Source organism: Chiloscyllium punctatum, chromosome 3 (genome assembly GCF_047496795.1).
Source record: "Chiloscyllium punctatum isolate Juve2018m chromosome 3, sChiPun1.3, whole genome shotgun sequence".
Taxonomy (NCBI): domain Eukaryota; kingdom Metazoa; phylum Chordata; class Chondrichthyes; order Orectolobiformes; family Hemiscylliidae; genus Chiloscyllium; species Chiloscyllium punctatum.
Window position 1 is genome coordinate 123,284,922 of NC_092741.1, and position 144,179 is coordinate 123,429,100.

Sequence of the window (144,179 nt, forward strand, 5' to 3'; positions counted from 1 at the left end):
TGCCAAAGTAAGGTCTAACCAGTACTGCAGTAACATATTGAACTCTGGTGCAAATATATGATCCCATTAATCCTGGTAAAGTATGCTAATTTTTGGTAGTGGAGGAAAGGGACATTCCAGATGAATCAAGAGCAGAGTCAGGATAACAGGTATTGAGAACCTAGCTCCAGCAACCCTGTATGAATAGAGAAGCACCATCACAATAGTGACAGATTCCAATCTATATTGTGAAAAGCTGCTTCATTGCATGCATTCTGTCAAATTGGTCAATAACATTTCCAAACTTTTTTTTTGCTGAAATGTTAGACAAACAGAAACAGGGTTAGGGTTTATTTGTTAAACTGGGCAGCTAATGTCACTAATGATGTAACCTGTCTGATTCACTGGGGGGGATTGATGTGTGAATGAGTAGAGAATTCCCTGCCCATGTATCAGCCATGCACCAGTCACACACTTTCAGCTTGGACACAATTCAGAATGGTACAACTTCAAATTATTCTGTTTGTAAATGAGAGTTACTGCACAATTCTCTCAGTTGTTGGTGTCCCTGGTGAGTTATTGTAATCTGCTTGTTGTGAATCAGTGTAGATATTCTCCCTGTTCTCGGGTACAATAATGAGATATGTTTGTTGTGTGACTGTGTCATAACTTTGGTCGTCGTTGGGACCAACTCATGAATCTCTTGCTCTTGATTTCCACATTTCTTGAATCTTTTAAGCTTCTAGATATTATAATGCGCAAGTTTATGAGCAAGGATTTTAGTTTAGTTTAGCAAATGACAGTATTTTTGGACTAAACTGCTATTTGTTGCCAACATAGGGATGTAACATGAATGTGTAGATAGATGTTCCACATGAGGCTTCAATTATAACTTTGTTCATATTGTGACATTGATATTTACATGTAATTGGGCAAAATGCTCTCAAACTTTATCTCCATAAATATGTATATTAGATTCATAAGGTTATAAGAGATAGCAGCAGGAAGACTGCACTTTGAGCCTATTCAGCCACTCAAAGCAATCAAGAGTGATTAGATCACTTAGAGTGTGGAAACAGGCCCTTCGGCCCAACAAGTCCACACTGATCCGCCACCTACCCATATATTTACCCCTTCACCAAACACTATGGGCAATTTAACCTGGCCAATTCACCTAACCTGCACATCTTTGGACTGTGGGAGGAAACCAGAGCACCCGGAGGAAACCCACGCAGACACGGGGAGAATGTGCAAACTCCACACAGACAGTCGCCTGAGGCAGGAATTGAATCCAGGCCTCTGGCGCTGTGAGGCAGCACTGCTAACCACTGTGCCACCATGCCACCCATAGTTTTGGCTTCAGCTTCACTTTCCCACCCATTCCTGGATTGCCTGAGAAGCCAGCCAGTGATATCTACTTTAAAGACAAATGCAAAATATTTGTTCAACATCTCTGCTGTATCCATAATAATTTGTGATATGATTTGTACTGAGTGGTTAACATATAGTTTAGCTACTCTCTTTCTTTGATATCCCTTGGAAGTCGATGACCATCTGTTATTATAATCATGGCCAGTTAATTTAGTGTTCTCATTTTGTTTTCATTTCTATCAACATTTGGAGGTCTCTGTTGGATTCTGAAAGATTCCCAACCCTCCATTGTGCTTTAATTCATTGCAACATGAACATTACCTCATGCTATGGTGACTAGAGGTGATGGTATACTGACAATCTCATTGGATTTGAAGACTAAAACCTTAGGCTATTGGTCTGGGAACATGGGTCTCAGTCCCTCTATTGCAGCTGGGGAAATTTGAATTCAATAAATATATGGAATAAAGAAATCTAACCTGACACTGATGATGTAACCAATGTAATTTTTCTATTCAGAAAAATCCCAACTATTTCACTAATCTTCCTGACAAAAGGAAATCTTTTATCATTATCAGGTCTGGCTGACAGTTAACACCACACCTTCAGAAAAGCATTGAACTCTGAAATATTCGCTGTTCAATTTGAAATGGGGAAGACTTGCTAGCCTAGTTATAAATACTCATACCTAATGAATTATTCCAATTATTGTCCATAACCTCCTGGTAAGTCATGAATGGAGTGAACTCACTGAGTTTTTGATTTTCAATTAAATGCATTCTTGCTGAATATTATAAATTGATTCTTTGAATGTTTATTGGTGTCTACTTGCAACAAAATATTTTAGATTGTTGCACTTATAATCTCTCCATTCTTTTTCTTACAGCAAACGTAATGACAATAGTAATTTTGTGCCAAGGAAAGTGTGGTCTTTCAAAATGTATCTCTCTCAACAAGATGGCCATGGCAACAGCAAATCTACTGGTTTTGATCATCAATATAATGGTGTATTATATTTTGAGTTATCATTTTCCATATTTGTTCCTGTCTCACACTTCTGTGTGCACTTTAATTTTTACATGACTGCTGTCAGCCCTGTTTTGTCTGTTTGGCTCACTGTCTCTTTCACATTTGACCACTTTATAATTATCTGCCACCAAGGTTGAAAGCAAAATACTGCACCAAAAAACAGCATCTATGGTGATAACAATATTCTCTATCTTGATCTTTATAAAGGATATTCCTGTTTGGTATGGGTGTAAACATGGATGTGTGATTAACAAAATGTGGTGGTGCTGTGAGGGGAGTTTTGCCTTTCTTTCCTCAACATTTGGTGTCGTGTTCACCTGGTTTCACAGTATTTGGCATGTTTGGCTCCCATTCACCTTAATCATTTTGGTAAATTCTTTGACAGTGCAATGTATTGTCATGGCCACTAGAGCCCGTAGAGCTCTCTGGGGTCACACACCTGAGAATGAGAGAGATTCAGAGATGGAGAAAAGAAGGAAATCCATCATTTTACTCTTCACTATCGCATGCAGTTTTATATTGTTATGGCTGCCAGCAATTGTGACCTTTGTAACGACAAAACTAATAAACACAACTTACAATCGAGGAGACCGTACATTCCCTGCATTTATTGCCGCTGAATGTGGAGCGATGATAAAATATTTGAATTCCTGCACAAACACATGTATTTATGCAACTACTCAGAAGAATTTCAGGGAAGAGTTTAAGAAGGTTCTGAAATTTCCCTGGGCATGGATCGAAAGATTGTCGAAAAAAGATCAAAATCAATCACGGTGTGTTTGAGAGACTGAAATTCAGTTCAGGGCTCCAACTTTGCTGATACAGATCTTTCCTCCTTGGACCATTTTGAATTGGCTTCTTATACAATCCAGAAGTGTGTGATTACATTTGGTCTTTATTTGTGCATTCATAAATGATAACCTTCTTCGCAATGTCAACAACTCTGCTTGTGATTCAAGAAGATTTCTCAATATGGTTTATATTTCTTTCAAACATTGTGTTTTCCAAGCTCCATGTTTCTTCCAACAATGCCATCTGGTGTCACAAAACATCTCAAGTCCTCAAGTGATCTGCTTCCCAGCAGGAATCATGTTGGTAAAAAGAAATGAGAGACAGTTGGGAGTGAATGTGTTGTCTGTAAGTGATAACCATTTTGAAATGTACATGAAGAGTTGGAATAGTAAGCATTATTCATAAGCCTTAATCATTCCCGCACGCTGATAGCTACATACTTTCACTTCCCCATTCCCATTCCCAGACAAGATTGAATGATTTGATTCGATTCCCTACAATGTGGAAACAGGCCATTTGGCCTAACTAGTCCACACTGAACCTCTGAAGAATAACCCACCTGGACCCATTTCCCTCTGACTGATGCACCTAACACTATGGGCAATTTAGGATGGCCACTTCACCTGACCTGCACGTCTTTGGATTGTGGGAGGAAACCGGAACACCCGAAGGAAACCCCTGCAGACAATGAGAGAATGTGCAAACTCCACACAAACAGTCACCAGAGGCCAGAATCAAATCTGGATCCCTGGTGCTGTGAGGCAGCAGTGCTAACCAATGAGCCACCATGCCACCCCCATGCCACAACATTTGAGAGGAACAGAAACCATATTGAGAAATCTTTTTGGATCATAAGGAGAGTTATTGTCATTGCAAAGAAGTCTGTCATTTCTGAATGATCTGAAGTTAAAACAAAACTGATCCTATTTTTGCACAACCATGCAAGCTTGTCATCTCCATCATGATTATGAGTTTACACACTCAGCTAATGTCACTCTTATGTCTTTCAGCATTTGCCTCTATACAAAAACACTCTGGTTATGATGCCGTTATTGCTGAGGCAAACCCTTACCCCATTCCCGAGAGCTGATATTGATATTTCTCTTTGACTTTTGCAATGACTGAAACTATTAAACTGACTGTCAGAAGATTGACTTTCTGTATTGTCTACAAATGTTCGAGCCGTCTAACATAGACCAATCAGATGTCTTTTTAATTTAAATTTTGTCTGTTAACTTTACAATATAGTCAATACATTGTTTAGACCTTTGTTAAGACTGGAGACCAAGGGTCAAGAATTGATTACTTACAGAGTCTGTGATTGGTTATTCAAAAGGTTTGATTCGGAACCATAGCAGTTAACTTCGAGGGTCTTTAAAAATTTTAATTTTACTGTGTCATGAATGCAGAGCTATAAAGGCTGATTTGATTAGAATGAGCCTAATTACATTAACACTTAAGCACACTGAGAGAGAGGACATTGAAAAATCCCATAAACAGTAAATCTTTATACATCTGAGAAGGTTAGAACTGAGCGAGAAACCAGGTATTTGCTACAATGAGCTGCTGGGGAAAAGCTGGAGCTGTCCCTGTGAGTAAGGACTGGAATGTAGATTCAGAGACAAGGGGAACGTGAACCCAACACAGGAAGATGATTGGTCAATGACAGGAGCAGTCGCTGTGACAGTCCATGACAGAAAGGCTCTTGAGAGCAAGTTTCAAGGTTTGATCAGAAAAAGTAACAATAAACTGTGACTCCTTGTGAAGCGTTATGATATGTAATAACCCACTGTCTTATTTACATCTGAGTGGAGTTGCTGAGATGTGCGTTGTGGTCTGTTCAAACACAGGATATTACCCATGTGTCCCATGTTTCAATTCTGAATGTTCAAAATGAGTTGTATATGGACTGTAGATTGTAATCATGTTCACCTTCAATAGTAAAGAGTTATGTTTATTCAAAACCATCAAATCTTGTGGCTTTATTCTCTCAGCATGTCCACTGTTTACTTTCCAAATAAAGGTTATTGGTCCCTAAACTATAATAAAGAGCTGAGGGTGCTGTATATTCACCCTGAGCTCCCAGCTGCCTGCCCCTGAATTCAACATTTCTAACTTGGGCTTGCTGTAATATTTCAGTGAAGCTCAGCACAAAATCAAAGAACATCTTTCATTTTGAGATTCTGCAGCCTCGATGATTTAATGTCAAGTTCAATATCTTTTGTGTTTGATTCCACCTTCCCTGGATTTTGTTCCCATGCTACATTCAGTCTTGTGGTGACTTGCCCTTCTTTGAGCACAGTGGTCTCTCCCCATGTACCCTAGGCCCATTATCAGATTGCATATATTCAGCACAGCTCACCCATTATGTTCACTCTTTGCCTTATGATCACTTCTTCAGCTTTTCTTCTGAGCTGGCTTGCGATCCATTATTGCTGTGTTTACCTCCTATGTTTGTATTTCTCTATCTCTGAGCTCTGTCTCCATGTATCTGTTCACATCTCCCTGTCACCTCCTCACGTACTTCAGCTTCACAATATACACCACTTTCTCAGAACTATGTTCAAGTTTTTTATAAAAACTGGTATAATCAAGGGGGCATGGCCAGCTCCCAAGTTGCACAGCTAAGTTCAGTTAGAGGGTTAGGATCACAGTTGAAACTGACACTCTCACCTTCCTCCTGCCTTTTTGACTTCATAACCTGTGATCTTTTTGTGTCATTTTCACTCTTTGTGCCAAGGTTTTTTTTTATTGGGACTGTTAGAAGTATTTTAGAAAAGTATCATTAAGTCGGGATAGCCTGTCGGGTTCAAATAGGATACATTCGTGGGTTTTGAGATTTGTGTAACTCTGGTTGAAGTTCTGGATGAGCTGGAAGGCTCATTTCCAGAAGTTTCGTCACCCCACTAGGTAACACCTTCAGTGGGCCTCTGGGCAAAGCACTGCTGATGATTCCTGCCTTGTCTTTATATGTTTGGGTTTGTTTGAGTTGGTGATGTCATTTCCAGTTCTTTTTCTCAGGGGGTGGTAGATGGGGTCTAACTCAATATGCTTGTTGATAGAGTTCTAGTTGGAATGCCATTCTTCTGGGAATTCTCGTGCGTGTCTCTGTTTGGCTTGTCCTAGGATGGATGTGTTGTCCCAGTCCAAGTGGTGTCCTTCCTTATCTGTATGTAAGGGTGCTAGTGAGAGAGGGTCATATCGTTTTGTGGCTAGTTGATGTTCATGTATCCTGGTGGCTAGTTTTCTGCCTGTTTGTCCAATGTAGTGTTTGTTTCAGTTCTTGCACAGTATTTTGAAAATGACATTAGTTTTGCTTGTTGTCTGTATAGGGTCTTTCAAGTTCATTAGCTGCTGTTTTAGTGTGTTGGTGGGTTTGTGAGCTACCATGATGCCAAGGAGTCTGAGTAGTCTGGCAGTCATTTCCGAGCTGTCTTTGATGGAGTGGAGAACGGCTAAGGTTTCTGGACATGTTTTGTCTGCTTGTTTGGGTTTGTTGCTGGGAAATCGGTGGACTGTGTTCATTGGGTATCCATTCTTTTTGAATACACGGTATAGGTGATTTTGCTTTGCTCTGCGTAGTTCCTCTGTGCTGTAGTGTGTGTCGGCTCATTGAAATAATGTTCTGATGCATACTAAAACAGCAGCTAATTAACTTGAAAGACCCTATACAAACAACAAGCAAAAGGATCAAACAAAGTAAGTTTGATAGGTAGATAAGGGCCTTAAAAATAGAACAAACCTATGATGCTCTTAGAGAGACAATTATTTTGGAGAAATTCAAAACTTCACTGCATGAAGTAGTGCAAACTCATGTGGAAGAGCAGAGAGTTAAAACAGCAAGGTTAGCAGCTGAAGAGGCTAATGGTTATGAGCTGGTCCATAAAACATGGTTTGGCTTCCAGAACCAATTTCAGTCCATGAGGATAGAAATATGCGGAAAGGGAAATCCTCACCGGAAATGAAAGGGTAGATCGCAGTCAGGATCATAAGGATAACACCACAGAGTATAAAGGAAACTTTCGAAGGGGAAAACTCCGGTGTTTTCATTGCAATAAAGTAGACCACATGAAATCACAGTGTTGGTGGGCTAGGTAAAGCACTGGAAAGCCATATGTAGGAAAACAGGATAAGCCTTGGAGTTTTATTGGAATCGTAACAGAAAGCGCAGTGGAAGCCCGAAAGCTGCATCAGAATATACAAGCAGATTGGAGGTTGGTTAGGGAGGAAGTGCCAGATCTGCTTAGAAAATATGCCTGCAAAGGTAAAGTTTATTCACATTGGCCAGGAGTAGCAGGTAAAGAGGTTATAATATTAAGGGACACATGATCCTCTCAGTCCGTGATGCTGACGGTTATGTGTGGACTATTGCAAAGTCATTGCAGTTTCAAAGACTGATGCATGCCCAATTCTGTGGTTGGAAGACTGTGTCAAAATGTTACGGTAAGCAACTGACATTTCTAAGTTGGACTTGCTCAGACGCTACTGGCAGGTACCTTTGTCGAAAGAGCAAAGGCAATTTTGCCTTTTGTAATGCCAGATGGACTGTATGAGTTTAAAGTCATGCCGTTTGGTATGAAAAACATGTCAGCCACATTTCAAAGACTAACCAGTAAGGTCATTGCCGGATTACCCAGTTGTGTGGGGTACTTTGATGACCTGGTGAGTTTTAGTCACTCGTGAAAGGAACATTTGCAACATTTATTGGACTTGTTCCATCGAGTTTGAAAGGCAGATCCTTTGGAGAACCATGCCAATCAAGTTTCCCAAACTAAAATAATCCCACCTGTTTACACTTGGCCTGTGTCCCTCCAAATATTTATTTTTCTTCTCAGCATCTTTTAAATGCTCTAACTGTACCCACAACCATCACTATTTTCCTTGGAGTATTGGAGGCTGATGGCTGACCTTATAGAGGTTTATAAAATCATGGTAAGACTTGGTGATAAACTTTGCTAAAACCTTGCCAAAGCCCAAGTCACCTTTCTGGGCCATGATTTGGAGATGCCGGTGTTGGACTGGGGTGCACAAAGTTAAAAATCACACAACACCAGGTTATAGTCCAACAGGTTTATTTGGAAGCACACTAGCTTTCGGAGCAACGCTCCTTCATCAGGTTATATCACCTGATGAAGGAGCGTCGCTCCGAAAGCTAGTGTTTCCAATTAAACCTGTTGGACTATAACCTGGTGTTGTGTGATTTTTAACTTTCTGGGCCATGTTATTGGACATGGACAAATGGCCCCACTGGATGCAAAAATGAAGGCCACTGGGGAATTTCCCATACTATCGACAAAAAGAGCAGCACCACACTTCCTGGGATTGATTAGATTTTACGGAACGTTTGTGTTGAATTTTCAAAGTGCAGATGTTCCATTCACTGAATTGCTGAAGGGAGGTAAGAAGTTTCAGTGGACAGCAGATTGTCAGAAGGCATTTGATAGGCTGAAAGCTGTGTTAAACATTGCCCCTTGTATTAGCCACACTGGATTACTCAAAGCCTTTCAAGGTGGCTATCGATGTGAATGATGTGGGTGTCGTTGCTGAGCTCCTGCAGGAAGTTGATGAGAAGTTAGAAAGAACTGTCAGGTATTTCTCCAGGAAGTTGAGCATTCATCAGCAGAAAATTTGACAGTGAGAAGGAGACTTTGAGCTTGGTGTTGGTGTGCAACATTTCCGTGTTTATGTTACTAATAACACAACTGAGACAACTGTGTTCACTGATCATAACCCATTGAGGTTTGTGGAGAAATTTAAGGACAACAATTGCAGACTGTTTATATGGAGCTTGTTGTTACAGCCAATCAATTTGAAAATTGTGCCTGTGGCAGGATGAGAAAGTGTGATTGCAAATGCGTTGTTGACACTAGAATGAGAAACAGAGGCATTTGGTGGTGGAGAAACCACAGACTGAATCCGAATGTAGTTTGCATGTTTATAGTCAGTGAATTTGTATGTTTTAGAGTACTAACCAATGCTTTTCTTGGGGTCTTGAAAAATAAAGCTATTTTTGGATATTGATAGCTCTTTTTTTAAAGGGGAAGCAGTCATAAAGCTGGTCCTTTCTCAAAGTTACTATGTCTATGAGTTTTTTTCAATGAGGGGCTAATTGGCCAGGCTCCTACTAGACTGGGTTTTGTAGATTATTGGGGCCCTTTTTGTTTATGCCTAAGAGATAATGCATGAGGCAGAAAGCTTTCAAGTCTTTTTACGAAAATGGTGTAATCAAGTGTGTGTGGACACCTCTTTTGCTGTGCAGGTCAGTTCAGTTCGGGGGTTAGTTGAGTCAGGGTGACAATTGAAACTGGATGCTCTCATCCTCCTTCTGCCTTTCTGACTTTGTAATCTGTAAGCTTTTTGTGTCATTTTTACTCATTGTGCTGAGGGGTTTGTTTATTGGGACTGTTGGAAGTATTTTGGAACAACATCATTAAGTCGAGTTAACCTGGTGGATGTGGATAGGAGAAGTTATTTGAAAGTTAGGAGAGAGCCAACTGTCATGTGAACAGACAGTCTTCTGAAGACTAAATATCAGCCTCTCACAGAAATCTTTAAGCTCTCTAAAAAGACCCCAAGTTACCACAGTATTTCCAGATCAAAATCCTCACAGAACAATCGGAAGAAAGATGTTTGTGATGTGACATCAGCAAAAGGAAGATTGGAGATAAAGTGGAGAAGCTATAGACTGTGTGCACTTGGGGAGATTAAATTTTAATTTATTATTCTCATTAGTTGGATTTGTATAAGTGGGACCTGTATTATTGAAACAACATACCTATTAATCCACAAGGAAATACATAGAAATTAGAAGAGATTTATTCTGTTTGTTAGTAATTCTATTAATTTGTTCACTGTTGGAGTTAGATACATAAACTGTTACTTTTTAATTTAAAAGTGAGTGAAAGGATTTCATTTCATTTAACAACTCCTTTATAATAGATGGGGGTTGAGAGGCAGGTTATACCCCTTGTCACACTTCCTTTCAGATTATGAGGCAAAGCGATCTTCTCTTGGTGTTTTGGTCTGAATTATCAGAGGAATGTCCACCTCTGCGTTGTAACAGATTGTGTGTTCAGGATCGGGATCTGGATAGATTTGGGAGGATTTAGGTGGAACTGGACAAAAGTTTACTTGTTATTGCCCCTCAGAGTGAGGAATCAAATCCAGATGATTCAAATTTTGATGTGCCTCAGAGTCGCTTGTCTAATGAGGATGTCGTGAAAGAATGGGATTGGATAGTAAACTATCTGTCTCTGGAACAGAAAACTAAGTTGAAAGGTTTGTTGCAGCAGTATGAAGACATATGTAGGGATAGAGTGGGGAGGACTAATACTATGAGATTGATGCAGGGAATGCTGTTCTGATTAAACAATACCCCTACAGTTAATCCTCTCAAAGCAGCACAGATGGAGAAGGAATTGGAAATGCTGTTCCAAGAAGACATCATCAAGTTGAGTAAGAGCAGGTGGAGTTCACCAATCGTGTTGGTTCTGGAGCCTGATGGTTCTCAATGGTTCTGCATGAATTATCGGAAAGTCAACACTATAACTAAATCAGACTCATGCCCGATTCCATGGTTGGAGGACTGTGTCGAAAATGTTGGACAAGCCAGTTACATCTGAAGGTTGGATTTATTCTGTGCTTACTTGCAACTACCTTTGCTGGAGGGAGCGAAAGGAATTTTTGCATTTGGAACCCTAAATGGGATGTATCAATTCAAAGTAATGCGCATTGGAATGAAGAACACACCCACTATGTTTCAAAAACTCACGAGCAGAATTGTGGCAGGATTAACTAATTGTGTTGTTTATCTCAATGATTTGGTAATCTTTAACCATTCGTGGAAAGACCACATGGTGCATTTGGCAGAGATCTTTGAAAGACTACAGAAAGAAAAACTGGCCTGAAATATAGGAATATCTGAATATTCAAAGGCAGACGTGGTGTCCTTGGGTTATAACATCGGACATGGAAAGATGACCCTGAAGAATGTGAAGATGAAGGCCGTCGAGGAATTTCCAAGACCATCCTCGAAGAAAGCGGTGCTTCAATTCTTGTGACTGAGCGCATTCTACTGGATATTTCTCCCAAACTTCACCAGTATGGTGGCATCGCTGATGGATTTGCTAAAGAAGAACATGAAATTTCAATGGTTAGAACACCACAAGGAGGCATTTGAGAACTTCAAAGCTGTGTTAACCACTGCACCAGTTTTAGCTCCATCAAATTTCTTTTAAACCTTTAAAGTCATGACCGATGCCGGCCATAAAGGGGCTGGAGCTGTGCTGATGCAGGAAGATCGTGGCAGAATTGAAAGGGCAATTGATTATTTTTCAAAGAAAGTCATTGTCCACCTGAGAAAATTCTCCACTGTCGAGAAAGAGGTATTGTGTTTGATACTGATCTTACAACATTTTAATGTTTATGCTAATGTTTCAGAGATAGTTTTGTGTACACAGACCACAACTCTGTCACATTGTTTGCAAAGATTGAAAGGCAAAAATATGAGACTATTTCATTGGGGTCTTCTGTTACAGACTTTTAATTTACAAATTGTGCATGTTGCGAGTTATAAAAATATTATGGCAAATGTATTATCGCCAGCTTAAAAGAAAATGTATAGATAAGATAAAACCGGTATTGTCCAATGTTAGATATGTATGCAGAATCAGTATGAAAAGTATAACTTTAGACTAATGACTTAGAAAAGCAAAGACTGTTTGGGAATAGTCAACTTGGCTTTGTGTGAGGGAAATCATGTCTCAAATTTGATTGAGTTATTTGAAGAAGTAACAAAGAGGATTGATGAGGACAGAGCGGTAGACGTGATCTATACTAACTTCAGTAAGGCATCCGACAAGGTTCCCCATGGGAGACTGGTTAGTTACGTTAGATCTCATTGAATATAGTGAGAACTCGCCATTTGGATACAGAACTGGTTCAAAGGTAGAAGACAGGGGGTGGTGGTGGAGAGTTGTTTTTCAGATTAGAGGCCTGTGACCAGTGGAATGCCATGAGGATCAGGGCTGGGTCCACTATTTTTCATCATTTATATAAATGATTTGGATGTGAGCTTAAGAGGTATAGTTAGTAAGTTTGCAGATGACACCAAGATTGGTGGTGTAGTTCACAGTGAAGAAGTTTACCTCGGATTACAATGGGACCTTGATCAGATGAGCCAATGGGATGAGAAGTAGCAGATGGAGCTTAATTTAGATAAATGCGAGGTGGTGCATTTTGGGAAAGCAAATCTTAGCAGGAATTGTATACTTATTGGTAAGGTCCTAGGGGGTGTTGCTGAACAAGGAGACCTTGTAGTAAAGGTTCATAGGTCCTTTAAAGGAGAGTCGCAGGTAGGTAGGATAGTGAAGAAGGCATTTGATGTGCTTTCCTTTTTTGGTCAGAATATTGAGTACAGGAGTTGGGAGGTCATGTTATAGCTGTGCAGGACATTGATAAGGCCACTGTTGGAATATTGCGTGCAATTCTGGTCTCCTACCTATTGGAAGGGTGTTGTGAAACTTTAAAGGGTTCAGAAACGATTTATAAAGACGTTGCCAGAGTTGGAGGATTTGAGCTATAAGGAGAGGTTGAATAGACTAGGGTTGTTTTCCCTGGAGCATCAGAGACTAAAGGGTGACCTTATAGCATTGTATAAAATCATGAGGGGCATGGATAGGGTAAATAGACAAAGTATTTTCTGTGGGGTGAGGAAGTCCAGAACTAGAGGGCATAGGTTTAGGGTGAGAGAGGAAAGATATAAAAGATACCTAAGGGGCAACGTTTTCACACAGAGGGTGGTGCATTTGTGGAAAGGGCTGTCAGAGGAAGTGGTGGAGATAAGGACAATGGCAACATTTAAAAGGCATCTGGAGGGATATATGAATAGGAGGGGTTTGGAGTGATGTGGGCTGCGTGCTGGCAGGTAGGACTACATTGGATTGGGATATCTGGTTGGCATGGATGACGTGGACCGAAGGATCCATTTCTGTGTTGTACATCTCTATGACTCTATGACTTATGTATCTCGCAATAATGGCAGGATTTCCAGCTCAAAATCCTCTCAGAAGAATCATCGGAAGAACAGCATTTCTGACGTGAGATCAGCAGATTGAAGATTGGAGTTAAAGCAGAGAAGACATAGACTGTGTGAACGTAGAGATATTACATTTTAATTTTTTGTTCTTATTATTTGGATTTATGTATTATTGAAACAGCATACCTACACGAATTTAGTTAGAAAGGGAATAGGTAGTAGTTAAAAGAAATTTATTCTGTTTGTTAGTAATTCTGTTAATTTGTTCACTGTTGGAATTGGACAAATAAATTGTCACTTGTTCGAGTGAGTGAAAGGATTTAATTTCATTTAACCACTCCTTTATAATAAATTGGGAGGTTGAGCGGCAAGTCTTACCCCTTGTCATACTTCTTTATCAGATTACGAAGCGAGGCAATCTTTGCTGGTTGTTTCAGTTTTAATTATCAGAGGAGTGTTTAACTCCATTTCTTAACATGGCAATTTCATAGATTAGAAATTCAAACTCTCATGGTACTGTTCTGGGGTTATGGGTCTCGATCACACCATGGCAAGGGGGAGAATTCAATTCAATAGTTACCTGGCATTTAAAAAAAGCTCACCTAATCGTGACCATGTAATCAATGTTGTTCTTTATAAAACCCCATCTACTTCTCGTTTTAAGGGAAATCATTCTCGGATCTGGCCTCCATTGTCCCACACCCTCAGCAAAATAGTGAACTCTGAAATGTTCTCTGGTCAACTTGAAATGGGTCAACTTGAAGTACTTGCTGGCTGAGCTAGAAATACCCACATCTGATAAATGACTACCATCACTGTCCTGAACTTCATGTGTAAGCTGTGGATCTTCATTACTGAGTTTTTGATTTTCAATGGAACATATTCTTGTTGAACACGTTCAACTGATTCTTTAAATGTTATTTGAAGAGTAAATATTATTTATTTACAACAATATGTTTTAGGGAGTGGTAATTATAAGTTCTCCTTTCTTTTTCTTACAGCAAATCTAATAACAATTGTAATTCTCTCCCAAGTAACATATGATCTTTCCAATGTATCTCTCTCTCTACGTGGTGACCATGGCAGCAACAAACGTCTAGGTTTTATTTATCCTCATTATAATTGTGTATTATATTTTGAGTTATTATTTTCCACATTCATTCCTGTCTCACATTCCTGTGTGTCCTTTTATTCTGTACATGGATGTTGTCAACCTTGATGTGACTGTTTGGTTCACTGTCTCTTTTACTTTTGGTTATTTTATAACGATCTGCCACCTGAGGTTGGAAACAAAATAATGCACCAAGCAAACAGCACCCATGGTTATAACAATGTTCTCTGCCCTGATCTTTATCAAGGATATTCCTATTTGGTTTGCATATGAACATGAACATGGAATTAACAAAATGAGTTGGGGCTGCCAGGGAAACTTGGTATTTTTCTCCTCAAGTGTCGCCATAGTGTCCACTTGGTTTCACGACATCTGGAGTGTTTGGCTCCCATTCATCTTAATCATTTTGTTAAAATCTTTGACATTGAGGTGTGTTAGAGAGGCCACAAGAGCCCGTAGAGCTCTCCGGGGTCAGACATGTGAGAATGAGAGAGATTCAGAGATGGAGAACTGAAGGAAATCCATCATTTCACTTTTGACGATATCGGGCAGTTTTATATTGTTGTGGCTGACAGGAAATGTGAGCTTTGTAATGGCAAAACTAACCAACACAACTTACTATCAAGGGGATCGTTCATCCCCTGCACACATACCACTGAGTCTGGAGCAATGATAAAACACTTGACTTCATGCTCAAAGACATGTATTTATGCAGCTAATGAAAGGAAATACAAGCAAGAGTTTAAGAAGCTTCTGAAACTTCCTTGGGCACTGACGGAAAGATAGAAAAATAAACAAAATTAATCTTGACCTTGTTAAAGAGATGAAATTTCCACTTCAATGCCTACTTTGCTGAGGCTAAACATCCCTCGTTTGGCCATTTTAAGTTGGCTTCTGAAACAATCCAGAGGTGTGTGGTTATATCTAATCTTTATTTGGAGAATTCTACAGTGATAACCTTCTTAATACCAATCATAACTCTGGTTTTGATTAATGGAATTTTATTGAGATACCTCAATATGTCATTTGCATTTATGTTAAACGTTGTGTTTTCAATGTTTCACGTTTCTTCCTCGAATACTCTCTGGTGTCACAAACATCCTTGAGAGACCTGCTTCTCAGAGGAAAAAAAACAGTAAAAGCAATACTGCAGATAATTGGGAATGAATGCACAGGGTGTACTGGTGCACATTTTGACATATGCCAGATGAATTGGAGCACTATGCATTATTCATAAACCTGACTATCTCCTGCCCTCTGAGACCTCCATATTTTCACTCACAGTCCTCCACACCAGAGAGAATGTTCTGAATATAAATGTCAACTGATTCCATTTTACAAAACCATGCAAGCGTGGCCTCTTCTTCATGACTATGTAATTTGTTCATACAGATGAGGTCACAATTATACATTTTAGCATTTGCCTCTAATGCAGCGATTGCTTTGGCAAATATTTGTCACATTCCATGGAACTGTTCCTGATATTTCCCAAACATGCCTATGTTACCACTCTCTTTGACTTTTTCAGCACTTCAATCTGCAAAAGAAGCGGAATACAGGAAGATTGTTTTTCTGTATCATTTTAAACACATTAGAGTCCTTGCTGATTTTTCATTAATTTAGTTTTTATTGAAGCATCAATTTTGTTTTGCAGGAGTGACCTGGAAACCATGAACTCAAGTTGACTTTTGGACTGTGAACAACAGTCTATGTTACAAAGAAAACTGGCCAATCAATTTTCATCCATTTGTGAGGCCATGTCTGGAAGTTAATTGCATGTTGGTTCCCGATAAAAATGTTCTGCAGATGCTTCATCACTGGGGAAGAGCATTATGATTAAACAGATAGCAGACATTGGTTATTAGTGAGATCAGTAGCTGGGAATTGGTTCCAGCAAGTCTGGAATAAGACCTTCTGCTCAAGAAGATGGCAGAATTTGAATGATAACTGGGACCTTGTGAAGGAGACAGTCTGCCAGGGAGTGGTCAGAAATGTAAACAGAAATATCTGGTGAATTCAGCAGGTCTGGCAGCCTCTGTGGGAAGAAAGCAAAGTTAACATTTTGAGTCTGGTGACTGTTTATTCGGACATCACGTTTGTTTTGTTTTATGGAGTGTAGATTATGTTCTGGACTGTGTTTTCTGCAAAAGAAGGAATCTGGCTGTTGATGCTACAGCATGAAAATTTGAAATCTCTCTGTCTCAACCCCCAGGAGCATTTCTTGGAAGTTCAGAGAAAGAAAACTAACTTATAAGTAATACTGCCTCTAACTGAGTAAACTGTAAATGTGACCCTGATCAACAATGCATCGTGAAAAGCACTTCAGTAATCAGGCCAGGATTATTCTTTTATTTGTCCCTTAACTGTGTATATTTGTGTGTCTGCCTTCTGTGTGACTGGGGCTGAAAAAAAGGTTATATTATTTAAATGTTTATCCTATTCCCTAGACATGTTGTTGATAAATCAAAAACTAATTTGCTATTCTCTTTTACTTTCTTAATTATTGAAACTGCTAAGGACCTGAATGCCTGAAGGTTGATCTTTTGTATCATCCTAAAAATATTAGAGCCCTCTAATATGGACCAATCAAATGATTTTTCAATTTAACTTTGCATTACTATTGTTAGGGTATTGGAAATAAATTGTTAAGACATTGTTTAAAGTACCAGAGCAGGTGTCAAGAATTAATTATTGACAGAGACTAGGATTTGTTATTCAAAGGTCTGGCTATGTACCATTGCAGTCAATTTTGAGGGAATAAAGAAGTAGAAAGTCTGGTCTAGTTGGGTTGTGTGTCCCATATTATGCAATAATGGAGGGACTTATTTCAAGGTTTTCAAAGGGTCACAAAGGATAGTCCAGGGGTCACAGTTTAGTTGTACAGAAAGAGGGGCAGAATCCATCTTTGGAGCATGGAATTTTAGCTGTCCTGCAGGGAATTGTCAAGAACCTCAGGCCTCAGGAGGAATTGAGAGGAGCTGACAAAGTGGGAGGGGATTCCTGGATTGTGTTGATGGGAAGCTGTGTGGGGGAGGTGGCATTGCTCAGAAGAAACCTGAGACCAGAAGCGGCATGGTGGCTCAGTGGTTAACACTGCTGCCTCACAGCGGCAGGGACCCAGATTTGATTCCAGCCTCAGGCAACTGTCCATGTGGAGTTTTTACATTTTCTCCGTGTCTGCGTGGATTTCCTCTGGGTGCCCCATTTCCTCCCATAGTCCAGAGATGTGCAGGTCAGTTGAATTGGCCATGTTAAGTTGCCCATAGTGTTAGGTGTATTAGTCAGAGGGAAATATGTCTTGGTGGGTTACTCTTCGGAGGGGTGGTATGGACTTGTTGGGCCAAACGGCCTGTTTCCACACTGTAGGGAATATAATCTCATCTAAACATGAACATTTCAACACACTGAGAGAAGGAGCATTGAAAAATCCCGTCAGCAGTAATTGCTTCATACAATGGAGAAAGTTGGAACTCCACGAGAAACCAAGTATTTAATACAGCGAGCTGCAGATGAATAACTGGAGTTATCCCTGTAAGGACTGGAGTGTAGATTCAGAGACAAGGGGAACGTGAACCCAGGACAGAAGATCAGTCCATTAATATGAGGAGCAATCTTTGTGACAATCAATGAGAGAGCAGCTCTTGAGAGCATGTTTCAAGGCTGGATTGGCAAAAGATTAAAAGAAAACACTGTGATTCTTTGTGAAGTTTAATGAGATTCGATGACCCACCATGTCATTCACATCTGAGTGGAGATGCTGAGATATCTGTAGGAGTTACCCCGTTACAGTTTCTGTGTGATGTGCAGAGTGGTGTGTTCAATTACAATACATTACCCATGTGTACCACATGCTCAGTCTAGATGTTGGAAATGAGTTGTGCATGAAGTCTGGATTGCATTAGTGTTCACTTTATAAACTTACATGTTATATTTGTTCAAAACCATATTATCTTATAGCTATATTCTCTAATCAAGTCTACTGTTTACTTTTGAAATAAAGATGACTGGTCTATAACATGCAACAAGGATTGGAGGATGCTGGATATTGACACTGAGCCTCTATTTGCCTGCCAATTCAACATAACCTCCTGGTGTTCCCTGGCCAGTAGCTCTGTCTCAGGCTTGCTGGAGTATTCCAGTGAAGCTCAGCACTGTCATCCATGTTTCTGTTCCCACTCCACATCCACTCCCGTTATGACATGGGCCTGCTTTCAACACTGTCACCCATTCTCAGATACTACATTGTATGTATTTCACAAAGCTCGCCCATTTTCTTGCTCTTATAATCAATTATTTTGCTTTTCTTCTGCTCCGCTCTGCTATCCATTATCTCTTTGATAACCTGCCCTGTTCATATTTCTTTCTCTCTGAGCTCTGTCTCCACATATCCGCTCACCTCTCCCCTTCAGCTCATCCTCCACTTCAGCTTCAGCACAAATGCCACTTTTTCCTTGTTACTAAACAGTGATTCTGATGAAGTGTCACTGGACTCAAAACACTAGCTCAGCTTTCATCCGACACATGCTGCGAGATCTGCTGAGTCTCTCCAGCAATTTCTGCTTTTGTTACTGGTCCCTAAACAGATTGTGATATAACTTGGTGATCTCTTCCTGGTACCATCATGTTGGTGGGCAGCTCAGGCATAACATGCCAATTGCTTCTCATGTAACACATTACATTTACATTTCGCGGGAATATTGATTATAGACAAACCTTACTTTCTAAAATGAAAGAATCCTTCTCCTTCACAGAACAACATTGTGGCCACCAATGACATTCCAGTTCTCATGATTTAACATGTTGTTGAACTGAAATGTTCATCTTAATTCAGTGACAGACCAATTAACTCGAGATATTCGATCAGTTTAAAATTTATAATATTATAATGAAAGAATAGATGAATTATGTCACTTATTGTGTTTGCTTTCACAGTTCATACACCTATAAATTCCATTGTATCCACAGCCAGGACGACAGGAGTCGGGACTTGTGGGGCATGGATTGAAATGGAAGCTTAGACACCAGCCGCGATTGAATCCCCAACTGTACTGAGCTGGCCGTATCTTCCAATCTAACAAGAATCATCGAGTGAGAGAAACATAGAGGCATCCAGCAGGGAAACACTCTGTTTAGTCCAACTAATCCATGCTGACCAAGTTTCTCAAATTAAACTACTCCCAGATGCCTGCATTTGGCCCATATCCCTTCAAACATTTCTTATTCATGTGCTTATTTAAATGTCTTTGAACTTTTTAACTGGACCACATCCACCACTTACTCTGGAGGTTCACTCCAAATTCGAATCACGCTCTGTGTAAAAGAAATTGCCCCTCATGTCTTATTAAGTCTTTCTCCTCTCACCTAAAATCTATGCCCCCTTGTCGTGAAATCATCCACCCAAGTGAAAAGATATCTGCCTTCACATTATCTATACCCCTCATGATATTCTTAACCTCTATAAAGATAACTCACAAAATACTACACTGCATCATGAAACAATCCCAACCAATTCAGTCTCCCCAGCTCTCCTTATGACTCAAACCTTCCATTCTGGGTAACATCCTGATCATCTCTTCTGAACCCCCTCAGTAATATTTCTGACAGTTTGACCAGAACTGTACACAAACCTCCAAAAGTACCCTCACCAATGTCCTTTACAACCTCAACTAAGTGTCTCAACTCTGATACTCAAAGGTCTCAGTCAGATCTCTAGTTATCCTTATTTAAATTTTTCATGCAAGTCTTGGACCAAACATTCTCTCCCTCAAACTAATGTAAAATTCAAAAATATATGGTCTCTGCTGCTTCATGTTATCCCTCCTATGAAGTCATTACTTAATGCTAATTTGTAATACAGTACCATGTTTGGTTTCACCTGTTCTTTGGTTGAGTCCAGAATGTGTAAGTAAAATTAGTCCCATAATGACACAAGTAATTCTAGTGTAAACACAAGCTTCCTTTAGTACTGGAGGAACATAGAAACATGATGAACTCTCAATTTACTGTAAGGTATCATTAGTACTTGAAGTAACATGTTCAGCACCAGCATCAATGTCAGATGTCATGAGAGTAACACAGTTAGCACATGTATCAAGGGAGGTTGCCACAAGACCCAGAATAGTTCAGTCTTGCCAAAGTGGATACAACTTACATTGAACTAACACAATTAAATTTACTGTGAAAATAGGTTAGAACGAGTATTATCGCAACATATTGAACTCTAGTGTAAATATGTGATACCACTAATCCTGGTAGAATATGCTAACTTTGGTAGTGGAGGAATGGGACATTACAGATGAATCAAGAGCAGAGTCAGGGTGAAAGCTGTTGGGAATCAGTCTCCAGCAATCCTGTATGAACAGAGACAGTACCACCACAGTACTGACAGATTCCAATCTGTACTTGTGAAAAGTTGTTTCATTGTAGGAGTTTGGAAGAATTACTAAATATCATTTTCAAACATTTTTTTCTTTTAAAATGTTAGACCAAGAAAGAAAAGATTTGAGTTTATTTGTTAAATGGCTGTAGCTAATGTCACTAATGATGTAATCTGTCTGACTCACTGGAGGATTGATGTGTTAATAAATAGAGAATTCCCTGCCCATGTATCAGCCATGCATTTATCGCACACTTGCAGCTTGGACACAATTCAGAATGAAACAAATTATTCTACTTGTAAAAGAGAGTTTTTACCCAATTCTCTCAGCTCTTGGTATTCCTGGTGAGTTATTGTAATCGGCTGGTTATGAATCAGTATAAATATAGTCCCTGTTGTACTGGCTTGTTCAATAATGTGGTACATTTTCTGTGGGACTGTGTCACAAAATTGGAACCAACTCATGAACTGGTTGCTCTTGTTTTTAACATTTCTTTAATTTGATAATATTATGGATGTTGCAATTTGCATGTTTGCGTTAAAGGATTTTAGTGTAGTTCAGTTCATGCAAGGATTTTTGGACCATTTGGTCATTTGGTCCGAACACAGCATGATAATATAAATGTATAAGTCGATTGTCCATCTGATGCATTCAAGAGTAAATTTGTCTCAGATCACAATGTTGATATTTGTTTGGAATTGAGTAAAAGAAGCTCTCAGCCTGTATCGCTGTTTATGTTTAAATTAGTATTTTTCAGTTAAGCCTGTGGGTGACACAGTGACTCAGTGGTTAGCACTGCTACCGCACAGCACCAAGGACCCTGTTTCACCTCCTGCCTCAGGTCACTTTCTGTGTGGAGTTTGCACATGTTCCCTGTGTTTGCGTCAGCCCCCTCCGGGTACTCTGGTTTCCTCGCACAATCCAAAGACGTGCAGATCTGGTGAATTGGCCTTGCTACATTGCCTGTAGTGTTAGGTGCATTAGTCAGGGCTAAATATGGGTTGGGGGGATGGGTCTGGCTGGGTTACTCTTTGGAGGGTTGGTTTGGCCAAATGGCCTGTTTCCATACTGTAGGGAATCAAATCTAACTTCAAATTTTTTGAGAGATAGCCTTTTATTCTTCTAACCTTGTGGGGATGAAGACCAAATTTAGTTCGTCTTTCCATTATCCACAGTACTTCACTTTTCCAACTCTCTGTGTTCTTCTATAAGTGCATACAGGTCTCTGTAAACATTACAGGTTTCATGCCTTTTAAACAAATACTCAGAATTTCCATTGTTATGACTCAGGTCAATAACCTCAAACTTTCATGCTTAATACTCCACCTGCCATATCGTTATCTCCTCAATTAATTTGTCTTGGTCTCTATGCAGCTTTTCTGACTTCTCCTTGGAACTTACATTCTCACACAGGCTTGTACTGTCAACAGATGTAGACACATTATTCTCTGACTCTTTTTACTGCAGTCTGTAAATCACTGAGGATAAGGCACTGATTCTTGTACAGCTCAACTTGTTATGATCTGTCCACATAAAAATGCTCTTCTGGGGCCTTGTATTCCATCTTGGTCATACCCATTCATCTATTCATGTTAAAGTGTTACCCTTGACTGAATGAGCTGAATTTTACTTCCTCTCAGTTTTCCACCTGGTATTATTTTGTGCAATTGCCTTACTGTTAAAAAGCCTGAGGTGACTCATTATTTTGGGTAGAAAAGATTTTCTGTATAAACTGACAAAACATATTTGTTCAATATCTCTGCCATTTGCCCGTGTCCATAATAGCTTTCCCTGTGACTTTCACTAAGTGACTGGCATATAGTTTAGCTACTGTCTTTTTTTATATCCATTTGAAAGTTATGACCATTTGTTATTCCTTCATGGCCAGTTTACTCTAGTATTTAGTTTTTTTTTCCCCATTTTTATCAACTTGGGTGGCTTCTGTCACCTAATCTAAAAGATTTCCAATCCTTCATTGTGCTTTAAATCATTGTAATATTAGCATTACCTCAGGCTATGCTTCATGGAGGTGATGGGATAATGGTAATATTATTAGACTATATATCCAAAACCTCAGGCTTCTTTAAGTGGAAATTGTAATGCAATATATATATATCTAAATTTTTTTTAAAAAACTAACCTAATATTAACCATACAAGCAATGTTGTTTTTTTTTTGAAATAAGAACTCAAGGTATTTCACTCACCTGCCTGAGAAAAGGAATGCTTCAGCATTTTTGCATCTGGCTGACATTACTCCACACCCACAGCAAGATAGTCGATTTTGAAATGTTCTCTGGCTAATTTGAAATGGGGAATACTTGCTGGCTTCATTAGGAATCACTGGACCAAATGAATGATTAAAATGACTGCCCTTAATGTCCTCGGTAATTCATGAATGAAGCTTACTTGTTGAGCTTTGCTTTTCAGTGGAATATATTCTTGTTGAACATTGTTAATCGATTCTTCAAGTATTTCTTATTGTCTATTTCCAACAATATCTTGGAGCAAGTGATACTTATAATATCTCATTTCTCTTTCTTACAGTGAACCTAATAACAATTGTTATTCTATACCAAGGAAAGTGTGGTCTTTCCCCATGTATCTCTCTCTACATGGTGGCCATGGCAACAGCAAATCTACTGGTCTTGACCATCAACACAATGGTATATTATACTTTGAGTTATCATTTTCCACATTCATTCCTGTCTCACACTCCTGTGTGCACATTCATTTTGTATATGGCCATTGTCAGCCTTGATTTGACCGTTTGGTTCACCGTCTCTTTCACATTTGACCGTTTTATAATTATCTGCCACCAGCGGTTGAAAGCAAAATACTGCACCAAAAGATCAGCATCTATGGTATTAACAACATTCTCTATCCTGATCTTTATAAAGAACATCACTGTTTGGTATGCATATGAACATGAACACATAATTAACCAAAGGCGTTGGGGCTGTCGGGGAAGATTGATGTTTTTCTCCTCAACCTTTGGTGTCGTGTTCATCTGGTTTCACAGCATTTGGCGTGTTTGGCTCCCATTCACCTTAATCATTTTGTTAAATTCTTTGACAGTGAGATGTGTTCTGGTGGCCACAAGAGCCCGTAGAGCTCTCCGGGGTCACACACATGAGAATGAGAGAGATTCAGAGATGGAGAGCCGAAGGAAATCCATCATTTTACTTTTCACGATATCGGGCAGTTTTATATTATTGTGGCTGACAGGAAATGTGACCTTTATAACCACAAAACTAACAAACACAACTTACTATCGAGGAGACCGTACATCCCCTGCGTACATCACCACTGAGTCCGGAGCAATGCTGAGACATTTGAATTCCTGCACAAATGCATGTATTTATGCAGCTACCCAGAGGAATTTTAGGGAAGCATTTAAGAAAGTGGTGAAATTTCCCTGGGCATTGTTTGAAAGAGTGTTGAAAAATGAGCAAATTAGATCTAAACCTTGTTTGAGATTCTAGAATTCTGATTCTGGTCCTACCTTGCTCTGGATGAAATTTCTACCTTTGGCCATTTTAAATTGGCTTCTGAAACAGTCCAGAGGTGTGTGATTATATTTGGTCTATGTTTGTAGATTTCTAATGATAACCTTCTTTGCAGTGACAATAACCCAGCTTATAATTCATGGAATTTTAATGAAACCCCTCAATGTGTTTCTTTCATTTCACTTCAACTTTGTGGCTCCAAGTTCTACATTTCTTTGTGAATGTTCTCTTGCATCATAAAACATCCAAGTCTTTGAGTGACCTATTTCCCAGATGGAAAAAGCAGTTAAAAAATGCACTGGACATAGTTGGGAATAAATGTACTGGATTTACTTGAGCACCATTTTGAGTTATACCAGATGAATGGGAATGGTTTGTATTATTCATAAGACTTACAGCTCCCACCCTCCGAGACCTCTATATTTTCACTTGCAATTCTCCAGACCAGAGAGAATGATCTGACGTTAAAGGAAAATTGATCCTATTTGGACACAACCAAAAAACATTGGACCCTTCTTCATAAAAATATAGTTTGCATGTCTCACTGCTGTCACATTTATACTTTTTGGTATTTGCCTCTGATGAAGAAACTCTGCTTAGGATGCAGTTATTGTTTATGCAAATACTACGGCATTCCCGAGAATATTTATGTCTATTTCCCAAAGAAGACTATGTTGTCATTCTCTTTGACTTTCCCAAGTAACAAAATGCCATAAGAATGACATTCTCTATCATCTTGATAATACTAAAGCTCTTCAGCTTTGTCATTATTTTTGTTCCTTCATCAATTTTGGTTTGGAGCAGTGAACTGGAAACTGTGAGCTAAAGTTGACTTTTGGACTTTGAGCTACAGTTTGTATTAAAAGGAAAACTGATCAAACAACTTTAGTTTATTTGTGAGGCTAGGCCTGGAAGTTAATTGCATGTTATTTTGCTCCTGATCAAAAGTTTCTGCAGATGCTTCCTTACTGGGGAAGAGTGTTACACTTAAACAGATAGCAGGCATTGGTTATTCATGAGGTCAGTTCCTGGACATCGACTGGGATTACATGGGAATGTAATCATTGGTTTCAGCAAGTCTGGTAAATATGTTATCCTCAGCAGATGGCAGATTTTGATTGGCAACTGGGGCCTGGTGAAGGAGACAGTCAGTCTCAGGGAATGTTAGAAACAAATCAGAAATTGCTGGTGAATCTCTCCAGACCTGGCAGCCTTTGTGGGAAGAAAGCAACATTAACTTTTCAAGTCTGGTGACTCTGTACCAGAACAACATCTTTGTTTCATTTTAGGGAGTCTGCAGAGTGTAAATTGGGTTTGGACTGTGTTTTCTTTAATAGAATGAATCTGGCTATTGATGTTACAGCATGAAGATTTGAAAGCTCCCTGACAAAACCCTCAGGAGCATCTCTTGAAAGTTCAGAGAAAGAAAACTAACTCATAACTAATACTGCCTCGAACTGAGTGAACTGTAAATGTGACTCTGAACGATATCTTCAGAAAATCAATCAAGAAAGTATTGTTTATGCCTGTAGAACAATGCATCGTAAAAACCACTTAAGTAATCATGCCAGTTTTATAACGTAAATATTTTGTTTTATTTATCCTATAACTATGTTTATTTGTCCGTCTGCCTTTTGCATGAATGGGGATGACAACAAAGGCTGTGAGCTATTGTTGATATTTCCCAAACAAGACTAAGTAGACATTCTGTTTGACTTTCTCAATAAGGGAAACTGTGGAAGGAACTGAACGCCACAAGATTGAATCTTTGTATCTTCTTAAAAATGTCAGAGCTCTCTCACATCAACCAATTAGATGACTTTGTTATTTAATTTTATTCTGTTAACACTATGGCATTGTGAATGAATTGCTCAGAGTTGTTTAAGCTAGAAACTCAGTGTCAAGAATTGATTACTTGCAGAGTCTGGGATTGGTTATTTTAAAAGTCTGGTTAGGAACCATTGCACTTAACTGTAAGGATCTTTGAAGATTTTGATGTCACTGTGTTGTGAATGCGGAGGTGGAGAGGTTGGTTTGGTTTGGATCTCTATCTCCATGTCATGCAATTGTGGAGGGGCACATTGCAAGGTTTTCAATGGGTCACTAAGGACACTCCAGGGGTCACTGAGGAGCAGTTCCAGGGTCACACTTTAGCTGGACAGAAAGAGGGGCAGACTCTGTCTTTGGAACGTGGAATTTTAGCTGACCTACAGGGAAGAAGTCAAGAGCACTTGGCTATCCCTGTGAGGTCAGGCCTCAGGAGGAATCTAAAGGAGCTGATAAAGTGGGAGGGGGAGTTTCTGGATTGTGTTGGTGGGAAGCTGTTTGGGGAAGGAGTTATTGCTCAGAAGAAGCCTGAGAACATTAACATTTCAGCACAGTGAGAGTGGGGTGTGGAAAAATCCACTAAGCTGTAATTGCTTCATAAATGGAGAAGGTTAGAACTGAGGGAGAAACCAGGCATTTGATGCAGCGAGCTGCAGGTGAAAAGCTGGAGCTGTCCCTGTGAGTAAGGACTGGAGTATAGATTCAGAGAGAAGGGGAACGTGAACCCCAGGACAGAAGGGTGATTGGTCAATGACAGGAGCAGTCGTTGTTCCCATCGACGACAGAAAGGCCCGAGAGAGGAAGATTCAAAGGTGGATCGCCAGAAGTAAAGAAAACTGTTGTGAATCATTGTGAAGTTTTTTAATGATATTTTATGACCCACCATACCATTCATATCTAAGTGGAAATGCTGTGATATCCATGGGATTGGTGCTCGAAGCATTTTCTACGTGATGTGTGCTATGCTGTGATCAATCACAGTAAATTATCCATGTGCACCAGATTTCAGTTCAGGATGTCAGAAATAAGTTGTCCATTGACTGTAGATTGCATTCGTGTTCCCCTTGTATAGTACACTGCTACATTTGTTCAAAACCACAGAATCTTGTGACTTTATTCTGTCAGCAGGTCCACTGCTTAATTTACAAATAAAAGTTACTTGTCGCTAAAATGAAATAAAGAACTGGGGATGCTGGATAGTGACCCTGAGCTTCCAGTTGCCTGCTCCTTCAGCACACCACCGTGTTCCCTGGCCAACATTCTGATCACAGGCTTGCTGTCATATTCCAGTGAGGTCCGGCATAAGTTTGAAGGACAATCTGTCATTTTTAGCTTTGACACCCGGCAGCCTCTAAAGACTTAATATCGAGTTCTTCAAATTTAGTGTCTGATTCCATCCGTCCATGATTTATTTTCCCAACCCATGGCTTGCCCTATTATGACATGGGCTGCTGTTAGCACAGTCCCCCATTCCCACACACTCCGAGGCCCATTATTACATCGAATACATTCAGCACTGCAAACCCATTTTCTCACTCTTCGGTTTAGTTATTACTTCTTCCAGTTGTCTTCTGCCCTGGCCTGCTATCCATTACCTCCTTGCTTACTTACCCCATTCATATTTCTCTCTCTGTCTGAGCTCTGTCTCCACATATCCGCTCCCCTCTCCCCTCCACCTCCTCCCCCACTTCAGCTTCAGCACAAATGCCACTGTTCCTGAGTTACTAACAGTTTTGATGAAGTGTCACTGGTCTCCTACCTCCACATGCTGCCAGACCTGCAGTGCCTCTCCAGCAATTTCTTAAGGTTGTTACTGGTCCCTAATCAGATTGCAATATAACTTGGTGATCTCTTCCTGGGTAGCATAATGTTGGTGGTCAGCTCTGCCACAACCTATGAATTACTTCAAATGTAACGAAGTACGTCAACATTCATTTATAAATATTTATTTTAGACAAACCTCAATTTCTAAAATTAAAGGATCCTTTCATTTTAACAGAACAACATGCAATTTACTGGAGAGTGTAGAACAGCTTGTGTCGCTAAAGAGGGGAAAAGAAAGAAGAGATGAATGACACCACTCGTTATGTTTGCTTTCACGGTTCATGCACCTACAAACACCTTTGCATTCTGGTATCCAGAAGCAGAATGAGAGGAGTCAGAACTTGTGTGGTTTGTATTGCAAAGGGAGCTTAGACACCAGCCAGTCTTCAAACACCAAATGTACTGAGCTGGCCATAACTTCCAATCTGTCAAGAATTATAGTCATAGAATCATTGAGTCACACAACACAGAAAGAGTCTCTTTGTTTAAACCAGTCTATGCTGGTCAAGTTTCCCAAACTAAACCATTCCCATCTGCCAGCACTTCGAGCATCAGATGAGAAGACATAGAAGAAGAAATTAGGGCATTCAACCTATTGAGTTTGCTCTGCCATTCATCATTGCTGATAACCTTCTCACCCCATTGACCCCACTTTGCCCCAAAATCTTGGATCTCCTTGACAATCAAGAACCTATATATCTCTGTCTTAAATATACTGAATGAACTGGCCTCCACAGCCATCTGCAGCAATGAATTCTATCGACTCATAACTCTCTGGCTAAAGACGTTTCTCCTCATCTCGGTTCGGAAGGGTATTCCCATTATTCTGAGGCTGTGTCCTCATGTTCTAGTTTCTCCTGCTAACGGAAACATCTTCCCAACACCCAAAGTGGACACACTGTTCAGCATTCTGTAAGTTTTAATGAGATTCCCCCTCATCCTTCTAAACTCTATTGAGGATCAATCCAGATTCCTGAAACATGAGTGATATCTTCAGCCTTTCTTTCCTGGGATCATTCTCGTGAACATTGTCTGGATCCGCTCCATGGCCAGTATATCTTCCTTAGATATGGTGCCTAAAATTGTTCACAGTAATTTAAAAATGGTCTGAGCAGAGCCTTATAAAAACTCAGAAGTACATCCCCGCGTTTAACTTCTTTTCCTTTCGAAACATTGTATTTGCCTTCCTAACGACCGACTCAACCTGCAAGTTAACATTAAGAGAACCTTGGACTAAGACTCCCAAGTCCCTTTGCACTCCAGATTTCTGAACTTTCTCCCCATTTAGAAAATAGCACGGTGATTCATTCCCATGTAATCCCAGTCGATTATCAGACAATATGCATTCAGCACAGCTCACCCATTTTCTTACTCTTAGCTCTTATTATCACTTATTCTGTTTGTCTTCTGCCGTGGCCTGCGATCCATTATCTTTTTGTTTGCTGATCCAATTTGTGTTTTTCTCTCTCTGAACTCTGTCTTCACATATCTGCTCACCTCTCCCCCGCACCTCTTCCCCCAGTTCAGCTTCAGCATAAATGATACTTTCTCCCTGTTAGTAACAGTTCTGATGAAGTGTCACTGGATTTGAGATGTTATGTCGGCTTTCTTCCTCCACAGGCTGCCAGACATGCTGAGTCTGTCCAGCACTTCCTGCTTTTATGATTGATCCCTCATCATGTTGTAATACAAAATGGTGGCCTCTTGCTGGGTTAATTATGTTGGTGGTGAGCTCTGGCATAACATGTTAATTGCTTCACTGGTAACAAAGTGCGTCTCTTTCCAAGTGTATCTCTCTCTATATGGTAGCCATGGCAACAGCAAATCTATTGGTGTGGACCATCAATCTATTATATTCTGAGTTATCATTTTCCACATTCATTCCTGTCTCACACTCCTGTGTGCACTTTCATTTTGTACATGACCGTTGTCAGCCTTGATTTGACCGTTTGGTTCACTGTCGCTTTCACATTTGACCGTTTTATAATTATCTGCCACCAGGGGTTGAAAGCAAAATACTGCACTGAGAGAACAGCATCTATCATTATAAAAACATTCTCTATCCTGATCTTTATAAAGAATATTACTATTTGGTTTGCATATGATCATGGGCATGTATTTAACAAAATGCGATGGAGCTGTCCGGGAAATTTTGCATTTCCTTCCTCAATTATTGGTGTAGCTTTCATCAGGTTTCACAGCATATGATGTGTTTGGCTCCCATTTACCTTCATTATTTTGTTAAATTCTTTGACAGTGAGATGCGTTTTCATGGTCAAGATCCCGTAGAGCTCTCCGGAGTCAGACACGTGAGAATGAGAGAGATTCAGAGAGGGAGAACTGAAGGAAATCCATCATTTTACTCTTCACGATATCGGGCAGTTTTATATTGTTGTGGCTGACAGCAAATGTGAGCTTTGTAACCACAAAACTAACAAACACAACTTACTATCGAGGAGATCGTACATCCCCTGCATATATCACCACTGAGTCTGGAGCGATGATAAAACATTTGAATTCCTGCACAAACACGTATATTTATGCAGCTACCCAGAGGAATTTCAGGCAAGAGTTTAAGAAGGTTCTGAAATTTCCCTGGGCACTTATTGAAAGATCATTGAAAAACGAATAACATTAACCTGGACCTTGTTTGAGAGACTAGAATTCCATTTCACCTATTTTGCTGAGGCTGAACTTTCCTCTTTGGGCTATTTTAATTTGGCAACTCTCAGGCTTGTGATTAACTGATTATTTATTGATTTCTAAGTGATCATCGACTTAGTAGTAACAATAACTGAGCGTTTGATCCATGGAATTCTAATGAGATATCTCAAAGTGTGGTTTTCATTTGTCTTCAGCTTTGTCTTTTCCAACCTCCACGTTTCTTCTTGAATGCTCTCTGAGTCACAGGACATCCCAAGTCCTTGAGGAACCTGCTTTCCAGAGGGAACAAGCAGCAAAAGGAATACTGGAGATAGTTGGGAATAAATGTGCAGTGTATACTAGAACACCATTTTAAAATATACCAGACGAATTGGAGCTTATTTATAAGCCTTCTTGATTCTTGCCCACTGAGCCCGACACCTTTTCATTAACAATCCTCCAGACCAGAGAGAATGATCTGATATGAAAAGGAAACTCATCCAGTTGTGACACAGCTACGCATGAAGATGTAATTTGCACATCTGATTGAGGTCACACTTATAACGTTTGGCATTTGCCTCAGGAGAAGAAACTGTAGTTATTGCTGAGGCAAATACTTAGCCCTTTCCTAGGCATTTTGTTGTTGGTAATTTCCAAACAAGACTAAGCTGACATTCTCAAAGACTGAAACTGTTAAAGGAACTGAATTCCAGAAGTTTGACTTTTTGTATTATCTTGAAAATGCTAGCGCCCTCTAACAGAGATGAGCTCGATGACTTTGTTATTTACAGTTGCTTTCCTGACATCACAGTATAGTGAATGATTAGGTCAGACTTTAGTTTAAGCTGGAGCCCCAGTGTCGAGAATTGATTACTTGCAGAGTCTGGGATTCGTTATTGAAAAAATCTGGTCAGAAGCTTTGCAGGCAATTTGAAGGCTATTTCAACATTTTAAGTTGACAGTTCCTGAATGTGGTGGGAAAAGTCTACTTTAGTTCTGCTCTCTGTCTCCATGTAATGCAGCTATGAAGATGTTCATTGCAAGCTTATCAATGAGTCACGAAGGGCAAAACAGGAGTCAATGAGAAGCAGTTCCGGGTCACAGTTCCATTGGACAAAAAGAGGGGCAGACTCCATCTTTGGAGCAAAGAATCTTAACTGTCCTGCAGGGAAGAAGTCAAGAGAACTTGGCTAACTCTGTGAAGACAGGGCACAGGAGGAGTCTCAGGTAGCTGATACAGTAAATCATAGAATCCCTACAGTGTAGACACAGGCCAGTCTGCCCAACAAGTCCACAGCAACCCTCTGAGGAGTAACCCACCCATACTTCTACCCTAGTACACTACATTTACCCTTAACTAAAGCACTTCACCTACAGACCCTTGAACACTATGAGCAATGTAGCATGGTCAATTCACCAAACATGCACATCTTTGGACTGTGGGAGGAAACCGGTGCACCTGCAGGAAACCTATGCAGACACGGGGAGAACGTTGAAACTCCACACAGACAGTCCCCTGAGGCTAGAATCGATCCCAAGTCCCTGGTGCTGTGAGGCAGCAGTGCTGACCACTGAACCACCATGCCGCCCAAAAGTGGGAAGGGAAGTTTCTGGATTGTGTTGGTGGGAAATTGTGTGAAGAAGGTGGTATTGTTCAGATTGAGCCTAAGAACATTTCAGCCCCCTGAGAGATGGGGCATTGAAAAATCCCATAATTATTGTGGTTCTGTTCGCCGAGCTAGGAATTTTTTCTTGCAAACGTTTCGTCTCCTGTCTAGGTGACATCCTCAGTGCTTGGGAGCCCCCTGTGAAGCGCTTCTGTGCTGTTTCCTCCGGCATTTATAGTGGTTTGTCTCTGCCGCTTCCGGTTGTCAGTTCGAGCTGTCCGCTGTAGTGGCCGGTATATTGGGTCCAGGTCGATGTGTTTGTTGATAGAGTCTGTGGATGAGTGCCATGCTTCTAGGAATTCCCTGGCTGTTCTCTGTTTGGCTTGCCCTATAATGGTAGTATTGTCCCAGTCGAATTCATGTTGCTTGTCATCTGTGTGTGTGGTTACTAAGGATACACACTACTAAACCACACAGGACAACACTACCATTATAGGGCAAGCCAAACAGAGAACAGCCAGGGAATTCCTAGAAGCATGGCACTCATCCACAGACTCTATCAACAAACACATTGACCTGGACCCAATATACCGGCCACTACAGCGGACAGTTCGAACTGACAACCGGAAGCGACAGAGACAGGCCACTATAAATGCCGGAGGAAACAGCACAGAAGCGCTTCACAGGAGGCTCCCAAGCACTGAGGATGTCACCTAGACAGCGGACGAAACGTTTGCAAGACAAATTACCAGCTCGGCGAACAGAACCATAACAACGAGCACCCGAGCGACAAATCTTCTCCCAAACTTTAAATCCCACAATTAGTAATTGTTTCATACAACTGAGAAGGTCAGGAACCAGGTATTTGATGCAGCGAGCTGCAGGTGAAAAGCTGGAGCTGTCCCTGTGAGTAAGGACTGGAGTGTAGATTCAGAGAGAAGGGGAACGTGAACCCAGGACAGAAAGATGATTGGTCAATGAAAGGGGCGGTCGGTTGTGACCATCGATGACAGAAAGGCTCTTAAAAAACAGTGCGAATCATTGTGAAGCTAAATGTTATTTGATGACCCACCTTGTTGTCCCAAGCTGAGTGGATTGTTGTGATATCCATGGATTTGTTCTGGAAGCAGTTTCTGTGTGATGTGCATTGTGGTGTGTTCAATTATAGGATATTATCCAGGTGTACCACATTTCAATTCAGAATGTTAGAAATAAGTTGTACATGGACTGTAGACTTCATTCATGTTCACTTTGTAAGTAAACTGTTAAATTTGTTCAAGACCATAGAATCTTGTGACTTTATTCTCTCTGTAAATGCAGTGTTCACTTTACAAGTTTACGATTCCATAAAATGAAACACAGAACTGAAGATGCTGGATACAGATCCTGTGCTTCCAGTTTCTTGTCATTTGAACAACCACCATGTTCCCTGGCCAGCATTTCTATCTCAGGCTGAGTTTAGAATTCCATTGAAGCTCAGCACATGCTTGGAGATCAATCTCTTATTATTCACTTTGACAACCCACAGCCTCTTAGACTTAATGTTGAGTTCATTATCTTTACTGTCTGAGTCCATCCTTCCATCATTCTTTTCCTATTATGAAATGGGCTGTTGTTAGCACAGTCACCAATCCCACACTCTCCAAGGCCCATTATTGCACCATGTGCTTTCACTGCAGCTAACCCCTTTTCTCACTGTTAGCTCTTGTTATCACTTATTCAGTTTGCCTTTGCCCTGGCCTACCATCCATGATCTCCTTTTTTTACTTCCCTTGTTTGTATTTCTCTCTCTGTCTGAGCTCCACATATCCACTCACCTCTCCCCTTCACCTCCTCCCCCATATCACCTTCAGTATAAATGCCACTTTTTCAAACTTACTAACAGTTCTGATGAAGTGTCACTGGACTTGAAATGTTAACTCGACTTTCTTCCTACGCATGCTGCCAGACCTTCTGAGTCTCTCCAGCAATTTCTGTGTTTATTACTGGCCCCTAATCAGATTGTAATATAACTTGGTGATCTCTTCCTTGGTAACATCATGTTGGTGGGCAGCTCAGGCATAACATGTGAATTGTTTCACATGTAATACATTACAGCTACACATGTGAATAAATATTGATTACAGGCAAATGTTACTTATTAAAATTAAAGAATCCCTTCTCCTTTACGTAGCAACATTTTTGTCACCAATGACATTGCAGTTGTCATGGCTGAACAGGTTGTTAAACTTAAAAGCTAACTTAATTCATAGATATACCAATTAATTGGAGAAAACAGAACAGCTTGCAATGCTAAAGAGGGGAAAAGGATGAATTGATGAATTGTGTCACTTGTTGTGTTTGCTTTCACAGTTCATTCAGCTACAAACACCTTTGCATTCTGCTGTCCACAGCTAGGATGACAGGAATCAGCGCTTGTGTATTTTGAATTGCAATGGAAGCTCAGACAGTAGCCAAGGTTGTGTTCCACAGTGTACTGAGCTGGTCATAACTTCCAATCCAGTAAGAATCATAGAGTCATAGAATCAGAGAGTCACACAACATGGAAACAGACCTTTAAGATGCAACCAGTCCAATCCAACAAAGTTCCCAAACTGAACACGTTCCACCTGTCTGGGCTTGACACACACCTCTCCAAACATTTCTTATTCATGTACTGATCTCAATGTCTCTTAAAAGTTTTAACTATACCCACATCTGCCACGCTGTCTGGATGTTCATTCCACACATGAATCTATTTTAAACAGACAAAGCTTCCTCTGTCTAAAATAATAGCTTCTCATCATATTTGAATCTTTCTCCTCTACATAAAGATCATGCCCCCTAATCTTGAAATCCCCGCCCTTTGGGAAAAGACAGCTGCCATTCACCTTATCTCTACCCTCATGATTTTACAAACCTCTGCAAAGTCACCATTCAAACTCACACACTTCAATGTTCTCCTTATAACTTTAACAATGCATTCCCAGCAACATCCTGCATATCTCTTCTGAACCCTCTCCAGCTTAACCATATCCTTTGTATAAGACTGCAAATGGAATTGGAGATAGTACTCCAAAAGTGGTCTCACCAACGTCCTGTACAACCTGAACATAATGTTCCAACTGCTATACTTAAAGGTCTGAGTCTGATCTCATGTTATCTTCATTCAAGTTTAAAATGCTATTCTTGGTTGTACAATTCTCTCTCTCAACCCCGAATGCAAATTTCAATCATTTTATGGCCAATGCTGCTACAGGTCATCCCACCTATAAAGTCATTAATTATTTCTAATTTGATGGACAATACCATGTCTAGTTCAGCCTGTTCTTTGTGTAAGAATGTGTAAGTAAAATTAGTCCCATGGTAACATCATAGAATTCCCTCCAGTGTAAACACACCATTTGGCCTCTCGACTCAACACCAATCCTCTGACGAGCAGCCCACACAGTCACATTGCCTTAACCAATCCCTGCATCGCCCACGGCCAACACACCTAACCTACACATCCGTCAACACTATGGGTAATTCAGCATGACCAATTTGCCTATCCTGCACACCTTTGTGACTGTGGGAGGAAACCCATGCAGACAGGAAGAACATACAAACTCCACACAGACACTGGCCCGAGTGCTAACCAATGTGCTGTTTGATGAATAATTCAAGTGTAAATATAAGGTATCATTTGTCCTGGAGTAACACAGTTAACTTGAGCATCCATGTAGGTTGTCATTAGTACCAGAGTAACACAGTCATGCCAATGCAAGTCACAACTTGCACTGGAGTAACACAGTTAATATTACTGCCAAAGTAATACTGCAGTAGCATGGTGGCGTCCAGTGTATATGATACCACTAATCCTGGTAGAATATGCTCAATTGTGGGAGTGAAGGATTGGGACATTACAGATAAGTCAAGAGCAGAGTCAGGGTGACAGCTATTGGGGATCTGTCTCCAACAATTCAGTATCGACACAAATGGTGCCATCACAAAAATGACAGATTCCAATTCAGTTTTTGTGAAAAGTTGTTACTTTGCAGGTGCCCTGTCAAATTGTTAAATTCCACTTTCAATTTTTTTTTATCTGCGACAACATTAGACAAATAGAAAGGAATTTGAGCTTATTTGTTCAACCATTGTGGCTAATGGCCCTGAAGATGCAAACTGTCCGTCTCAATGGATGATTGATGTGTGAATAAATACAGAATTTCCTATCCATGTATCAGCCATGCACTAGTCACACACTTTCAGCTTGGACAGTATTCAGAATGGAGCAACCTCCAATTATTCTGCTTGTATAAGAGAGTTACTATCTGATTCTCTCAGCTATTGGTGTTCCTGGTGAGTTGCTGTAATCTGCTGGTTGTGAATCAGTATAAGTATTCTCCTTGTTCTACCTCCTTGTTCAATAATGTGACACATTTCTTGTGTTACACGTTTCATAGTTGTTGGAACTAACTCATGAGCCTCTTGCTCTCGTTTTCCATGTTTCTTTAATCTGATAATCTAATAGATGTAATAATGGGCATGTTTGTGTGCAAGGATTTTAGTTGAAAAGTGTGATGCTGGAAAAGCGCAGCAGGCCAGGCAGCATCCGAGGAGCAGGAAAATCGACGTTTTGGGCTTAAGCCCTTCTTCAGGAATGAAGCTGGTGTGCCAAGCGGGCTGAGATAAAAGGTAGGGGTGGAGGAATTTAGGGGAGGGCCGCTGGGAATAGGATAGGTGGAAGGAGGTGAGGGTGATAGGCCAGAGAGGGGGTGGGGACGGAGAGGTCGGGAAGAAGATTGCAGGTCAAGACGGGCGGTGCTGAATCCGGGGAGTGGGACTGAGATAAGGTGGGGAGGGGAAATGAGAAAGCTGGAGAAATCTACATTCATCCCATGTGGTTGGAGGGTTCCTAGGAAGAAGATGAGGCGCTTTTTCTCCAGGTGTCGTGTGGCCAGGGTCTGTAATTGGAGGAGGCCAAGGACCTGCATGTTCTTGGCGGAGTGGGAGGTGGAGTTAAAGTGTTCAGCCACGGGGCGGTTGGGTTGGTTGGTGCAGGTGTCCCAGAGGTGTTCCCTGAAATGTTTCGCAAGTTTAGTTCAATGAATGCTGGGATCGTTGTACCATCCTGTTATTTAGTGCCAACATAGGGCTGTAAGATGAATGTGTGGGCAGATTTTCCACATGATGGCTACAATAATGATTTTTCTCACACTGCTGTGTTGATGTTTGCATGGAATCAGGTAAAATGCTCATAACCTGTATCTCAAAGGTTGTTGAAATTAGATTAATAAGAACTCAAGAGATAGGAGCAGGACCTTACCACACTGCCCTTTGAGCCTGTTCACACATTCAAAGCGATCATAACTGATCTTGCATTTCAATTCCGCTTTCCCACCATTTCCTACATCCTTAGATTGCCTGAGGAACCAAAGATCTATCTTGTTCAGCCAGTAATAAAATACTTAAATTCTTGTGGAATACAAATTTGCATAAATTGGCAATCCTTTGATGAAGTAATTTTTCATCTGGTTCCTAAATTATTGTGTCTGTGTCTGAGACCATGTTCATATATTCTAGATTGCCCAGTCAATGGGAATACCTTCCAGTATGTATCGATCACGGATAACACCCTTCAGAATCTTGAATATTTCATGAAACAATCTGCCCATTCTACTAAACTTTGGGGGATATCAGCCAAATTCACTTCACCTTTCCAATATCAAAACTATTTCACTTTGACTGACTTTGTGTGTTTGTTTTGTATATATACATACCAGTCTCTGAAAATTTCATGCCTTTTAAACAAATATTCAGAAATTCTCTTCTTATGACTAAAGTGAATAACCTCAAACTTCCCTTCTTAATACTTCAACTGCCATGTTGTTGTCTACTCAATTGACTTGTCTTAGTTTGTCTGCTGCTTTTCTGAATTGTCCTTGTGGCTTACATTTCCACCCTACTTTATATTGTCAACAGACTTAGATACATTATTCCCTAACACTTTTTAATGTAGTCTGTAAATCCCTGAGGTGAAGGGCACTGATTCTTGCAGCACTCAACTTGTCATAGTCTGTCACCATAAAAATGCACCATTTTTTCTTACTCTTCCTTCCCCAGGTGGAGAAATTTGAATTCAATAAATAACCTGAATTTAAAACAGGTGAACCAGTGGTGACACTGTGCATACCTAATCCTCTATCCATGTTATTACCCTTGACTCAGCAAGCTCTAATTCTACTTCGTTAAGGTTGCCCAGTTGATATTAATGTGTTTAATTTCCTTACTCTAAATAGGCACTAGGTTCTTCCTTATTTTTGGGATGAAAAATTTCTTGTAAAAACAGACACAAAATGCTTGTACAATATCTCCGCCATTTGGCATATCTATATTAATTTGAATGGTGCCATCTTGCGAAGGGACTACCATACAATTTAGTTACTCTTTTTCTTTTGATATCCTTTTGAAGGCCATGAGCATCTGCTGTTATATTCATGGTCTGTTTACTTTCATATTGTTGTTTTGTCTATTCTTATCAACTTCTGGTGGGCTCAGCTGGACGTTAAAAGATTCCCAAGTCACCAATGTGCTTTAATTCATTTTAACATTAACATAACCTCATGCTACACTTAAGTGTACACTGACAATATGATGCAATTAGAAATCCAAAATCTCAAGCTCATGTTCCAGGGTCATGGCTCTCTATGCCACCATAGCCGCTGGGAAAATCTGAATTCAATAAATATCTATCATTTTAAAAAGTTAACCTAATAGTGACCATGTAATCAATGTCATTTTTTTAAAAATAAAATTCCCATCTATTTCACACTTTCCCTCAAAAAAGGACATCTTCCCTCATTATTGGATCTGGCCTTTGTTAACACCACACCACAGTAAAATGGTGAACTCTGAAATGTTCTCTGGTCAATTTGAAATGGGAAATACTCGTTGGCTTAGTTAGAAATACTCATCTCTAATGAATGAATAAAATCACTGTCCTTAATATCCTGGGTAAGTTGCGGATAGAGCTTACATACTGAGTTTTTGATTTTCAATGGGACGAATTCTTGTTGTTTATTATTGTCTATTTACAAAAATATATTTTCGATCATAGTACTGATGCTCTCTTCTTTTGCTTTCTCACAGTGAACCTAATAACAATTATAATTCTGTCCCAAGGCAAGTGTGGTTTTTCGAAGTGCATCTCTCTCTATATGATGGCCATGGCAGCCTTAAATCTATTGGTTTTGATCATCAATATAATGGTGTATTACATTTTTAGTTTTCATTTTCCACATTCATTCCTATCTCACACTCCTGTGTACACATTCATTTTGTATATGATTGTTGTCAGCCTTGATTTGACCGTTTGGTTCACTTTCTCTTTCACATTTGACTGTTTTTTAATTATTTACTACCAGAGGTTGAAAGCAAAGTACTGCACCAAGAGAACAGCATCGATAATATTAGCAACATTCTCTATCCTGATTTTTATAAAGAACATCACTATTTGGTTTGCATGTGAACATGAAGACGGAATTAACAAAATGTGATGGGCCTGTCGAGGACGTTTGGCATTTTTTGCCTCAACGTTTGGTGGAGCTTTCATCTGGTTTCACAGCATTTGGCGTGTTTGGCTCCCATTCATCTTAATCATTTTGTTAAATTCTTTGACAGTGAGATGTGTTGTAATGGCCACAAGAGCCCGTAGAGCTCTCCGGGGTCACACACGTGAGAATGAGAGAGATTCAGTGATGGAGAGCTGAAGGAAATCCATCATTTTACTCTTCACGATATCGGGCAGTTTTATATTGTTGTGGCTGAAAACAAAGGTGACCTTTATAACCACAAAACTAACAAACACAACTTACTATCGAGGAAACCGTACATCCCCTCCGTACACTGCCACTGAGTGCGGAGCGATGATAAAACATTTGAATTCCTGCACAAACACGTGTATTTATGCAGCTACCCAGAGGAAGTTCAGGGAAGGGTTTAAGAAGGTTCTGAAATTTCCCTGGGCACTGATTGAAAGATCATTGAAAACGAATAACATCAACCTGGACCTTGTTTGAGAGACTAGAATTCCTTTTTGCTAACTCTACTGAGTGTGAAATTTCCTCTTTTGCCCTACATTAAGTTGGCTTCTGAAACAATTCATAGGTTTGTGATTAAATTTGGTCTTTATTTACAGATTTCTAAGTTATCACTGTCTTAATCCTAACAATATCTCAGCTTATGATTCATGGAATTCTAATGAGATGGCTCAAAGTGTGGCTTTTATTTCTCTCAAATGTTGCCTTTTCCAAGCACCACATTTCTTCTGGAAACTCCTCTGGTGTCACAGAACATCCCAAGTCTTTGAGGGTCCTACTTAGCCATTCCCTAGACATTTTGTTGTTGATAATTCCCAAACAAGACTAAATTGACATTCTCCTTGACATTCTCATTGACTGAAACTGTTAAAGGAACTGAAGTCCAAAAGCTTCAGGATTTTTAATATATATTTTTGTTGAAAAAGAATTCAAAAAAAATGTTACAACAAATTCAGAACAAGACTCTTTAAAACAGTGCAAAAAAAAGCATATAACTACATTCACATATAAAGACTTGAATAAATATACACACATATATGTGCTCCATGTGACTTACAGAAAGGTTTTTCTTGCACAAAAAGTGAGGATACTGAAATACTTTTTTTTGTGTGGGTGTAAAGGAGATACATTAGCTAGACCAGGAAAATGAGATATCGGGTTGATTTCCACTTCTGTCTCCAAGACCCTCTCTATTTCACCTACCACAGCCCTCCAGTATGTCTGGAACCTGTGGCAGGTCCAGACACAGTGAGTGAGAGTACCCATACTCATTGGGGCATGTTAAAAATTCTCCCACTTTAAATTGTGAGAAGCAAACGAGGACTAAGTGCAATGTATGGGTCCTATTGCAATTTGAGATCCTTCTTGTATTTTCCCAGATATCCTCCCATGTTTTAGAGGAGATCTCAATGCCCAGCTCCCTCTCCCATACCTTACAAAGTCACTCAGTCTCATTGAAGAGCCCTCTTCCAACAGGTGGTAAAGAGTACTGACAGAAAGCATGGGCTTAGAACTAAGCACCCTCTTCTCTGTGTCGGATCGATAAGAGGCATTTAGGAGTGTAGTTATTTTCTGAATGACGTCCCTGGTTTGAGAAAAATGGAAAAGGTCCTTACTAGGTAACTCGTATTTCTGAGCTAACTGGTCAATATGTCCCCCTCAAATTGGTCACCCAGGCAAGACACACCCCGAGCTGCCCGAAGTTTAAATCCTGAGTCCATCATCCCCGGTTGAAAACCTAGCATCCCAATTATGGGTGCAAGAGATGATGTTTTGGTAATATTGCCTTCCCTCATGCACGTGGCCCTCCATGCATTAACAGTATTGATTGCTACTGGGTGATGGGAATATTCCTTAACTGTCCTCATTGTGTCCATGAACAATAAACGAGTAAGGGGGCACCTTGCCTGAGACACTTCAATGTCCAACCATAGTGAGAGAGTGTCCCCACGGAGCCAGTCACTCATATAAGGTAACAACAAGCGTAAATGATAGTTTTTAATACCCGGGTGGTCCACTCCTCCCAGTCTTTGGGATAGGTGCAATTTAGTTAATTTAATAAGGGGTCACTTACGATGCCAAATGAAAGAACTGAACCAGTGGTTCAGCCTCCTGAATGTTAGCCTGGTAAAGATAAAGGGAACATTCCCCCAGGGTACAACAGCTGGGGAAGAATATTCATTTTAATGAGAGTTATCCGATCTAACCAAGAAATCAGAAGCGCCTCCCATCTTCGAAGGTCTTGTTTGATTCTGTCAAATAAATGGACAAAATTAGCTTTAATAGCCAATCAAAAATGGGAGTAATGAATAGACCTAAGGAAATAAATGACCTCCCCAACTCCGTGACCATTTAAAGGGAAATCAAGATTCGCCCTTGAAGTGGGAGATGTCACAGGGCAGGGTGACACTCGGCACGTGAATACACCAGATGGCCGCTGAGCCATAAGTTGGCCATTTGACACACAAGATGGCTGCTGGAGCACAATATGGAGAGAGAGATAGCAGAACAAACACAGACAGTGCCTGAGGCATCCAGAATGCCAGCACATTACACTCTAAATTTAGTTGAATAGTTTAAGGCATGTAGGGCGGAGAATACACATGAGTAGCGTATACTGCCCGCTGAAGTGTCTGGGTCCAGCCAACACCTTTGATAGAAATGCTAACAGTCTGATACGGACTCAATACAGAGCGATATTAGCCAGGGCTGCAGTAATTGTCCTTCTCAAGAAGAGCAATTAGCGCCCATTACCACAGCAATGGATTTCCACACAAATGTTGAAACTGACAATGTCTGTGCTGAAACTGACAACGACCACACTGAAATTAGCAAAGGCTGCAGTGGGTCTGACAATGACTGTTCCGAAATATTGAACAATTCTGTAATGTTTATTATAAACAAATCATGTTACAGAGACAATAAACTCAAGACTGACCTATTATATCACAAAATATATAAAAGTATCTTAACGTGTTCCGGGTGGAGAGATGACTCCCAGCTGACCACTGTGCTGTTAGAGTCTTTCTCTCCCTGGAGCTCCGGTATTTCCTTGTACAATAAACTCTGTTGTTGAACCCCGACTCTGACTCCGAGGCTGGTGATTTTCCCACAACACCCTTGAGACCAGGGATTTTCAGGAAACCATCCATAGGCATGGCTTCTGATTTCATAAAGTAGATTTGTATCCGGAAGAAACACCAAACTAATTGATGCATTGCATCAGATGAGGTACCAAAACTGTTGGGTTTGACAAAAATATAACAAGGGGTGGCACAGTGGCTCAGTGGTTAGCACTGCTGCTTCACAGCGCCAGGGACCTGGGTTTGATTCCTGAATTGGGCAACTGCCTGTATGGAGTTTACACATTCTCCAAATGTCTGCGTGGGTTTCCTCTGGGTGCTTTGGTTTCCTCCCACAGTCCAAAGATGTGCAGGTCCGGTGAATTGGCCATGCTAAATTGCCCATAGTGTTAGGTAGATCAGTCAGAGTGAAATGAGTCTGGGTGGGTTACTCTTCGGAGGGTCGGCGTGGACTTGTTGGACCAAACGGCCTGTTTCCACACTGTAGGGAATATAATCTAATTTAAACATGAACATTTAAGCACACTGAGTGAGGGGGTATTGAAAAATCCCATAATGAGTAATTGATTCATGCAACAGAGAAATTTGGAACTCCAGGAGAAACCAAGTATTTGATACAGCGAGCTGCAGGTGAAAGAACTGGAGTTATCCTTGTAGGGACTGGAGTGTAGATTCAGAGACAAGGGGAACACAAACCCAGAACAGAAAAATGATCCGTTAATCCATTGTGTCAATCAATGAGAGAGCAGCTCTTGAGAGCATGTTTCAAGGCTGGATTGGCAAAAGATAAAAAAAACGCTGTTATTCCTTGTGAAGTTTAATGATATTCGATGACCCACCATGTCATTCACATCTGAGTGGAGATGCTGAGATATCCGTAGGATTTACCCTATTACAGTTTCTGTGTGATGTGCAGTGTGGTGTGTTCAATCACAGCATATTACCCATGTCTACCACATGTTAATTCTAGATGTTGGAAATGAGGTTTGCTTGAAGTCTGTGGAATTGGTGCTCACTTTATAAAGTTAAGTGTTATATTTGTTCAAAACCATGGAATCTTATAACTTTATTCTCTAATCAAGTGTAGACTTGATAACTTTTGTTTACTTTTGAAATAAAGGTGACCGGTCTATAGCATGCAACAATGATTGGAGGATGCTGGATATTGATACTGAGCCTCTAATTGCCAGCCAATTCAACACAACCACACCCCCCACCCCCTCCCCCCAGTATTCCCTGGCCAGTAGCTCTGTCTCAAGCTTGCTGTAGTATTCCAGCAAAGCTCAGCACAAGCGCAAAGAGCAATCTTTCATTGTTTGCTTGAGACCCAGCAGCCTCTCGGAGTTAACGTCGAGCTCAATAACTGTTGTGCCTTTCATGTTTCTGTTCCCACTCCACATCCAATCCCATTATGACATGGGCCTGCTTTCAACACTGTCACCCATTCTCTGCTATTATTGCTCCCTTTACCACATTGTATGCATTTAGCAAAGCTCACCCATTTTCTCACTCTTAGCTCTTATAATCAATTATTTTGCTTTTCTTCTGCTCCGCTCTGCTATCCATTATCTCTTTGATAACCTGCCCTGTTCATATTCCTTTCTCTCTGAGCTCTGTCTCCACATATCCGCTCACCTCTCCCCTTCAGCTCATCCTCCACTTCAGCTTCAGCACAAATGCTACTTTTTCCTTGTTACTAAACAGTGATTCTGATGACGTGTCACTGGACTCAAAATGTTACCTTAGCTTTCATCTGATACATGCTGCTAGATCTGCTGAGTCTCTCCAGCAATTTCTGTTTTTGTTACTGGTCCCTAAACAGATTGTGATATAACTTGGTGATCTCTTCCTGGTACCATCATGTTGGTGGGCAGCTCAGGCATAACATGCCAATTGCTTCACATGTAACACATTACATTTCGCAGGAATATTGATTATAGACAAACCTTATTTTCTAAAATTAAAGAATCCTTTTCCTTCACATAACAACACTGTCACCAGCAATGACATTCCAGTTCTCATGACTTAAAAGGTTGTTAAACTTAAAAGATAATCTTAATTCAGTAATACATCGAATAACTAGAGACAATAGATGAGTTTATATTTTTCAGGCGGGGACATGAAAGAATAGATGAATGACATCACTTGTTGTGGTTGTTCTCAGGGTTCGTGCACCTCCACACTTCTTTAATCCTCATTTAACACTAACATGGAAGTCTTGGACCGAAAATTTTCTCTCTCAAACTAATGTAAAATTCAAAAATGTTCTGGTCTCTGCTGCTTCATGTTTTTCCTCCTATGAAGTCATTAATTAATGCTAATTTGTTACACAGTACCATGTTTGGTTTTGCTTGTTCTTTGGTTGAATCCAGAATGTTTGAGTAAAATAATAACACAAGCAATTCTAGTGTAAATGTATCTTTAGTACTGGAGTAACATAGTTAACTCTCAATTTGCTGTAGGGTATCACTAATGTTTGAAGTAACATGTTCAGCACCTGTATCAATGTCAGATGTCACAAGAGTAACACAGTTAGCACTCGTGTCAAGGGAGGTTGCCACAAGCCCCAGAATAGTACAGTCTTGCCAAAGTGAGGTACAACTTGCATTGAAATAACACAATTAATGTTACTATCAAAATAAGGTATAACGAATTTTAATTACCGTAACATATTGAACTCCAGGGAAAACGAATGATGCCACTAATCCTGGTAGAATATGCTCACATTTGGTAGTGGACTAATGGGACATTACAGTACCAACACCAGTATCAATGTCAGATGTAATGAGAGCAACACAGTTCACTCGTGTCAAGGGAGGTTGCCACAAATCCCAGAATAGTACAATCTTGCCAAAGTGAAGTACAACTTGTATTGAACTAACATGATTAATGTTACTGTCAAAATAAAGTAGAACTAGTATTACCGTAACATATTGAACTCTAGTATAAATACATGATACCACTAATCCTGGTAGAATATGCTCACTTTTGGTAGTGGAGGATTGGGACATTACAGATGAATCAAGAGCAGAGTCATGGTGACAGCTTTTGGGAACCAGTCTCCAGCAATCTTGTATGAATAGAGACAGTACCATCACAGTACTGACAGATTCCAATCTGTACTTGTGAAAAGTTGTTTCATTATTGGAGTTTGGTAGAATTACTGAATAGCATTTTCCAACATTTATTTTCTGTTAAAATGTTAGGCAAAGAGAAAAAAAGATTTGAGTTTATTTGTTAAATGGCTGTAGCTAATGTCACTAATGATGTAATCTGTCTGACTCACTGGAGGATTGACATGTGAAAAAATAGAGAATTCCTTGCCCATGTATCAGTCATACACTAGTCACACACTTATAATTTGGGCACAATCCAGAATGGAGCAAATTATTCTGCTTGTAAAAGAGAGTTTCTACCCAATTCTGTCAGCGATTGGTGTCCCTGGTGAGTTATTGTAATCTGCTTGTTACGAATCAGCATAAATATTTTCTCTGCCCTACCTGCTTGTTCAATAATGTGATACATTTTCTGTGGGACTGTGTCACAACATTGACAGCTGTTGGAACCAACTCATGAACTGCTTGCTCTTGTTTTCAACATTATTTAAAGATTTGATAATCTTATGGATGTTGTAATCTGCAAGTTTGTGTGAAAAGATTTAAATTTATCAGATTAGATGGAATTAAGGTTCATAACGAAGAGGTGTTGGTAATTCAGGAAAGTGTGAAAATAGGTAAGTCCCCTGGCTAGGTGGGAATTATCCTAGGATTCTCTGGGAAGCTAGGGAGGAGATTGCAGAGCCTTTGGCTTTGATCTGACAGAAGACTGGAAGATTGCAAATGCTGTCTCCTTGTTCAAGAAGTGGAGTAGAGACAACCCTGGCAAATATTGACCAGTGAGCCTTACTTTGGTTATGGGTAAAGTGTTGGAAAGGTTAATAGGAGTTAGGATTAATAATCACCTAGAAAGGAATAATTTGATTAGGGATAGTCAACGTGGATTTGTAAAGGGTGAGTCATGCCTCACAAACGTTATTGAATTCTTTGAGAAGTTGACCAGACAAGTGGATGAGAGTAAAGTGGTTGATGCGGTGTATATGGATTTCAGTAAAGCATTTGATAAGTTTCCCCATGGTAGACTGTTGTAGAAAATATGGAGGCATGGGATTGAGCGTGATTTAACAGTTTGGATCAGAAATTGGTTAGCTGGAAGAAGACAGAGGGTTGTGCTTGATGGGAAATGTTCATCCTGGAGTTCAGTTACTCGTGGTGTACCAAAAGGTTTGGTTTTGGGCCACTGTTGTTTGTCATTTTTATAAATGAACTGAATGAGGTCAGAGAAGGATGGGTTAGTAAATTTGCAGATGACACTAAAGTTGATGGAGTTGTGAATGGTGTGGAAGGATGTTGCAGGTTACAGTGGGACATAGATAAGTTGCAGAGCTGGGCTGAGAGGTGGCAAATGGAGTTTAATGTGGAAAAGTGTGTGATGATTCACTTTGGTAGGAGTAACAGGAATACAGCATTGTGGGCTAACGGTAAGATTCTTGGTGGTGTGGACTAGCAAAGAGATCACAGTGTCCATGTGTATATATCCCTGAAAGTTGCCACTCAGATTGATAGGGTTGTAAAGAAGGCATACAGTACATTACCTTTTATTGGTAGAGAGATTGCGTTTCAGAGCCATGAGATCATGCTGCAGGGTGTACAAAACCCTGGTGTCGCCACACTTGGAGTATTGCATACAGTTCTGGTCGCAGCATTGTAGGAAGGATGTGGAAGCATTGGAAGGGTGCAGAGAAGATTTACCAGGATGTTGCCTGATATAGAGGGAAGGTCTTATGAGGAAAGGTTGAGGGACTTTAGGCTGTTTTCATTAGAGAGAAGGTTAAGAGATGACTTAATAGAGACATATAAGATGATCAGAGGGTTAGATAGGGCAGACAGTGAGAGCCTTTTTCCTAGGATGGTGATGGCTAGCACGAGGGGGCATAGGTTTAAATTGAGTGGTGAGATACATGGAACAGATTTCAGAGAAAGGTCCTTTACTCAGAGAGTAGTAAGGGCAAGGAACACCCTGTCATCAACAATAGTCGACTCACCAACATTAAGATCATTTAAATGGTCATTGGATAAATATGTGAATGACAATGGAATAGTTTCGGTTAGATGGGCTTCAGACTGGTTTCACAGGTCGGCACAAAATCGAGGGCCAAAGGGCCTGTACTGTGCTGTTATGTTCTATGTTCCATGTTCTGTGTTTCGTTCAGTTCATCCTAGGATTTTTGGACTGTTTTGTCATTTATTGCCAACATTACATGATAATAGAAAAACACAAGTAGATTTCCCATCTGATGGTTTCAAGCGTAATTTCATCTCACATTACAATGTTGATATTTGTTTGGAAATGAGTAAAATGCTCTCAGCCTGTGTCTCGATATATGTTTAAATTAGTATTTATCTATCAAGCCCTCCATAATCTTGAATGTTTCAAGAGATAGCCTCTCATTCTTCTAACCTTCGGTGGATGTAAACCAAATTTAGTCTGTCTTTCCATGATCCACAGTACTTCACTTTTCCAACTCTCTTTGTTTCTTGTACAAGTGCATACAGATCTCTCTAAACCACTACAAATTTCATGCCAAATTTAAACAAATATTCAGAATTTCCATTGTTATGTCTCAAGTCAATAGGCTTAAACTTCCACGCTTAATACTTCACAAGCCATGTCATTGTCTCCTCAATTAATTTGTCTTAGTGTCTATGCAGCTTTTCTGACTTCTCCTTGTAGCTTACATTCCCACACAGTTTTATATTGTCAACAGACTTAGATACAATACTCTCTGATTCTTTTTACTGCAGTCTGTAAATCACTGAAGCTAAGGCACAGATATTTGTACAGCTCAGCTTGTCTGTCAATGGAAAAATGCACGAATTGTGCCTTGTATACCTTTCTGTTCAGACTCATTCCTCTATCCATGTTAAAGTGGTCCCCTTGACTTATTTCGCCTGAATTTTACTTCCTCATGGTTTTCCACCTGATATTACCTTGTGCAATTTCCTTACTGTCAATAGGCCTGAGGTGATTCATTATTTTGTGTATAAAACATTTTCTGTAAAAACAGACAAAAAAAAATGTTTGTTCAATATCTCTACCATTTGTTCATGTCCATAATAACTTGTCCTGTGATTTTTATTATGACACATACATTCGAGCGACTTTCTCTTTTTTTGATGTCTCTTTGAAGGTCATTACCATCTGTTATTTTCTTGTGGTCAATTTCCTCTCATAGTCAGTTATTTCCATTTTTATCACCTTGGGTGGCTTCTGCCAGATTCTAAAAGATTCCCAATCCTCTATTTTGCTTTAATTCATTGTAACATTAACATTACCTCATGCTATGCTTAGTGGAGTTGATGAGATAATGGCAATATTATTAGACTATATATCCAAAACCTCATGCAACTTTGTGGGGACATGACTCTACCATGGCAGATGGAGAAATTTGAATTCAAAACTTATATGGAATTTTTATAAAAGCTAACCTAATACTAACCATATAACCAATGTCATTGTTGCCTTGTATAAACATCTCAACTATTTCACTAATCTTTCTGAGAAAAGGAATGTTTTATCATGATTGAGTCTAGTCTATATTACTCCACACCCACAGAAAAATAGTAAACTTTGAAATGTTCTTTGGTCAGTTTGAAATGGGGAATACTTGCTGACATAGTTAGAAATACACACATCTAATGAATAAATAAAACACCTATTGTTAACATCCTGGGTAAGTCGTGGATGAGTTGCTGAGGGGATACTTGCTGAGTTTTGGTATTCAGTGGAATGCATACTTATTAAACATTTTGAATTGATTCTTTAAGTATTTCTTTTTGTTTATTTCCAACAATATGTTGTAGCAAGTGATACTTATAATCTCTCTTTTTTCTTTCTTACAGTAAACATAATAACAATTATAATTCTAACCAAGGGAAAGTGTGGTCTTTCCAAATGTATTTCTTTCTACATGGTGGCCATGGCAACAGCAAATCTACTGGTCTTGACCAATAACACAATGGTATATTATATTTTAAGTTATCATTTTCCACTTTCATTCCTGTCTCACACTCCTGTGTGCACTTTCATTTTGTACATGACCGTTGTCAGCCTTGATTTGACCGTTTGGTTCACCGTCTCTTTCACATTTGACCGTTTTATAATTATCTGCCACCAGAGGTTGAAAGCAAAATATTGCACTAAGGGAACAGCATGTATGGTATTAACAACATTCTCTATCCTGATATTTATAAAAAACATTACTGTTTGGTTTGCATATGAACATGAAAACGTAATTAACAAAATGCGATGGGGCTGTCGGGAACGTTTGACGCTTTTCTCCTCAACCTTTGGTGTCGTGTTCATCTGGTTTCACAGCATTTGGCGTGTTTGGCTCCCATTCACCTTAATCATTTTGTTAAATTCTTTAACAGTGAGATGTGTTCTAGTGGCCACAAGAGCCCGTAGAGCTCTCCGGGGCCACACACGTGAGAATGAGAGAGATTCAGAGATAGAGAGCCGAAGGAAATCCATCATTTTACTCTTCACGATATCGGGCAGTTTTATATTGTTTTGGCTGACAGGAAATTTGAGCTTTATTACAACAAAACTAACAAACACAACTTACTATCGAGGAGACCGTACATCCCCTGCATATATCGCCACTGAGACCGGAGCAATGATAAAACATTTGAATTCCTGCACAAACACATGTATTTATGCAGCTACCCAGAGGAATTTCAGGGAAGAGTTTAAGAAGGTGCTGAAATTTCCCAGGGCACTGATTGAAAGAGTGTTGAAAAATGAACAAAATAAATCTAAACCTTGTTTGAGAGACTAGAATTCTGATTCTGCTCCCACCTTGCTCAGGCTGAAAGGTTTTCCTTCGGTCATTTTAAGTTGGCTTCTGAAACAATCCAGAGGTGTGTGATTATATTTGGTCTATGTTTGTAGGTTTCTAATGATAACCTTCTTAGCAGTGTCAATAATCCAACTTATGATTCATCGAATTTTAATGAGACCCCTCAATGTGTTTCTTTCATTTCATTTCAACTTTGTGGCTCCAAGCTCTACATTTCTTTGTGAATGTTCTCTAGTGTCATAACACATGCACGTCTTTGAATGGCCTACTTCCCAGAGAGAAAAATAACAGTTAAAAAATGTACTGGACATAGTTGGGAATAAATGTACAGGATTTACTTGAGCACCATTTTGAGTTCTACCAGATGAATTTCAACAGTGTGCATTATTGATAGGCCTAACTGCTCCCACCCTTCGAGACCTCCATATTTTCACTAGCAATCCTCCAGGGCAGAGAGAATGATCTGACATTAAAGGAAAATTGATCCTATGAGTACACAACCAGGAAACATTGGACATTTCTTCATGAAAATATAGTTTGCATATCTAACTGCTGTCACACTTATACATTTTGGCATTTGCCTCTTTGTAAAAAACTCCGATTGTGAAGCAGTTATTGCTTATGCAAACGCTACGCCATTCCCTCGAATAGTTATTGATATTTCCCAAAGAAGACTAAGTTGCCTTCTCTTTGACTTTCCCAAAGACTGAAACCGTTAAAGGAACAAAATGCCGAAGAATGACTTTTTATATCATCTTGAAAATGCTACAGCCGTTCAGCTTTTTCATTATTTTTATTCCTTCATCAATTTTGGTTTGGAGCAGTGAACTGAAAATTGTGAACTAAAGTTGACTTTTGGACCTTGAGCTACAATTTGCACTAAAAGGAAAACTGATCAAGCAACTTTCGTTTATTTGTGAGGCTAGGCCTGGAAGTTAATTGCATGTCTTTTTGTTCCTGATCAAAATGTTCTGCAGATTCTTCCTTACTGGGGAAGAGCAATACAATTAAACAGATAGCAGGCATTGGTTATTCATGAGGTCAATTCCTGGACATTGGTTCCAGCAAATCTGGTAAATATGTCATGATCAAGCAGATGGCAGATATTGAATGGCAACTGGGACCTGGTGAAGGAGAAAGCCAGTCTCAGGGAGTAGTTAGGAATAAAAGCAGACATTGCTGGTGAATCTCTCCAGGCCTGTCAGCCTTTGTGGGAAGAAAGCAACATTAACATGGAGTCTGGTGACTCCATACTTGAACATCAACTTTGTTTCATTTTAGGGACTCTGTAAATTGGGTTTTGGATTGTGTTTTCTGTAAAAGAGGGAATCTGTCTGTTGATGCTCCAGCATGAAGATTTGAAAGCTCCCTGTCTAAACCCCTGGAGCATCTCTTGGAAGTTCAGAGAAAGAAAACTAACTCATAAGTAATGCTGCCTCTAACTGAGTGAACCGTAAATGTGACTCTGATCGATATCTTCAGAAAATCAATCAAGAAAATATTGTCTGTGCCTGTAGAACAATGCTTTGTAAAAACCACTGAAGTAATCAGACCAGTTAAAAAACCTAAATATTTTATTTTATTTATCGCATAACCATGTTACTTGTCTGTCTGCCTTTTGCACGAATGGGGCTGTAAACAAAGGCTGTATGTTGTTGATATTTCCCAAACAAGACTAAGTAGACATTCTGTTTGACTTTCTTGACAACTGAAACTGCGGAAGGAATTGAACGCCAAAAGATTGAATCATTGTATCTTCTTAAAAATGTTAGAGCTCTCTCACGTCGATCAATTAGATGACTTTGTTATCTAATATTTCTCCATGAACATTGCGGTATTGTGAATAAATTGCTCAGACTTGTTTCAGCTAGAAACCCGGTGTCAAGAATTGATTACTTGCAGAGTATGGGATTTGTTATTCCAAACCTCTGGTTAAGAACCATTGCACTTAACTTTAAGGGTGGAGAGGTTGGTTTGGTTGTGCTCTCTATTTCCATCTCATGCAATTGTGGAGGGGCTCATTGCAAGGTTTTCAATAGATCACGAAGGACACTCGATGGATCACTGAGTAGCAGTTCCAGTGTCACAGTTTAGTTGAACAGAAAAAGGGGCAGACTCTGTCTTTGGCACATAGAATTTTAGCTGACTAGCAGGGAAGAAGTGAAGAGCAGTTGGCTAACCCTGTGAAGTCAGGGGGAGTTTCGAGGAGCTGATGAAGTGGGAGGGGGAGTTTCTGGATTGTGTTGGTGGGAAGATGTGTGGGGGAGGTGGTATTGCTCAGAAGAAACCTGAGAACATGAACATTTCAGCACAATGAGCCTATCCTATAAGCAAATCCAATAAGTAATAATTGCTTTATACAATGGAGAAGATTAGAACTGAGGAAGAAACCAGGCATTTGATGCAGTGAGTTGCAGGTGAAATGCTGGAGCTGTCCCTGTGAGTAAGGACTGGAGTGTAGATTCAGAGACAAGGGGAACGTGAACCCAGGACAGAAGGGTGATCGGTCAATGACAGGAGCAGTCATTATGATAGTCAACTTAGTCTTGAGAGTAAGTTTCAAAGCTGGATAAATAAAAGTGAAAAAAACCTGCTTCTCTGTGAAGTTTAATGATATTTGATGATCCACCATGTCATTCACATTTGAGTGGAGTTTCTGAGGTGTCCATGGGATCTGTCCTGTGAACATTTTCTCTGTGATGTGCTCTGTGGTGTGTTCAATGGCAGCATATTACCCTCGTGTTCCACACGAGGATGGTAGTAATGAGTTGTACATGGACTGCAGATTGCATTAGTGTTCACCTTGTGAAGAATACCCTGAGGCCTTATTCATTGTAGCCGGTAACTTCAGCCAGGCCAACCTCAAAAGGGCGCTACTAACGGACCATCAACGCATCTCCTCACCCACCAGGGGTCTGAACAACCTTTGGCATTTCTACACAAGCATCAAACATGGCTACCACTCTATACCCCATCCGCACTTTGGAAAATCAGATCACAACCCTGGGTTCCTCCTCCCAACCTACAAGCAGGAGATGAAATGTGAGGACCCATTACAGAAAGCACTGCAATGCTGGTCTGAGGTAGTGGAAGAGCTTCTGGGGGAACTGCTTGGAATCGGTGCACTGCTCCATATTCAAGAACTCCACTGCCAACCGAGATGACAATGTCACCATCATCTTGGACTTCATCAGCAAGTGTCTGTAGGACTGTTTGCCAAAGAAGTCAATCTGTAGCTTCCCCAATTGGAAGAATTGATGAATTGGGAAATCCATTGCCTACTAAAGACCAGGTGTGTGGTTTCAAATCAGGCAACCTTTATAGGAATTCCTGATATGACCTCTGTAAGGCCATTGGTGATGCCAAGAAGCACTAGCGGACTATGATAAAAACCCAAACTAATGACACAGATACCCGCCGTCTGTGGCAAGGCCTCCAAAACAAAACTGACTACAAAGTGAAGCAGAACAGAATAGCTGACAAGAGTACATCCCTCCCTGATCAGCTCAATACATTTTATACTCAGTTTGAAGGGACGCTCAGTGAAACGTTGTCGCCTGCCCTGACAGCCCCGGCTGTATCTGCTCCCTCAGTCACTGCTGCAGATGTCAGATCGGCCTTCTAGGGAGTGAACCCATTGAAAGTGACAGGCCCAGATGGAGTGCCTGGCCGTGCACTCAGGTCCTGCATGGACCAGCTGGTGGAGGTATTCACTGACATCTTTAGCCTGTCCTTACCACAATCTGAAGTCCCCACCTGCTTCAAGAAGACCACCATCATCCTGATACCAAGGAGAACACACGCAACATGCCTCAATGACTAAAGCCCAGTGGCTCTGTCCTCCATAATTATGAAGTGCTTCAAGAAGTCATATCAACTCTAAGCTCCCGGCCTGCTTTGATCCCTTGCAATTTACCTACCAGTGCAACAGGTCTATGGCAGATGCCATTCTCTTAGCCCTACAATCATCCTTGGAATAACTAGATAATGCGGATACCCATGTCACACTTCGAGATGTTGACTACAACTCTGCCTTCAACATTATAATCCCAACCAATCTCCAAACTCCAAGACTTAGGTCTCTGCTCTGCCCTCTGCAACTGGATCCTTAGCTTCCTGATCCACAGACCGCGATAGGTGAGAATGGGCAACGGCACCTCCTCCCCGACAATCCTCAACACTGCATGGCTGTGCGCTCAGCCCCTTACTGTACTCCCTGTACTCTCATGACTGTGTGGCCACATTTTCTCTGAACTCCATCCACAGGTTCACTGGTGACACCTTTGTTGTCGCCCAGATATCAAACAGTAACAAGACAGAATGCAGGAAAGTGATAGACTGCTTGCTCATGTGATGTAAAGATAATAATATCTCCTCAACATCAGCAAAACTAAAGAGCTGAACATTGACTTCAGGAAGCACGGAGGAGGGCACGTCCTTACCAACACCAATGTAGGTGAGGTGGAGATGGTTGAGAGTTTCAAGTTCCTAGGAGTGAGGATCACCATCATTCTGTCCTGGACCCATCCACATTGATGCAACAGTCAAGAAGGCACGACACCTCCTCTTCCTCAGGAGGCTAAGGAAATTCAGAATGTCCACAAGGACTCTCAGCAACTTTTATACATGCACCACAGAAAAGCATTCTATATGGATGCATCACAGCTCAGTATGGCTACTGTTCAGCCCAGGAATGTAAGAAACTGCAGAGAGTTGTAAAGACAGCCCAGTCCATCACACAAACCAACCTTCCATTCATTGACTCTATCAACACTTCTCCCTGCCTCAGAAAGCCAACATCATCAAAGACACCTCCCACCCTGTTTATAATCTCTTCCAATCTCTTCCATCAGGCAGAAGATACAAAGGCTTAAACGCACTTACCAACAGGTTCAAGAACAGCTTCTTCTCCTCTGATATTAGCCTTCTGAATGGATCTCTCAAGTTTCAAACCTAATGTTGATCTTCCTTTTTGTGCTTTCCTTTTCAGCTGTAGTTATATATTCCTCGGTCTGTTCTACCACTCCATGATCTTTGTATTATATTATCTGTCTGTACTGCGCACAAAACAAAATCTTTCACTCTACCTTGGTATATGTAAAAATAATAAATCAAATCTAAATAATCAAATCAAATCAAATCTAATCAAGTGTTCTGTTTGTTAAAAACCATGAAATCTTGTGCTTTGATCTCTCAACAATTCCACTGTTTATTTTACAAATAAAAGTTACTTGTCACTAAAATGAAACACAGAACTGAGGATGCTGGATACTGATCCTGAGCTCCCAGTTGCCTGCTCCTCCAACACACCACTGTGTTCCCTGGCCAAAGTTAAAAATCACATAACACCAGGTTCTAGTCCAACAGGTTTAATTGGAAGCACACTTGCTTTCGGAGCGCCGCTCCTTCATCAGGTGATTGTGCTGGCCAGTAATTCAGTTTTGGGCTTGCAGTAGTAACGTGCAGCACAAGCTCAAAGAACAATCTCTAATTTTTGGATTTGAAACCTTGTAGGAGCCTCTAGGATTTATCATCAAGTTCAATAACTTTAGTGTTTGATTCCATCCACCCACGGTTTATTCATACCCATGAACTGGTCCTGTTCTGACATGGGCTGCTTTTAGCACAGTCACCCATTCCCACACACTCCTCAGCCCATTATCACATTGTATGCATTCTACACAGCTAACCCATTTTCTCATTGTCAGCTCTTATAATCGTGTACATAGTTGTCCTTCTGCTCTGGCCTGCTATTCATTATTGCCTTGGTTACCTGCTCTGTTTCTATTTCTCTGTCTCCACGTATTCACATGCACTGCCCCTACACCTCCTCTCCCACTTCAGCTTCAGCATCAACACAACTTTCTCCGAGGTACCAACAGATCTGATTAAATGTCACTGAACTCAAAATGTTACCTCAGCTTTCATCCGACACATGCTGCCAGACCTGCTGAGTCTCGCCAGCATTTTCTGGTTTTGTTGCTGGTCCCTAATCAGATTGGAATACAACTTGGTGATCTCTTCCTGGGTAACATCATGCTGGTGGGCAGCTCAGGCATAACATGTGAATTGTTTCACATGTGAAAAATTACATCTTCGCACATGAATAAATATTGATTGCAGACAAACCTTACTTCATTAAAAATTAAAGAATCCCTGCTCCTTAACAGAACAACACTGTGGCCCCAGTGAAATTTCAATTCTCATGACTTACCAGGTTGCAAAACTTAGAAGTTAAATTTAATTCAGAGCAATACCAATGAATTAAATAAAACAGAATCTCCTACAGTGTTAAAGAGGGGGAAATAAAGAATAGATGAATAACATCAGTTGCTGTCACATTTCGTGCATCTAGAAACACCTCTGCATTCTGGTATCCACAGCCAGGATGACTGGAATTAGAATCTTTGTGGCTTGTATTGCAATGGAGGCTGAGACACCTGGCATGGTTGCGTCCCCAAGCGTGCTGAGCTTGCTATAGTTCAAATCTACCAAGAATCATAGAGTCATACAGTCATACAGCACAGAAACACAGCCAATCAGTTGATTCTGCCCAAAGTTTCCCAAACTAAAATATTCCAACCTGCCAGTGCTTGGCCCATATCCTCCAAACATTTGTTATTCATGTAGTTATCCAAATGTCTTTTAAATGTTGCAATTGTACTGACATCCACCACTTCTCTGGAAGTTCATTCCACACACAAACCACTCTCTGAGTAATTAAATTGCCCCTCATGTTCTTTTTAAATCATTTGCCTCATCCTTTAAAAGTATATTCACTAGTCTTGAAATCCCCTGCCCTGGGGAAAAGACACCTGTTGTTCACCTTATCTATACCCCTTATGATTTTATACACCTCTATAAGTTCACCCCTCAACCTCCTACACCCCAATGAAAATAGTTTCAGCCTATCCAGCATCTTCTCTTAACTCAAACCATCCAATTCTGGCAACTCAAACCATCCAATTCTGTATATTTCTTCTGAACTGGCTCCAGCTTAATAAAAACCTTCAAATGGCAAGGCAACCAGAACTGGACACAGTACTCCAGAAGAGGCCTCACCAATACTCTGCACAACCTCAACATAATGTCCAAACTCCTATTCTCAAAGGTCTGAGCATAATCTCTAGTTATCCTCATTTAATTGTAAAATGCCCTAGAACTCTGTGGGAAGCTGGGGAAGTGCTTGCTGGACCTCTTACTGAGATATTTGTATCATCGATAGTCACAGGTGAGGTGGCAGAAGACTGGAGGTTGGCTAACGTGTTGCCACTATTTAAGAAGGGTGGTAAAGACAAGCCAGGGAACTATAGACCAGTAAGCCTGATCTCCGTGGTGGGCAAGTTGTTGGAGGAATCCTGAGGGACAGGATGTACATGTATTTCGAAAGGCAAGAACTTATTAGGGATAATCAACATGGCTTAGTGCGTGGGAAATCATGTCTCACAAACTTGATTGAGTTTTTTGATGAAGTAACAAAGAGGATTGATGAAGGCAGAGCGGTAGATAAGATCTGTATGGGCTTCAGTAAGGCATGCAACAAAGTTCCCCATGGGAGACTGATTAGCAAGGTTAGATCTCATGGAATACAGGAAGAACTAGCCATTTGGATACAGAACTGGCTCAAAGGTAGAAGACAGAGGGTGGTGGTGCAGGGATGTTTTTCAGACTGGAGGCCTGTCACCAGTGGAGTGCCACAAGGATCGGTGCTGGTCCTCTACTTTTCATCATTTATATAAATGATTTGGATGTGAGCTCAAGAGGTATAGTCAGTAAGATTGCAGATGACACCAAAATTGGAGGTGTAGTGGACAGCGAAGAAGGTTACCTCAGGTTACAATGGGATCTTGACCAGATGGACCAATGGGCTAAGAAGTGGCAGATGGAGTTTAATTTAGATAAATGCGAGGTGCTGCATTTTGGGGAAGCAAATCTTAGCAGGACTTATAATCTTAATGGTAAGGTCCTAGGGAGTGTTGCTGAACAAAGAGAACTTGGAGTGCAGGTTCATGGCTACTTGAAAGTAGAGCTGCACATAAATAGGATAGTGAAGAAGACATTTGGTATGCTTTCCTTCATTAGTCAGAGTATTGAGTACAGAAGTTGGGAGGTCATATGGCGGCTGTACAGGACATTGGTTAGGCCACTATTGTGTGCAATATTGTGTGCAATTCTGGTCTCCTTCCTATCGGAAGGATGCTGTGAAACTTGAAAAGGTTCAGAAAAGATTTACAAGGATGTTGCCAGGGTTTAAGGATTTGAGCTGTAGGGAGAGGTTGAATAGGCTGGGGTTGTTTTCCTGGAGTGTTGGAGGCTGAGGATTTACCTTATAGAGGTTTATAAAATCATAAGGAGCATGGATAGGATAAATAGACAAAGTCTTTTCCCTGGTGTGGGGGAGTCCAGAACTATAGGGCATAGGTTTAAGGTGAGAGGGGAAAGATATAAAAGAGACATACATGGCAACTTTTTCACGCAGAGGGCGGTACGTATATGGAATAAACTGCCAGAGGAAGTAGTGGAGGCTAGTACAATTGCAACATTTAAAAGGCATCTGGATGGGTATATGAATAGGAAGGGTTTGGAGGGATATGGGCCGGGTGCTGGCAGGTGGGACTAGATTGGGTTCGGATATCTGGTCATCATGAATGAGTTGGACTGAAGGACCCAATATTCTCTCTCTCAAACTAATGTGAATTTCAATCATAGGATGGCCACTTCTGTTTCAGGTCATCCCTCCTATGAAGTCATTCATTAATCCTGATTTTCAGCAGGAAAAGTGGGGGGAAGTGACGACGACCAGAGAGGCAGCCGGGAAGGAAAGCAGTGAGTATAAATACTCACCCTTCGACGCTAACGGTCATTTTGAGTGCGCGCAGCAGCTAAGGTAAGACTGTTTGTTTTAAAAGTACTTACCGGTAGCGGGCAGCGGTGTTTTTTTTCACTCTCTCTTCACAGAAAGAGCGGGAGCAGCAGGGGGAAGTGACGACGACCAGAGAGGCAGGCGAGACCCGGAAGCAGGTAGAGCATAAGCTTACCTGGGTAGGTTTGTTTCCCCTTTAAAAGCGCGCAGCTGAAGAACCCGAGGCACTACGGAGGTAGTGCCTCCCACCCGCCCTCCTCCTCTAACCCAATAATAAGATCCGTTGTGGTAAGTAGGTAAGTACTGAATTTTGCTTGTTGTATTCTTTAGACCCAGTTTTGTTTTAAAATAAAGGTTAGCTTTAGAGGGATGGCAGTGAAGGCAGTGCAATGTTCCTCCTGCAACATGTATGAGGTGAGGGATGCCATGGACGTCCCTGCTGATTACACTTGCAGGAAGTGCACCCATCTCCAGCTCCTCCAAGACCGTGTTAGGGAACTGGAGCTGGAGTTGGATGAACTTCGGATCATTCGGGAGGCAGAGGGGGTCATAGATCGGAGCTATAGGGAAGTAGTAACTCCAAAGATGGCAGATAGATGGGTGACAGTGAGGGGGACTGGGAGGAAGCAGCCAGTGCAGGGACCCCCTGCGGTCGTTCCCCTCAAGAACAAGTATACCGTTTTGGATACTTGTGGGGGGGACGACTTACCAGGGGTAAGTGACGGGGCTCAGGCCTCTGGCACGGAGCCTGTCCCCGTTACTCAGAAGGGAAGGGTGGAGAAGAGCAGAGCAATAATAATTGGGGACTCGATAGTTCGGGGCACAGATAGGCGGTTTTGTGGGAACGAGAGAGACTCACGTTTGGTATGTTGCCTCCCAGGTGCAAGGGTATGTGATGTCTCTGATCGTGTTTTCCGGGTCCTTAAGGGGGAGGGGGAGCAGCCTGAAGTCGTGGTCCATATTGGCACCAATGACATAGGTAGAAGGAGTGCTGAGGATGTTAGACAGGCTTTTAGGGAGCTAGGTTGGAAGCTCAGAGTTAGAACGAACAGAGTTGTTGTCTCTGGTTTGTTACCCGTGCCACGTGATAGAGAGTCGAGGAATAGGGAGAGAGAACAGTTAAATACGTGGCTACAGGGATGGTGCAGGAGGGAGGGATTTCGGTACTTGGATAACTGGGGTTCTTTCTGGGGAAGGTGGGACCTGTATAAACAGGATGGTCTGCACCTGAACCTGAGGGGCACCAGTATCCTTGGGGGGAGGTTTGCTAGTGCTCTTGGGGGGGGGGTTTAAACTAACTCTGCAGGGGCATGGGAACCCAGACTGTAGCTTTAGGGTGCAGGACCTGGAGTGTAGGGAGGTTAAGAATATGGCATCAATCTTAAAGGAGGGTGCCTGTAAACAGAAGAGTGGCTTGAAGTGTGTATACTTTAATGCCAGAAGTATACGAAATAAGGTAGGTGAACTTGCAGCGTGGGTTGGTACCTGGGACTTTGATGTTGTGGCTATTACGGAGACATGGCTAGATCAGGGACAGGATTGGCTGTTGCAGGTTCCAGGGTTTAAATGTTTTAGTAGGGTCAGAGGTGGGGGTAAAAGAGGGGGGGGTGTGGCTTTGCTTGTCAAAGATAGTATTACGGCAGTGGAAAGGAAGATGGACGAAGATTTGCCATCTGAGGTAGTTTGGGTTGAGGTTAGGAATAGGAGAGGTGAGGTCACCCTGTTAGGAGTCTTTTACAGGCCTCCTAATAGTCCTAGAATCGTTGAAGAAAGGATTGTGAAGATGATTCAGGAGAAGAGCGACAGTAATAGGGTGATTGTTATGGGAGACTTTAACTTTCCTGATATTGATTGGGAAAGCTATAGCTCAAATTCATTAGATGGGTCAGTGTTTGTGCAATGTGTGCAGGAGAGTTTCCTGACACAATATGTAGATAAGCCAACAAGAGGTGAGGCCATACTGGATTTGGTTCTGGGTAACGAACCAGGCCAGGTATTAGAACTAGAGGTAGGTGAGCACTTTGGGGACAGTGACCACAATTCGGTGATTTTTACACTTGTGATGGAGAGGGATAAGTGTGTACTACAGGGCAAGAGTTATAGCTGGGGGCAGGGAAATTATGATGTGTTGAGGCATGACTTAGGATGTGTGGATTGGAAAAGTAGATTCCAAGGCAAGAGCGTAATTGATATGTGGAACTTGTTCAAGGAGCAACTATTGAGTGTCCTTGATAAGTACGTACCTATCAGGCAGGGAGGAAAGGGTCGTGTGAGGGAGCCGTGGTTTAATAAGGAATTGGAATCCCTTGTTAAATGGAAGAGGGCGGCCTTTGTAAAGATGAGGCGTGAAGGTTCAATAGGGGCGATTGAGAGTTATAAGGTAGCCCGGAAGGACCTGAAGAGAGAGCTAAGAGCAGCAAGGAGGGGACATGAAAGGTCCCTAGTTGGTAGGATTAGGGAAAACCCTAAGGCTTTCTATAGGTATGTTAGGAATAAAAGAATGACTAGGGTAGGAATAGGTCCAATCAAGGATAGTAATGGGAAGTTGCGTGTGGAGGCTGAAGAGATTGGGGAGGCACTGAATGAATACTTTTCGTCAGTATTCACTCAGGAACAGGACATTGTTGTCGATATGAATACTGAGGCACGAATAAGTAGAATGGATGGCTTTGAGATATGTAGAGAAGAGGTGTTGGAAATTCTGGCAAGGGTGAAAATAGATAAGTCCCCTGGGCCTGATGGCATTTATCCTAGGATTCTCTGGGAAGCAAGGGAGGAGATTGCAGAGCCATTGGCCTTGATTTTTGTGTCCTCTTTGTCTACAGGAGTAGTGCCAGAGGACTGGAGGCTAGCAAACGTGGTTCCCTTGTTCAAGAAGGGGAGTAGGGATAATCCTAGTAACTATAGGCCAGTGAGTCTCACTTCTGTTGTGGGCAAAGTCTTAGAGAGAATTGTAAGGGATAGGATTTATGCACATCTGGATAAGAATAATGTGATCAAGGATAGTCAGCATGGTTTTGTGAAGGGCAGGTCGTGCCTCACAAACCTTATTGAATTCTTTGAGAAGGTGACTAAGGAGATAGATGAGGGGAAAGCGGTAGATGTGGTATATATGGATTTTAGTAAGGCGTTTGATAAGGTCCCCCATGGTAGGCTACTGCAGAAAATACAGAGATATGGCATTGAGGGTGAGTTGGAGGTTTGGATTAGGAATTGGCTGGCTGGAAGAAGACAGAGGGTAGTAGTTGATGGCAAAGGTTCATCTTGGAGTGCCGTCACTAGCGGTGTTCCGCAAGGATCTGTTTTGGGACCATTGCTGTTTGTCATTTTTATAAATGACCTGGAGGAAGGGTTAGAAGGTTGGGTGAGCAAGTTTGCGGATGATACGAAAGTCGGAGGAGTTGTAGACAGTGAGGAAGGATGTGGCAGGTTACAGCGGGATACAGAGAAGCTGCAGAGCTGGGCAGAAAGGTGGCAAATGGAGTTCAATGTAGCTAAGTGTGAGGTGATTCACTTTGGTAAGAGTAATAAAAAGATGGGGTACTGGGCTAATGGTCGGATACTTGGTAGTCCATGTACACAGATCTCTGAAAGTTGCCACCCAGGTAAATAGTGCAGTGAAGAAGGCATATGGCGTACTGGCTTTTATTGGTAGAGGAATTGAGTTCCGGAGTCCTGAGGTCATGCTGCAGTTGTATAAGACTCTGGTGCGGCCGCATCTGAAATATTGTGTGCAGTTTTGGTCGCCATACTATAGGAAGGATGTGGAGGCACTGGAACGGGTGCAGAGGAAGTTTACCAGGATGTTGCCTGGTATGGTAGGAAGATCCTATGAGGAAAGGCTGAGGCACTTGGGGTTGTTTTCATTGGAGAAAAGAAGGTTTAGGGGTGACCTGATAGAGGTGTACAAGATGATTAGGGGGTTAGATAGGGTTGACAGTGAGAACCTTTTTCCACGTATAGAGTCAGCTATTACAAGGGGGCATAGCTTTAAATTAAGGGGAGGTAGATATAGGACAGATGTTAGGGGTAGGTTCTTCACTCAGCGAGTCGTAAGTTCATGGAATGCCCTGCCAGTAGCAGTAGTGGACTCTCCCTCTTTATGGGTATTTAAGCGGGCATTGGATAGGTATATGGAGGATAGTGGGTTAGTGTAGGTTAGGTGTGCTTTGATCGGCGCAACATCGAGGGCTGAAGGGCCTGTACTGCGCTGTAATGTTCTATGTTCTATATTTGTTGAACAATACTATACCTGGTTTAGCCTATTTTTTGGTTGAAACCAGAATGCGCAAGCAAAATTAGTATCATTATAACACAAGTAATTCTAATAAAATGTAAGGTAGCGTTAGTACTGGAAGTAACATGGTCAGCTCTAGTGTCAATGCAGGCTATCACTAGAACTGGAGTAACATAGTTAACTAATTTTAATTCGTTGAAATTAATTCACCCTAATTTTACTTCCTCAAGGTTCTTCAGATGATATTAATTTGTTTAATTTCCCTCGGACTATTAGGCACTGGAACATTTTACTTTTGGTATGAAACATTTAAGGGAAGGACAGACACAAAATGTCTGTACAATACCTCTGTCATTTGCTCTGTCCATTATAATTTGTACTGTGTTTTTTACTAGAGGACTTCCTTTTGACATCCGTTTGACAGCCATGACCATCTGTTATTACATGCATGACCTGTTGCTCTCATATTCCATTTTTTCCATTTTTAACAACTTTTGATGGCCTTTGCTGAGTTCTAAAAGATTCCCAATCCTCCAGTGTGCCTTAATTCATTGCAACATTAAAATAGTCTCTTGCTATGCTTAGCAGAGCTGTTGGTATATTGGCGATGTTATTGGGTGACAAATCTAAAACCTCAGTCTACTGTTCTAGGAATGTTGGTATCGATCCTGCCATGGCAAGTGGGGAAATTTTAATTCAATAAATATCTGAAATTTTAAAAATCTAACCTAATAACAACCATGCAACTAATGTCTTTTTTTATATTGAAAATAACACATCCCTTTCATGAGTTGCCCTTTGAAGAGGAAATCTTCCATTATTATTGGGTCTGGTCTACATTTGACTCTACACCAAAAGCAAAATGCTGAATGCAGACATGTTCTCTGGTCACTTTGAAATGGGACTACTTATTGACCAAGATAGAAATACCCACATCTGATGAATGAATAAAATCGCTGTCCATACCTTCCTGGGTAAACCGTGGATGGATCTTTGATATTCAGTGGAATGTATTCTTGTTGAACATTTTGAATCAATTCTTTAAATGTTTCTTGTTGTATATTTACAACAATAACTTTTAGATAGTGTCATTTATAACCTTTCCTTTCTCTTTCCTGCATTGAACCTAATAACAATTGTAATTCTCCTCCAAGGAAAATGTGGTCTTTCCAAGTATATCTCTCTCTACATGGTGGCCATGGCAACTGCAAATCTACTGGTCTTGATAATCAGTATAAAGGTGTATTATATTTTCAGTGATCGCTTTCCATATGTATTCCTGTCTCACACTCCTGCATGTAGTTTCAATTTGTACATGACCATTACCAGCCTTGATTTGACCGTTTGGTTCACTGTCTCTTTCACATTTGACCATTTTATAATTATCTGCCACCAGAGGTTTAAAGCAAACTACTGCACTAAGAGATCAGCATCTGTGGTTATAACAATGCTTGTATTCGCTATCTTGATCTTTATAAACAAGAATGATGGAGTCATTGAGTCATCCAGCATGGAAACAGACCCTTTGGTACAACCAGTCCATGCTGACCAAGTTTCCCAAACAAAAATGATCCCACTTACCTGCACTTGGCCCATATCCCTCCAAACATTTCTTATTCATGTCCTTATCCAAATATCTTGTAAACTTTGTAACTGTACCCATATCCATCACCTCCTCTGGAAGTTCATTCTGGACACAAACCACTTTCTGTTTAAAAAATGTTGCCCCTCATGTCTTTTTTCAATCTTTCTCTTTTCACCTTAAAAATATGCCTCCTATTCTTGAAATGTGCCACCATAGGGAAAAAGCACTTGCCATTCATCTTATCTATACTCCTTAGGAATTTATAAACTTCTATGAGGTCACTCCTTAACCTCCTATGCTCTAGTGAAAAACCTCCCCGTCTATCCAGCCTGTCCATATTATAACTCAAATCTTCCATGCCTGGCAACATGCTTTAAATCTGTTCTGAACCCTCTTCATCTTAATAATATCCTTCTTATAACAGGGTGACCAGAACTGGACACAGTACTCCAGAAGCGGCTTCACCAACATTCTGTATAAACTTGACAATACATCTCAAGTCCTGTACTCAAAGGTCTGGGTACAAACTTTGGATATCCTCATTTAAGTTTAAAGTGCCACTCTTTTTTTTTCTCTCAAATTAACCTAAGGTTCAATCATATTATGGTCACAGCTGCTTCAGGTCATCCCTCCTATGAAGTTATTAATTAACCCTAATTTGTTGCACAACAGCATGTCTAATTTAGCCTGTTCTTTGATTGAATCCAGAATATGTAAAAACAAAATTAATTTTAGTGTTAATGAAAGATGCCATTTGTGTTGGTGCAATGCAGTTAACTCTCATGTCACTGTATTATATCATTAGCACTGGAAGTAACACGGTCAGCTCTAGTATCAATGTGGGACATCACTAGAACTGGAGTAACACAATCAACTTAAATGTCCAGTGGGTTGTAACTAGTACCAGAGTAACATAGTCAGGCCAATGCAAGATCAATTTGTAGGGAGTAACACAGTGTATGTTACTGACAAAATAAGGTATATTCAGTACTGCAATAACATAATAAACTCGATTAAAAATATCTAATACCACTAATTCTGGTAGAATATACTCAATTGGTGTGGTGGAGGAAAGGGACATTACAGATAAGTCAGGGTAACAACTACTGGGAGATCGGTCTCCAGCAATCCTGCATGAAGAGACAGTACCATCACAATATTGACAGATTACAATTATATTTGTGAAAAGTTGTTTCATTTTAGGTATTTGACAGAATTGATAAACAGCATTTTCAAACAATTTTTTCCTGTGGAAATGTTAGACAAACAATAAAAGGATTTGAGTTTATTTTTTAAATCACTGTTGCTAATGTCACTAATGATGTAATCTGTCTGACTCACTTGAGGATTGATGTGTGAATAAATAGAGAATTCCCTGCCCATGTATCAGCCATGTACTAGTCAAATACTTTCAGCTTGGACACTATTCGGAATGAAGCAACAAATTATTCTGCTTGTGAAAGAGAATTATTACTCGATTCTCTCAGTTATTGGTATCCCTGGTGAGTTGCTGTAATCTGCTTGTCATAAATCAGTAGAAATATTCACCCTGTTCTGCCTGCTTGTTCAATAATGTAATTCATTTTCTATATGACTGCTGTTAGTTGTTCAAACTAACTCATGAACCTCTTGCTCTCGTTTTCAAAGTTTCTTTAATCTGACAATCTTATAGATTTTGGGATGCGCTAGCTTGTTTGCAAGAGTTTAGTTCAGTTCAGTGGATGCTAGGATGTTTGTACCAACCTATCATTTATTGCCAACACTGGGATGTAATATAAATATGTGGATAGATTTCCCACATGATGGCTTCAATAATAATTTTTCTCACATTGAAATGCTGATATTTGCATGGAATCGGATAAAATTCTTTCAAACTGTGTTTCTATACAGAGTCACACAGCACAGAAACACACCCTTACGGCAAACCAGTCTCTGCTGAACATAATCCCAAACTAGGCCAGTCCTACCTGCCTGCTTCTGGGCCATATCCTGCCCAATCTTTCCTATTCATGGACTTATCAAAAAGACTTTTTCACTTTGTAACAGTGTCCACACCCATCGCCTCCTCAGGAAGGTCATTCCACTTGCAAGTCATCCTCTGTGTAAAAAATTGCCCCTCGTGTCTTCTTGAAATCTCTCTTTTCTCACCTTAAAATGTACCTCCTAGTCTGGGAATCGCCCATGGAATACACCTTTGAGCGTGTTCAGCCATTCAAAACAATCATGACTAAACTTGTGACTCAACTCGACTTTCTCATCCATTCAGCCCATCCATGATAGCCTGAGAAACCAATGATCTATCCCTCTCAGCCAGTAATAGAATATCCATAATCTTGTGGAAAAAAAATTTCCATAGTTTATCAATCCTTTAATAAAGATTTTTTTTCTTCTGCTTCTTAAATTATTGCTCCTAAATCTCAAACTGTGTTCATGTATTCTAGATTGCCAAATCAGTGGGAATACCTTTCAGTATCAATCTATCAAGCCCCTTCCTAATCTTGAATGTTTCATGAGACAACCTCTCATTCTTCAAAACTTTAGGGGATATTGGCCAAATTTACTCTGCCTTTCCATTCACAAGGTATCACTTTTCCTCACTCTCTGTGTTTCTTGTACAAGTGCACACAGGTCTCTCTGAAAACTCCTGTGCTTAATACTTGAACAGCTATATTGTTGTCTACTCAATTAACTTGTCTTAGTCTCTATGCAGCTTCTCTGGGTTCTCCTTGCAACTTACATTTCCACCCAGTTTTGCATTGTCAACAGACTTAGATACATTCCTCGCTGACGTTTTTTTCCTCTAAATCACTGAAGCCAAGGCACTGATTCTTGTAGCACTTATCTTGTCATGGTCTGCCCAGTTAAAAATAATCCATTTATTCTTACTTTCCCTTCAATTCCATGTGAATTCAATAAATATCTGGAATTAAAATAAGCTAACCTGATATTGAACCTGTCCATACTCAATCTGCTATCCATGTTAAATTATTACGCTTCACTGAGTAAGCACTAATTTTACTTCCTCATGATTGTCTAGCTGATACTAATTTGTTTAATATCCTTACTCTTAATAGGCGCAAGGTTACTGCTTATTTTGGTATGAGACGTTGACTGTCAAGGCAGACACAAAATGTTTGTTCAATATCTCTACAATTTGGTCATATCCAATATAATTTGTATGATTTTGTTTTAACTAAGGGGCTAACATTTAGTTTAACTACTCTTTTTGGTAGCCCTTTGAATGCCATTACCATTTGTCACTTTATTAATGGCCAGTTTAATCTCATATTTCGTTTCTTCTATTCTTATCAACTTTTCATGGCTTGTGCTGCACTCAGAAAGATTCCCAGACCTCCATTGTGCTTTAATTCATTGCAAAATTAACATAGCTTCATGCTACAGTTAGTGATGGTGATGGTATGCTGGCAATATCATTAATTAGAAATCTGAAACCTCAGACTACTGTTCTGGGAAAATGGGTCTCGATTACACCATGGGGGGAGGTGGAGGGGTGGCGGAAATTTGCTTCAATAAATGTCGGAAATTTTCTAAAGTGAACATAGTAGTGACCATGCAAACAATATCATTCTTTTAGAGAAAGCAATTCATTAATTTCACTAATCTTCCTTAGAAAAACAAATCTTACATCACTATTGGGTCTGGCCCATATTTGACGCCCTGCCCACAGCAAAATTGTCAACTGTGAAATATTCTCTGGTCAATTTGAAATGACGAATACTTGCTGGCCAAGTTAGAAATACCCTCATCTAATGAATGAATGAATGAATGAAATGCCCTTAGCTCCCTGAATAAGCCTGGATGGATCTAACTGAGTTTTTGATTTTCAATGCAATACATTCTGTTGAACATCTTGAATTGATTTTTTTAGTTGTTTATTATTATTATTATTATTGTTTTAGATTGTGGTACTAATAATCTCTCCTTTTCTATTTCTTACAGTGAACCTAATAACAATTGTAATTCTCTCACAAGGAAAGTGTGGTCTTTCCAAATGTATCTCTCTCTACATGATGGCCATGGCAACAGCAAGTCTACTAGTCTTGTTCATAAATATAATGGTGTATTATATTTTGAGTTATCATTTTCCACTTTCATTCCTGTCTCACACTCCTGTGTGCACTTTCATTTTGTACATGACCGTTGTCAGCCTTGATTTGTCCGTTTGGTTCACTGTCTCTTTCACATTTGACCGTTTTATAATTATCTGCCACCAGCGGTTGAAAGCAAAATACTGCACCAAGGGATCAGCATCTGTGGTTATAACAATGTTCTCTGTCCTGATCTTAATAAAGAACATTACTGTTTGGTTTGCATACGAACATGAACACATAATTAATAAAATACGGTGGGGCTGTGGAGGCAGTTTGATATTTTTTTCCTCAACGTTTGGTGTAGTGTCTGTCTGGTTTCATAGCATTTGGCGTGTTTGGCTCCCATTCACCTTAATCATTTTATTAAATTGTTTGACAGTGAGATGTATTGTAGTGGCCACAAGAGCCCGTAGAGCTCTCCGGGGTCACACACGTGAGAATGAGAGAGATTCAGAGATGGAGAGCCGAAGGAAATCCATCATTTTACTCTTCACGATATCGGGCAGTTTTATATTGTTGTGGCTGACAGCAAATGTGAGCTTCATTACGACAAAATTAACAAACACAACTTACTATCGAGGAGACCGTACATCCCCAGCTTATATTGCTACTGAGTGCGGAGCGATGATAAAATATTTGAATTCCTGCACAAACACATGTATTTATGCAGCTACCCAGAGGAATTTCAGGGAAGAGTTTAAGAAGGTGCTGAAATTTCCCGGGGCACTGATTGAAAGATTGTTGAGAAATGAACAAAATCAATCCAGATTTTGTTTGAGAGACTAGAATTCTGTTTCAGCTCCCACTTTGCTGAGGCTGAACTTTCCTCCTTTGGCCATTTTAAGTTGACTTCTCCAACAATCCAAAGGTGTGTGGCTATATTTGATCTGTATTTGTGGATTTCTCAGTGAAAACCTTCTTATTAATAAGAATAACTCAGCTTATTCCAATGAGACGTCCGAATGTGTGATTTCCATTTCTCATAAACCTTGTGTATTCCGAGCTCCATCTTTCTCCCGAAAATGCTCTCTGATGTGACAAGTCCATCCTGTTTAGTAATCTGCCCTCCAGAGGGAAAAAGCAGCAAAATTGTGAATGAATGTACTCAGTTAAAGTGGAGGACCATTTTGAAATAGACCAGTGATTTGGTGTAATATTCATTACTTGTAAGTCTTACTGGTTCCGCCATCTGAGACCTCCATATATTCACTCGCAATCCTCCAGATCAGAGAGAATGATCTGAATTAAAAGGGAAAACTCATCTTTTTTTTATCGAACATTGCAACCTTGGCCTCATTTTCATTAAAATGTCATTTGCACATGTAGCTGACATTTCACATAAACCTTTCAGCATTGTCTCTTCTACAAGAAATCCTGGTTATGACGCAACTGTTGGTGAGGCAATATTTATCCTATTCCCTATAGGTGTTGCTGATACTTCCCAAAGAAGACTAAGTTGCCATTCTCTTTGACTTTCTTAACTACTAAAACTGTTAAACGTACTGAATGCCAGAAGATTGCCTTTTTGTATCATTTTGAAAGTGCTAAAGCTCTTGCTTATTTTTAAAAAATTTATTCCGTCAATTTTGGTTTGAGGCTATGAGGTGGAAATTGTGAAGCAAACTTGACTTTTGGATTGTGAGCAATAGTTTGTGTTCAAAGGAAATTCACCAATCAACTTAATTTATTTGTGAGGTCAGGCCTGGAAGTTAATTGCATGTTGGCTCCTGATCAAAAGGTTCTGCAGATGCTTAATCACTGGGGAAGAGCATTATGATTAAACAGATAGCAGACATTGGTTATTAGTGAGATCAGTAGCTGAGAACTGGTTCCAGCAAACTTAGAAAAGACCTTAGAGTCATAGATTCATAGAGATGTGCAGCTTGGAACCAGTCCCTTCGGTCCAACTCATCCATGACAACCAGAAAGCATTACCTCATCTAGTCCACCTGCCAGCACCTGACCCATATCCCTCTAAACGCTTCCTATTCATATACCCTTCCAGATGCCTTTTAAATATTGTAATTGTACCAGCCTGCACCATTTCCTCTGGCAGCTCATTCTATACATGCACCACACTCTACATGAAAATGTTGCCCCTTAGGTTCCTTTTATATCTTTCCCCTCTCACTCTAAATCTCTTGTTCTGGACTCCCCCATCCCAGGGAAAAGACCTTGTCAATTTACCCTATTCATGCCCCTCATGATTTTATAAATCTCTATAAGATCTCCCCTCAGCCTTCAACACTCCAGGGAAAACAGCCCCAGTCTATTCAACCTCTCCCTACAGCTCAAATCCTTCAACCGTGGCAACATCTTTTCTGAACCCTTTCAAGTTTCACAACATCCTTCCAACAGGAAGGAGACCAGCATTGCACGCAATATTCCAACAGTGGCCTAACTAATGTCCTGTACAACTGCAAAATGACCTCCCAAATCCTATACTCAGTAATTTGACCAATAAAGGAAAGAATACTAAATACCTTCTTCCCGATCCTTTCTATCTACAACTCTACTTTCAAAGCTGCACTCCAAGGTCTCTTTGTTCAGCAACACTCCCCAGGATCTTATCATTCAGTGTTTAAGTCCTGCTCTGACTTGCTTTTGAAAAAAGCAGCACCTCATGTTTATCTAAATTAAACTCCATCTGCCACTTCTCATCCCACTGGCCCATCTGATCATGATCCCAGTGTAATCTGAGGTAACCTTCTTTCCTGTCCACTGCACCTCCAATTTTGGTGTCTTCTGCAAACTTACTAACTGTACCTCCCATGTTCACATCCAAATCATTTATATCTGTTATGGACTAGTCCAGACCCCTCAAAGCCTCTTCAAGCAGGGAGCCCAGACCATAACTTTGCTATTTGTTTAACTTAGTACCTAGTGGATATTCCCACTGTAAATTTGTTGGGTCAACTGCCAAGCTTTAAATAAACAATATTTATTTACAAAATTACAGAATGAAACACAAAGAACAGAAAATAGAATACCCGATAATTTATCCTCTTCAAACCCGATTTAGTGATGCTGTTCTGAAAACCCACGCATCCCTTCGCGCACACAATAAAACATGGTACAGGCAACTTACAGTTTGCAGGGAGAGAGAGAAGTCCAGCAGCTTGTTTCACACATCTCCTGCTGGACCTGAACCAAAAAACCTCAGCTTGCCAGAACTGGTCACTCCCCTTTCATTACACAAGTTATTTCTGAAACATGAAAGCCATTGGCCCGAGGTATCATCTACTTCATGGTAAACAAAACGAGCCCCAATATAACATTCATCTCTGCACTAACTCAGCCATTTCGGAACCTGGGCTGTTTTATGGACCCTCTGAAAAAAAATCAAGGACAAAGTTACTTTGAGAAAAAGGACCAGCTTTGTGACACATAAATGACGAAAAGCAGTGGAACCAGCACCGATCCTTCTAGCACACCGTTGGTCACAGTCTGAAAAGCAACCTTCCACGAGCACCCTCTGTCGTCTACCTTCGAGCCAGTTCTGTACTCAAATGGCTAGTTTGCCCTGTAATCTATGTGATCTAACCTTGCTAACCAGTTTCCCATGAGGAACCTTGTTGAAAGCCTTACTGAAGTCCATACAGATCACGTCCACTACACTGCCCTCATCAAATCTCTTTGTTACTTCTTCAAAAAAACTCAATTAAGTTTGTGAGACGTGACTTCCCATGCACAAAGCCATGCCGACTAACCTTAATCAGTCTTTGCCTTTCCGAACACATATAAATCCTGTCTCTCAGGATGCCCCCAACAACTTGCCCAACACCATGTCAGGCCCACTGGTCTATAGTCCCATGGCCTTTCCTTGCCACCTTGCTTAAACAGTGGCACCATGTTACCCAACCCTAGCCAACCTTTCATGTGAGAGGGAGAAGATATAAAAGGGACCTAGGGGCAACATTTTTATGCAGTGTGTGGTGTGTGTATGGAATGAGCTGCCAGTGGAGGTGGTGGGGGCTGGAACAATTAGGACATTTAAAAGGCATCTGCAGGTGTTGAATGGCAATTGGGACCTCATGAAGGAGTCAGTCTGCCAGAGAATGGTCAGAAATATTGATTATAGACAAACCTTACTTTCTAAAATTAAAGAATCCTTCTCCTTCATAGAACAATATTGTCACCACCATTGACATTTCAGTTCTCATGATTTAACATGTTGTTAAACTGAAAAGTTAATCTTACTTCAGTGACACACTGAATAACTAGCGACAATAGATCAGTTTATAATTGTCAGGAGGGGACACGTAAGAACAAATGAATTATATCACTTATTGTGTTTGATTTCACAGTTCTCACGTCTAAAAACACCTTTGCATCCACATCCAGGACGACAGGAGTCGGGACTTGTGGGGCATGGATTGCAATGGAAGCATAGACACCAGTCGTGATTGAATCCCCAACTGTACTGAGCTGGCTGTGGTAACCAATCTAACAAGAATCATAGAGTGAGAGAATCATAGAGGCATCCAGCAGAGAAACACTCCTTTTAGTCCAACCAGTCCATGCTGACCAAGTTTCTCAAATTAAACTACTCTCACCTGCCATCACTTGGCCCATATCCCTCCAAACATTACTTACTCATTTGCGTATTTAAATGTCTTTAAACTTTTTAACTGTACCCACATCCACTAGTTACTCTGGAAATTCACTCCACATATGAATCACGCTCTGTGTAAAAAAATAGCCCCTCATTTCTTATTAAATCTTTCTCCTCTCACCGAAAATCTATGCCCCGTAGTTGTGAAGTCATCCAGCCTGGGGAAAAAACATCTGCCTTCACCTTATCTATACCCCTCATGATATTATAAACCTCTATAAAGTCAACTCACAAAGTACTACGCTGCATTATGAAACAATCCCAAACTATTCAACCTCTCCACCTCTCCTTATGATTCAAACCTTCCATTCCGGGTAACATCCTGTAAATCTCTTCTGAACCCCCTCAGTAATATCCTTCTGACAGTTTGACCAGAACTGTACACAACCCTCCAAAAGTGAACTCATCAATGTCCTATACAGCCTCGGCTGAATGTCTCAACTCTGATACTCAAAGGTCTGAGTATGATCTCTAGTTATCATTGAAATTTTTCATGCAAGTCTTGATTAAAAGTTTCTCTCCCTCAAACTAATGTAAAATTCAAAAATATTATGGTCACTGCTGCTTCATGTTGTCCCTCCTATGAAGTCATTACTTAATGCTAATTTGCTATATGGTACCATGTTTGGTTCTGCCTGTTTGAATCCAAAATGTGTAAGTAAAATTAGTCCCATAATAACACAAGTAATTCTTGTGTAAATGTAAGGTACCTTTAGTACTGGAGAAACATAGAAACATGGTGAACTCTAAAGTTACTGTAGGGTATCATTAGTACTTGAAGTAACATGTTCAGCACCAGTATCAATGTCAGATGTCATGAGAGTAACACAGTTAGCACATGTATCAAGGGAGGTTGCCACAAGTCCCAGAATAGTACAGTCTTGCCAAAGTGAGATACAACTTGCAATGAACTGACACGATTACTGCAACTGTCAAAGTAAGTTAGAATGAGTATTACCGTTACAGTTTGAACTCTCGTGTAACTATATGATACCACTAATCCTGGTAGAATATGCTCACTCTTGGTAGTGGAGGAACGGGACATTACAGATGAATCAAGAGCAGAGTCAGGGTGAAAGCTGTTGGGAATCAGTCTCCAGCAATCCTGTATGAATAGAGACAGTACCACCACAGAACTGACCGATTCCAATCTGTACTTGTGAAAAGTTGTTTAATTGCAGGTGTTTGGTAGCATTTCCAAGCATTTTTTAAGGATTTGAGTTTATTTGTTAAATGGCTGTAGCTAATGTCCCTAATAATGTAATGTTTCTGACTCACTGGAGGATTGATGTGTGAATAAATAGAGAATTCCCTGCCCATGTATCAGCCATGCATTTATCGCACACTTGCTGCTTGGACAGTATTCAGAATGGAGCAATCTCCAATTATTCTGCTTGTGAAAGAGAGTTCCTATCTGATTCTGTCAGTTGTTGGTATCCCTGGTGAGTTGTTGTAATCTGCTGGTTGTGAATCAGTATAAATATTTTCCCTGTCCTCTCGGCTTGTCAATAATGTGATACATTTTGTGTGGGACTGTGTCACAACAGTGACAGCTGTTGGAACCAACTCATGAGCTGCTTGCTCTTGTTTTTAACATTAATTTGATAATATTATGGATGTTGTAATTTGCACGTTTGTGTGAAAGAATTTTAGTGTAGTTCAGTTCATGCCAGCATTTTTCGACTATTTGGTCATTTAGTGTGAACAGAGCATGATAGTATAAATGGACAGGTAGATTTCCCATGTGTTGGCTTCAAGAATACTTTTGTCTCACATTACAATGTTGAAATTTGCTTGGGATTGAGTAAAAAGCTCTAACCCTGTATCTCTTTTTATGTTTACATTAGTATTTATTGGTTAAGTCTGTGGGCAGATTGGTAGTTCAGTGGTGAGCATTGCTGACTCACAGTGCCAGGGACCCAGTTACAACTCCCACCTCGGGCAATAGTCTGGGTGGAGTGGGCACATTTTCCCCGTGTCTGCATCAGCCCCCTCCTCGTACTCTGGTTTCCTCACACAATCCAAGGATGTGCAGGTCAGGTGAATTGGCCATGCTACATTGCCCATAGTGTTAGGTGCATTAGTCAGGGCTAAGTATAAGTTGGGGGGATGAGTCTGTCTGGGTTCCTCTTTGGATGATTGGTTTGGCCAAGTGGCCTGTTTCCATTCTGGAGGGAATCGAATCTAATCTCAAAATTTTCAGGAAATAACCTCTCATTCTTCTAACCTTGTGGTGATGTCGACCAAATTTAGTCCGTCTTTCCATTAACCATAATATTTCACTTTTCGAACTCTTTGTGTTTCTTGTATAAGTGCATCCAGGTCTCTCTAAACATTACAGGTTTCATGCCTTATAAACAAATACTCAGAATTTCCATTGTTATGACTCAGGTCAATAACCTCAAACTTCCACGCTTAATACTCTACCTGCCATGTCGTTATCTTCTCAATGAATTTGTCTTGGTCTCTGTGCAGCTTTTCTGACTTTTCCTTGGAATTTACATTCCCACACAGGTTTGTATTGTCAACAGACTTAGATACATTACTCTTTGACTCTTTTTACTGGAGTCAGTTAACAGCTGAGGCTAAGGCACAGATTTTTGTACAGCTCAACTTGTCATGGTCTGTCAATGTAAAAATGCTCCATTCGTTCTTTGTATCCCTTCCTGTTCAGACCCATTCCTCTATCCATGTTAAAGTGTTACTCTTGACTTAATGAGCCCGAGTTTTACTTCCTCACAGTTCTCCACCTGATATTACCTTGTGCAATTTCCGTACTGTTAATAAGCCTGAGGTGACTCATTATTTGGGTGGAAAACATTTTCTGTAAAAACAGACAAAAAATATTTGTTCAATACTTCAGCATTTGCTCATGTCCATAACAATTTGTCCTGCGGTTTTCACTAAGTGAGTGGCATATAGTTTAGCTAATCTTTTTTTTGATATCTCTTTGTGGTCCTGACCATCTGTTATTTTGCTATGGCCAGTTTTACTCTCGTATTTAGTGTTTTTCCATTTTTATCAACTTGGGTAGTATCTGCCACTTAATCTAAAAGATTCCAAAGCCTCCATTGTGCTTTAATTCATTGGAACATGAACATTACCTCATGCTATGCTCCATGGAGGTGACGAGACAATGGCAATATTATTAGACTACATATCCAAAACCTGCTTTAAGAGGACATTGCTCTTCATTCCATCATGGCAGATGGAAAAGTTGTAAATTCAATACATACCTGAATTTTTTTAAAAAGCTAGCCAAATATTAACCATCTTAGCAATGTCATTTTTAAAAATAAAAACTCCATCTATTTCACTAATCTTCCTGAGAAAAGGAATGCATCAGCTTTATTACATCTGGCTGACATTACTCCATGCCCACAGCAAAATAGTAAATTTTGAAATGTTCTCTGGCTAATTTGAAATGGGGAATACTTGCTGGCTTCATTAGGAATCACTGAACCAAATGAATGATGAAAATGACTGGCCTTAATGTCCTCGGTAATTCATGAATGAAGCTTACTTGTTGAGCTTCGCTTTTCAGTGGAATATATTCTTGTTGAACATTGTTAATTGATTCTTCAAGTATTTCTTATTGTCTATTGCCAACAATATCTTGGAGCAAGTGATACTTATAATATCTCCTTTCTCTTTCTTACAGTGAACCTAATAACAATTGTTATTCTATACCAAGGAAAGTGTGGTCTTTCCCCATGTATCTCTCTATATATGGTGGCCATGGCAACAGCAAATCTACTGGTCTTAACCAACAACACAATGGTATATTATATTTTGAGTTATCATTTTCCACATTCATTCCTGTCTCACACTCCCGTGTGCACTTTCATTTTGTACATGGCCATTGTCAGCCTTGATTTGACCGTTTAGTTCACTGTCTCTTTCACATTTGACCGTTTTCTAATTATCTGCCACCAGGGGTTGAAAGCAAAATACTGCACCAAGAGAACAGCATCTATGGTATTAACAACATTCTCTATCCTGATCTTTATAAAGAACATTACTCTTTGGTTTGCACGTGAACATGAACACGTAATTAACAAAATTCAGTGGGATTGTCGGGGAAGTTTGATGTTTTTCTCTTCAACCTTTGGTATCATGTTCATCTGGTTTCAGAGCATGTGGCGTGTTTGGCTCCCATTCACCTTAATCATTTTGTTAAATTCTTTGACAGTGAGATGTGTTCTAGTGGCCACAAGAGCTTGTAGAGCCCTCTGGGGTCACACACTTGAGAATGAGAGAGATTCAGAGATGGAGAAATGAAGGAAATCCATCATTTTACTCTTCACGATTTTGGGCAGTTTTATATTGTTGTGGTTGACAGGAAATGTGAACTTTATAACCACAAAACTAACAAACACAACTTACTATCGAGGAGACCGTGCATCCCCTGCATATATCGCCACTGAGTCCGGAGCGATGCTGAGACATTTGAATTCCTGCACAAACACATGTATTTATGCAGCTACCCAGAGGAATTTCAGGGAAGAGTTTAAGCAGGTGCTGAAACTTCCGTGGGCACTGATTGAAAGATTGTTGAAAAATGAGCAAAATAAATCTAAACCTTGTTTGAGAGACTAGAATTCTGCATCTGCTCCTACCTTGCTCTGGATTTTTTTTTTCCAAAGGCCATTTTAAGTTGGCTTCTGAAACAATCCAGAGGTGTGTGATTATATGTGGTCTATATTTGTGGATATCTAATGATAACCTTCTTAGTAGTGACAATAACCCAGCTTATGATTTATCGAATTCTAATGAGACCCCTCAATATGTTTCTTTAATTTCATTTCAATTTTGTGACTCCAAGCCTTACATTTCTTTGTGAATATTCTCTAGTGTCATAAAACATGCAAGTCTTTGAGTGACCTACTTCCCAGATGGAAAAAGCAGTTGAAACTCTGTACTGGGCATAGTTGGGAATGAATGTACTGGGTTTACTTCAGCACCATTTTGAGTTCTACCAGATGAATTGGAAGACTGTGCCTTACTTGATAAGCCTTACTGCTCCCACCCTCTGAGACCTTCATATTTTCACTTGCAATCCTCCAGACCGAAGAGAATGATCAGATGTTAAAGGAAAATTGATCCTATTCATACACAACCATTAAACATTGGACCCTTCTTTATAAAAATATAGTCTGCATGTCTAATTGCTGTCACACTTATATCTTTTGGCATTTGTCTCTGACCAAGAAACTCTGATTATGATGCAGTTATTGCTTATGCAAATGTGACAGCATTCCAGAGAATAGTTATATCTATTTCCCAAAGAAGACTATGTTACCATTCCCTTTGACTCTCCCAACTACTGAAACTGTTAAAGGATCAAAATGTCAGAAGAATGACATTCTGTATCATCTTGATAATGGTACAGCCCTTCAGCTTTGTCATTATTTTTATTCCTTTGTCAATTTTGGTTTGGAGCAGTGAACTGCAAACTGTGAACTAAAGTTGACTCTTGGACTTTAAGGTACAGTTTGTACCAAAAGGAAAACTGACCAAACAACTCTAGTTTACCTGTGAGGCTCGGCTTGGAAGTTAATTGCATCGTTGTTTTGCTCCGGATCACAATGTTCTGCTGATACTTCCTTACTGGGAAAGAGCATTATGCTAAAACAGATAGCAGGCATTGTTTATTCATGAGGTCAGTACCTGGAAATTGGTTCCAGCAAATCTGGAAAAAATATCATGATGAAGCAGATGGTAGATTTGAATGGCACTGAGAACCTGGTGAGGGAAACAGTCAGTCTCAGGGAATGGTTAAGAATAAATACAGACATTGCGGGTGAATCTCTCCAGGCCTGGCAGCCTGAGTGAGGAGAAAGCAAAGTCAACATTTCACGTCTGGTGACTCTGCATCAGAATGTCATCTTTGTTTCATTTTGTGTGCGGCACGGTGGCACAGTGGTTAGCACTGCTGCCTCACAGCGCCAGAGACCCGGGTTCAATTCCCGACTCAGGTAACTGACTGTGTGGAGTTTGCACATTCTCCCCGTGTCTGCGTGGGTTTCCTCTAGGTGCTCCGGTTTCCTCCGGTCACCTGCAGATCAGGTGAATTGGCCATGCTAAATTGACCGTAGTGTTAGGTGCAGGGGTAAATGTAGGGGAATGGGTCTGGGTGGGTGCGCTTCGGAGGGTCGGTGTGGACTTGTTGGGCCAAAGGGCCTGTTTTCACACTGTAAGTAATCTAATCTAATCTAATTTTAGGGAGTCTGCAGAGTGTAAATTGGGTTTTGGATTGTGTTTTCTGTAATAGAAGGTATCTGGCTGTTGATGCTACAGCATGAAGATTTGAAAGCTCCCTGTCTAAACCCCTGGAGCATCTCTTGGAAGTTCAGAGAAAGAAAACTAACTCATAAGTAATACTGCCTCTAACTGAGTGAACCGTAAATGTGACTCTGATAGATATCTTCAGAAAATCAATCAAGAAAATATTGTCTTTGCCTGTAGAACAATGCATCGTAAAAACCACTTTAGTAATCAGGCCAGTTTTATAACATAAGTTTTTGTTTTGTACCGTGACCATGTTTACTTGTCTATCTGCCTTTTGCATGAATGGGGCTGTAAACAAAGGCTGTATGTTGTTGATATTTCCCAAACAAGACTAAGTAGACATTCTGTTTGACTTTCTTGACAACTGAAACTGCGGAAGGAATTGAAATGCCACAAGATTGAATCATTGTATCTTCTTAAAAATATTAGAGCTCACTCACGTCGATCAATTAGATGACTTTGTTATTTAATTTTGTTCTGCTAACATTATGATATTGTGAATAAATTGCTCAGACTTGTTTAAGCTCAAAACTTGGTGTCAAGAATTGATTACTTGCAGAGCCTGGGATTAGTTATTGAAAAAGTCTGGTTAGGAACCATTGCACTTAACTGTAAGGATCTTTGAAGATTTTGATGTCACTGTGTTGTGAATGCGGAGGTGGAGAGGTTGGTTTGGTCCGGATCTCTATCTCCATGTCATGCAATTGTGGAGGGGCTCATTGTAAGTTTTTCAATGGGTCACTAAGGACACTCCAGGGGTCACTGAGAAGCAGTTCCAGGGTCACAGTTTAGTTGGACAGAAAGAGGGACAGACTCTGTCTTTGGAGAGTGGAGTTTTAGATGTCCTGCAGGGAAGAAGTCAAGAGCACTTAGCAAACCCTGTAAAGTGAGGCCTCAGGAGGAGTCTAGAGGAGTTGATAAAGTGCGAGGGGGAGTTTCTGGATTGTGTTGGTGGGAGGGGGAGCACATAGAAAAATCCCCTAAGCTCTAATTGCTTCATAAACAGAGAAGGTTCGAACTGAGGGAGAAACCAGGCATTTGATGCAGTGAGCTGCAGGTGAAAAGCTGGAGCTGTCCCTGTGAGTAAGGACTGGAGTGTAGATTCAGAGAGAAGGGGAACGTGAACCCAGGACTGAAACATGATCAGTCAATGAAAGGGACGGTTGTTGTGACTGTCGATGAGAGAAAGGCTTTTAAAATAACACTGCGAATCATTGTGATGTTTAATGATATTTGATGACCCACTTTGTTGTCCACCACTGAGTGGAGTTGCTGTGATATCCATGGGATCTGTCCTGGAAGCAGCTTCTGTGTGATGTGCGTTGTGATGTGTTAAATCATAGGATATTTCTCATGTGAACCACATTTCAATTCGGGATGTTAGAAATAAGTTGTAATAGACTGTAGACTGCATTCATGCTCACATTGTAGAGTGAACTGCTACATTTGTTCAAGGCCATGGTACCTTATGACTTTATTGTCTAAGTAAATGCAGTGTTCACTTTACAAGTCAAGTTTGCTGTTCCATAAAATGAAACACAGAATTGAAGATGCTGGATATTGACCCTGTGCTTCCAGTTTCTTGTCACTTGAACTCACCACCGTGTTTGCTGGCCAGCATTTCCATCTCAGGCTGAGTTTAGTAATCCAGTGAAGCTCAGCACATGCTTGGAGATCAATCTCTTATTATTCACTATGACACCCCACAGCCTCGTAGACATGATGTCAAGTTCATATCTTTACTGTCTGATTCCATCTTTCCATGGTTCTTTTCCTATTATGAAATGGACTGTTGTTAGCACAACCACCAATCCCACACTCTCCAAGGCCCATTATTTCTTTGTGTGCTTTCAGTGCAGCTAATCCATTTTCTCACTGTTAGTTCTTGTTATCACTTATTCAGATTGTCTTCTGCCCTGGCCTACCATCCATTATCTCCTTATTTACCACCCCTGTTTGTATTTCTCTCTCTCTGAGCTCTATCTCCACATTTCCACTCACCTTTCCCCTTCACTTCCTCTCCCAGATCAGCTTCAGTATAAATGCCACATTTTCAAAACCACTAACAGTTCTGATGAAGTGTCACTGGACTTGAAAAGTTAACTCGGCTTTCTTCCTACGCTTGCTGCCTGACCTGCTAAGTCTTCTCAGCAATTTCTATTTTTGTTACTGGTCCCTAATCACATTGTGATATAACTTGGTGATCTCTTCCTTGGTAACATCATGTTGGTGGGCAGATCAGGCATAATATGTAAATTGCTTCACATGTAACAAATTACATCTACACACATAAATAAATATTAATTACATTAAAATGTTACTTCCTAAAATTAAATAATCACTTCTCGTTTATGTAGCAACATTATGGTCACCAATGACATTCCAGTTGTCATGACTGAACAGGTTGGTAAACCTAAATGTTTATTTAATTCAAGATATAACAATTAATTGGAGAAAACAGAACAGTTTGCAGTGTTAATGAAGGGAAAATTATGAATTGATGAATTACTTCACTTGTTGTGTTTGCTTTCACAGTTCATGCAGCTGCAAACACCTTTGCATTCTGCTGTCCACAGCTGTAATGAAAGAAATCAGAGCTTGTGTAGTTTGAATTGCAATGGAAGCTCAGACAGTAGCCAAGGTTGTGTTCCACAGTGTGCTGAGCTGGTCATAACTTCCAATCTAGCAAGAATCATAGAGTCATAGAATCAGAGAGTCACACAACAAGAAAACAGATCCTTTGGGTACAACCAGTCAAAGCCAACAAATTTCCCAAATTGAACATGTTCCACCTGTCTGGGTTTGACACACATCCCTCCACACAAACCTTATTCATGTATTTACCTAAATGTCTTGTAAAAGCTTTAACTGTCCCCACATCTACCACTTGCTCTGGATGTTCATTCCACACATGAATTTATTTTCGCAGACTGAACTTCCTCTGTCTATAATAATAGCCTGTCATCATATCTGAATCATTCTCCTTAACATAAAAAAAATCATGCCCCCAATCTTGAAATCCCCGCCCCTCAGGAAAACACATCTGTCATTCACCTTATCTCTACCCCTCATGATTTTATGAACCTCTGCAAGGTCACCATTCAAACTTGCACACATCAATGCTCTCCTTATAACTGTAACATTCCATTCCCAGCAACATCCTGCACATCTGCTCTGAACCCTCTCCAGTTTAACAATGCCCTTTGTATAAGATTTCAAATGGAATAGGACATAGTACTCCAAACGTGGCCTCAACAACTTCCTGTACAACCTGAACATAATGTTCCAACTGCTGTACTGAAAGGTCTGAATATGATCTCATGTTATCCTCATTCATGTCTTGGTTGCACAATTCTCTCTCTCAACTGAATGCAAATTTCAATCATTTTATGGCCAATGCTGCCTCAAATCATCCCTCCTATTTAGCCATTAATTAATTCTAATTTGTTGGTCAATTCCATGTCTGTTTCAGCCTGTTCTTTGATTGAATCCAGAATGTCTAAGTAAAATTAGTTGGGTAGTAACATCATAGAATTCCTCCAGGGTGCAAACAGGCCATTTGGACAAACAACTTAATGCCAACCCTCCAAAGAGCATCCCACACAGACACATCTCTCACCCCATCCCAGCATCACCCATGGCGAACACACCTAACCTACACATCCATCAACACTATGGGTAATTTAGCACAGCTAATTCACCTATCCTGCATACCTTTGTGACTGTGGGAGGAAACCCATGCAGACAGGGAGAACGTGCAAACTCCACACAGACATTCGCCAGAGGGTGGAATTGAACTGAGGTCCCTGGCCTGAGCGCCAACCAATGTGCTGCTTGTTGAGCGATTCAAGTGGAAATGTTAAGTATCATTTGTACTGGAGTAATACAGTTAATATTACTGTCAAAGTAAGGTATAACTAATACTGCAGTCATATGGTGACGTCAAGTAGTGCCCCTGGTGAGTTGCTGTAATCTGCTTGTTGTGAATCAGTATAAATATATGTTACCACTAATCCTGGTAGAATATGCTCAATTGTGGGAGTGAAGGATTGGGATATTACAGATAAGTCAAGAGCAGAGTCAGGGTGACAGCTATTGGGGATCTGTCTCCAGCAATTCTGTATGAATAGAGACGGGACCATCACAATAATGACAGATTCCAATTCATATTTGTGAAAAGTTGTTGCTTTGCAGGTGCTCTGTCATATTTCTGAATTGCACTTTCAAATGTTTTATCTGCTACAACATTTGACAAATAGAAAGGAATTTGAGTTTTTTTTTAACCACTGAGGCTAATGCCCCGTGTGATGTAATGTGTCTAACTCACTGGAGGGTTGATGTGTCAATAAATAGAGAATTCCCTGCCCATGTATCAGCCATGCTCTAGTCACACATTTTCAGTTTGGACACTATTCAGAATGGAGCAGCCTCCAATTATTCTGCTTGTAAAAGAGAGTTACTACCCGATTCTCTCAGCTATTGGTGTCCCTGGTGAGTTGCTGTAATCAGCTTGTTGTGAATCAGGATAAATATACTCCCTGTTCAATGATGTAATGCATTTTCTGTGTAATTGTGTAACACCTTTAATAGTTATTGGAACCAACTCATGAACCTCTTGCTCTCGTTTTCCATGTTTCTTTAATCTAATAATCTAATAGATGTTGTAATGGGTATGCTTGTGCACACAGATTTTAGTTTTGGTCAATGAATGCTGGGATTGTTGGACCATCCTGTCATTTAGTGCCAACATAGGGCTGTAAGAGGAAGGTGTGGGCAGATTTTCCAAATGATGGCTACAATAAAGATTTTTCTCACATTGCTGTGTTGATGTTTGCATGGAATCAGGTAAAATGCTTGTAACCTATGGCTCAATGTTTGTTGAAATTAGATTAATAAGAACACAAGAGATAGGAGCAGGACCTTACCATACTGCCCTTTGAGCCTGTTCACCCATTCAAATTGCGCATAACTGATCTTGCGTTTCAATTCCACTTTCCAATCATTCCCTACACCTTAAGTTGCCTGAGAAACCAAAGATCTACCTTGTTCAGTCAGTGATCGAATATCTACACTCTTGTGGAATACAAACTTCCATAAGTCGTCAATCCTTTGATGAAGCTATTTTTCACCTGGTTCTGAAATTATTGTGCTCCGTATCTGAGATTGTGTTCATATATAATAGATTGCCCAGTCAATGGGAATACCTTCTAGTATCTATTGATCATCGATAACTCCCTTCAGAATCTTGAATGTTTTATCAAACAATCTGCCCATTCTACTAAACTTTGGGGGATATCGGCCAAATTCACTCCCCCTTTCCAATATCAAAACTATTTCACTTTGCCTGACTTTGTGTGTTTTTTTTGTACATATACACACAGGTCTCTCTGAAAATTTCATGCCTTTTAAACAAATATTCAGAATTTCTATTCTTGTGACCTCAAACTTGCCCTCTTAATACTCCAACTGCAATGGTGTTGTCTGCTCAATTGACTTGTCTTAGTTTCTCTGTAGCTTCCCTGAATTCTTCTTGTAACTGACATAACCACCCTACTTTGATTTGTCAACAGACTTAGATACATTATTCCCTAACACTTTTTAATGTAGTCTGTAAATCCCTGAGGTGAAGGCACTGATTCTTGCAGCACTCAACTTGTCATGATCTGCCAACATAAAAATGCACCATTTTTTCTTACCCTTCCTTCCCCAGATGGAGAAATTTGAATTCAATAAATATCTGGAAGTAAAAACAGGTGAACCAGTGGTGACACTGTGCATACCTAATCCTCTATCCATGTTATTACCCTTGACTCAGCAAGCTCTAATTCTACTTCCTTAAGGTTGCCCAGTTGATATTAATGTGTTTAATTTCCTTACTCTAAATAGGCACTAGGTTCTTCCTTATTTATGGAATGAAAAATTTCTTGTAAAGACAGACCAAAATATTTTTTTCAATATCTATGTCATTTGGTCATATCTAAATTGATTTGAATGGTGCTTTCTTGCAGAGGCCATGAGCATCTGGTGTTATATTCATGGTCTGTTAACTTGCATGTTGTTGTTTTGTCTATTCTTATCAACTTTTGGTGAGCTCAGCTGGATATTAACAGATTCCTAATACTATATTGTGCTTGAATTCATTGTAACACTAACATAACCTCATGCTACACTTATGGTGCTGATGGTACACTGACAATATGATTCAATTCGTAATCCAAAATCTCACGCTAATATTCCAGGGTCATGGCTCTCTATGGCACCATGGCAGCTGGGAAAACCTGAATTTAATAAATAACCATTGTTTTAAAAAGTGAACCTAATAGTGACCAAATAACCAACATCATTTTTAAAATATAAAACTCCCATTTATTTCACTAACTCACCTCAGAAAAGGAAATTGTCCATCATTATTGGATCTGGCCGACATTGACTCCACACCTCACAATAAAATAGTGAACTCTGAAATGTTCTCTGGTCAATTTAAAATGGGAAATATTCACTGGCCCAGTTAGAAAGGCCCACATCTGATGAATGAATAAAATCACTGTCTATAACTTCCTGGATAAGTTGTGGATAGAGGTTACATACTGAGTTTTTGATTTTCAATGGACTGTATTCTTATAGTTTATTATTGTTTATTTGCAACAATATATTTTAGATCACGGTACTTATACTCTCGTCTTTTGCTTTCTTGCAGTGATCCTAATAACAATTATAATTCTGTTGCAGGGAAAGTGTGGTTTTTCAAAGTGCATCTCTCTCTACATGATGGCCATGGCAGCAGCAAATCTATTGGTTTTGTTCATCAATATAATGGTGTATTATATTTTTAGTTATCATTTTCCACATTCATTCCTGTCTCACACTCCTGTGTGCACTTTCATTTTGTACATGACCGTTGTCAGCCATGATTTGTCCGTTTGGTTCACTGTCTCTTTCACATTTGACCGTTTTATAATTATCTGCCACCAGCGGTTGAAAGCAAAATATTGCACCACGAGAACAGCATCTATGGTATTAACAACATTCTCTATCCTGATCTTTATAAAGAACATCACTGTTTGGTTTGCATATAAACATGAACACGTAATTAACCAAATGGGTTGGGGCTGTTGTAGAAGTTTGGTATTTTTTTCCAAAACTTCTGGTGTAGTGTCCATCTGGTTTCATGGCATTTGGCGTGTTTGGCTTCCATTCACCTGAATCATTTTGTTAAATTCATTGACAGTGAGATGTGTTGTAATGGCCACAAGAGCCTGTAGAGCTCTCCGGGGTCACACACGTGAGAATGAGAGAGATTCAGAGATGGAGAACTGAAGGAAATCCATCATTTTACTCTTCACGATATTGGGCAGTTTTATATTGTTGTGGCTGACAGGAAATCTGACCTTTATAACAACAAAACTAACAAACACAACTTACTATCGAGGAGACCGTACAGACCCTGTGTACACTATTTGAATTCCTACTTGAACACATGTATTTATGCACCTACCCAGAGGAATTTCGGGGAAGAGTTTAAGAAGGTGCTGAAATTTCCCTGGGCATTGATTGTGCGATCGTTGAAAATGAAACAGCATCAACTTGGACCTTGTTTAAGAGACTAGAATTAGGATGCAGGTTTGCTCGCTAAGCTGTAGGTTTGATATCCAGACGTTTCATTACCTGGCTAGGTAACATCATCAGCGGCGACCTCCAAGTGAAGCGAAGCTGTTGTCTCCTGCTTTCTATTTATAGGTTTGTCCTGGATGGGGTTCCTGGGGTTTGTGGTGATGTCATTTCCTGATCGCTTTCTGAGGGGTTGATAGATGGTATCTAGATCTATGTGTTTGTTTATGGCATTGTGGTTGGAGTGCCAGGCCTCTAGGAATTCTCTGGCATGTCTTTTTTTAACCTGTCCCAGGATAGATGTGTTGCCCCAGTCGAAATGGTGTTTTTTTTTCCACCGTTTGTGTCAGGAACTGACAACCGGAAGCGGCAGATTCAAACGACTACAAATGCCGGAGGAAAGATCACAGAAGCGCTTCACAGGGGGCTCCCAAGCACTGAGGATGTCACCTGGACAGGGGACGAAATGTCTGCAACACAAATTCCCAGCTCGGCGAACACAACCACAACAACGAGGACCCGAGCTACAAATCTTTTCGCAAAATTTGAAAATTCATAGGCTTGTGATTAAATTTGGTTTTTATTTACTGATTTCTAAGTGGTCACTGTCTTAATGTAACAATAACTCAGCTTATGATTCATGGAATTCTAATGAGATGCCTCAATGTGTGGCTTTTATTTCTCTAAAATGTTGTCTTTTCCAAGCTCGACATTTCTTCTCAAATGTCCTCTGGTGTCACAGAACATCCCAAGTCCTTGAGGGACCTACTTCGCCACTCCGTAAACATTCTGTTGTTAATAATTCCCAAACAAGACTAAATTGACATTCTCATTGACTGAAACTGTTAAAGGAATTGAATTCCAGATGTTTCACTTTTTTAATATATATTTTGGTTGAAACAGAATTGTTAAAAATTGCAACAAATCCAAAACAAAACAATTCAAAACAGTACAAAGAGAAAGTGCATTAATTGTGGATATACTTATATACATAAATAAATAAATAACAATGAACAACTAGGCACTAATGAATAAATGATAGTAATAACATGGCTTAGTGAGACAAAATAACAGCTTTTAAACATCGAGAGCATTAATTTATGCAGATTCATATGTCCATAACCTTTCCTCTGTGGGTGCTAGATTAATTATACATAATCATCTTGGATGTAGGTTTGCTCGCTGAGCTGAAAGGTTCCTTTTGAGAAATTTCGTCACCCTACCAGGTAACATCGTCAGTGAGCTTCCGGACACAGCATTGCTGATGATGCCTGCTTTCTATTTATATGTTTGGGTTTCTTTGGGTTGGTGATGTCATTTCCTATGGTGATTTCATTTCCTATAGCGATTTCATTTACTGTTCCTATTCTCAGGGTTAGTAAATGGGGTCCAAGTCCATATATTTGTTAATAGGGTTCTGGTTGGAATGCCATGCTTCGAGGAATTCTCGTGCGTGTCTCTGTTTGGCTTGTCCTGGGAAGAATGTGTTGTCCCAGTCGAATGGGCGAATCATTGAACATACTGAGCATCAGTCCTGACAGTATGTTTATAAATTCTTTGTGAAGTTTACTGGAAAGTCCATCAGGACCAGGTGCGTTTCGGCTCTGGAGCTGCTTCTCAGCCTCCTACAACTCTTGCGCTGACAATGGGGCATTAAGGAGAGACTCCTCTTTGGGTGTTATACCTAGGAGATATAGATTTTTGACAAAAGACCCCATCCTAACCCGCCCTTCTATCCAACTTTTAGACTGGTACTGGTCGGAGTAAAATCTCTGAAATGCTGCGTTAACCCTCCTAACTCCACATGCTGCTAGACCTGCAGTGTCTCTCCAACAATTTCTTAACTTTGCCATTGGTCGCGAATCAGATTGTATTAGGACTTGGTGATTTCTTCCTGGGTAACATCATGTTGGTGGTCAGCTCTGCTAAAACATATAAATTCCCTCAAAAGTAATGACGTACGTAATGACATGTATAAATATTGATTTTAGACAGACCTCAATTTCTAAAATGGAAGAATCATTTCATCTTAACAGAACAACAGGCAGGGAAATACTAATTAACTAGAGAATACAGAACAGCCTGCGTAGTTAAAGAGAGGAAAAGAAAAAATAGATGAATGGCATCACTCGTTATGTTTGCTTTTACGGTTTGTGCACCTACAAACACCTTTGCATTCCAGTACCCACAGGCAGAATGAGAGGAATCAGAACTTGTGTGGTTTGTATTGCAAAGGGAGCTTAGACACCAGCCAGGGTTGAGACCTCAAGTGGTTTGAGTCGGCCATAACTTTCAACCTTCAAAATATATAGTCATAGAATCATAAAGTCACACAACACAGAAACAGACTCTGGTTAAACCTGTCTATGCTGACCAAGTTTCCCAAACTAAAGCATTCCTATCTGTCAGCACTTAGAGCATTAGACGAGAAGACATAGGAGCAGAAATCAACTGATCAGGTCTGCTCTGCCATTCAATCATTGCTGATAAGCTTCTCAACCCCATTCACACCCCTTCGCCCCAAAATCTTTGATCTCCTTGACAGTCAAAAACCATTTTGTCTCTGCCTGAAATATACTCAATGATCTGGGTAATGAATTCCATGGACTCATAACTCTCTGGCTAAAGAGTGTTCTCCTCATCTTGGTTCTGAAGGGTCTTCTCATGACTCTACTGTTACTCCCTCCATTTCTAGTCTCTCCTGCTAATGAAAATATCTTCCCAACATCCACGGTGTCCAGGCTATTCAGTGTCTGTAAATTTAAATTAGACCCCCCACCCCCACCCCCTAAACTACATCGAGTACAGATCCAGATTCCCAAATGTTCCTCATATGTTAAGCCTTTCATTCCTGGGATCATTCTCATGAACATTCTCTGGAGCCACTCCAGGGCCAATGTATCCTTCCTCAGATAGGGGGCACAAAATTGCTCACAATAATCTAAATGTGGTCTAACCAGAGCCTTATAAATCCTCAGAAGTACATCCCTGCTTTTATGTTCTAGTTCTTTCAAAACATTGTATTTGCCTTCCTAACTACTGACACAACCTGCAAATTTCTCTTAAGTTTATCTTGGACTAAGACAAGTCCGTTTGCACTCCAGATTACTGAATTTTCTCCCCATTTAGAAAATAGTCCCTGCCTCAATTCTTCCTGCTGAAGTTCACGACTTCATGCTTCTCACATTGTATTCAATCTGCTGCATCTTTGCCACTTTCCTATCCTGTCTAAGTCCTTCTGCAACCTCCCCACCACCTCAATACTACCTGTTCCTCCACCTATCTTTGTATCATCTGCAAACTCAGCCTGAATGTCCCCAACTCCTTCATCTAAGTCATTATTGTATCAAGTGAAAAGTTGTGAACTGAACACTGAGCCTTGCAGAACACCACTAGTCACTGGTTGCCATCCTGACAAAGACTGTTTTCCCCCCACTCTCTGCTTTCTGCCACACAGCCCTTCTTAAACAGGGAGAAACATTAGTGATTATCCAGTCCTCTGGGGCCTTCCTTGACTGCAGTAATACCTGTAAGTTCACCACTTATGTCTCCAGTTTCTGCTCAGCTATCTCCTTCAGTACGGTGGGGTATAGTCCATCTGATCCAGATGATTTATCCACCTTCAGACCTTTCAGTTTTTCTAGCACATTCTGCTTGGTGATGGCCACCATATTCACCCCTGCCCCCCACCACTCTTGAATATTTGGATGTTACTTGCATTTTACACTGTGAAGAATGACACTGAATACTTGTTCAGTTCCTCTGCCATTTCCATGTTCTCCATTACTTCTTCTCCAGTGCCATTTTCCAGTGGCCCCAGTGCCCACTTTTGAATCTCTTTTACTCCTAGTCCATATCCCTCCAAACATTTTTTTATTTATGCACTTATCTAAATGTCTTTTAAACATTGCCACGATACCCACATCCACCACTTCCTTTGGAAGTTCATTCTACAAATGTACCACACACTGTGTAAAAAAAAGATTGCCCCTCAAGCCTTATTTAAATCTTTTTCCACTCACTGAAACAAAAAGCTGCCTAGTCTTGAAATCACCCTCCCTAAGGAAATAACACCTGCCATTCACTTTATCTATCCCCCACATGGCTTTATGAAATTCTATGAGGTCACTTCTCAATCCATGAGACTCCATTGAAAATAGTCCGAGCCCATCTAGTGTATTCAGCCTCTCCTTATAACTCAGACCTTCCATTCCTGGTAACATCCAGGTATATCTCTTCTGAACCCTCTCCAGATTAATAATATCCTTCTAATAATATTGGAAGCAAAACTTGACACAGAACTACAAAAGAGGCCCCACTAACGTCCTGTTTAACTTCAACATAATGTCTTAACTTCTGTGTTCAACGGTCCATAAATAATCTTCAGTTTTCCTCATTGAATTTTAAAATACTAGTCGTAGACCCATAATTCTCTCTGACAAACTAATGCAAATCTCAATCATTTCATGGCTACTAATCCTTCCGAGTGAGCCTGCTATGAAGTCATTAATTAATTTTAATTTGTGGTACGTTACCATTTTGGATTTAGCTTGTTCTTTGGTTGAATCCAGAATATGTAATTAAAATTATTACCACAATTACATGAGTAATTCTAGCATAAATGCAACGTACTATGAGTATTGGAGTAACATGGTTAACTCTCAAGCCGCTGTCGGGTATTACTAGTACTGGAAGTAATACAATCAACTCTCGTATCAATGTTGGATATCACAGAACTGCAGTAACACAGTTAACTCAAGTGTCCGGCTAGATTGCCAATAGTACCACAAAAACACATGTCTGCTAATGCAAGATACAACTTTGACTGGAATAGCATAGGTAATATTACTGCCAAAGTAAGGTCTATCCAGTACTGCAGTAACATATTGAACTCTGGTGCAAATATATGATCCCATTAATCCTGGTAAAGTATGCTAATTTTTGGTAGTGGAGGAAAGGGACATTCCAGATGAATCAAGAGCAGAGTCAGGATAACAGGTATTGAGAACCTAGCTCCAGCAACCCTGTATGAATAGAGAAGCACCATCACAATAGTGACAGATTCCAATCTATATTGTGAAAAGCTGCTTCATTGCATGCATTCTGTCAAATTGGTCAATAACATTTCCAAACTTTTTTTTTGCTGAAATGTTAGACAAACAGAAACAGGGTTAGGGTTTATTTGTTAAACTGGGCAGCTAATGTCACTAATGATGTAACCTGTCTGATTCACTGGGGGGGATTGATGTGTGAATGAGTAGAGAATTCCCTGCCCATGTATCAGCCATGCACCAGTCACACACTTTCAGCTTGGACACAATTCAGAATGGTACAACTTCAAATTATTCTGTTTGTAAATGAGAGTTACTGCACAATTCTCTCAGTTGTTGGTGTCCCTGGTGAGTTATTGTAATCTGCTTGTTGTGAATCAGTGTAGATATTCTCCCTGTTCTCGGGTACAATAATGAGATATGTTTGTTGTGTGACTGTGTCATAACTTTGGTCGTCGTTGGGACCAACTCATGAATCTCTTGCTCTTGATTTCCACATTTCTTGAATCTTTTAAGCTTCTAGATATTATAATGCGCAAGTTTATGAGCAAGGATTTTAGTTTAGTTTAGCAAATGACAGTATTTTTGGACTAAACTGCTATTTGTTGCCAACATAGGGATGTAACATGAATGTGTAGATAGATGTTCCACATGAGGCTTCAATTATAACTTTGTTCATATTGTGACATTGATATTTACATGTAATTGGGCAAAATGCTCTCAAACTTTATCTCCATAAATATGTATATTAGATTCATAAGGTTATAAGAGATAGCAGCAGGAAGACTGCACTTTGAGCCTATTCAGCCACTCAAAGCAATCAAGAGTGATTAGATCACTTAGAGTGTGGAAACAGGCCCTTCGGCCCAACAAGTCCACACTGATCCGCCACCTACCCATATATTTACCCCTTCACCAAACACTATGGGCAATTTAACCTGGCCAATTCACCTAACCTGCACATCTTTGGACTGTGGGAGGAAACCAGAGCACCCGGAGGAAACCCACGCAGACACGGGGAGAATGTGCAAACTCCACACAGACAGTCGCCTGAGGCAGGAATTGAATCCAGGCCTCTGGCGCTGTGAGGCAGCACTGCTAACCACTGTGCCACCATGCCACCCATAGTTTTGGCTTCAGCTTCACTTTCCCACCCATTCCTGGATTGCCTGAGAAGCCAGCCAGTGATATCTACTTTAAAGACAAATGCAAAATATTTGTTCAACATCTCTGCTGTATCCATAATAATTTGTGATATGATTTGTACTGAGTGGTTAACATATAGTTTAGCTACTCTCTTTCTTTGATATCCCTTGGAAGTCGATGACCATCTGTTATTATAATCATGGCCAGTTAATTTAGTGTTCTCATTTTGTTTTCATTTCTATCAACATTTGGAGGTCTCTGTTGGATTCTGAAAGATTCCCAACCCTCCATTGTGCTTTAATTCATTGCAACATGAACATTACCTCATGCTATGGTGACTAGAGGTGATGGTATACTGACAATCTCATTGGATTTGAAGACTAAAACCTTAGGCTATTGGTCTGGGAACATGGGTCTCAGTCCCTCTATTGCAGCTGGGGAAATTTGAATTCAATAAATATATGGAATAAAGAAATCTAACCTGACACTGATGATGTAACCAATGTAATTTTTCTATTCAGAAAAATCCCAACTATTTCACTAATCTTCCTGACAAAAGGAAATCTTTTATCATTATCAGGTCTGGCTGACAGTTAACACCACACCTTCAGAAAAGCATTGAACTCTGAAATATTCGCTGTTCAATTTGAAATGGGGAAGACTTGCTAGCCTAGTTATAAATACTCATACCTAATGAATTATTCCAATTATTGTCCATAACCTCCTGGTAAGTCATGAATGGAGTGAACTCACTGAGTTTTTGATTTTCAATTAAATGCATTCTTGCTGAATATTATAAATTGATTCTTTGAATGTTTATTGGTGTCTACTTGCAACAAAATATTTTAGATTGTTGCACTTATAATCTCTCCATTCTTTTTCTTACAGCAAACGTAATGACAATAGTAATTTTGTGCCAAGGAAAGTGTGGTCTTTCAAAATGTATCTCTCTCAACAAGATGGCCATGGCAACAGCAAATCTACTGGTTTTGATCATCAATATAATGGTGTATTATATTTTGAGTTATCATTTTCCATATTTGTTCCTGTCTCACACTTCTGTGTGCACTTTAATTTTTACATGACTGCTGTCAGCCCTGTTTTGTCTGTTTGGCTCACTGTCTCTTTCACATTTGACCACTTTATAATTATCTGCCACCAAGGTTGAAAGCAAAATACTGCACCAAAAAACAGCATCTATGGTGATAACAATATTCTCTATCTTGATCTTTATAAAGGATATTCCTGTTTGGTATGGGTGTAAACATGGATGTGTGATTAACAAAATGTGGTGGTGCTGTGAGGGGAGTTTTGCCTTTCTTTCCTCAACATTTGGTGTCGTGTTCACCTGGTTTCACAGTATTTGGCATGTTTGGCTCCCATTCACCTTAATCATTTTGGTAAATTCTTTGACAGTGCAATGTATTGTCATGGCCACTAGAGCCCGTAGAGCTCTCTGGGGTCACACACCTGAGAATGAGAGAGATTCAGAGATGGAGAAAAGAAGGAAATCCATCATTTTACTCTTCACTATCGCATGCAGTTTTATATTGTTATGGCTGCCAGCAATTGTGACCTTTGTAACGACAAAACTAATAAACACAACTTACAATCGAGGAGACCGTACATTCCCTGCATTTATTGCCGCTGAATGTGGAGCGATGATAAAATATTTGAATTCCTGCACAAACACATGTATTTATGCAACTACTCAGAAGAATTTCAGGGAAGAGTTTAAGAAGGTTCTGAAATTTCCCTGGGCATGGATCGAAAGATTGTCGAAAAAAGATCAAAATCAATCACGGTGTGTTTGAGAGACTGAAATTCAGTTCAGGGCTCCAACTTTGCTGATACAGATCTTTCCTCCTTGGACCATTTTGAATTGGCTTCTTATACAATCCAGAAGTGTGTGATTACATTTGGTCTTTATTTGTGCATTCATAAATGATAACCTTCTTCGCAATGTCAACAACTCTGCTTGTGATTCAAGAAGATTTCTCAATATGGTTTATATTTCTTTCAAACATTGTGTTTTCCAAGCTCCATGTTTTTTCCAACAATGCCATCTGGTGTCACAAAACATCTCAAGTCCTCAAGTGATCTGCTTCCCAGCAGGAATCATGTTGGTAAAAAGAAATGAGAGACAGTTGGGAGTGAATGTGTTGTCTGTAAGTGATAACCATTTTGAAATGTACATGAAGAGTTGGAATAGTAAGCATTATTCATAAGCCTTAATCATTCCCGCACGCTGATAGCTACATACTTTCACTTCCCCATTCCCATTCCCAGACAAGATTGAATGATTTGATTCGATTCCCTACAATGTGGAAACAGGCCATTTGGCCTAACTAGTCCACACTGAACCTCTGAAGAATAACCCACCTGGACCCATTTCCCTCTGACTGATGCACCTAACACTATGGGCAATTTAGGATGGCCACTTCACCTGACCTGCACGTCTTTGGATTGTGGGAGGAAACCGGAACACCCGAAGGAAACCCCTGCAGACAATGGGAGAATGTGCAAACTCCACACAAACAGTCACCAGAGGCCAGAATCAAATCTGGATCCCTGGTGCTGTGAGGCAGCAGTGCTAACCAATGAGCCACCATGCCACCCCCATGCCACAACATTTGAGAGGAACAGAAACCATATTGAGAAATCTTTTTGGATCATAAGGAGAGTTATTGTCATTGCAAAGAAGTCTGTCATTTCTGAATGATCTGAAGTTAAAACAAAACTGATCCTATTTTTGCACAACCATGCAAGCTTGTCATCTCCATCATGATTATGAGTTTACACACTCAGCTAATGTCACTCTTATGTCTTTCAGCATTTGCCTCTATACAAAAACACTCTGGTTATGATGCCGTTATTGCTGAGGCAAACCCTTACCCCATTCCCGAGAGCTGATATTGATATTTCTCTTTGACTTTTGCAATGACTGAAACTGTTAAACTGACTGTCAGAAGATTGACTTTCTGTATTGTCTACAAATGTTCGAGCCATCTAACATAGACCAATCAGATGTCTTTTTAATTTAAATTTTCTCTGCTAACTTTACAATATAGTCAATACATTGTTTAGACCTTTGTTAAGACTGGAGACCAAGGGTCAAGAATTGATTACTTGCAGCGTCTGTGATTGGTTATTCAAAAGGTTTGATTAGGAACCATAGCAGTTAACTTTGAGGGTCTTTAAAAATTTTAATTTTACTGTGTCATGAATGCAGAGCTATAAAGGCTGATTTGATTAGAATGAGCCTGAGAACATTAACGCTTCGGCACACTGAGAGAGAGGACATTGAAAAATCCCATAAACAGTAAATCTTTATACAACTGAGAAGGTTAGAACTGAGGGAGAAACCAGGTATTTGCTACAATGAGCTGCAGGTGACTGTCCCTGTGAGTTAGGACTGGAGTGTAGATTCAGAGACAAGGGGAACGTGAACCCAGCACAGGAAGATGATCGATCAATGACAGGAGCAGTCGCTGTGACAGTCCATGACAGAAAGGCTCTTGACAGCAAGTTTCAAGGTTTGATCAGAAAAAGTAATATTAAACTGTGACTCCTTGTGAAGCGTTATGGTATGTAATAACCCACCGTCTTATTTACATCTGAGTGGAGTTGCTGAGATGTGCGTTGTGGTCTGTTCAAACACAGGATATTACCCATGTGTACCATGTTTCAATTCTGAATGTTCAAAATGAGTTGTATGTGGACTGTAGATTGTAATCATGTTCACCTTCAATAGTAAAGAGTTATGTTTATTTAAAACCATCAAATCTTGTGGCTTTATTCTCTCAGAATGTCCACTGTTTACTTTCCAAATAAAGGTTACTGGTCCCTAAGCTATAATAAAGAGCTGAGGGTGCTGGATATTCACCCTGAGCTCCCAGCTGCCTGCCCCTGTGTTCAACATTTCTAACTTGGGCTTGCTGTAATATTTCAGTGAAGCTCAGCACAAAATCAAAGAACATCTCTCATTTTGAGATTCTGCAGCCTCGATGACTTAGTGTCAAGTTCAATATCTTTTGTGTTTGATTCCACCTTCCCTGGATTTTGTTCCCATGCTACATTCAGTCTTGTGGTGACTTGCCCTTCTTTGAGCACAGTGGTCTCTCCCCATGTACCCTAGGCCCATTATCAGATTGCATATATTCAGCACAGCTCACCCATTATGTTCACTCTTTGCCTTATGATCGCTTCTTCAGCTTTTCTTCTGACCTGGCTTGCGATCCATTATTGCTCTGTTCATCTCCTATGTTTGTATTTCTCTATCTCTGAGCTCTGTCTCCATGTATCTGTTCACATCTCCTGTCACCTCCTCACATACTTCAGCTTCACAATAAACACCACTTTCTCCGAACTATTGACAGTTCCAATGAAGTCTCACTGGACTCGAAATGTTAATGTGGCTTTCTTCCAGTACATATTGCCAGATCTGTTGAGTTACTCCAGCAAGTTCTGGGTTTGTTTTTGTTATTGATCCCCAATCATCTTTCTAGTGTAACTTGGTGATCTCTGCCTGGGTAACATAATGATAGTGGGCACCTCTGGCATCACACGAACATTGCTTCACCTGTAACAAATTACATCGACACACATGAATAAATAAATATTGATTAGAAACAAACCTTTCTTTAAAAAATTAAAGAATCCTTTCTTCTTAATATAACAACATTGTGGCCGACTCCAAAGTTCCAGTTCTCACAAATTACCAGGTTGTAAAACTTATAAATTAATCTTAATTCAGGGAAACACCAGTTGACTAGAGAAAACAGAACAGCTTGGATTGTTAAACAGGGAAAAAGAAAGAATAGATGAATGACATCACATGTTCTGTTTGCTGGTCCTTTCTCAAAGTTACTGTGGCCATGAGTTTTTTCAGTGGTGGGTAATTGGCCAGGCTCCAACTGCACTGGGTTAGAATAGATTATTGGGGCACATTTTGCTTGTACCGAACAGATAATACTTCAGGCAGTAAGCGTTCAAGTTTTTTATTAAAAAACTGGTATAATCAAGGGAGCATGGCCAGCTCCCAAATTACACAGGTCAGTTCAGTTAGAGGGTTAGGAACACAGTTGAAACTGGACACTCTCCCTCTCCTCCTGCTCTTTTGACTTCATAATCTGTGATCTTTTTGTGTCATTTTCACTCTTTGTGCCAAGGGTTTTTTAAAAATTGGGACTGTTAGAAGTATTTTAGAAAAGTATCATTAAGTCGGGATAACCTGTCGGGTTCAAATAGGATACATTCGTGGGTTTTGAGATTTGTGTAGCTCTGGTTGAAGTTCTGGATGAGCTGGAAGGCTCATTTCCAGAAGTTTCGTCACCCCACTAGGTAACACCTTCAGTGGGCCTCTGGGCGAAGAACTGCTGATGATTCCTGCCTTGTCTTTATATGTTTGGGTTCCTTTGAGTTGGTGATGTTATTTCCAGTTCTTTTTCTCAGGGGGTGGTAGATGGGGTCTAACTCAATATGCTTGTTGATAGAGTTCTAGTTGGAATGCCATTCTTCTGGGAATTCTCGTGCGTGTCTCTGTTTGGCTTGTCCTAGGATGGATGTGTTGTCCCAGTCCAAGTGGTGTCCTTCCTTATCTGTATGTAAGGGTGCTAGTGAGAGAGGGTCATATCGTTTTGTGGCTAGTTGATGTTCATGTATCCTGGTGGCTAGTTTTCTGCCTGTTTGTCCAATGTAGTGTTTGTTTCAGTTCTTGCACGGCATTATGAAAATGACATTAGTTTTGCTTGTTGTCTGTGTCGGGTCTTTCAAGTTCATTAGCTGCTGTTTTAGTGTGTTTGTGGGTTTATGAGCTACCATGATGCTAAGGAGTCTGAGTAGTCTGGCAGTCATTTCCGAGCTGTCTTTGATGGAGTGGAGAACGGCTAAGGTTTCTGGACATGTTTTGTCTGCTTGTTTGGGTTTGTTGCTGAGAAATCGGTGGACTGTGTTCATTGGGTATCCATTCTTTTTGAATATACGGTATAGGTGATTTTCCTTTGCTCTGCGTAGTTCCTCTGTGCTGTAGTGTGTGTCGGCTCATTGAAATAATGTTCTGATGCATACTAAAACAGCAGCTAATTAACTTGAAAGACCCTATACAAACAACAAGCAAAAGGATCAAACAAAGTAAGTTTGATAGGTAGATAAGGGCATTAAAAATAGAACAAACCTATGATGCTCTTAGAGAGACAATTATTTTGGAGAAATTCAAAACTTCACTGTATGAAGTAATGCAAACTCATGTGGAAGAGCAGAGAGTTAAAACAGCAAGGTTAGCATCAGAAGGTTGGATTTATTCTGTGCTTACTTGCAACTACCTTTGTTGGAGGGAGAGAAAGGAATTTCTGCATTTGGAACCAAAATGGGATATATCAATTCAAAGTAATGTGCATTGGAATGAAGAACACACCCATTATGTTTCAAAAACTCACGAGCAGAATTGTGGCAGGATTAACTAATTGTGTTGTTTATCTCAATGATTTAGTAATCTTTAACCATTCGTGGAAAGACCACATGGTGCATTTGGCAGAACTCTTTGAAAGACTACAGAAAGAAAAACTGGCCTTAAATATAGGAATATCTGAATATTCAAAGGCAGACATGGCATTCTTGGGATATAACATCGGACATGGAAAGATGACCCTGAAGAATGTGAAGATGAAGGCCGTCGAGGAATTTCCAAGACCATCCTCGAAGAAAGCGGTGCTTCAATTCTTGTGACTGAGCGCATTCTACTGGATATTTCTCCCAAACTTCACCAGTATGGTGGCATCGCTGATGGATTTGCTAAAGAAGAACATGAAATTTCAATGGTTCGAACACTGCCAGGAGGCATTTGAGAACTTCAAAGCTGTGTTAACCACTGCACCAGTTTTAGCTCCATCAAATTTCTTTTAAACCTTTCAAGTCATGACCGATGCCGGCCATAAAGGGGCTGGAGCTGTGCTGATGCAGGAAGATAGTGGCAGAATTGAAAGGCCAATTGATTATTTTTCAAAGAAAGTCATTGTCCACCTGAGAAAATTCTCCACTGTCGAGAAAGAGATATTGTGTTTGATACTGATCTTACAACATTTTAATGTTTATGCTAATGTTTCAGAGACAGTTTTGTGTACACAGACCACAACTCTGTCACATTGTTTGCAAAGATTGAAGGGCAAAAATATGAGACTATTTCATTGGGGTCTTCTGTTACAGACTTTTAATTTACAAATTGTGCATGTTGCGAGTTATAAAAATATTATGGCAAATGTATTATCGCCAGCTTAAAAGAAAATGTATAGATAAGATAAAACCGGTATTGTCCAATGTTAGATATGTATGCAGAATCAGTATGAAAAGTATAACTTTAGACTAATGACTTAGAAAAGCAAAGACTGATGGGAATAGTCAACTTGGCTTTGTGTGAGGGAAATCATGTCTCAAATTTGATTGAGTTTTTTGAAGAAGTAACAAAGAGGATTGATGAGGGCAGAGCGGTAGACGTGATCTATACTAACTTCAGTAAGGCATCCGACAAGGTTCCCCATGGGACACTGGTTAGTTACGTTAGATCTCATGGAATATAGTGAGAACTCGCCATTTGGATACAGAACTGGTTCAAAGGTAGAAGACAGGGGGTGGTGGTGGAGGGTTGTTTTTCAGATTAAAGGCCTGTGACCAGTGGAGTGCCACGAGGATCAGGGCTGGGTCCACTGTTTTTCATCATTTATATAAATGATTTGGATGTGAGCTTAAGAGGTATAGTTAGTAAGTTTGCAGATGACACCAAAATTGGAGGTGTAGTTCACAGCGAAAAAGGTTACCTCGGATTACAATGGGACCTTGATCAGATGAGACAATGGGATGAGAAGTAGCAGATGGAGCTTAATTTAGATAAATGCGAGGTGGTGCATTTTGGGAAAGCAAATCTTAGCAGGAATTGTATACTTATTGGTAAGGTCCTAGGGAGTGTTGCTGAACAAGGAGACCTTGTAGTAAAGGTTCATAGGTCCTTTAAAGTAGAGTCGCAGGAAGGTAGGATAGTGAAGAAGGCATTTGATGTGCTTTCCTTTTTTGGTCAGAATATTGAGTACAGGAGTTGGGAGGTCATGTTACAGCTGTGACCCTGATCAACAATGCATCGTGAAAACCACTTCAGTAATCTGGCCAGGATTATTCTTTTATTTGTCCCTTAACTGTGTATATTTGTGTGTCTGCCTTCTGTGTGACTGGGGCTGAAAACAAAGGCTATATTATTTAAATGTTTATCCTATTCCCGAGACATGTTGTTGAAAAATCAAAAATTAATTTGCTATTCTCTTTGACTTTCTGAAGTATTGAAACTGCTAAGGACCTGAATGCCTGAAGGTTGATCTTTTGTATCATCCTAAAAATATTAGAGCCCTCTAATATGGACCAATTAAATGATTTTTCTATTTAACTTTGCACTACTACTGTTAGGGTATTGGAAATAAATTGTTAAGACATTGTTTAAAGTACCAGAGCAGGTGTCAAGAATTAATTATTGACAGAGACTAGGATTTGTTATTCAAAGGTCTGGTTCGGTACCATAGCAGTCAATTTTGAAGGAATATAGAAGTAGAAAGTCTGGTCTAGTTGGGTTGTGTGTCCCATGTTATGCAATAATGGAAGGACTTATTTCAAGGTTTTCAAAGGGTCACAAAGGATAGTCCAGGGGTCACAGTTTAGTTGTACAGAAAGAGGGGCAGAATCCATCTTTGGAGCATGGAATTTTAGCTGTCCTGCAGGGAAGTAGTCAAGAACCTTTGGCCAACCCTGTGAAGTCAGGCCTCAGGAGGAATTGAGAGGAGCTGACAAAGTGGGAGGGGATTCCTGGATTGTGTTGATGGGAAGCTGTGTGGGGGAGGTGGCATTGCTCAGAAGAAACCTGAGACCAGAAGCGGCATGGTGGCTCAGTGGTTAACACTGCTGCCTCACAACGGCAGGGACCCAGATTTGAATCCAGCCTCAGGCAACTGTCCATGTGGAGTTTGCACATTCTCTCCGTGTCTGCGTGGATTTCCTCTGGGTGCCCCATTTCCTCCCATAGTCCAGAGATGTGCAGGTCAGTTGAATTGGCCATGTTAAGTTGCCCATAGTGTTAGGTGTATTAGTCAGAGGGAAATATGTCTTGGTGGGTTACTCTTCGGAGGGGTGGTATGGACTTGTTGGGCCAAACGGCCTGTTTCCACACTGTAGGGCATATAATCTAATCTAAACATGAACATTTCAACACACTGAGAGAAGGAGCATTGAAAAATCCCGTTAGCAGTAATTGCTTCATACAATGGAGAAAGTTGGAACTCCATGAGTAACCAAGTATTTAATACAGTGAGCTGCAGATGAATAACTGGAGTTATCCCTGTAAGGACTGGAGTGTAGATTCAGAGACAAGGGGAACGTGAACCCAGGACAGAAGAACAGTCCATTAATATGAGGAGCAATCTTTGTGACAACCAATGAGAGAGCAGCTCTTGTGAGCATGTTTCAAGGCTGGATTGGCAAAAGATTAAAAGAAAACACTGTGATTCTTTGTGAAGTTTAATGATATTCGATGACCCACCATGTCATTCACATCTGAGTGGAGATGCTGAGATATCTGTAGGATTTACCCTATTACAGTTTCTGTGTGATGTGCAGTGTGGTGTGTTCAATTACAATACATTACCCATGTGTACCACATGCTAAGTCTAGATGTTGGAAATGAGTTGTGCTTGAAGTCTGGATTGCATTAGTGTTCACTTTATAAACTTACATGTTATATTTGTTCAAAACCATAGAATCTTATAGCTTTATTCTCTAATCAAGTCTACCGTTTACTTTTGAAATAAAGATGACTGGTCTATAACATGCAACAAGGATTGGAGGATGCTGGATATTGACACTGAGCCTCTATTTGCCTGCCAATTCAACATAACCTCCTGGTGTTCCCTGGCCAGTAGCTCTGTCTCAGGCTTGCTGGAGTATTCCAGTGAAGCTCAGCACTGTCATCCATGTTTCTGTTCCCACTCCACATCCACTCCCGTTATGACATGGGCCTGCTTTCAACACTGTCACCCATTCTCAGATACTACATTGTATGTATTTCACAAAGCTCGCCCATTTTCTTGCTCTTATAATCAATTATTTTGCTTTTCTTCTGCTCCGCTCTGCTATCCATTATCTCTTTGATAACCTGCCCTGTTCATATTTCTTTCTCTCTGAGCTCTGTCTCCACATATCCGCTCACCTCTCCCCTTCACCTCATCCTCCACTTCAGCTTCAGCACAAATGCTACTTTTTCCTTGTTACTAAACAGTGATTCTGATGAAGTGTCACTGGACTCGAAACACTAGCTCAGCTTTCATCCGACACATGCTGCTAGATCTGCTGAGTCTCTCCAGCAATTTCTGCTTTTGTTACTGGTCCCTAAACAGATTGTGATATAACTTGGTGATCTCTTCCTGGTACCATCATGTTGGTCGGCAGCTCAGGCATAACATGCCAATTGCTTCACATGTAACACATTACATATACGTTTCGCAGGAATATTGATTATAGACAAACCTTACTTTCTAAAATTAAAGAATCCTTCTCCTTCACAGAACAACACTGTCACCACCAATGACATTCCAGTTCTCATGATTTAACATGTTGTTGAACTGAAATGTTCATCTTAATTCAGTGACAGACCAATTAACTCGAGATATTCGATCAGTTTAAAATTTATAATATTATAATGAAAGAATAGATGATTTATGTCACTTATTGTGTTTGCTTTCATAGTTCATACACCTATAAATTCGATTGTATCCACAGCCAGGATGACAGGAGTCGGGACTTGTGTGGCATGGATTGAAATGGAAGCTTAGACACCAGCCGTGATTGAATCCCCAACTGTACTGAGCTGGCCGTAGCTTCCAATCTAACAAGAATCATCGAGTGAGAGAATCATAGAGGCATCCAGCAGGGAAACACTCTGTTTAGTCCAACTAATCCATGCTGACCAAGTTTCTCAAATTAAACTACTCCCAGATGCCTGCATTTGGCCCATATCCCTTCAAACATTTCTTATTCATGCACTTATTTAAATGTATTTAAACTTTTTAACTGGACCACATCCACCACTTACTCTGGAAGTTCACTCCACATTCGAATCACACTCTGTGTTAAAAAAATTGCCCCTCATGTCTTATTAAGTCTTTCTCCTCTCACCTAAAATCTATGCCCCCTTGTCGTGAAATCATCCACCCAAGTGAAAAGATATCTGCCTTCACCTTATCTATACCCTTCATGATATTCTTAACCTCTATAAAGATAACTCACAAAATACTACACTGCATCATGAAACAATCCCAACCAATTCAGCCTCCCCAGCTCTCCTTATGACTCAAACCTTCCATTCTGGGTAACATCCTGATCATCTCTTCTGAACCCCCTCAGTAATATTTCTGACAGTTTGACCAGAACTGTACACAAACCTCCAAAAGTGCCCTCACCAATGTCCTTTACAACCTCAACTAAGTGTCTCAACTTTGATACTCAAAGGTCTGAGTCGGATCTCTAGTTATCCTTATTTAAATTTTTCATGCAAGTCTTGGACCAAACATTCTCTCCCTCAAACTAACGTAAAATTCAAAAATATATGGTCTCTGCTGCTTCATGTTATCCCTCCGATGAAGTCATTACTTAATGCTAATTTGTAATACAGTACCATGTCTGGTTTCAACTGTTCTTTGTTTGAATCCAGAATGTGTAAGTAAAATTAGTCCCATAATAACACAAGTAATTCGAGTGTAAACGCAAGCTACCTTTAGTACTGGAGAAACATAGAAACATGATGAACTCTCAAGTTACTGTAGAGTATCATTAGTACTTAAAGTAACATGTTCAGCACCAGCATCAATGTCAGATGTCATGAGAGTAACACAGTTAGCACATGTATCAAGGGAGGTTGCCACAAGACCCAGAATAGTTCAGTCTTGCCAAAGTGGATACAACTTGCATTGAACTAACACAATTAAATTTACTGTGAAAATAGGTTAGAACGAGTATTATCGCAACATATTGAACTCTAGTGTAAACATGTGATACCATTAATCATGGAAGAATATGCTAACTTTTGGTCATGGAGGAATGGGACATTACAGATGAATCAAGAGCAGAGTCAGGGTGAAAGCTGTTGGGAATCAGTCTCCAGCAATCCTGTATGAATAGAGACAGTACCACCACAGTACTGACAGATTCCAATCTGTACTTGTGAAAAGTTGTTTCATTGTAGAGGTTTGGTAGAATTACTAAATAGCATTTTCAAACATTTTTTTCTTTTAAAATGTTAGACAAAGAGAGAAAAGATTTGAGTTTATTTGTTAAATGGCTGTAGCTCATGTCACTAATGATGTAATCTGTCTGACTCACTGGAGGATTGATGTGTGAATAAATAGAGAATTCCCTGCCCATGTATCAGCCATGCACTAGTCACACACTTGCAGCTTGGACACAATTCAGAATGAAACAAATTATTCTACTTGTAAAAGAGAGTTTTTACCCAATTCTCTCAGCTCTTGGTATTCCTGGTGAGTTACTGTAATTGGCTGGTTAAAAATCAGTATAAATATAGTCCCTGTTGTACTGGCTTGTTCAATAATGTGGTACATTTTCTGTGGGACTGTGTTACAAAATTAGAACCAACTCATGAACTGGTTGCTCTTGTTTTTAACATTTCTTTAATTTGATAATATTATGGATGTTGCAATTTGCATGTTTGTATTAAAGGATTTTAGTGTAGTTCAGTTCATGCAAGGATTTTTGGACCATTTGGTCATTTGGTCCGAACACAGCACGATAATATAAATGTATAAGTAGACTTTCCATCTGATGCATTCAAGAGTAAATTTGTCTCAGATTACAACGTTGATATTTGTCTGGAATTGAGTAAAAGAAGCTCTCAGCCTGTATCTTTGTTTATGTTTAAATTAGTATTTTTCAGTTAAGCCTGTGGGTGACACAGTGACTCAGTGGTTAGCACTGCTACCGCACAGCAGCAAGGACCCTGTTTCACCTCCTGCCTCAGGTCACTTTCTGTGTGGAGTTTGCACATGTTCCCTGTGTTTGCGTCAGCCCCCTCCGGGTACTCTGGTTTCCTCACACAATTCAAAGACGTGCAGATCTGGTGAATTGGCCATGCTACATTGCCTGTAGTGTTAGGTGCATTATTTAGGGCTAAATATGGGTTGGGGGGGATGGGTCTGGCTGGGTTACTCATTGGAGGGTTGGTTTGGCCAAATGGCCTGTTTCCATACTGTAGGGAATCAAATCTAACTTCAAAATTTTTGAGAGATAGCCTTTTATTCTTCTAACCTTGTGGGGATGGAGACCAAATTTAGTTTGTCTTTCCATTATCCACAGTACTTCACTCTTCCAACTCTCTGTGTTTCTTATATAAGTGCATACAGGTCTCTATCAACATTACAGGTTTCATGCCTTTTAAACAAATACTCAGAATTTCCATTGTTATGACTTAGGTCAATAACCTCAAACTTTCAGGCTTAATACTCCACCTGCCATATCGTTATCTCCTCAATTAATTTGTCTTGGTCTCTATGCAGCTTTTCTGACTTCTCCTTGGAACTTACATTCTCACACAGGCTTGTACTGTCAACAGATGCAGGCACATTATTCTCTGACTCTTTTTACTGCAGTCTGTAAATCACTGAGGATAAGGCACAGATTCTTGTACAGCTCAATTGTCATGATCAGTCCACATAAAAATGCTCTTCTGGGGCCTTGTATTCCATCTTGTTCATACCCATTCATCTATTCATGTTAAAGTGTTACCCTTGACTTAATGAGCTGAATTTTACTTCCTCTCAGTTTTCAACCTGGTATTATTTTGTGCAATTGCCTTACTGTTAAAAAACCTGAGGTGACTCATTATTTTGGGTAGAAAAGATTTTCTGTATAAACTGACAAAACATATTTGTTCAATATCTCTGCCATTTGCTCGTGTCCATAATAGCTTTCCCTGTGACTTTCACTAAGTGACTGGCATATAGTTTAGCTACTGTCTTTTTTTATATCCATTTGAAAGTTATGACCATTTGTTATTCCTTCATGGCCAGTTTACTCTAGTATTTAGTTTTTTTTTCCATTTTTATCAATTTGGGTGGCTTCTGTCACCTAATCTAAAAGATTTCCAATCCTTCATTGTGCTTTAAATCATTGTAATATTAGCATTACCTCAGGCTATGCTTCATGGAGGTGATGGGATAATGGCAATATTATTAGACTATATATCCAAAACCTCAGGCTTCTTTAAGGGGAAATTGGAATGCAACATACATCTGAATTATTTTTAAAAGCTAACCTAATATTAACCATACAAGCAATGTTGCTTTTTTTGAAATAAGAACTCAAGGTATTTCACTAATCTGCCTGAGAAAAGGAATGCTTCAGCATTTTTGCATCTGGCTGACATTACTCCACACCCACAGCAAGATAGTCAATTTTAAAATGTTCTCTGGCCAATTTGAAATGGGGAATACTTGCTGGCTTCATTAGGAATCACTGGACCAAATGAATGATTAAAATGACTGCCCTTAATGTCCTCGGTAATTCATGAATGAAGCTTACTTGTTGAGCTTTGCTTTTCAGTGGAATATATTCTTGTTGAACATTGTTAATTGATTCTTCAAGTATTTCTTATTGTCTATTTCCAACAATATCTTGGAGCAAGTGATACTTATAATATCTCCTTTTTCTTTCTTACAGTGAACCTAATAACAATTGTTATTCTATACCAAGGAAAGTGTGGTCTTTCCCCATGTATCTCACTCTACATGGTGGCCATGGCAACAGCAAATCTACTGGTCTTGACCAACAACACAATGGTATATTATATTTTGAGTTATCATTTTCCACATTCATTCCTGTCTCACACTCCTGTGTGCACTTCCATTTTGTACATGGCCATTGTCAGCCTTGATTTGACCGTTTGGTTCACCGTCTCTTTCACATTTGACCGTTTTATAATTATCTGCCACCAGAGGTTGAAAACAAAATACTGCACCAAGAGAACAGCATGTATGGTATTAACAACATTCTCTATCCTGATCTTTATAAAGAACATTACCAATTGGTTTGCATATGAACATGAACACATAATTAACAAAATGCAGTGGGGCTGTCGGGGAAGATTGATGTTTTTCTCCTCAACCTTTGGTGTCGTGTTCATCTGGTTTCACAGCATTTGGCGTGTTTGGCTCCCATTCACCTTAATCATTTTGTTAAATTCTTTGACAGTGAGATGTGTTCTAGTGGCCACAAGAGCCCGTAGAGCTCTCCGGGGTCACACACGTGAGAATGAGAGAGATTCAGAGATGGAGAGCCGAAGGAAATCCATCATTTTACTCTTCACGATATTGGGCAGTTTTATATTGTTGTGGCTGACAGGAAATGTGATCCTTATAACCACAAAACTAACAAACACAACTTACTATCGAGGAGACCGTACATCCCCTGCGTATATCGCCACTGAGTCCGGAGCAATGCTGAGACATTTGAATTCTTGCACAAACACGTGTATTTATGCAGCTAACCAGAGGAATTTCAGGGAAGAGTTTAAGAAGGTTCTGAAATATCCCTGGGCACTGATTGAAAGATCATTGAAAAACGAATAACATCAACCTGGACCTTGTTTGAGAGACTAGAATTCCTTTTCGCTAACTCTGCTGAGTGTGAAATTTCCTCCTTTGCCTACATTAAGTTGGCTTCTGAAACAATTCATAGGTTTGTGATTAAGTTTGGTCTTTATTTACAGATTTCTAAATTATCACTGTCTTAATCCTAACAATATCTCAGCTTATGATTCATGGAATTCGAATGAGATGGCTCAAAGTGTGGCTTTTATTTCTCTCAAATGTTGCCTTTTCCAAGCATCACATTTCTTTTTGAAACTCCTCTGGTGTCACAGAACCTCCCAAATCTTTGAGGGTCCTACTTAGCCATTCCCTAGACATTTTGTTGTTGATAATTCCCAAACAAGACTAAATTGACATTCTCCTTGACATTCTCATTGACTGAAACTGTTAAAGGAACTGAATTCCAAAATCTTCAGGATTTTTAATATATATTTTTGTTGAAAAAGAATTTAAAAAAAAGTTACAACAAATCCAGAACAAGACTCTTTAAAACAGTGCAAAAAAAAGCATATAACTACATTCACATATAAAGACTTGAATAAACATACACACATATATGTGCTCCATGTGACTTACAGAAAGGTTTTTCTTGCACAAAAAGTAAGGATACAGAAATACTTTTTTTTGTGTGGGTGTAAAGGAGATACATTAGCTAGACCAGGAAAATGAGATATCGAGTTGATTTCCACTTCTGTCTCCAAGACCCTCTCTATTTCACCGACCACAGCCCTCCAGTAGGTCTGGAACCTGTGGCAGGTCCAGACACAGTGAGTGAGAGTACCCATACTCATTGGGGCATGTTAAAAATTCTCCCACTTTAAATTGTGAGAAGCAAACGAGTACTAAGTGCAATGTATGGGTCCTATTGCAATTTGAGATCCTTCTTGCATTTTCCCAGATATCCTCCCATCTTTCAGAGGAGATCTCAATGCCCAGCTCCCTCTCCCATACCTTACAAAGTCACTCAGTCTCATTGAAGAGCCCTCTTCCAACAGGTGGTAAAGAGTACTGACAGAAAGCATGGGCTTAGAACTAAGCACCCTCTTCTCTGTGTCGGATCGATAAGAGGCATTTAGGAGTGTAGTTATTTTCTGAATGACGTCCCTGGTTTGAGAAAAATGGAAAAGGTCCTTACTAGGTAACTCGTATTTCTGAGCTAACTGGTCAATATGTCCCCCTCAAATTGGTCACCCAGGCAAGACACACCCCGAGCTGCCCGAAATTTAAATCCTGAGTCCATCATCCCCGGTTGAAAACCCAGCATCCCAATTATGGGTGTAAGAAATGATGTTTTGGTAATATTGCCTTCCCCCTTGCACGTGCCCCTCCATGCTTTAACACTATTGATTGCTACTGGGTGATGGCAATATTCCTTAACTGTCCTCATTTTGTCCATGAACAATAAACGAGTAAGGGGGCACCTTGCCTGAGACACTTCGATGTCCAACCATAGTGAGAGAGGGTCCCCATGGAGCCAGTCACTCATATAAGGTAACAACAAGCGTAAATGATAGTTTTTAATACCCATGTGGTCCACTCCTCCCAGTCTTTGGGATGGGTGCAATTTAGTTAATTTAATAAGGGGTCACTTACGATGCTAAATGAAAGAACTGAACCAGTGGTTCAGCCGCCTGAATGTTAGCCTGGTAAAGGTAAAGGGAACATTCACACAGGGTACAACAGGTGGGGAAGAATATTCATTTTAATGAGAGTTATCCGATCGAACCAAGAAATCAGAAGCGCCTCCCATCTTCGAAGGTCTTGTTTGATTCTGTCAAATAACTGGACAAAATTAGCTTTAATAGCCAATCAAAAATGGGAGTAATGAATAGACCTAAGGAAATAAACGACCTCCCCAACTCCGTGACCATTTAAAGGGAAATCAAGATTCGCCCTTGAAGTGGGAGATGTCACAGGGCAGGGTGACACTCGGCACGTGAATACACCAGATGGCCACTGAGCCATAAGTTGGCCATTTGACACACAAGATGGCTGCTGGAGCACAATATGGAGAGAGAGATAGCAGAACAAACACAGACAGTGCCTGAGGCATCCAGAATGCCAGCACATTACACTCTAAATTTAGTTGAATAGTTTAAGGCATGTAGGGGAGAGAATACACATGAGTAGCGTATACTGCCCGCTGAAGTGTCTGGGGCCAGCCAACACCTTTGATAGAAATGCTAACAGTCTGATACGGACTCAATACAGAGCGATATTAGCCAGGGCTGCAGTAATTGTCCTTCTCAAGAAGAGCAATTAGCGCCCATTACCACAGCAATGGATTTCCACACAAATGTTGAAACTGACAATGTCTGTGCTGAAACTGACAACGACCACACTGAAATTAGCAAAGGCTGCAGTGGGTCTGACAATGACTGTTCCGAAATATTGAACAATTCTGTAATGTTTATTATAAACAAATCATGTTACAGAGACAATAAACTCAAGACTGACCTATTATATCACAAAATATATAAAAGTATCTTAACGTGTTCCGGGTGGAGAGATGACTCCCAGCTGACCACTGTGCTGTTAGAGTCTTTCTCTCCCTGGAGCTCCGGTATTTCCTTGTACAATAAACTCTGTTGTTGAACCCCAACTCTGACTCCGAGGCTGGTGATTTTCCCACAACACCCTTGAGACCAGGGATTTTCAGGAAACCATCTACTTTATGATTTCATAAAGTAGATTTGTAACCGGAAGAAACACCAACCTAATTGATGCATTGTATCAGATGAGGTACCAAAACTGTTGGGTTTGACAAAAATATAACAAGGGGTGGCACAGTGGCTCAGTGGTTAGCACTGCTGCTTCACAGCGCCAGGGACCTGGGTTTGATTCCTGAATTGGGCAACTGCCTGTATGGAGTTTACACATTCTCCAAATGTCTGCGTGGGTTTGCTCTGGGTGCTTTGGTTTCCTCCCACAGTCCAAAGATGTGCAGGTCAGGTGAATTGGACATGCTAAATTGCCCGTAGTGTTAGGTAGATTAGTCAGAGGGAAATGAGTCTGGGTGGGTTACTCTTCGGAGGGTCGGTGTGGACTTGTTAGGCCAAATGGCCTGTTTCCACACTGTAGGGAATATAATCTAATTTAAACATGAACATTTAAGCACACTGAGTGAGGGGGTATTGAAAAATCCCATAATCAGTTATTGATTCATACAACAGAGAAATTTGGAACTCCAGGAGAAACCAAGTATTTGATGCAGCGAGCTGCAGGTGAAAGAACTGGAGTTATCCTTGTAGGGACTGGAGTGTAGATTCAGAGAAAAGGGGAACTCAAACCCAGAACAGAAAAATGATCCGTTAATCCATTGTGTCAATCAATGAGAGAGCAGCTCTTGAGAGCATGTTTCAAGGCTGGATTGGCAAAAGATAAAAAAAACGCTGTTATTCCTTGTGAAGTTTAATGATATTCGATGACCCACCATGTCATTCACATCTGAGTGGAGATGCTGAGATATCCGTAGGATTTACCCTATTACAGTTTCTGTGTGATGTGCAGTGTGGTGTGTTCAATCACAGCATATTACCCATGTCTACCACATGTTAATTCGAGATGTTGGAAATGAGGTTTGCTTGAAGTCTGTGGAATTGGTGCTCACTTTATAAAGTTAAGTGTTATATTTGTTCAAAACCCCCATGGAATCTTATAACTTTATTCTCTAATCAACTGTAGACTTGATAACTTTTGTTTACTTTTGAAATAAAGGTGACCGGTCTATAGCATGCAACAAGGATTGGAGGATGCTGGATATTGATACTGAGCCTCTAATTGCCAGCCAATTCAACACAACCACACCCCCTCCCCCCCCCCCCCCCCCTCCCCCCAGTATTCCCTGGCCAGTAGCTCTGTCTCAAGCTTGCTGTAGTATTCCAGCAAAGCTCAGCACAAGCGCAAAGAGCAATCTTTCATTGTTTGCTTGAGACTCAGCAGCCTCTCGGAGTTAACGTCGAGCTGAATAACTATTGTGCCTTTCATGTTTCTGTTCCCACTCCACATCCACTCCCATTATGACATGGGCCTGCTTTCAACACTGTCACCCATTCTCTGGTATTATTGCTCCCTTTACCACATTGTATGCATTTAGCAAAGCTCACCCATTTTCTCACTCTTTGCTCTTATAATCAATTATTTTGCTTTCCTTCTGCTCCGCTCTGCGATCCATTATCTCTTTGATAACCTGCCCTGTTCATATTCCTTTCTCTCTGAGCTCTGTCTCCACATATCCGCTCACCTCTCCCCTTCAGCTCATCCTCCACTTCAGCTTCAGCACAAATGCCACTTTTTCCTTGTTACTAAACAGTGATTCTGATGAAGTGTCACTGGACTCGAAATGTTACCTCAGCTTTCATCTGATACATGCTGCTAGATCTGCTGAGTCTCTCCAGCAATTTCTGTTTTTGTTACTGGTCCCTAAACAGATTGTGATATAACTTGGTGATCTCTTCCTGGTACCATCATGTTGGTGGGCAGCTCAGGCATAACATGCCAATTGCTTCACATGTAACAAATTACATTTCGCAGGAATATTGATTATAGACAAACCTTATTTTCTAAAATTAAAGAATCCTTCTCCTTCATAGAACAACACTGTCACCAGCAATGACATTCCAGTTCTCATGACTTAAAAGGTTGTTAAACTTAAAAGATAATCTTAATTCAGTAATACATCGAATAACTAGAGACAATAGATGAGTTTATATTTTTCAGGCGGGGACATGAAAGAATAGATGAATGACATCACTTGTTGTGGTTGTTCTCAGGGTTCGTGCACCTCCACACTTCTTTTATCCTCATTTAACACTAACATGGAAGTCTTGGACCAAAAATTTTCTCTCTCAAACTAATGTAAAATTCAAAAATGTTATGGTCTCTGCTGCTTCATGTTTTTCCTCCTATGAAGTCATTAATTAATGCAAATTTGTTACACAGTACCATGTTTGGTTTTGCTTGTTCTTTGGTTGAATCCAGAATGTTTGAGTAAAAGAATAACACAAGCAATTCGAGTGTAAATGTACCTTTAGTACTGGAGTAACATAGTTAACTCTCAATTTGCTGTAGGGTATCATTAATGTTTGAAGTAACATGTTCAGCACCTGTATCAATGTCAGATGTCACAAGAGTAACACAGTTAGCACGAGTGTCAAGGGAGGTTGCCACAAGCCCCAGAATAGTACAGTCTTGCCAAAGTGAGGTACAACTTGCATTGAACTAACACAATTAGTGTTACTATCAAAATAAGGTATAACGAGTGTTAATTACCGTAACATATTGAACTCCAGGGAAAACGAATGATACCATTAATCCTGGTAGAATATGCTCACATTTGGTAGTGGACTAATGGGACATTACAGTACCAACACCAGTATCAATGTCAGATGTAATGAGAGCAACACAGATTGCACTCATGTCAAGGGAGGTTGCCACAAATCCCAGAATAGTACAGTCTTGCCAAAGTGAGGTACAACTTGCATTGAACTAACATGATTAATGTTACTGTCAAAATAAAGTAGAACTAGTATTACCGTAACATATTGAACTCTAGTATAAATACATGATACCACTAATCCTGGTAGAATATGCTCACTTTTGGTAGTGGAGGAATGGGACATTACAGATGAATCAAGAGCAGAGTCATGGTGACAGCTTTTGGGAACCAGTCTCCAGCAATCTTGTATGAATAGAGACAGTGCCATCACAATACTGACAGATTCCAATCTGTACTTGTGAAAAGTTGTTTCATTATTGGAGTTTGGTAGAATTACTGAATAGCATTTTCCAACATTTATTTTCTGTTAAAATGTTTGGCAAAGAGAAAAAAAGATTTGAGTTTATTTGTTAAATGGCTGTCGCTAATGTCACTAATGATGTAATCTGTCTGACTCACTGGAGGATTGAGATGTGAATAAATAGAGAATTCCTTGCCCATGTATCAGCCATGCACTGGTCACACACTTACAATGTGGGCACAATCCAGAATGGAGCAAATTATTCTACTTGTAAAAGAGAGTTTCTACCCAATTCTGTCAGCGACTGGTGTCCCTGGTGAGTTATTGTAATCTGCTTGTTATGAATCAGCATAAATATTTTCTCTGCCCTACCTGCTTGTTCAATAATGTGATACATTTTCTGTGGGACTGTGTCACAACATTGACAGCTGTTGGAACCAACTCATGAACTGCTTGCTCTTGTTTTCAACATTATTTAAAGATTTGATAATCTTATGGATGTTGTAATTTGCAGTTTCGTGTGAAAAGATTTAAATTTATCAGATTAGATGGAATTAAGGTTCATAACGAAGAGGTGTTGGTAATTCAGGAAAGTGTGAAAATAGGTAAGTCCCCTGGCCAGGTGGGAATTATCCTAGGATTCTCTGGGAAGCTAGGGAGGAGATTGCAGAGCCTTTGGCTTTGATCTGACAGAAGACTGGAAGATTGCAAATGCTGTCTCCTTGTTCAAGAATTGGGTAGAGACAACCCTGGCAAATATTGACCAGTGAGCCTTACTTTGGTTATGGGTAAAGTGTTGGAAAGGATAATAGGAGTTAGGATTAATAATCACCTAGAAAGGAATAATTTGATGAGGGATGGTCAAGGTGGTTTTGTAAAGGGTGAGTCACGCCTCACAAACGTTATTGAATTCTTTGAGAAGTTGACCAGACAAGTGGATGAGAGTAAAGTGGGTTGATGCGGTGTATATGGATTTCAGTAAAGCATTTGATAAGTTTCCCCATGGTAGACTATTGTAGAAAATATGGAGGCATGGGATTGAGCGTGATTTAACAGTTTGGATCAGAAATTGGTTAGCTGGAAGAAGACAGAGGGTGGTGCTTGATGGGAAATGTTCATCCTGGAGTTTAGTTACTAGTGGTGTACCAAAAGGTTTGGTTTTGGGCCACTGTTGTTTGTCATTTTTATAAATGAACTGAATGAGGTCAGAGAAGGATGGGTTAGTAAATTTGCAGATGACACTAAAGTTGATGGAGTTGTGAATGGTGTGGAAGGATGTTGCAGGTTACAGAGGGACATAGATAAGTTGCGGAGTTGGGCTGAGAGGTGGCAAATGGAGTTTAATGTGGAAAAGTGTGTGATGATTCACTTTGGTAGGAGTAACAGGAATACAGCACTGTGGGCTAATGGTAAGATTCTTGGTAGTGTGGAAGAGCAAAGAGATGTCAGTGTCCATGTGTATATATCCCTGAAAGTTGCCACTCAGATTGATAGGGTTGTAAAGAAGGCATACAGTACATTACCTTTTATTGGTAGAGAGATTGAGTTTCAGAGCCATGAGGTCATGCTGCAGGGTGTACAAAACCCTGATGTCACCACACTTGGAGTATTGCATACAGTTCTGGTCGCAGCATTGTAGGAAGGATGTGGAAGCATTGGAAGGGTGCAGAGAAGATTTACCAGGATGTTGCCTGGTATAGAGGGAAGGTCTTATGAGGAAAGAATGAGGGACTTGAGGCTGTTTTCATTAGAGAGAAAAGGTTAAGAGATGACTTAATAGAGACATATAAGATGATCAGAGGGTTAGATAGGGCAGACAGTAAGACCCTTTTTCCTCGGATGGTGATGGCTAGCACGAGGGGGCATAGGTTTAAATTGAGTGGTGAGAGACATGGAACAGATTTCAGAGATAGGTCCTTTACTCAGAGAGTAGTAAGGGCAATTGTGTTATCCACAATAGTAGACTCACTAACTTTAAGATAATTTAAATGGTCATTGGATAAATATGTGAATGATAATGGAATAGTTTAGGTTAGATGGACTTCAGACTGGTTTCACAGGTCGGCACAAAATTGAGGGCCAAAGGGCCTGTACTGTGCTGTTATGTTCTATGTTCCATGTTCTGTGTTTCGTTCAGTTCATCCTAGGATTTTTGGACTGTTTTGTCATTTATTGCCAACATTACATGATAATAGAAATACACAAGTAGATTTCCCATCTGATGGTTTCAAGAGTAATCTCATCTCACATTACAATGTTGATATTTGTTTGGAAATGAGTAAAATGCTCTCAGCCTGTATCTCGATATATATTTATATTAGTATTTATCTATCAAGCCCTCCATAATCTTGAATGTTTCAAGAGATAGCATCTCATTCTTCTAACCTTCGGTGGATGTAAACCAAATTTAGTCTGTCTTTCCATGATCCACAGTATTTCACTTTTCCAACTCTCTTTGTTTCTTGTACAAGTGCATACAGGTCTCTAAACCACGACAAATTTCATGCCAAATATAAACAAATACTCAGAATTTCCATTGTTATGTCTCAAGTCAATAGGCTTAAACTTCCACGCTTAATACTTCACAAGCCATGTCATTGTCTCCTCAATTAATTTGTCTTAGTGTCTATGCAGCTTTTCTGACTTCTCCTTGTAGCTTACGTTCCCACACAGTTTTATATTGTCAACAGACTTAGATACAATACTCTCTTATTCTTTTTACTGCAATCTGTAAATCACTGAGGCTAAGGCACAGATATTTGTACAGCTCAGCTTGTCTGTCAAATGGAAAAATGCACAAATTGTGCCTTGTATCCCTTTCTGTTCAGACTCATTCCTCTATCCATGTTAAAGTGGTCCCCTTGACTTATTTAGCCTGAATTTTACTTCCTCACGGTTCTCCACCTGATATTACCTTGTGCAATTTCCTTACTGTCAATAGGCCTGAGGTGACTCATTATTTTGTGTATAAAACATTTTCTGTAAAAACAGACAAAAAAAAATTTTTGTTCAATATCTCTACCATTTGCTCATGTCCATAATAATTTGTACTGTGATTTTTATTAAGACACATACATTCGAGCTACTTTCTCTTTTTTTGATATCTCTTTGAAGGTCATTACCATCTGTTATTTTCTTGTGGTCAATTTCCTCTCATAGTTAGTTATTTCCATTTTTATCACCTTGGGTGGCTTCTGCCAGATTCTAAAAGATTCCCAATCCTCTATTTTGCTTTAATTCATTGTAACATTAACATTACCTCATGCTATGCTTAGTGGAGTTGATGAGATAATGGCAATATTATTAGACTACATATCCAAAACCTCATGCAACTTTGTGGGGACATGACTCTACCATGGCAGATGGGGAAATTTGAATTCAAAACTTATATGGAATTTTTATAAAAGCTAACCTAATACTAACCATATAACCAATGTCATTGTTGCCTTGTATAAACATCTCAACTATTTCACTAATCTTTCTGAGAAAAGGAATGTTTTATCATGATTGAGTCTAGTCTATATTACTCCACACCCACAGAAAAATACTAAACTTTGAAATGTTCTTTGGTCAGTTTGAAATGGGGAATACTTGTTGACATAGTTAGAAATACACACATCTAATGAATAAATAAAACACTTATTGTTAACATCCTGGGTAAATCGTGGATGAGTTGCTGAGGGGATACTTGCTGAGTCTTGATATTCAGTGGAATGCATACTTATTAAACATTTTGAATTGATTCTTTAAGTATTTCTTTTTGTTTATTTCCAACAATATGTTGTAGCAAGTGATACTTAGAATCTCTCTTTGTTCTTTTTTACAGTAAACATAATAACAATTACAATTCTAACCCAGGGAAAGTGTGGTCTTTCCAAATGTATTTCTTTCTACATGGTGGCCATGGCAACAGCAAATCTACTGAACTTGACCAACAACACAATGGTATATTATATTTTGAGTTATCATTTTCCACTTTCATTCCTGTCTCACACTCCTGTGTGCACTTTCATTTTGTACATGACCGTTGTCAGCCTTGATTTGACCGTTTGGTTCACCGTCTCTTTCACATTTGACCGTTTTATAATTATCTGCCACCAGAGGTTGAAAGCAAAATATTGCACTAAGGGAACAGCATCTATGGTCTTAACAACATTCTCTATCCTGATATTTATAAAAAACATTACTGTTTGGTTTGCATATGAACATGAAAACGTAATTAACAAAATACGATGGGGCTGTCGGGAACGTTTGACGCTTTTCTCCTCAACCTTTGGTGTCGTGTTCATCTGGTTTCACAGCATTTGGCGTGTTTGGCTCCCATTCACCTTAATCATTTTGTTAAATTCTTTAACAGTGAGATGTGTTCTAGTGGCCACAAGAGCCCGTAGAGCTCTCCGGGGTCACACACGTGAGAATGAGAGAGATTCAGAGATGGAGAGCCGAAGGAAATCCATCATTTTACTCTTCACGATATCGGGCAGTTTTATATTGTTTTGGCTGACAGGAAATGTGACCTTTATAACCACAAAACTAACAAACACAACTTACTATCGAGGAGACTGTTCATCCCCTGCATATATCGCCACTGAGACTGGAGCAATGATAAAACATTTGAATTCCTGCACAAACACATGTATTTATGCAGCTACCCAGAGGAATTTCAGGGAAGAGTTTAAGAAGGTGCTGAAATTTCCCAGGGCACTGATTGAAAGATTGTTGAAAAATGAACAAAATAAATCTAAACCTTCTTTGAGAGACTAGAATTCTGATTCTGCTCCCACCTTGCTCAGGCTGAAAGGTTTTCCTTCGGCCATTTTAAGTTGGCTTCTGAAACAATCCAGAGGTGTGTGATTATATTTGGTCTATGTTTGTAGGTTTCTAATGATAACCTTCTTAGCAGTGTCAATAACACAACTTATGATTCATCGAATTCTAATGAGACCCCTCAATGTGTTTCTTTCATTTCATTTCAACTTTGTGGCTCCAAGCTCTACATTTCTTTGAGAATGTTCTCTAGTGTCATAACACATGCACGTCTTTGAATGGCCTACTTCCCAGAGAGCAAAAAAACAGTTAAAAAATGTACTGGACATAGTTGGGAATAAATGTACAGGATTTACGTGAGCACCATTTTGAGTTCTACCAGATGAATTTCAACAGTGTGCATTATTGATAGGCCTAACTGCTCCCACCCTTCGAGACCTCCATATTTTCACTAGCAATCCTCCAGGGCAGAGAGAATGATCTGACATTAAATGAAAATTGATCCTATGAGTACACAACCAGGAAACATTGGACATTTCTTCATGAAAATATAGTTTGCATATCTAACTGCTGTCACACTTATACCTTTTGGCATTTGCCTCTTTGTAAAAAACTCCGATTGTGAAGCAGTTATTGCTTATGCAAACGCTACGCCATTCCCTAGAACAGTTATTGATATTTCCCAAAGAAGACTAAGTTGCCATTCTCTTTGACTTTCCCAAAGACTGAAACTGTTAAAGGAACAAAATGCTGAAGAATGACTTTTTATATCATCTTGAAAATGCTACAGCCCTTCAGCTTTTTCATTATTTTTATTCCTTCATCAATTTTGGTTTGGAGCAGTGAACTGAAAATTGTGAACTAAAGTTGACTTTTAGACTTTGAGCTACAGTTTGCACTAAAAGGAAAGCTGATCAAACAACTTTAGTTTATTTGTGAGGCTAGGCCTGGAAGTTAATTGCATGTCTTTTTGTTCCTGATCAAAATATTCTGCAGATTCTTCCTTACTGGGGAAGAGCAATACAATTAAACAGATAGCAGGCATTGGTTATTCATGAGGTCAGTTCCTGGACATTGGTTTCCAGCAAGTCTGGTCAATATGTTATGCTCAAGCAAATGGCAGATGTTGAATGGCAACTGGGACCTGGTGAAGGAGAAAGCCAGTCTCAGGGAGTAGTTAGGAATAAAAGCAGACATTGCTGGTGAATCTCTCCAGGCCTGGCAGCCTTTGTGGGAAGAAAGCAAAATTAACATTGAGTCTGGTGACTCCAGACTTGAACATCAACTTTGTTTCATTTTAGGGACTCTGCAGAGTGTAACTTGGGTTTTGGACTGTGTTTTCTGTAAAAGAGGGAATCTGGCTGTTGATGCTACAGCATGAAGATTTGAAAGCTCCCTGTCTGAAACCCAGAGCATCTCTTGGAAGTTCAGAGAAAGAAAACTAACTCATAAGTAATGCTGCCTCTAACTGAGTGAACCGTAAATGTGACTCTGATCGATATCTTCAGAAAATCAATCAAGAAAATATTGTCTGTGCCTGTAGAACAATGCTTCGTAAAAACCACTTAAGTAATTAGACCAGTTATAAAACCTAAATATTTTATTTTATTTAGAGCATAACCATGTTACTTGTCTGTCTGCCTTTTGCATGAATGGGGCTGTAAACAAAGGCTGTATGTTGTTGATATTTCCCAAACACGACTAAGTAGACATTCTGTTTGACTTTCTTGACAACTGAAACTGCGGAAGGAATTGAACGGCACAAGATTGAATCATTGTATCTTCTTAAAAATGTTAGAGCTCTCTCACGTCGATCAATTAGATGAATTTGTTATTTAATATTTCTCCACTAACATTGCAGTATTGTGAATAAACTGCTCAGACTTGTTTAAGCTAGAAACCCGGTGTCAAGAATTGATTACTTGCAGAGTATGGGATTTGTTATTCCAAACCTCTGGTTAAGAACCATTGCACTTAACTTTAAGGGTGGAGAGGTTGGTTTGGTTGTGCTCTCTATTTCCATATCATGCAATTGTGGAGGGGCTCATTGCAAGGTTTTCAATAGATCACGAAGGACACTCGATGGATCACTGAGTAGCAGTTCCAGTGTCACAGTTTAGTTGAACAGAAAAAGGGGCAGACTCTGTCTTTGGCACATAGAATTTTAGCTGACTAGCAGGGAAGAAGTGAAGAGCACTTGGCTAACCCTGTGAAGTCAGGGGGAGTTTCGAGGAGCTGATGAAGCGGGAGGGGGAGTTTCTGGATTGTGTTGGTGGGAAGATGTGTGGGGGAGGTGGTATTGCTCAGAAGAAACCTGAGAACATTAACATTTCAGCACAATGAGCCTATCCTATAAGCAAATCCTATAAGCAATAATTGCTTTATACAATGGAGAAGGTTAGAACTGAGAAAGAAACCAGGCATTTGATGCAGTTCTGGATGGTAGTAATGAGTTGTACATGGACTGTAGATCGCATTAGTGTTCACCTTGTGAAGAATACCCTGAGGCCTTATTCGTTGTAGCCGGTGACTTCAGCCAGGCCAAGCTCAAAAGGGCGCTACTAATGGACCATCAATGCATCTCCTCACCCACATTGGGTTTGAACAACCTTTGGCATTGCTACACAAGCATCAAACATGGCTACCACTCTATACCCCATCCGCACTTTGGAAAATCAGATCACAACCCTGGGTTCCTCCTCCCAACTTACAAGCAGGAGATGAAATGTGAGGACCCATTACAGAAACCAGTGCAATGCTGGTCTGAGGTAGTGGAAGAGCTTCTGGGGGAACTGCTTGGAATCGGTGCACTGCTCCATATTCAAGAACTCCACTGCCAACCGAGATGACAATGTCACCATCATCTTGGACTTCATTAGCAAGTGTCTGTAGGACTGCTTGCCAAAGAAGTCAATCTGTAGCTTCCCCAATTGGAAGAATTGATGACTTGGGAAATCCATTGCCTACTAAAGACCAGGTGTGTGGTTTCAAATCAGGCAACCTTTATAGGAATTCCTGATATGACCTCTGTAAGGCCATTGGTGATGCCAAGAAGCACTAGCGGACTATGATAAAAACCCAAACTAATGACACAGATACCCGTCGTCTGTGGCAAGGCCTCCAAAACAAAACAGACTACAAAGTGAAGCAGAACAGAATAGCTGACAAGAGTACATCCCTCCCTGATCAGCTCAATGCATTTTATACTCAGTTTGAAGGGACGGTCAGTGAAACGTTGTCGCCTGCCCTGACAGCCCCGGCTGTATCTGCTCCCTCAGTCACTGCTGCAGATGTCAGATCGGCCTTCTAGGGAGTGAACCCATTGAAAGTGACAGGCCCAGATGGAGTCCCTGGCCGTGCACTCAGGTCCTGCATGGACCAGCTGGTGGAGGTATTCACTGACATCTTTAGCCTGTCCTTACCACAATCTGAAGTCCCCACCTGCTTCAAGAAGACCACCATCATCCTGGTACCAAAGAGAACACACGCAATATGCCTCAATGACTAAAGCCCAGTGGCTCTGTCCTCCATAATTATGAAGTGATTCAAGAAGTCATATCAACTCTAAGCTCCTGGCCTGCTTTGATCCCTTGCAATTTACCTACCAGATGCCATTCTCTTAGCCCTACAATCATCCTTGGAATATCTAGATAATGTGGATACCCATGTCACACTTCTATATATTGACTACAACTCTGCCTTCAACATTATAATCCCAACCAAACAAATCTCCAAACTCCAAGACTTAGGTCTCTGCTCTTCCCTCTGCAACTGGATCCTTAGCTTCCTGACCCACAGACTGCGATAGGTGAGAATGGGCAACGGCACCTCCTCCCCGACAATCCTCAACACTGCATGGCTGTGCGCTCAGCCCCTTACTGTACTCCCTGTACTCTCATGACTGTGTGGCCACATTTTCTTTGAACTCCATCCACAGGTTCACTGGTGACACCTTTGTTGTAGCCCAGATATCAAACAGTAACAAGACAGAATGCAGGAAAGGGATAGACTGCTTGCTCATGTGATGCAAAGATAATAATATCTCCTTAATACCAGCAAAACTAAAGAGCTGAACATTGACTTCAGGAAGCACGGAGGAGGGCACACCCTTACCAACACCAATGTAGGTGAGGTGGAGATGGTTGAGAGTTTCAAGTTCCTAGGAGTGAGGATCACCATCATTCTGTCCTGGACCCATCCACATTGATGCAACAGTCAAGAAGGCACGACACTTCCTCTTCCTCAGGAGGCTAAGGAAATTCAGAATGTCCACAAGGACTCTCAGCAACTTTTATACATGCACCACAGAAAAGCATTCTATCTGGATGCACCACAGCTCAGTATGGCTACTGTTCAGCCAAGGAATGTAAGAAACTGCAGAGAGTTGTAAAGACAGCCCAGTCCATCACACAAACCAACCTTCCATTCATTGACTCTATCAACACTTCTCCCTGCCTCGGAAAGCCAACATCATCAAAGACACCTCCCACCCTGTTTCTAATCTCTTCCAATCTCTTCCATCAGGCAGAAGATACAAAGGCTTAAACGCACTTACCAACAGGTTCAAGAACAGCTTCTTCTCCTCTGATATTAGCCTTCTGAATGGATCTCTCAAATTTCAAACCTAATGTTGATCTTCCTTTTTGTGCTTTCCTTTTCAGCTGTAGTTATATTTTCCTCGGTCTGTTCTACCACTCCATGATCTTTGTATTATATTATCTGTCTGTACTGCGCACAAAACAAAATCTTTCACTCTACCTCGGTACATGTAAAAATAATAAATCAAATCTAAATAATCAAATCAAATCAAATCAAATCAAGTGTTCTGTTTGTTAAAAACCATGAAATCTTGTGCTTTGTTCTCTCAGCAAGTCCACTGCTTATTTTACAAATAAAAGTTACTTGTCACTAAAATGAAACACAGAACTGAGGATCCTGGAGACTGATCCTGAGCTTCCAGTTGTCTGCTTCTCCAACACACCACTGTGTTCCCTGGCCAAAGTTAAAAATCACATAATACCAGGTTCTAGTCCAACAGGTTTAATTGGAAGCACACTTGCTTTCGGAGCGCCGCTCCTTCATCAGGTGATTGTGCTGGCCAGTAATTCAGTCTTGGGCTTGCTGTAGGAACGTTCAGCACAAGCTCAAAGAACAATCTCTAATTTTTGGATTTGAAACCTTGTAGGAGCCTCGAGGATTTATCATCAAGTTCAATAACTTTAGTGTTTGATTCCATCCACCCATGGTTTATTCATACCCATGAACTGGTCCTGTTCTGACATGGGCTGCTTTTAGCACAGTCACCCATTCCCACACACTCCTCAGCCCATTATCACATTGTATGCATTCTACACAGCTAACCCATTTTCTCATTGTCAGCTCTTATAATAATATACATAGTTGTTCTTCTGCTCTGGCCTGCTATTCATTATCGCCTTGGTTACCTGCTCTGTTTCTATTTCTCTGTCTCCACGTATTCACATGCACTGCCCCTACACCTCCTCTCCCACTTCAGCTTCAGCATCAACACAACTTTCTCCGAGGTACCAACAGATCTGATTAAATGTCACTGAACTCAAAATGTTACCTCAGCTTTCATCCGACACATGCTGCCAGACCTGCTGAGTCTCGCCAGCAATTTCTGGTTTTGTTGCTGGTCCCTAATCAGATTGGAATACAACTTGGTGATCTCTTCCTGGGTAACATCATGCTGGTGGGCAGCTCAGGCATAACATGTGAATTGTTTCACATGTGAAAAATTACATCTTCGCACATGAATAAATATTGATTGCAGACAAACCTTACTTAATTAAAAATTAAAGAATCCCTGCTCCTTAACAGAACAACACTGTGGCCCCAGTGAAATTTCAATTCTCATGACTTACCAGGTTGCAAAACTTAGAAGTTAAATTTAATTCAGAGCAATACTAATGAATTAAATAAAACAGAATCTCCTACAGTGTTAAAGAGGGGGAAATAAAGAATAGATGAATAACATCAGTTGCTGTCACATTTCGTGCATCTAGAAACACCTCTGCATTCTGGTATCCACAGCCAGGATGACTGGAATTAGAATCTTTGTGGCTTGTATTGCAATGGAGGCTGAGACACCAGGCATGGTTGCGTCCCCAAGCGTGCTGAGCTTGCTATAGTTCAAATCTACCAAGAATCATAGAGTCATACAGTCATACAGCACAGAAACACAGCCAATCAGTCGATTCTGCCCAAAGTTTCCCAAACTAAAATAGTCCAACCTGCCAGTGCTTGGCCCATATCCTCCAAACATTTGTTATTCATGTAGTTATCCAAATGTCTTTTAAATGTTGCAATTGTACTGACATCCACCACTTCTCTGGAAGTTCATTCCACACACAAACCACTCTCTGAGTAATTAAATTGCCCCTCATGTTCTTTTTAAATCATTTGCCTCATCCTTTAAAAGTATATTCACTAGTCTTGAAATCCCCTGCCCTAGGGAAAAGACACCTGTTGTTCACCTTATCTATACCCCTTATGATTTTGTATACCTCTATAAGTTCACCCCTCAACCTCCTACACCCCAATGAAAATAGTTTCAGCCTATCCAGCATCTTCTCTTAACTCAAACCATCCAATTCTGGCAACATCCTGTATATTTCTTCTGAACTGGCTCCAGCTTAATAAAAACCTTCAAATGGCAAGGCAACCAGAACTGGACACAGTACTCCAGAAGAGGCCTCACCAATACTCTGCACAACCTCATCATAATGTCCAAACTCCTATTCTCAAAGGTCTGAGCATAATCTTTAGTTATCCTCATTTAATTGTAAAATGCCCTAGAACTCTGTGGGAAGCTGGGGAAGTGCTTGCTGGACCTCTTACTGAGATATATGTATCATCGATCGTCACAGGTGAGGTGGCAGAAGACTGGAGGTTGGCTAACGTGTTGCCACTATTTAAGAAGGGTGGTAAGGACAAGCCAGGGAACTATAGACCAGTAAGCCTGATCTCCGTGGTGGGCAAGTTGTTGGAGGAATCCTGAGGGACAGGATGTACATGTATTTCGAAAGGCAAGAACTGATTAGGGATAATCAACATGGCTTAGTGCGTGGGAAATCATGTCTCACAAACTTGATTGAGTTTTTTGATGAAGTAACAAAGAGGATTGATGAAGGCAGAGCGGTAGATATGATCTGTATGGGCTTCAGTAAGGCATGCAACAAAGTTCCCCATGGGAGACTGATTAGCAAGGTTAGATCTCATGGAATACAGGGAGAACTAGCCATTTGGATACAGAACTAGCTCAAAGGTAGAAGACAGAGGGTGGTGGTGGAGGGATGTTTTTCAGACTGGAGGCCTGTCACCAGTGGAGTGCCACAAGGATCGGTGCTGGTCCTCTACTTTTCATCATTTATATAAATGATTTGGATGTGAGCTCAAGAGGTATAGTCAGTAAGATTGCAGATGACACCAAAATTGGAGGTGTAGTGGACAGCGAAGAAGGTTACCTCAGGTTACAATGGGATCTTGACCAGATGGACCAATGGGCTAAGAAGTGGCAGATGGAGTTTAATTTAGATAAATGCGAGGTGCTGCATTTTGGGGAAGCAAATCTTAGCAGGACTTATACACTTAATGGTAAGGTCCAAGGGAGTGTTGCTGAACAAAGAGACCTTGGAGTGCAGGTTCATGGCTACTTGAAAGTAGAGCTGCACATAAATAGGATAGTGAAGAAGACATTTGGTATGCTTTCCTTCATTAGTCAGAGTATTGAGTACAGAAGTTGGGAGGTCATATGGCGGCTATACAGGACATTGGTTAGGCCACTATTGTGTGCAATATTGTGTGCAATTCTGGTCTCCTTCCTATCGGAAGGATGCTGTGAAACTTGAAAAGGTTCAGAAAAGATTTACAAGGATGTTGCCAGGGTTTCAGGATTTGAGCTGTAGGGAGAGGTTGAATAGGCTGGGGTTGTTTTCCTGGAGTGTTGGAGGCTGAGGATTTACCTTATAGAGGTTTATAAAATCATAAGGAGCATGGATAGGATAAATAGACAAAGTCTTTTCCCTGGCGTGGGGGAGTCCAAAACTATAGGGCATAGGTTTAAGGTGAGAGGGGAAAGATATAAAAGAGACCTACATGGCAACTTTTTCACGCAGAGGGTGGTACGTATATGGAATAAACTGCCAGAGGAAGTAGTGGAGGCTGGTACAATTGCAACATTTAAAAGGCATCTGGATGGGTATATGAATAGGAAGGGTTTGGAGGGATATGGGCCGGGTGCTGGCAGGTGGGACTAGATTGGGTTCGGATATCTGGTCATCATGAATGAGTTGGACTGAAGGACCCAATATTCTCTCTCTCAAACTAATGCGAATTTCAATCATAGGATGGCCACTTCTGTTTCAGGTCATCCCTCCTATGAAGTCATTCATTAATCCTGATTTTCAGCAGGAAAAGTGGGGGGAAGTGACGACGACCAGAGAGGCAGCCGGGAAGGAAAGCAGTGAGTATAAATACTCACCCTTCGACGCTAACGGTCATTTTGAGTGCGCGCAGCAGCTAAGGTAAGACTGTTTGTTTTAAAAGTAGCGGGCAGCGGTGTTTTTTTTCACTCTCTCTTCACAGAAAGAGCGGGAGCAGCAGGGGGAAGTGACGACGACCAGAGAGGCAGGCGAGACCCGGAAGCAGGTAGAGCGTAAGCTTACCTGGGTAGGTTTGTTTCCCCTTTAAAAGCGCGCAGCTGAAGAACCCGAGGCACTACGGAGGTAGTGCCTCCCACCCGCCCTCCTCCTCTAACCTAATAATAAGATCCGTTGTGGTAAGTAGGTAAGTACTGAATTTTGCTTGTTGTATTCTTTAGACCCAGTTTTGTTTTAAAATAAAGGTTAGCTTTAGAGGGATGGCAGTGAAGGCAGTGCAATGTTCCTCCTGCAACATGTATGAGGTGAGGGATGCCATGGACGTCCCTGCTGATTACACTTGCAGGAATTGCACCCATCTCCAGCTCCTCCAAGACCGTGTTAGGGAACTGGAGCTGGAGTTGGATGAACTTCGGATCATTCGGGAGGCAGAGGGGGTCATAGATCGGAGCTATAGGGAAGTAGTAACTCCAAAGATGGCAGATAGATGGGTGACAGTGAGGGGGACTGGGAGGAAGCAGCCAGTGCAGGGACCCCCTGCGGTCGTTCCCCTCAAGAACAAGTATACCGTTTTGGATACTTGTGGGGGGGAACGACTTACCAGGGGTAAGTGACGGGGCTCAGGCCTCTGGCACGGAGCCTGTCCCCGTTACTCAGAAGGGAAGGGTGGAGAAGAGCAGAGCAATAATAATTGGGGACTCGATAGTTCGGGGCACAGATAGGCGGTTTTGTGGGAACGAGAGAGATTCACGTTTGGTATGTTGCCTCCCAGGTGCAAGGGTATGTGATGTCTCTGATCGTGTTTTCCGGGTCCTTAAGGGGGAGGGGGAGCAGCCTGAAGTCGTGGTCCATATTGGCACCAATGACATAGGTAGAAGGAGTGCTGAGGATGTTAGACAGGCTTTTAGGGAGCTAGGTTGGAAGCTCAGAGTTAGAACGAACAGAGTTGTTGTCTCTGGTTTGTTACCCGTGCCACGTGATAGAGAGTCGAGGAATAGGGAGAGAGAACAGTTAAATACGTGGCTACAGGGATGGTGCAGGAGGGAGGGATTTCGGTACTTGGATAACTGGGGTTCTTTCTGGGGAAGGTGGGACCTGTATAAACAGGATGGTCTGCACCTGAACCTGAGGGGCACCAGTATCCTTGGGGGGAGGTTTGCTAGTGCTCTTGGGGGGGGTTTAAACTAACTCTGCAGGGGCATGGGAAACCAGACTGTAGCTTTAGGGTGCAGGACCTGGAGTGTAGGGAGGTTAGGAATATGGCATCAATCTTAAAGGAGGGTGCCTGTAAACAGAAGAGTGGCTTGAAGTGTGTATACTTTAATGCCAGAAGTATACGAAATAAGGTAGGTGAACTTGCAGCGTGGGTTGGTACCTGGGACTTTGATGTTGTGGCTATTACGGAGACATGGCTAGATCAGGGACAGGATTGGCTGTTGCAGGTTCCAGGGTTTAAATGTTTTAGTAGGGTCAGAGGTGGGGGTAAAAGAGGGGGGTGTGTGGCTTTGCTTGTCAAAGATAGTATTACAGCGGTGGAAAGGAAGATGGACGAAGATTTGCCATCTGAGGTAGTTTGGGTTGAGGTTAGGAATAGGAGAGGTGAGGTCACCCTGTTAGGAATCTTTTACAGGCCTCCTAATAGTCCTAGAATCGTTGAAGAAAGGATTGTGAAGATGATTCAGGAGAAGAGCGACAGTAATAAGGTGATTGTTATGGGAGACTTTAACTTTCCTGATATTGATTGGGAAAGCTATAGCTCAAGTTCATTAGATGGGTCAGTGTTTGTGCAATGTGTGCAGGAGAGTTTCCTGACACAATATGTAGATAAGCCAACAAGAGGTGAGGCCATACTGGATTTGGTTCTGGGTAACGAACCAGGCCAGGTATTAGAACTAGAGGTAGGTGAGCACTTTGGGGACAGTGACCACAATTCGGTGATTTTTACACTCGTGATGGAGAGGGATAAGTGTGTACTACAGGGCAAGAGTTATAGCTGGGGGCAGGGAAATTATGATGCGTTGAGGCATGACTTAGGATGTGTGGATTGGAAAAGTAGATTCCAAGGCAAGAGCGTAATTGATATGTAGAACTTGTTCAAGGAGCAACTATTGAGTGTCCTTGATAAGTACGTACCTATCAGGCAGGGAGGAAAGGGTCGTGTGAGGGAGCCGTGGTTTAATAAGGAATTGGAATCCCTTGTTAAATGGAAGAGGGCGGCCTTTGTAAAGATGAGGCGTGAAGGTTCAATAGGGGCGATTGAGAGTTATAAGGTAGCCCGGAAGGACCTGAAGAGAGAGCTAAGAGCAGCAAGGAGGGGACATGAAAGGTCCCTAGTTGGTAGGATTAGGGAAAACCCTAAGGCTTTCTATAGGTATGTTAGGAATAAAAGAATGACTAGGGTAGGAATAGGTCCAATCAAGGATAGTAATGGGAAGTTGCGTGTGGAGGCTGAAGAGATTGGGGAGGCACTGAATGAATACTTTTCGTCAGTATTCACTCAGGAACAGGACATTGTTGTCGATATGAATACTGAGGCACGAATAAGTAGAATGGATGGCTTTGAGATATGTAGAGAAGAGGTGTTGGAAATTCTGGCAAGGGTGAAAATAGATAAGTCCCCTGGGCCTGATGGCATTTATCCTAGGATTCTCTGGGAAGCAAGGGAGGAGATTGCAGAGCCATTGGCCTTGATTTTTGTGTCCTCTTTGTCTACAGGAGTAGTGCCAGAGGACTGGAGGCTAGCAAACGTGGTTCCCTTGTTCAAGAAGGGGAGTAGGGATAATCCTAGTAACTATAGGCCAGTGAGTCTCACTTCTGTTGTGGGCAAAGTCTTAGAGAGAATTGTAAGGGATAGGATTTATGCACATCTGGGTAAGAATAATGTGATCAAGGATAGTCAGCATGGTTTTGTGAAGGGCAGGTCGTGCCTCACAAACTTTATTGAATTCTTTGAGAAGGTGACTAAGGAGGTAGATGAGGGGAAAGCGGTAGATGTGGTATATATGGATTTTAGTAAGGCGTTTGATAAGGTCCCCCATGGTAGGCTACTGCAGAAAATACAGAGATATGGCATTGAGGGTGAGTTGGAGGTTTGGATTAGGAATTGGCTGGCTGGAAGAAGACAGAGGGTAGTAGTTGATGGCAAAGGTTCATCTTGGAGTGCCGTCACTAGCGGTGTTCCACAAGGATCTGTTTTGGGACCATTGCTGTTTGTCATTTTTATAAATGACCTGGAGGAAGGGTTAGAAGGTTGGGTGAGCAAGTTTGCGGATGATACGAAAGTCAGAGGAGTTGTAGACAGTGAGGAAGGACGTGGCAGGTTACAGCGGGATATAGAGAAGCTGCAGAGCTGGGCAGAAAGGTGGCAAATGGAGTTCAATGTAGCTAAGTCTGAGGTGATTCACTTTGGTAAGAGTAATAAAAAGATGGGGTACTGGGCTAATGGTCGGATACTTGGTAGTCCATGTACACAGATCTCTGAAAGTTGCCACCCAGGTAAATAGTGCAGTGAAGAAGGCATATGGCGTACTGGCTTTTATTGGTAGAGGAATTGAGTTCCGGAGTCCTGAGGTCATGCTGCAGTTGTATAAGACTCTGGTGCGGCCGCATCTGGAATATTGTGTGCAGTTTTGGTCGCCATACTATAGGAAGGATGTGGAGGCACTGGAACGGGTGCAGAGGAAGTTTACCAGGATGTTGATTGGTATGGTAGGAAGATCCTATGAGGAAAGGCTGAGGCACTTGGGGTTGTTTTCATTGGAGAAAAGAAGGTTTAGGGGTGACTTGATAGAGGTGTACAAGATGATTAGGGGGTTAGATAGGGTTGACAGTGAGAACCTTTTTCCACGAATGGAGTCAGCTATTAAAAGGGGGCATAGCTTTAAATTAAGGGGGGGTAGATATAGGACTGATGTTAGGGGTAGGTTCTTCACTCAGCGAGTCGTAAGTTCATGGAATGCCCTTCCAATAGCAGTAGTGGACTCTCCCTCTTTATGGGTATTTAAGCGGGCATTGGATAGGTATATGGAGGATAGTGGGTTAGTGTAGGTTAGGTGTGCTTTGATCGGCGCAACATCGAGGGCCGAAGGGCCTGTACTGCGCTGTAATGTTCTATGTTCTATATTTGTTGAACAATACTATACCTGGTTTAGCCTATTTTTTGGTTGAAACCAGAATGCGCAAGCAAAATTAGTATCATTATAACACAAGTAATTCTAATAAAATGTAAGGTAGCGTTAGTACTGGAAGTAACATGGTCAGCTCTAGTGTCAATGCAGGCTATCACTAGAACTGGAGTAACATAGTTAACTAATTTTAATTCGTTGAAATTAATTCACCCTAATTTTACTTCCTCAAGGTTCTTCAGATTATATTAATTTGTTTAATTTCCTTCGTACTATTAGGCACTGGAACATTTTACTTTTGGTATGAAACATTTAAGGGAAGGACAGACACAAAATGTCTGTACAATACCTCTGTCATTTGCTCTGTCCATTATAATTTGTACTGTGTTTTTTACAAGAGGACTTCCTTTTGACATCCGTTTGACAGCCATGACCATCTGTTATTACATGCATGACCTGTTGCTCTCATATTCCATTTTTTCCATTTTTAACAACTTTTGATGGCCTTTGCTGAGTTCTAAAAGATTCCCAATCCTCCAGTGTGCCTTAATTCATTGCAAAATTAAAATAGTCCCTTGCTATGCTTAGCAGAGCTGTTGGTATATTGGCGATGTTATTGGGTGACAAATCTAAAACCTCAGTCTACTGTTCTAGGAATGTTGGTATCGATCCTGCCATGGCAAGTGAGGAAATTTTAATTCAATAAATATCTGAAATTTTAAAAATCTAACCTAATAACAACCATGCAACTAATGTCTTTTTTTATATTGAAAATAACACATCCCTTTCATGAGTTGCCCTTTGAAGAGGAAATCTTCCATTATTATTGTGTCTGGTCTACATTTGACTCTACACCAAAAGCAAAATGCTGAATGCTGACATGTTCTCTGGTCACTTTGAAATGGGACTACTTGTTGACCAAGATGGAAATACCCACATCTGATGAATGAATAAAATCGCTGTCCTTACCTTCCTGGGTAAACCGTGGATGGATCTTTGATATTCAGTGGAATGTATTCTTGTTGAACATTTTGAATCAATTCTTTAAATGTTTCTTGTTGTATATTTACAACAATAACTTTTAGATAGTGTCATTTATAACCTTTCCTTTCTCTTTCCTGCATTGAACCTAATAACAATTGTAATTCTCCTCCAAGGAAAATGTGGTCTTTCCAAGTATATCTCTCTCTACATGGTGGCCATGGCAACTGCAAATCTACTGGTCTTGATAATCAGTATAAAGGTGTATTATATTTTCAGTGATCGCTTTCCATATGTATTCCTGTCTCACACTCCTGCATGTAGTTTCAATTTGTACATGACCATTACCAGCCTTGATTTGACCGTTTGGTTCACTGTCTCTTTCACATTTGACCATTTTATAATTATCTGCCACCAGAGGTTTAAAGCAAACTACTGCACTAAGAGATCAGCATCTGTGGTTATAACAATGCTTGTATTCGCTATCTTGATCTTTATAAACAAGAATGATGGAGTCATTGAGTCATCCAGCATGGAAACAGACCCTTTGGTACAACCAGTCCATGCTGACCAAGTTTCCCAAACAAAAATGATCCCACTTACCTGCACTTGGCCCATATCCCTCCAAACATTTCTTATTCATGTCCTTATCCAAATATCTTGTAAACTTTGTAACTGTACCCATATCCATCACCTCCTCTGGAAGTTCATTCTGGACACAAACCACTTTCTGTTTAAAAAATGTTGCCCCTCATGTCTTTTTTCAATCTTTCTCTTTTCACCTTAAAAATATGCCTCCTATTCTTGAAATGTGCCACCATAGGGAAAAAGCACTTGCCATTCATCTTATCTATACTCCTTAGGAATTTATAAACTTCTATGAGGTCACTCCTTAACCTCCTATGCTCTAGTGAAAAACCTCCCGGTCTATCCAGCCTGTCCATATTATAACTCAAATCTTCCATGCCTGGCAACATGCTTTAAATCTGTTCTGAACCCTCTTCATCTTGATAATATCCTTCTTATAACAGGGTGACCAGAACGGGACACAGTACTCCAGAAGCAGCTTCACCAACATTCTGTATAACCTCAACAATACATCTCAAGTCCCGTACTCAAAGGTCTGGGTACAAACTTTGGATATCCTCATTTAAGTTTAAAGTGCCACTCTTTTTTTTTCTCTCAAATTAACCTAAGGTTCAATCATATTATGGTCACAGCTGCTTCAGGTCATCCCTCCTATAAAGTTATTAATTAACCCTAATTTGTTGCACAACAGCATGTCTAATTTAGCCTGTTCTTTGATTGAATCCAGAATATGTAATAACACAATTAATTTTAGTGTTAATGAAAGATGCCATTTCTGTTGGTGCAATGCAGTTAACTCTCATGTCACTGTATTATATCATTAGCACTGGAAGTAACACGGTCAGCTCTAGTATCAATGTGGGACATCACTAGAACTGGAGTAACACAATCAACTTAAATGTGCGGTGGGTTGTAACTAGTACCAGAGTAACATAGTCAGGCCAATGCAAGATCAATTTGGAGGGAGTAACACAGTGGATGTTACTGACAAAATAAGGTATATTCAGTATTGCAATAACATAATAAACTCGATTAAAAATATCTAATACCACTAATTCAGGTAGAATATACTCAATTGGTGTGGTGGAGGAAAGGGACATTACAGATAAGTCAGGTTAACAACTACTGGGAGATCGGTCTCCAGCAATCCTGCATGAAGAGACAGTACCATCACAATATTGACAGATTACAATTATATTTGTGAAAAGTTGTTTCATTTTTGGTATTTGACAGAATTGATAAACAGCATTTTCAAACAATTTTTTCCTGTGGAAATGTTAGACAAACAATAAAAGGATTTGAATTTATTTTTTAAATCACTGTTGCTAATGTCACTAATGATGTAATCTGTCTGACTCACTTGAGGATTGATGTGTGAATAAATAGAGAATTCCCTGCCCATGTATCAGCCATGTACTAGTCAAATACTTTCAGCTTGGACACTATTCAGAATGAAGCAACAAATTATTCTGCTTGTGAAAGAGAATTATTACTCGATTCTCTCAGTTATTGGTATCCCTGGTGAGTTGCTGTAATCTGCTTGTCATAAATCAGTAGAAATATTCACCCTGTTCTGCCTACTTGTTCAATAATGTAATTCATTTTCTATGTGACTGCTGTTAGTTGTTCAAACTAACTCATGAACCTCTTTCTCTCGTTTTCAAAGTTTCTTTAATCTGACAATCTTATAGATTTTGGGATGCGCTAGCTTGTTTGCAAGGAGTTTAGTTCAGTTCAGTGGATGCTAGGATGTTTGTACCAACCTATCATTTATTGCCAACACTGGGATGTAATATAAATATGTGGATAGATTTCCCACATGATGGCTTCAATAATAATTTTTCTCACATTGAAATGCTGATATTTGCATGGAATCGGATAAAATTCTTTCAAACTGTGTTTCTATACAGAGTCACACAGCACAGAAACACACCCTTACGGCAAACCAGTCTCTGCTGAACATAATCCCAAACTAGGCCAGTCCTACCTGCCTGCTTCTGGGCCATATCCTGCCCAATCTTTCCTATTCATGGACTTATCAAAAAGACTTTTTCACTTTGTAACAGTGTCCACACCCATCACCTCCTCAGGAAGGTCATTCCACTTGCAAGTCATCCTCTGTGTAAAAAATTGCCCCTCGTGTCTTCTTGAAATCTCTCTTTTCTCACCTTAAAATGTACCTCCTAGTCTGGAAATCACCCATGGAATACACCTTTGAGCGTGTTCAGCCATTCAAAACAATCATGACTAAACTTGTGACTCAACTCGACTTTCTCATCCATTCCGCCCATCCATGATAGCCTGAGAAACCAATGATCTATCCCTCTCAGCCAGTAATAGAATATCCATAATCTTGTGGAAAAAAAATTTCCATAGTTTATCAATCCTTTAATGAAGATTTTTTTTCTTCTGCTGCTTAAATTATTGCCCCTAAATCTCAAACTGTGTTCATGTATTCTAGATTGCCAAATCAGTGGGAATACCTTTCAGTATCAATCTATCAAGCCCCTTCCTAATCTTGAATGTTTCATGAGACAACCTCTCATTCTTCAAAACTTTAGGGGATATTGGCCAAATTTACTCTGCCTTTCCATTCACAAGGTATCACTTTTCCTCACTCTCTGTGTTTCTTGTACAAGTGCACACAGGTCTCTCTGAAAATTCCTGTGCTTAATACTTGAACAGCTATATTGTTGTCTACTCAATTAACTTGTCTTAGTCTCTATGCAGCTTCTCTGGGTTCTCCTTGCAACTTACATTTCCACCCAGTTTTGCATTGTCAACAGACTTAGATACATTCCTCGCTGACGTTTTTTTCCTCTAAATCACTGAAGCCAAGGCACTGATTCTTGTAGCACTTATCTTGTCATGGTCTGCCCAGTTAAAAATAATCCATGTATTCTTACTTTCCCTTCAATTCCATGTGAATTCAATAAATATCTGGAATTAAAATAAGCTAACCTGATATTGAACCTGTCCATACTCAATCTGCTATCCATGTTAAATTATTACGCTTCACTGAGTAAGCACTAATTTTACTTCCTCATGATTGTCTAGCTGATACTAATTTGTTTAATATCCTTACTCTTAATAGGCGCAAGGTTACTGCTTATTTTGGTATGAGACATTGACTGTCAAGGCAGACACAAAATGTTTGTTCAATATCTCTACAATTTGGTCATATCCAATATAATTTGTATGATTTTGTTTTAACTAAGGGGCTAACATTTAGTTTAACTACTCTTTTTGGTAGCCCTTTGAATGCCATTACCATTTGTCACTTTATTAATGGCCAGTTTAATCTCATATTTCGTTTCTTCTATTCTTATCAACTTTTTATGGCTTGTGCTGCACTCAGAAAGATTCCCAGACCTCCATTGTGCTTTAATTCATTGCAAAATTAACATAGCTTCATGCTACAGTTAGTGATGGTGATGGTATGCTGGCAATATCATTAATTAGAAATCTGAAACCTCAGACTACTGTTCTGGGAAAATGGGTCTCGATTACACCATGGGGGGAGGTGGAGGGGTGGCGGAAATTTGCTTCAATAAATGTCGGAAATTTTCTAAAGTGAACATAGTAGTGACCATGCAAACAATGTCATTCTTTTAGAGAAAGCAATTCATTAATTTCACTAATCTTCCTTAGAAAAACAAATCTTACATCGCTATTGGGTCTGGCCCATATTTGACGCCCTGCCCACAGCAAAATTGTCAACTGTGAAATATTCTCTGGTCAATTTGAAATGACGAATACTTGCTGGCCAAGTTAGAAATACCCTCATCTAATGAATGAATGAATGAATGAACTGCCCTTAGCTCCCTGAATAAGCCTGGATGGATCTAACTGAGTTTTTGATTTTCAATGGAATACATTCTGTTGAACATCTTGAATTAATTTTTTTAGTTGTTTATTATTATTATTATTATTGTTTTAGATTGTGGTACTAATAATCTCTCCTTTTCTATTTCTTACAGTGAACCTAATAACAATTGTAATTCTCTCACAAGGAAAGTGTGGTCTTTCCAAATGTATCTCTCTCTACATGATGGCCATGGCAACAGCAAATCTACTAGTCTTGTTCATAAATATAATGGTGTATTATATTTTGAGTTATCATTTTCCACTTTCATTCCTGTCTCACACTCCTGTGTGCACTTTCATTTTGTACATGACCGTTGTCAGCCTTGATTTGTCCGTTTGGTTCACTGTCTCTTTCACATTTGACCGTTTTATAATTATCTGCCACCAGCGGTTGAAAGCAAAATACTGCACCAAGGGATCAGCATCTGTGGTTATAACAATGTTCTCTGTCCTGATCTTAATAAAGAACATTACTGTTTGGTTTGCATACGAACATGAACACATAATTAATAAAATACGGTGGGGCTGTGGAGGCAGTTTGATATTTTTTTCCTCAACGTTTGGTGTAGTGTCTGTCTGGTTTCATAGCATTTGGCGTGTTTGGCTCCCATTCACCTTAATCATTTTATTAAATTGTTTGACAGTGAGATGTATTGTAGTGGCCACAAGAGCCCGTATAGCTCTCCGGGGTCACACACGTGAGAATGAGAGAGATTCAGAGATGGAGAGCCGAAGGAAATCCATCATTTTACTCTTCACGATATCGGGCAGTTTTATATTGTTGTGGCTGACAGCAAATGTGAGCTTCATTACGACAAAATTAACAAACACAACTTACTATCGAGGAGACCGTACATCCCCAGCTTATATTGCTACTGAGTGCGGAGCGATGATAAAATATTTGAATTCCTGCACAAACACATGTATTTATGCAGCTACCCAGAGGAATTTCAGGCAAGAGTTTAAGAAGGTGCTGAAATTTCCCGGGGCACTGATTGAAAGATTGTTGAGAAATGAACAAAATCAATCCAGATTTTGTTTGAGAGACTAGAATTCTGTTTCAGCTCCCACTTTGCTGAGGCTGAACTTTCCTCCTTTGGCCATTTTAAGTTGACTTCTCCAACAATCCAGAGGTGTGTGGCTATATTTGATCTGTATTTGTGGATTTCTAAGTGTAAACCTTCTTATTAATAAGAATAACTGGGCCTATTCCAATGAGACGTCCGAATGTGTGATTTCCATTTCTCATAAACCTTGTGTATTCCGAGCTCCATCTTTCTCCCGAAAATGCTCTCTGATGTGACAAGTCCATCCTGTTTAGTAATCTGCCCTCCAGAGGGAAAAAGCAGCAAAATTGTGAATGAATGTACTCAGTTAAAGTGGAGGACCATTTTGAAATAGACCAGTGATTTGGTGTAATATTCATTACTTGTAAGTCTTACTGGTTCCGCCATCTGAGACCTCCATGTATTCACTCGCAATCCTCCAGATCAGAGAGAATGATCTGAAGTTAAAGGGAAAACTGATCTTTTTTTTATCGAACATTGCAACCTTGGCCTCATTTTCATTAAAATGTCATTTGCACATGTAGCTGACATTTCACATAAACCTTTCAGCATTGTCTCTCTACAAGAAATCCTGGTTATGACGCAACTGTTGGTGAGGCAATATTTATCCTATTCCCTATAGGTGTTGCTGATACTTCCCAAAGAAGACTAAGTTGCCATTCTCTTTGACTTTCTTAACTACTAAAACTGTTAAACGTACTGAATGCCAGAAGATTGCCTTTTTGTATCATTTTGAAAGTGCTAAAGTTCTTGCTTATTTTTAAAAAATTTATTCCGTCAATTTTGGTTTGAGGCTATGAGGTGGAAATTGTGAAGCAAACTTGACTTTTGGATTGTGAGCAATAGTTTGTATTCAAAGGAAATGCACCAATCAACTTAATTTATTTGTGAGGTCAGGCCTGGAAGTTAATTGCATGTTGGCTCCTGATCAAAAGGTTCTGCAGATGCTTAATCACTGGGGAAGAGCATTATGATTAAACAGATAGCAGACATTGGTTATTAGTGAGATCAGTAGCTGGGAACTGGTTCCAGCAAACTTAGAAAAGACCTTAGAGTCATAGATTCATAGAGATGTGCAGCTTGGAACCAGTCCCTTCGGTCCAACTCATCCATGACAACCAGAAAGCATTACCTCATCTAGTCCACCTGCCAGCACCTGACCCATATCCCTCTAAACGCTTCCTATTCATATACCCTTCCAGATGCCTTTTAAATGTTATAATTGTACCAGCCTGCACCATTTCCTCTGGCAGCTCATTCTATACATGCACCACACTCTACATGAAAATGTTGCCCCTTAGGTTCCTTTTATATCTTTCCCCTCTCACTCTAAATCTCTTGTTCTGGACTCCCCCATCCCAGGGAAAAGACCTTGTCAATTTACCCTATTCATGCCCCTCATGATTTTATAAATCTCTGTAAGATCTCCCCTCAGCCTTCAACACTCCAGGGAAAACAGCCCCAGTCTATTCAACCTCTCCCTACAGCTCAAATCCTTCAACCGTGGCAACATCTTTTCTGAACCCTTTCAAGTTTCACAACATCCTTCCAACAGGAAGGAGACCAGCATTGCACGCAATATTCCAACAGTGGCCTAACTAATGTCCTGTACAACTGCAAAATGACCTCCCAAATCCTATACTCAGTAATTTGATCAATAAAGGAAAGAATACTAAATGCCTTCTTCCCGATCCTTTCTATCTACAACTCTACTTTCAAAGCTAGGAACCTGCACTCGAAGGTCTCTTTGTTCAGCAACACTCCCCAGGATCTTATCATTCAGTGTATAAGTCCTGCTCTGACTTGCTTTTGAAAAAAGCAGCACCTCATGTTTATCTAAATTAAACTCCATCTGCCACTTCTCATCCCACTGGCCCATCTGATCATGATCCCAGTGTAATCTGAGGTAACCTTCTTTGCTGTCCACTGCACCTCCAATTTTGGTGTCGTCTGCAAACTTACTAACTGTACCTCCCATGGTCACATCCAAATCATTTATATCTGTTATGGACTAGGCCAGACCCCTCAAAGTCTCTTCAAGCAGGGAGCCCAGACCATAACTTTGCTATTTGTTTAGCTTAGTACCTAGTGGATATTCCCAGTGTAAATTTGTTGGGTCAACTGCCAAGTTTTAAATAAACAATATTTATTTACAAAATTACAGAATGAAACACAAAGAACAGAAAATAGAATACCCGATAATTTATCCTCTTCAAACCCGATTTAGTGATGCTGTTCTGAAAACCCACGCATCCCTTCGCGCACACAATAAAACATGGCACAGGCAACTTACAGTTTGCAGGGAGAGAGAGAAGTCCAGCAGCTTGTTTCACACATCTCCTGCTGGACCTGAACCAAAAAACCTCAGCTTGCCAGAACTGGTCACTCCCCTTTCATTACACAAGTTATTTCTGAAACATGAAAGCCATTGGCCCGAGGTATCATCTACTTAGTGGTAAACAAAACGAGCCCCAATATAACATTCATCTCTGCACTAACTCAGCCATTTCGGAACCTGGGCTGTTTTATGGACCGTCTGAAAAAAAATCAAGGACAAAGTTACTTTGAGAAAAAGGACCAGCTTTGTGACACATAAATGACGAAAAGCAGTGGAACCAGCACCGATCCTTCTAGCACACCGTTGGTCACAGTCTGAAAAGCAACCTTCCACGAGCACCCTCTGTCGTCTACCTTCGAGCCAGTTCTGTACTCAAATGGCTAGTTTGCCCTGTAATCTATGTGATCTAACCTTGCTAACCAGTTTTCCATGAGGAACCTTGTTGAAAGCCTTACTGAAGTCCATACAGATCATGTCCACTACACTGCCCTCATCAAATCTCTTTGTTACTTCTTCAAAAAAACTCAATTAAGTTTGTGAGACGTGACTTCCCATGCACAAAGCCATGCCGACTAACCTTAATCAGTCTTTGCCTTTCCGAACACATATAAATCCTGTCTCTCAGGATGCCCCCAACAACTTGCCCAACACCATGTCAGGCCCACTCGTCTATAGTCCCATGGCCTTTCCTTGCCACCTTGCTTAAACAGTGGCACCATGTTACCCAACCCTAGCCAACCTTTCATGTGAGAGGGGGAAGATATAAAAGGGACCTAGGGGCAACATTTTTATGCAGTGTGTGGTGTGTGTATGGAATGAGCTGCCAGTGGAGGTGGTGGGGGCTGGAACAATTAGGACATTTAAAAGGCATCTGCAGGTGTTGAATGGCAATTGGGACCTCATGAAGGAGTCAGTCTGCCAGAGAATGGTCAGAAATATTGATTATAGACAAACCTTACTTTCTAAAATTAAAGAATCCTTCTCCTTCATAGAACAATATTGTCACCACCATTGACATTTCAGTTCTCATGATTTAACATGTTGTTAAACTGAAAAGTTAATCTTACTTCAGTGACACACTGAATAACTAGCGACAATAGATCAGTTTATAATTGTCAGGAGGGGACACGTAAGAACAAATGAATTATATCACTTATTGTGTTTGATTTCACAGTTCTCACGTCTAAAAACACCTTTGCATCCACAGCCAGGACGACAGGAGTCGGGAGTTGTGGGGCATGGATTGCAATGGAAGCATAGACACCAGTCGAGATTGAATCCCCAACTGTACTGAGCTGGCTGTGGTAACCAATCTAACAAGAATCATAGAGTGAGAGAATCATAGAGGCATCCAGCAGAGAAACACTCCTTTTAGTCCAACCAGTCCATGCTGACCAAGTTTCTCAAATTAAACTACTCTCACCTGCCATCGCTTGGCCCATATCCCTCCAAACATTACTTACTCATTTGCGTATTTAAATGTCTTTAAACTTTTTAACTGTACCCACATCCACTAGTTACTCTAGAAATTCACTCCACGTATGAATCACGCTCTGTGTAAAAAAATTGCCCCTCATTTCTTATTAAATCTTTCTCCTCTCACCGAAAATCTATGCCCCCTAGTTGTGAAGTCATCCAGCCTGGGGAAAAAACATCTGCCTTCACCTTATCTATACCCCTCATGATATTATAAACCTCAAAAAAGTCAACTCACAAAGTACTACGCTGCATTATGAAACAATCCCAAACTATTCAACCTCTCCACCTCTCCTTATGATTCAAACCTTCCATTCCGGGTAACATCCTGTAAATCTCTTCTGAACCACCTCAGTAATATCCTTCTGACAGTTTGACCAGAACTGTACACAACCCTCCAAAAGTGAACTCATCAATGTCCTATACAGCCTTGGCTGAATGTCTCAACTCTGATACTCAAAGGTCTGAGTATGATCTCTAGTTATCATTGAAATTTTTCATGCAAGTCTTGAATAAAAGTTTCTCTCCCTCAAACTAATGTAAAATTCAAAAATATTATGGTCATTGCTGCTTCATATTGTCCCTCCTATGAAGTCATTACTTAATGCTAATTTGCTATATGGTACCATGTTTGGTTTTGCCTGTTTGAATCCAAAATGTGTAAGTAAAATTAGTCCCATAATAACACAAGTAATTCTTTTGTAAATGTAAGGTACCTTTAGTACTGGAGAAACATAGAAACATGGTGAACTCT